Below are 123422 nucleotides of genomic sequence, written 5' to 3' on the forward strand. Positions count from 1 at the left end.
CCCCTCTCTTCCCTTGGAAAACTCCTGATCTCCAACCCTACCCCCTACAAAATCATCAGTCTTTCCCATATCACTTAATAGCAACTCCAGTTGCTCAGGCCAAGAATCTCGGAATCATCCCTGTACCTTCTCTTTCTCTCATACCTCATGCCCAGTCTGTTAGTTCCACCACCAAAATACTTGCAGAATCTTACTACATTTAACAAATAGACAATTATTGAATAGAAGAATGGATGGATGGATGGATGGATCGATGGATGGATGGATGGATGGATGGGATCTTGACTTCTCTGAATAGCTGTGGTGTTGCCAAGACCTGAAGAGTTAGGAATATCTTGCCTCTCTTTGTCACACAGAGTGTCATTTATAAAGCCTCAGTAACAACATGTCCAAGTAAGAGGCTGTACAATGTTAAAGTGTGGATTTGGGGAGTCAGACAGTCCTGGGTTTGAAGGACTGGGCTACTTATTTAACCTTTAAAAACCTCAGTCCTGATTATATAGATATAATAGCAGTCACCCCATAAAGCTCTGTGAAAATTAAATTAAAAAATTAATATGAAGTTCTTAGCACAATACTCATAGTTTACACTTTAAAAATGTGGTCAGTGCTTTCTTAAATTGCTTCCACGCCTTCCATATCTGGCCTCTGAGTATTTCTGTACTCTGGTCCGCTCCTTGCTCCTCTCTTTGCTCACTCTCCCTTGCAGCTCTTTTTGATTTCATGAGTTCTCATCCTCCCACCTTTATGTTGTTGCCACTCTCCTATATTGTGCTTTCTAGAACCTCATACATTCATCTATTCATCGAGCTAGTCAGAGCTGCTATGCAGTCGCTATACACTGATACAACCTTAATACTATTAAAATGTTGTGAAATAGCCAGTGTCCTATACCCCAGAGTAGTCTCTTCTGCCCCAGCCCCTTCCCTGACATCCCCTGGATCTCAGCCTGAGACAGCAATTAAAGGGTTCATGTCTGGCATCATGGGGGCCTCCAGGAGACTACTCAAGTGCTAGGCTGCTAGGTGCTCATGCCACATTCCCCAACATCCAGTAACCTCAGATTAGGTGCCTACGATGTGTCTCTCTCCCCTTTTGGCAGGCTCAGGTCTTCTCCCACTACAGAGCTCAGCAGCAGCCTATGGAGCCAGATGCCTGGGGGAACAGGACAACTGTCACTGAGTTCCTCCTTCCTGGCCTGGCAGAAAACATAAGACTGCAACCTATCCTTTCGATTGTCTTCCTCTTTGCCTACCTGGTCACCGTTGGAGGCAACTTCAGCATCCTGGCTGCCATCTTGGTGGAGCCTAAACTCCACATGCCCATGTACTTCTTCCTGGGGAACCTGTCTCTGCTGGACGTCGGATGCATCACTGTCACTGTCCCTCCGATGCTAACATGTCTCCTGGCCCACCAGTGCAGAGTCCCCTTTGCTGCCTGCATTTCACAGCTCTTCTTTTTCCATCTCCTGGCTGGTGTGGACTGTCACCTCCTGACAGCCAGGGCCTATAACCACTAACTGGCCATCTGCCAGCCCTTCACCTACAGCACCCGCATGAGCCGGGAAGCCCAGGGAGCCCTGGTGGGCATTTGCTGCACCATCTCCTTGATCAGTGCTCTGACTCACGTGGTGGCTACACCTGTGCTTGACTTCTGTGGCCCTCATGTGGTCAACCACTTCTACTGTGACATCCCACCCCTTTTCCAGCTCTCCTGCTCCAGCATCCACCTCAATGGGCAGGTGCTTTTTGTGGGGGCCACTTTCGTGGGGGCGTTCCCCTTGATTCTCATCTCAGTGTCCTACGCCCATGTCACAGCTGCAGTGCTACGAATCCGTTCAGCGGGAGGGAGGAAGAAGGCCTTCTCCACGTGTGGCTCCCACCCCCTGTAGTCTGCATCTTTTATGGAACTGGCTTCTTCAGTTACATGCATCTGGGCTCGGTGTCAGCCTCAGGGAAGGACGAGGGGGTTGGGATGCTCGGTGCTATCCTCAGCCCCGTGCTGAACCCGGTCATCTACAGCCTCCGGAACCCTGATGTGCAGTGGGCCCTGAAAGGTGTGCTGATGGGGAAGCGGCCACCTGAATGAGAAGGCAGGGTATCAACATGCTCCCCCTTCCCAAAGCACCCCCTGACTTTCTCATGTTGAAGGTATGGATGTGGGCAGCGGGCATCTTCAGGGGTGGGCTGAAGGATAGGGGGAAAGTAGATAGTATGGCCCAGAGTAGACCATGGTTTCCCTTGGACTGGGGAGAAAAGCTAAAGCTGGTAGAAGATGGATGAAAGAGAGGTGGGAGACAATTACAGTGTGGGTCGGGAAATGGGACACAAATTAGCTATTTTTTTAATTTAGTGAGTGTTCAATTGAAATATGTTTAAAATGCTAATAAAAGCAAAATGTTTGCACCCTCCATCTGCCTTTGAAGATAAAATATATTTGTACCAGAGTATGGGGTGTGGTTTTCAAAAGATTCTTCTTCAGGAAATAAACCCAGGACTATGAAACTAAATTGGGGTTTGACATAGCCTAGGAATAGGCTGTTAGGACCTGTCAGAACACCTGCCAGCTCTTCTTCAGAGCAACACTGTCAAATACCTGTTTCTGAAGCCAGTGTCCCCATCCTGAGTAATACCTGGGGGGACACCACATTTTCATGTCTGTGTGTGAGCTGACTCACAGCTCCTGTGCCAAAAGCATGAGGATAGATAGCACATATTTCAGGAGATGAAGCTCTCAGAATAGCAAGGTGTGTGTGTGTGTGTGTGTCTGTGTGTGTGTGTGTGTGTTTTATTATGTTATGTTAATCACCATACATTACATCATTAGTTTTTGATGTAGTGTTCCCTGATTCATTGTTTGTGCATAACACCCAGTGCTCCACGCAGAACGTGCCCTCTTCAATACCCATCACCAAGCTAACCCATCCCCCCACCCCCTTCCCCTCTAGAACCCTCAGTTGTTGTTTTTTTTTTTAATTGGCAAAATACACTGATATATATAATGGGCATTCCGTTTAATATGTATAGATACTTAGTAAAGGTGAGGAAGGAAAGGAAGAGAGAGGGAGATAGTGTTTGCAGTTTACCAGTGAAAGAGTACTGGAAACCAGGATTTTAACAAAAGGGCAAAGGTAAGGCAGTCCAGAGAAGAACAGTGAATAGAATAATAGCTCATTTCTTGTGCTGTCATGGCCGTTTCTAGAATTTTTTCTGTGAATCATTTCAGACGTTTCCTGGCCTACAAGTTGGAATTCTGAGAAGAGTGACTTTACTTGGCATGCTTTTTAATTGCTTGAGGAAGGCACCATGGAACCCTGAAGAATATTTCCCAATCAAATGGACCTACAGTCATTCTCCAAACCCAGCCACCTGCCAGGGCCCACTAAACGGTCTCTAAGACTCTCTTACACCCGCACTGTTGCCCCCCTGCAGACAGCTGCTTCCTGATTCAGGCCGGTGCCGTCCTGTCCCACTGGGGCTCCCGCAGTGGCCTCTGAGCTGTTCCCCTCCCCACCCACTGCCCCCCACACCTGCCCAGTTAACCCCCTGGAGCTATGTCTGTCCCATGTCATTCCACCCTGAAAGGCCACTGATTTCTTTCTGACCACCACGTCACATCGGGACCCCCGTGGTGTGCACGCCCCCCCCCCCATCCGTCATGTCTTCCTGCCTCTCCACTCAGGCTTGGCCTATTAGCCGCCGCCTCTCACTCAGGGAGGGCTTCTCCTTGCTCAAGTGACTCCTCTGGAACACTGTGGCCTGCACAGCAAGACACCATCAGGATCTTTTCTGGATTCCCTGCAGCTTCTTTTGCTCTCCCCAGCTACATTATAAGCTCCAGAAAGACAGGACCGATTTTTAATATTATACTGTGTCCTCCAAACACCCTGCATAGTGCTGAATACAGAAGACAATCTTGCAAACTGATTAATTGATAACAGGAAGCAGGACCTATGAAAAGAAATTGGTTTTCTACATGGGAGGTCAGTGAACTGTTAGATGATTTCAAAATGCCAAAGGAGCCTGGTAACCTGCATGGTGTCCTGGTGGTGGCAGTGCACCTCCAGGCCCAGAGCCCCTCTGTCTCCTGTGGCTGCCAGGCCAGGGCCAAAGGAGGAGGCCCAGAGGCTCCGTAGCAGCTCAGGACAAGGCAGTCCAATGCCGGCTGGGTGCATTCAGGGTCACCAGGCCTTCAGGCACAAGGTGTGTTCTCTGCATCTTCCATATCCACGAACCGAATTCATGGTGCTATTTGCAAATGAGGGTAAGATGCTTCTTCGATTTTGGATGCCAGATTAATACAAGCCATGGCAACAATCTGAAAGAACCCCTAATTCAATAAGAAGTTGTTAGATTATAGCACTATCAAATGCAGTTAGGATAAAGTGTCCCTCTGAAAGTTTAACGAACTTAATCTGATGAAGAAATTTTAGGACACACCTGGGACAACTTTTGGTGAAATGAAAGTAATATGCACATTTCTAGACCATCCTCCCCCCCGCCACAAAAATACCCCAAAGGGTCCAATATTAGAGAGATATAAAGATACAAAAGGAAAAGGAAAAAAAACCCAAAAACCTTTCTTTTGATGAAATAAAGACAATCACTGAGTTTGTTGTAAAAGACAGAAGCTTTCCTGACTGCTTGTGTACCATATCATCTCTCCTCAAAACTAAGAGAAACTGCCTGAAGCTAGAGCCAAAGAAGTGTCTCCTTCCTGCAGAGAATTAGAGAGCATTTAGTTAGCACATTGGACCATCCAGCCAGGGTGTTAAATCTGATAACACTCAGAAACCAGGATCCATTTAACATCGAGCACGTTACAGAGGAGGGTTTATTTATTTATTTATTTATTTCCCCATTTTTAATTTTATTATGTTATGTTAGTTACCATACAATACATCATTAGTTTTTGATGTGGTGATCCACGATCCGTTGTTTTCATATAACACCCAGTGCTCCATGCAGAGGACGGTTTATAATAAAGAAGTAATCATATGTTATGACAAAGTGTTTGTCTTTCTTTATGTTCTGAAATGAATAGTTTGTTTTAGGACTACCTTTAGGTATTGTGAATATTGTTATTTACCCAAAGTCGTAATCATGTTTCAGAAAGCTACTTCTCCCCCAGTGAAATCTGAAGTGAATAGCTTTTAACCCTGCTATGTATGCAAATATGAGTAATTTGTGTTTCACGTGAATAGATTTAATAGAAAGTTTATTTTTGTTTAAAAAGAAGTGTGAATGTATTGATATGAAAAGGTATATAGCATCTATTGCTAAATTTAGAAAGTGATGATGATGTGATATGTGTATGTGTATGGGGCAAAAATATCCTGGACAACAAGCCCAGGTTGTAGATGGTGATTCCCTCCGTGGTGGAGGGTAGGACTGGGGAGAGATATGGGAAGTGGAGAAGTAATTTGCTTTTATTCTATGTACTTTTATTTGAAGTTTTTCACAGGGTTCTGTAATTTAAAAAACAAACATGGGGCGCCTGGGTGGCTCAGTAGGTTAAGTGTCTACCTTCAGCTCAGGTCATGATCCCAGGGTCCTGGGATGGAGCCCCACATCGGGCCCCTGCTCAGCGGGGAGCTTCTCCCTCCGGCTTGTGCTCTCTCTTGCTATCTCTCTCTCTCTCAAATAAATAAATAAAATCTTTTTTAAAAATTTAAAACAAACAAAAAAATTTTGTTTGTTTGTTTGTTTGTTTGTTTATTTATTTATTTGAATTACCCAAGTTAAAGTACAGCATTAGTTTTTGGTATAATGTTCAATGATTCATTAGTTACATATAACACCCAGTGCGCATCACATCACATGCACTCCTTAATGCCCATCACCCGTTACTCCATCTCCCCACCCACCTCCCTTTCCTCAACACTGTTTGTTTCCCAGAGTCCAGAGTCTCTCATGGTTTGTTTACCTCTCTGATTTCTTCCCATTCAGTTTTCCCTCCCTTCCCCTGTGGTCCTCAGCACTATTCCTTATGTTCCACATGAATGAAACCATATTATAATTGTGTGTCAATCAGAGAAACACCATTATCAAAAAAAAAAAATTTTCAAAAAGTACTAATAGTGACAATGTGGAGTTGGGAGAGCAAGGTGAATAGACATGTTCCCGATGTCATCATTTACTTTGTGAACTTTTGAGGATATCCGGGATCCATCTGTCAAGCACAGCAGATGTCATTTTATACACCTTGGGCATCTACATATGAGTACTTGGAGACACTTTCATATACATCCCATGTTGCCTCCTTGCCCACATCTATCCTACCATCCAGAGCCTTAATCATTTGTCCAGCACAGAGAAAGGTACTCTCAGGACTCAAGAGAAATATAACAGTAATTTGTTTTCTCTTATTATTCTATTAGCACATAACAGTATTTACAAAGTGTTTTGAAGTCTGGTCTCATTTGAATGTTGCAACTGCATAGTTGAGTGTCACCCACTCAACCAGGATTGCAGAGTCAGAAGCCCAGTTTCTATTATCCTCACTTTGCAGATAAAAAAAAAAGCAAAGGTACAAACAGGCTGAGTGATTTTCCAGAGGCCATAGGTTTAGTAGGTAGGGCAGCCTCCAAGTGCCGACTCCTGGCCCAGTATCTTTGCCTCTCTCCCCATCCGCTTCTAGTAAATCACCAAAGAATTCAAAACTAAACAGTGATACTGACTCTAGGTGCAGTGAGTCTGAAAAATGGGAAAGGTAGCATAGTTGAGTGAAGAGAGCCTTAGACAGGACATCTGGAGACCTGGGTTCTAATCCAGTCTCTTCTATTTTAGGGTACATGAACCGTCTAAGCATCAATTCCTTTTATCTGTAAAATTAGTCCCTTCCAAATATCTTGGGCTTTTTTCACTCACACACTACATGATAAATACTCAAACCCACATAGGATGCTAAAGGCTGAAAATAAAAGACCATGGGCAATTAAATGGACAGGGGATAAGGTTGAAAACAGCTATACAAACCCAGGAACAATTGATTCATGCACAGTGGACCTGTGATGGGTAAAAGTCGGTTCTTGGTATTCAGCAACTGGAAAGATGCCCAGATTGGAGGTGTAGCAGTGGGCCAGGCAGAGACATGCAGGTCTGAGAGCTAACAATAATTGAAACAGAAAGATTGCTTGGGAAGGAGTCTTGGAACATCAGCCAGAAAATATTTAACCTCATTCTCTGAGTTTATGTTTGCGGGATCTGGGGAGATAATGATATCCAGGCCTAAAAGATTTCAGACCTTTATTTGGTACTGACAGGTAGTTGTCCAGGCCAAGATATGAGGAAAACAAATATGAAGCAAGCGTCTTCTATGTGCCAGGCAGCAAGCTGAGAAGCCCGTGCTCCTAGTTGAATTGAATCAGCTGTGGTCAAGTGGAGACAGCACTGGACTGAGGAGTTGGGAGACCCAGCTTCTGGGTTAATACTGCTACCAGCTAGCTGTGTAACACTGGGCGGGCCAGTTCCTCACTGTAGGCCCTAGTTTTCTCATCAATGAAATGGGAATCGTAACATGCACTTCAAATGATTATTCTGAAGATTAAGTGAATTGCAATACAGAATTATTGAGTTGACAAGTGCAGTGTGAAGGTGATGTTAAAATTCCCCTGGGTTTCCTGTAGAAGGCATTTGCCATATTTCTAGTTTGTGCCCTTCTTCTTCTGTAGACCAGAGCAGGGATTTCCCCCTAAAACTCCAGTTTTCCCAGCCAGTACTATGTCTTTTTACTGCACCAGCCCTCGCCTCCCTCACATTCGCTGATGAAGGACTCAGTCCTATAGAAGCTACTGCCCGGCACCACCTCCCCCCACACCATGGAGACTGGGAGGGAGCATGATTAATCTCCTGGGCCCCCAAACACCTCAGTATCTTTTGCTCTGTTCACAAGAGGCAACTAGTTGATAAACTTTGCTAACTTCCCCAGCTCTGCAGGACCTCAGGGGTCCCACCTACCCAGGAACTGCTCTAACGAAGGTTCCCATGGAGACAGCCAGGGTCAGGATTGGGGAATGCAGTCCTTCCAAGTTCCACAAACAGAATCTTCTAATTAACTCCCAAATGAGGGTTCAGGATAATACAGCTTAGGGGCTAAGGGAAAGTGGGATTTTCTTGATTGTCTTCTGCATTTCTGCTAATAAGACCAGAGGGAAGGGATGCTCAGAGAAGATTTTCTTTCTTTTTGGTCCTTAAGTCAGAAAGAAACTAGACCTTAGGGAGTATAGTGGAGGAGGCCAGTTAATGATCGGCGGTTGCAATAGCATCATTAGCAAGACTCATTTGTAAAGTTGTGAGTGGAGGGAAGATGTGTTCAAATCGAGAATGCCTGGCTATGCATCTCAGCTTCCCTGTAAACACTGGCCTACCAATTCTTCACTTTCTATCTGCTTTTCAGCATTTTGTTCTGCCACCTGCTTCACACCCAGAACTCTCCTGTTCTTCTTCTCATCCTACCACAGCCTAATCATTTTCAATCCCATATTAATAAATGCATCTGCTTCATGGTAAGGGGGCATCGTTTTATAACTGCACCAGGATTTACTTAATCAAACCCCTGCCTTGACCCTTTAGGTTGTTTCCAGTTTTTCACTCTTAAAGGCAGGGCTTTGATACGTCATTGCACAGATATTTCCTTAATGGACCATATGCATTTACATATTTTATTTATTTATTAATTTATGTATTTATTTATTTATTTAGAGAGTGAGAGAGGGAATACAAGCAGGGGGAGTGGGAGAGGGAGAAGCAGGCTTCCCGCTGAGCAGGGAGCCCGACGCAGGGCTCAATCCCACGACCCTGGGATCATGACGTGAGCCGAAGGCAGACACTTAATGACTGAGCCACCCAGGCACCCCACATGTACATATTTTCAACACTTTTATGAATATTGACAAGTTATCAGTAGACAGATTGTACCATTTGACTTTTCTACTGATTCAATGCAACCAGATTCCTTTCCTAGTCCTGACCAACCCTAGGTATTACCATTCTTTTTTAAAATAATTTTTTATTGTTATGTTAATCACCATATATTACATCATTAGTTTTTCATGTAGTGTTCCATGATTCATTGTTTGTGCATAACACCCAGTGCTCCACGCAGAATGTGCCCTCTTTAATACCCATCACCAGGCTAACCTATCCCCCCACCCCCCTACCCTCTAGAACCCTCAGTTTGTTTTTCAGAGTCCATCGTCTCTAATGGTTCGTCTCTCCCTCTGACTTACTCCCCTTCATTCTTCCCCTCCTGCTATCTTCTTCTTCTTCTTGTTTTTCTTAACATATATTGCATTATTTGTTTCAGAAGTACAGATCGGTGATTCATCAGTCTTGTACAATTCACAGTGCTCAACATAGCACATACCCTCCCCAATGTCTATCACCCAGCCACCCAATCCCTCCCACCCCCCACCACTCCAGCAACCCTCAGTTTGTTTCCTGAGATTAAGAATTCCGCATATCAGTGAGGTCATATGATACATGTCTTTCTCTGATTGACTTATTTCACTCGGCATAACACCCTCCAGTTCTATCCACGTCGTTGCAAATGGCAAGATCTCATTCCTTTTGATGGCGGCATAATATTCCTTTGTATATATATACCACTCCTCTTTATCCATTCATCTGTCGATGGACATCTTGGCTCTTTCCACAGTTTGGCTATTGTGCACATTGCTGCTATAAACATTAGGGTGCACATACCCCTTTGGGTCCCTACATTTGTATCTTTGGGATAAATACCCAGTGGTGCAATTGCTGGATCGTATGGTAGATCTATTTTCAACTGTTTGAGGAACCTCCATACTGTTTTCCAGAGTGGTTGCACCAGCTTGCATTCCCACCAACAGTGTAGGAGGGGTCCCCTTTCCCACATCCCCGCCAAAAGCTGTCATTTCCTGACTTGTTAATTTTAGCCATTCTGACGGGTGTGAGGTGGTATCTCATGGAGGTTTTGATTTGGATTTCCCTGATGCCGAGCGATGTTGAGCACTTTTTCATGTGCCTGTTGGCCATTTGGATGTCTTCTTTGGAAAAATGTCTGTTCATGGCTTCTGTCCATTTCTTGATTGGATTATTTGTTCTTTGGGTGTTGAGTTTGATAAGTTCTTTATACATTTTGGATACTAGCCCTTTATCGGATATGTCATTTGCAAATATTTTATCCCATTCTGTCAGTTGTCTTTTGGTTTTGTGGACTGTTTCTTTTGCTGTGCAAAACCTTTTTATCTTGATGAAATCCCAAGAGTTCATTTTTGCCCCGGCTTTCCTTGCCTTTGGCGAGGTATCTAGGAAGAAGTTGCTGCGGCTGAGATCGAAGAGGTTGCTGCCACTGTTCTCCTTTAGGATTTTGATGGACTCCTGTCTCACGTTTAGGTCTTTCAACCATTTGGAGTCTATTTTTGTGTGTGTTGTAAGGAAGTGGTCCAGTTTCATTCTTTTGCATGTGGCTGTCCAATTTTCCCAACACCATTTCTTGAAGAGACTGTCTTTTTGCCAATGGACATTCTTTCCGGCTTTGTCAAAGATGAGTTGACCATAGATTTGAGGGTCCATTTCTGGGCTCTCGATTCTGTTCCATTGATCTATGTGTCTGTTTTTGTGCCAGTACCATACTGTCTTGATGATGACAGCTTTGTAATAGAGCTGGAAGTTCGGAATTGTGATGCCGCCAGCTTTGCTTTTCTTTTTCAATATTCTTCTGGCTATTCGGGGTCTCTTCTGGTTCCATACAAATTTTAGGATGATTTGCTCCATTTCTTTGAAAAAGGTGGATGGTATTTTGATGGGGATTACATTGAATGTGTAGATTGCTCTAGGTAGCACTGACATCTTCACAATGTTCGTTCTCCCAATCCATGAGCATGGAACGTTTTTCCATTTCTTTGTGTCTTCCTCAATTTCTTTCATGAGTATTTTATAGTTTTCTGAGTACAGATCCTTTGCCTCTTTGGTTAAATTTATTCCTAGGTATCTTACGGTTTTCGGCGCAATTGTAAATGGGATCGACTCCTTGATTTGTCTCTATTCTGTCTTGTTGTTGGTGTAGAGGAATGCCACTGATTCCTGTGCATTGATTTTATATCCTGCCACTTTACTGAATTCCTGGATGAGTTCTAGCAGTTTGGGGTGGAGTCTTTTGGGTTTTCCACATACAGTATCATATCATCTGCAAAGAGTGAGAGTTTGACTTCCTCTTTGCCGATTTGGATGCCTTTGATTTCTTTTTGTTGTCTGATTGCTGTGGCTAGGACTTCTAATATTATGTTGAATAGCAGTGGTGAGAGTGGACATCCCTGCCGCGTTCCTGACCTTAGGGGAAAGGCTCTCAGCTTTTCCCCATTGATAATGATATTCACTGTAGGTTTTTCATAGATGGCTTTTATGATATTGAGGTATGTACCCTCTATCCCTATACTCTGAAGAGTTTTGATCAAGGAAGGATGCTGTACTTTGTCCAATGCTTTTTCTGCATCTATTGAGAGGATCCTATGATTCTTGTTCTTTCTTTTGTTAATGTATTGTATCACGTTGATTGATTTGCGGATGTTGAACCAGCCTTGCAGCCCAGGGATAAATCCCACTTTGTCATGGTGGATAATCCTTTTAATGTACTGTTGGATCCTATTGGCTAGTATTTTGGTGAGAATTTTTACATCCATGTTCATGAAGGATATTGGTCTGTAATTCTCCTTTTTGATGGGGTCTTTGTCTGGTTTTGGGATCTAGGTAATGCTGGCCTCATAAAATGAGTTTGGAAGTTTCCCTTCCATTTCTATTTCTTGGAGCAGTTTCAGGAGAATAGGTATTCTTCTTTAAATGTCTGATAGAATTCCCCTGGGAAGCCATCTGGCCCTGGGCTTTTGTTTGTTGGGAGATTTTTGATGACTGCTTCAATTTCCTTAGTGGTTATAGGTCTGTTCAGGTTTTCTATTTCTTCCTGGTTCAATTTTGGTAGTTGATACATTTCTAGGAATGCCCCCATTTCTTCCAGGTTCTCTAATTTGCTGGCATAGAGTTGCTCATAATATGTTCTTAGAATTGTTTGTATGTCTTTGGTGTTGGTTGTGATCTCTCCTCTTTCATTCACGATTTTGTTGATTTGGGTCATTTCTCTTTTCTTTTTGATCAGCCTGGCCGGGGTTTATCAATCTTGTTAATTCTTTCAAAGAACCAGCTCCTAGTTTCGTGGATTTTTTCTACTGTTCTTTTGATTTCTAGTTCATTGATTTCTGCTCTGATCTTTATGATTTCTCTTCTCCTGCTGGGTTTAGGCTTTCTTTGCTGTTCTTTCCCCAGCTCCTTTAGGTGTAGGGTTAGGTTGTGTATTTGAGACCTTTCTTGTTTCTTGAGAAAGCCTTGTATTGCTATATACTTTCCTCTCAGGACTGCCTTTGCTGTATCCCAAAGATTTTGAACAGTTGTGTTTTCATTTTCATTGGTTTCCATGAATTTTTTTAATTCTTCTTTAATTTCCTGGTTGACCCATTCATTCTTTAGTAGGATGCTCTTTAGCCTCCATGTATTTGAGTTCTTTCCGAGTTTCCTCTTGTGATTGAGTTCTAGTTTCAAAGCATTGTGGTCTGAAAATATGCAGGGAATCATCCCAATCCTTTGGTACCAGTTGAGACCTGATTTGTGACCTAGGATGTGATCTATTCTGGAGAATGTTCCATGGGCACTAGAGAAGAATGTGTATTCCGTTGCTTTGGGAAGGAATGTTCTGAATATGTCTGTAAAGTCCATTTGGTCCAGTGTTTCATTTAAAGTCTTTATTTCCTTGTTGATCTTTTGCTTATATGATCTGTCCATTTCTGTTAGAGGGTGTTAAAGTCCCCCACTATTATTGTATTGTTGTCAATGTGTTTCTTTGCTTTTGATATTAATTGCCTTATATAATTGGCTGCTCCCACGTTAGGGGCATAGATATTTACAATTGTTAGATCTTCTTGTTGGATAGACCCTTTAAGTAGGATATAGTGTCCTTCTTCATCTCTTATTACAGTCTTTGTTTTAAAATCTAATTTGTCTGATATAAGGATTGCCACCCCAGCTTTCTTTTAGTGTCCATTAGCATGATAAATGGTTTTCCACCTCCTCACTTTCAATCTGGGGGTTTCTTTGGGTCTAAAACGAGTCTCTTGCAGACAGCATATTGATGGGTCTTGTTTTTGAATCCAATCTGAACATCTGTGTCTTTTGATTGGGGCATTTAGCCCATTTACATTCAGGGTAAATATTGAAAGATTTGAATTTAGTGCCATTGTATTGCCTGTAAGGTGACTGTGACTGTATATTGTCTGTATTCCTTTATGGTCTATGCTGCTTTTAGGCTCTCTCTTTGCTTATGGGACCCCTTTCAATATTTCTTGGAGGGGTGGTTTCGTGTTTGCAAATTCCTTTAGTATTTGTTTGTCCTGGAAGCTTTTTATCTCTCCTTCTATTTTCAATGATAGCCTAGCTGGATATAGTATTCTTGGCTGCATATTTTTCTCGTTTAGAGCTCTGAAAATATCATGCCAGGCTTTTCTGGCCTGCCAGGTCTCTGTGGATAGGTCTGTTGCCAATCTAATGTTTCTACCATTATAAGTTACATATCTCTTCTCCAGAGCTGTTCTCAAGATTTTCTCTTTGTCTCTGAGACTCGTACATTTTACTATTAGATGTCGGGGTGTTGACCTATTTCTATTGATTTTGAGAGGGTTTCTCTGTGCCTCCTGGATTTTGATGCCTGTGTCCTTCCCCCACATTAGGGAAGTTCTCTGCTATAATTTGCTGCAATAAACCTTCTGCCCCTCTCTCTCTTTCTTCTTCTTCTGGGATCCCAATAATTCTAATGTTGTTTCATCTTTCCTATCGCTTACCTCTCGAATTCTGCCCTTGTGATCCAGTAGTTGTTTATCTCTCTTTTTCTCCGCTTCTTTATTTTCCATCATTTGGTCTTCTATATTGCTGATTCTCTCTTCTGCCTCATTTATCCTAGCAGCTAGTGCCCCTATTTTTGATTGCACTTCATTAATAGCCTTTTTGATTTCGATTTGGTTAGATTTTAGTTCTTTTATTTCTCTAGGAAGGATGTCTCTAATAACTTCCATGCTTTTTTTCAAGCCCAGCTAGTATCTTTAAAATCATGATTCTGAACTCTAGGTCTGACATCGTACTAATGTCAGTATTGAATAGGCCCCTGGCAGACAGTACTACCTCTTGTTCTTTTCGCTGAGGTGATTTTTTTCATCTTTTCATTTTGTCCAGAGGAGAATTGATGAATGAGAGAACAAAATGCTAACAGGTTAACAATGTCCCCAGCAAATATACTCTAAACAAATCAGAAAAGACCTGAAACCAGGGGAAAAGAAAGGGAAAGAAAGAAAAAAGAAAGACAAAAAAATAGAAAAAGAAAAAGATAAAAAGAAACAAAAACAGAATAAAACAAAAAAAGAAACAGAATATGATCAAATATGATCAGGCTAGTGCATAGATCAGTGCCACACACTAGATTTTCGGTGTATTTTAGTCTGTTAGAAGAAAGTGCCTCCTAAATTTTTAAAGAAAGAAAAACATATATGTACAAAATAAGGGTTGATACAATGAAGGGATGGAAGATGACGGTAAAGGTGAAAATTATAAAAGATTTTATAAAAGGAATTGATAAGATAAAAAGCTGTTTGAAAAAAGAAAGAAGAAGGTGTTAAAAAAAAAAAGGAAAAAAAAGGGAGAGAATGTGATCAGGCAGGAGACTAGAACAAAGCCATACCCTAGTGATTTAGGGTACATTTAGATCTGTTAGAAGAAACTGTATCTCAAAATTTTAAAGAGAGAACAACTTATATATATATGCCAAAATAAGGGTATCTACTATGAAGGGATAGAATATGACTCTAAAAATGAAAAATAAAAAAAAAAGTCCAGACAAAAACATATGGACCAGGCAATAAAATTGAAGTATTGTTCAAAATAATAAAAAACAGAAAACAACACAGATAATTTAAATAAGTTATGGTAAATGCATCCATTCTACAAAACACTATACAGATTCTATGTCTTTATATGAAATGATGAATTCAAAATATATTTTATTTAAAATATATTTTACGTAACAGCATGAAAAAATGGTATGCATAATTTAGTCTTATTTATTACATGCAAAGTTAGTCTGTGCATAGAAAATATCTACACATATAGAATATTCCCCAGTTCTGGGGAGAGCAGAAATTTGAGGAACCCTCACATTCTCACTTTATTATTTGTTTCTTTATTGTTTGGATAATTTTCAATGAGAACGTATTCTTTTTTTTTTTTTTTTTGACAGAGAGAGACACAGCGAGAGAGGGAACACAAGCAGGGGGAGTGGGAGAGGAAGACCGCCAAGCAGGGAGCCCGATGCGGAGCTCAATCTCAGGAACCTGGGACCATGACCTGAGCCGAAGGCAGATGCTTAACAACTGAGCCACCCAGGCACCCCGAATGTATTCTTTTTGTAATTAATAAAAATTTTTGAAGAAGAAATGAAGTCAAAGTTGGCATTATTAGGAAGACTTTTTTTAAAAGGTGAGATTTTTTTAAAGGCACACATTAATTTCAAGAAACATATGAAAATACATTCAAATAAAATCAATTATTATTCTACATCTAGCAAGTACAAGACACTGAACTCATCATTGAAGAGATTAGAGAGCACCTGTCTTCAAGACATTTATAATATACCTCATAAGAAAAGAAGTAAACAAAGAAAACTTCATATAATTTTAGCATAATATTTCAGAGGAAAAAATCTTCCAGGGAGTCATAAATAGATTTTAATCCTTCTGTCACTATTTGTGCTACCTTAGGCTGTATATGAGCTACCGTTTTACTTCCTATAAATTAAACAATTCATAACAGAATCACATGGTTCATTCCATATCATATGATTTTAATTCAAAAGAGAAATTCTCATCCAAAATATAGATATTATCAAAAGAAGTAATCTGTCATTAACTGACAAGTGATGGATAAATCAAAGAAAAAAGAAATTTTAGAGTGTGGTCATTAAAGAGGTGAATCAATCAACACCTGAAATGAAAATAAAGAACTGAAGAGGTTAGCAAGGGAAGAAATGATGAACTTTGGAGAATAAAAAATTACAAAAGGATGTACATAATAAATTAGAAGATATTCCTCATGGAATAAACATATTTGGCAGAAGCAAAACACTGAAGTGGCTGAGAAATCTGGATTTATTTCTTAGAGAATTAGGAACTACTGTAATTTTTTGTGTGTGTGCAGTAAACACTAAAGTTAGAGTGGTATTTATTCAAATTTGAATAATAATTACAAAGTGTCCACTACATGTGAGTCTTGTGCTACATCACCCCCAGAAACTGTGGTAAACCCAAGAGGTATGATGGACCCACCACTAGTGACATATGGGAAAAACCCCAGAAGTGCTATCAGGGCTGCATTAGCTTGGGTACTACCAGACTTTACAGAATACTACTCATTGTCAATATTACATCTACTGTTTGAAAACATACTTTAATCTTTAGAGTCCCTGTCCCAAAGAAAGCTGAATTGTCCACTTTGAAAAGATTCTTCCCAAGGCTCCCTTTATGTCCTGATTCCTCAGGCTGTAACAAAAGGGATTCAGCATGGGGGTAATCACAGTGTACATCACAGCCATGACTGTCTCCTTAACAGTAGAATTATTAGTTGATGGGCACAAGTAAAGGCCAATGATTGTCCCATAGAAGAGGGACACCATAGAGAGGTGGGGTGGAGAAGGCCTTGCAGATGCCCCTGGCAGAAGGGACCTTGAGGATGGAGGACACAATTCGTGCATAGGATGAAGAGATTAACAGGAATGGAACAATAATGATGAGCCCTCCCAAAATAAAGATCACCATTTCATTTATCTGAATGTCAGAGCAGGCCAACTTTAGCAGAGCTGACATGTCACAGAAAAAGTGAGGGATCACATTATCAGCACAGAAAGACAGCCGAGCCATGAGCAGGGTGTGCAATAAAGAGATAAAAGTGGTCAGGATCCAGAACAACACCACCAGGGAGAGACAGAGCTTGGGGCTCATGATGGTGGTGTAGTGCAGAGGGAAGCAGATGGCCACATAGCGGTCATAGGCCATGGCCACCAGGAGGAAGCTCTCCAGGTCTGCAAAAAACAGGAAGAAGTACATCTGGGTCAGGCAGCCAGCATAGGGGATGGATGGGACTTGGCTCTGCATGTTCTGCAGCAATTTGGGCATTGTGACAGAGGAGAAGCACAGGTCAGAGAAGGATAAATTGCTGAGAAACAAATACATGGGCGTGTGGAGGTGGGAGTCCAGGCGAATGAGGACAATGATGAGAAGGTTCCTCAGGACAGTGGTAACATACATGGCCAGGAACAGGGCATAGAACAGGTCTCGCCGATCTGGATCAATGGGCAGGCCCAGGAGGATGAATTCTGAGATGACAGTTTGGTTTCCCATTTTCATGTTGTTTTTGTTCTACCTTTTTACAATTAAGAATAATCTGTATGAAAGTGTGAATATATATGTATGTGTATATATATATACTCCTGAGCTGCCTCTCCACCAGCTTTATCTGGAGCAAGGAGTGTGCAAAACCAAGTGGGGCTCTACCACCACATACCCATCAGCAGCTGCATCCTTCTCACTGCACTGCACCCAGCACTCCTACTCCAAAGAAAAGCCCATCTATTTGCCCAACCATCTTACACACCCCATCAACCACCCACCTCAGTGGTGCGGGGAAGGAGATGATGAGCCAAAACTGATCTGAGCCCATGTTCTGCACCTACCATACCTGGGGGCTGTTGAGAACCATGGGGGGGATCCCCAAACTGCAGAATGACACAAAGGTCTGAGTTGCTGCAGATTAGAAGGCAGTAGATGTTCTCTCATCATCGGCAGGCACTAGAACCCAGCCCCTAGAACTCCAGATCCAGTTCCTAACACTGGAACTACCAGAAAAATGGCCCTTCCACTTTAATTTCTTTGTTACCTAGATTAATACTACCCAACCCACATGAAAATCATGTCTGTTCTCCCTTTTAAGACTTAAAGAAAAAAAAAAAGATTTGATTGACCCAGGGGACATTAGTCAGAGAAGAAAGAGTTAGAAGGGAGTAGGAATGAAATGGACAGCAGGGGAAGCAGCTGAGATTGGGAGGACCCCGGTGTCCCTAGACAGCATTTAAGTTCTGGGCCCTGGAGCCAGTCAATCTGGGATCACCTTACTACACCCATACCTGTACCATGACCTGGCCAAGAAACTTAACCTCCCTTAGTCAGAGTTCCCTAATCAGCTCAATAGGAACACAACAGTACCTAATTTATTCTGCCAAAGGAAGTCAAGACAAAGTGTGACATTGGTAAGACTTAGTATGTGATGAGGATGCAGTATTTTCCCAAGTACCCCTACCCTCATCTCTATCCACCCCACCACCACCCATGAGCACAGCGCTTTGGTGCAAGTAGAGTAAGTGGAAAGGAGTATTGTGGGGTGGAAGAAGCTACTGGCCCAGAAGGGACAAACATTTGGAACCCAAATAGTGAGGATTTCCTCTCAAGTTATGAGTTGAATCTATCCCTAGCTAAAGATACTAATATAAGGATAACTCGATGGAGGGTAAGGAAAACTGGCTTCATGGGAAGGGGCTCCCAAAATGGTCTCTTACACTCTGTTTACCTCATTCCCAAGCAAAATATTTAGGAGCCCACAGGAATCAGACTCCATCATTTACTGGCCTGTGACCTTAGCAAATTGCCGAACTCCACCATTAGTGAATCTTACCTACCTTGCAGAATTGCAGGTTTGGAATGATTGACACTTGCAAAGTATAAAGTACTCCACAAACATACAATTTATTTGTTCCCACTAATAGCCCTGGTGATTCCCAGTTACACTCAGAGATAAGAATCACTGTTGAGAGAGGAAAACAATGAGGCTGATGACTTCTAAATCATCCTGCAAGAGTTGTATTATATAACTATGGAATCTTAATTTAATCTGCTAAAGGGGATTTTGGAGTAACTACCTCTTCAGAACCCCCTTCCAGCTTACCCAGCTTGTCTTAGTGTGGCTCCAGAGCCTGCTTCCTGTTTGTTACTTCCCCATCATGCATGTTCAGCTGGTCCCTGCCATTGTCTTCTGACTCCTCTCTTCTACAATGCTTTGACCCATGGGATCCCTGGGTCCCAAAGAAACTCGTTAGTAACAAACTCAGTACTTGCCTCCACCCTCACTCCTGCGCATTTCTGAGTAAGTCATGTCCTGAGACAGAATTCTGGGTTTACTCTAAGTCTGAGCTCAAGAAAGCTTTCCCCAGACATTACAGCCCACACTAATATCTCCCTTCTCTACCTTCTGCAATATCTGGCCTCTACAAGAGTTATCAGAGTCAAATACTGTAGCACTTGGTCACCATTGTTATATGTTGTCCAATGATTGCTTCCATATATACCAACCTTCTCTTCTCAGGTGTGCTTTAAGCTCTATGATAGCAAGCATTGATTTACCCAGGAAATCCTTAATCTATTAGTTCATTAATGCATTCCTTCTAGAAATATTTACTGAGTACCTAACATGTGCAAGGCACTGAGCCCATGACTGTGGGAAAAAAATCTGTGGCCAAGGTAGACATGATAACTGCCCTCAAAGACATGGTTCCTATCCTCAAAGACCTTATGCCTAGCTGGCAGACATGGCAACTAAACAAGCTACTATGAAGTATTACAAATGTTATCATAGGGGAAATACAAGTTGTGGTAAGAGTGCTTAATAAGGAGATCTAACCTTATCCATTAGGTCAGAGAAGATATTTTTTTAAATGAAGTTTAAGCAGAATCTGAGGAGTTTTCCAAAAAAAGAAAATAAAAGTATCTAGAGAGGAAATAGTATGTGGAAAAATTCAGAGGTGAAAGAGCCTGGAGCTTTTTAAAAGCAAAGGAAGTTCAGTGCGGCTGTGGTATAGTGCAGGTGCTAGGAAGCAGGCAGAAGATGGGGGTCATTGAGAAGGAGGGAAGGTGAGTGATTCAGTTTGGTGATTCCTCAAAAAGTTAGAATTGCCATATGATCCAGCAATTCCACTTCTAGGTATATACCTAATAAATTGAAGTACTAACAAATACTTGTACATGAATGTTCATAGCAGCACTAATCACAAGAGTCCCAATGTGGAAACCACCATCAAATGATGACTGGATTAAAAAAAATGTGATGTATCCATACAATGGAATATTTTTCAGCAATGAAATAAGCAAAGTACTGATACATACCATAATATGGGTAAACCTTGAAAACATTATGCCAATTAAAAGAAGGCAATCACAAAAGTAACATATTATATGATGCTATTTATATGAAATATCAAGAACAGGCAAATCCATAGGGACATAAAGTAAGTTGGTGATTGCTAGGGAAAAATGGGTAGTGATTGTTAATGAGATTTATTTGGGGTAATGAAAATGTTCTAAAATTGATTATGGTGATGGCTGCAGAATTCTGAGTATACAAAAAATTAATTTTATACTTTAAATGGGTAAATGTTCTGGTATATGAATTATGTGTTTACAAATATCTAATAAAAACCAAGTCTTTATCATTGGAGAAATTTGTATAGATTGTATTAAATGTATGTATATTAATGTTAAATTTCTCAGGTGTGATAATGGTATTGTAATTATATATGAAAATGTTCTTATTTCTAGGAGATCCTAAATGCTGAATTTAGTGACTGTTTTTTTTTATTTTTTTATTGTTATGTTAATCGCCATATATTACATCATTAGTTTTTGATGCAGTGTTCCATGATTCTAGTGACTGTTTTGATAGCTGAAAATTATCTCAAATAGATCAACCATTTTATTTATTTTTTTTAAGTTTTATTTTAAGTCCTGTTAACATACAGTGTTATATTAGTTTCAGGTGTACAACATAGTGATTCAACATGGCTCAGCCATTTTTTAAAATTTTTAATTGTTATGTTAATCACCATACATTGCATCATTAGGTTTTTTCTTTAAATTTTTTATTGTTATGTTAATCACCATACATTACATCATTAGTTTTTGATGTAGTGTTCCATGATTCATTGTTTGTGCATAATACCCAGTGCTCCATGCAGAACGTGCCCTCTTTAATACCCATCACCAGGCTAACCCATCCCCCCACCCCCCTCCCCTCTAGAACCCTCAGTTTGTTTTTCAGAGTCCATCGTCTCTCATGGTTCGTCTCCCCCTCCGATTTACCCCCTTCATTCTTCCCCTCCTGCTATCTTCTTCTTTTTTTTTTCCTTAACATATATTGAATTATTTGTTTCAGAGGTACAGATCTGTGATTCAACAGTCTTGCACAATTCACAGTGCTCACCATAGCACATACCCTCCCCAATGTCTATCACCCAGCCACCCCATCCCTCCTACCCACCCCCCACTCAAGCAACCCTCAGTTTGTTTCCTGAGATTAAGAATTCCTCCTATCAGTGAGGTCATATGATACATGTCTTTCTCTGCTTGTGGATCAGCCATTTTAAAAAGAAGAAAGGGAAGGAAAGGAGAGAAAGAAAGAGAGGGAGAGAGAGGGGGGATGGAGGTAATGAGGAAGCAAGAGAGAGAGTTTGATATGTGCTATAAATATGAATGGATGAAATATGAACAAATTTGAACAACAGATGGAGTATAAGCAAAACAAACTAATTTGAAATTAAGCTTGTAGCTTTTGTTTTGAATGTCGCAGGTGTAATGACACAGGATTTCATCTTTTAAAATATTCTCACATTTTGCTATTAAATTGAAATTCAATCATTTATAAATTTGTCAATTATGTGGTCATTCAATTATCAAATCTTATTTTTTCAATTTTATTTTTCCTGGTTATCATTGAAGTCAAACATCTTTTCATACTGTTTATTCTTCATGAATTTTCTGTTAATATTTTTTATGTATTAAGTTTTTATTTCAATTTCAGTACCGTTAACATAGACTGTTATATTGGTTTCAGGTATACAATATAATGATTCAACAATTCCATACATCACCCAGTGCTCATTGCAACAAGTGCACTCCTTAATCTCCATTGCCTATTTCATCCATCCTCCAGCTCATTTCCCCTCTGGTAACCATCAGTTTGTTCTCTGTAATTAAGAGGTTGAAAAATATTCCATTGTGTGTACATATTTACCACATCTTCTTTATCTGTTTGTCTACTGATTGACAATTGGGCTGCTTCCATCATTTGGTTATTGTAAATATGCTGCTATAAACATAGGGGTGTGTGTATCCCTTTGAATTAGTTTCCAGCTTTGTTTTCCTTTTTCTAGATTGCTTTGACTATTCAAGGTATTCAGTTTGTTTTATTTTTATATCACTTGTAGGTGTTCTTTGTATATTCTGAATTTTAATCTTGTGTGTTAGGCATATATACTGCCTGTCAATTTTCTTTCAAGTTTTTTTATGTTATCTTTTGTTCTAGATAAGTTTCCTCTTTTTATGTGGTCAAATATGTCAAACATCAATATAAGCTCATCAGTTTCCACAAAAATAATTCCTTTGAGAATTTGACTTGGATTTTACTGAATGTATTAGGGGAACTAATGTTAAAATATTGAGGTTTCAAAACTCATCAAAACGCATAATTTTAAGTGGATTGATTTTAGTGTATACAAATTACTCTTTGAAAACTGTTTAAAAGGAGGCATCCAGGGTCATTGTATATGTCCGCTTATTTTGGTATTCTTTTATATCTTTCAGTAAAGTTTTAAAATTTTCTTCTTATATTCTTACACCTAAATCCCATTGTTATTGAGAATAGGGTCTATTTTTTCATTCTCTTCTTAATGGCATTTTTCTGTTATGGAGGAAAGTGGATTAATTTAAATATTAATCTTTTTTCTTGTCACTATATATCTGTGGTATGATGGCAACGAGATTTCAGAATTTATCTATTATAGGAATTAGTGTTACCTTAGCTGCCTCATGGTTATAATAAACTATTTCAAGAGATACAATATTAAATGAAAATGTGTCATGCAAGATTGTATGGCTCTTCAGGTAACTGGGTAGAAAGTGACATAAATGAAGGTATAGAACAAAGGACAAAGAACAGACTTGAGGGAACATAAAGAGTTCAATATTGGGAATGTTGAGCTTGAACTGTTCATAGAGCCTCAAGTGGAGACATTCAATGGGCAGATGACAGTAACAGTTTGGAACTCTGGAGAAAAGTCTTGACTTCAGATAGAGATGTGGAAGTCACCAGAATGTACTTGAGGATGAAAGTGGGGGGTTTGGATGCCAGAGCTTGGAGGAGACAACTGAGGACACAAATGGACTGAGGTTGGAAAACTAGTCCATGCCATAAATGGAGCTAAGAGGGTTTGGGGTTTTTTTTGGGGGGGGTTGTTTTGTTTTGTTTCTGTTCTGGTTTGTTTTTAATGGGTGCTCTCTTTCTTTCTAAAGTTAAAGAATATGAAAAGTAATCATAGAATCACAGTCTGGGATCTTACATAGATTCAACAATTGACACACTCTGTGACTTGACACGTAATTGAACATCATACTCTTCAGTCTATGAAATAGTAACCATATCTTCTCTATTCCTTGGAACTGTCATGAGGTTGAGGGTAGGATAAAAACATAGATACAAAGTTCTTTTACGAGGTCCAAAATACCAAACAGAAAAGAAGCATCCTTAAACTCTGAACTTGTTTACCAGCTTCCAACTTCTTTCCCCATTCCTGGGGAAATTTTTCAGTCCCTTGGGTATTAGTTATTCCCAGGTAAAGACAAAATACACTATTGTAGGCAAGGGCTAGAAAAATCCATTTCAGGTCAAGCCAGGTCAGAAAACAGAAGACATGAAAACAAATAAAGAGGAGGAAGCGTTAAGAGATAAAATGATGTGAATCCTGGCAAGATGGCGGAGGAGTAGGAGACCTGGATTTTGTCTGGTCTCAGGAATTCAGCTGAATAGGGATCAAACCATTCTGAACACCTACAAACTCAACAGGAGATCAAAGATAAGAAGAGTAACAACACTCTGAACAGAAAAGCGACCACTTTCTGGAAGGTAGGACGTGCGGAGAAGTGAATCCAAGGCGATATTTGGGAGGATAGACGGCAGGGGAGGGGGCCTCCGCCAGCCGCTTCTGGCAAGTGCTAGAGCCGCGGAGCACAAAATCGGAACTTTTAGAAGTCGGCTCCGCTGAGGGACGTCGCTCCAGTGGCTAAGCGGGGGGTGGAACCCTCACGGGACAGTGTGGTCTCAGGACCCTCGGGGCCACAGAAAGACCGGGGGTGCCTGAGTGCGGCAGAGCTCCCAGGTATCAGCGCGGGGAAGCCGGCTACAGAGACGGAGCCGAGGTGCGGGGTCTCAGCTCGGGGTGGCCATAAACTGTGATCCACGACCCAGTCGGGCTACTGCTCCTCCAGTAGGGACCCAATAAGCAGCAGAGCTGGGGAGACTCCCCTTCCTACCCTGGGAGGAGCAGCGCGGAAGCACACCGCAGGGATCTGCTGGGTTTGGAGACTCCACACGGGGTCGGGTGCCAGATGTAGAAACGCTCAGTCACAGGCCAGGTGAGCTCGGAGTGCGGCCAGAGACCAGGGAGATAGGAGTGACTGCTTTTGTCTGGGGGCTCACTGAGGAGCGGGGCCCCGAGTTCTCAGCTCCTCCGGGCAGAGATTGGGAGGCCACCATTTTCACCCTGGTCCTCCAAAGCTGTACCGGGAACTTACAGGGAACAAAAGCTCCTGAGAGCAAACCGGAGCAGCTTGCTTAGCCTGGACACACAGGGCGGGGCAATTCCGCCTCCGGCAAAGACATTTGGGAACCACGGCAAAAGGCCCCTCCCCCAGAAGATCGGCACGAACAGCCAGCCAAGACCAAGTTTACCGATCAAGGAGAACGGGAGAACTCCAGCGCTAGGGGAATACTGCACATAGAATTCATGGCTTTTTTACCATAATTCATTAGTTTTCCAAAGTTAATTTTTTAACTGTTTTTTTTTTTATTTTTCTTTTTCCCTTTTTCAAACAACATCTTATCAATCCCTCTTTTTAAAAAAAACATTTTTTATTTTTCATTTTTAGAGTCATATTTTTATCCCTTCATAGTAGTTACCCTTATTTTTGGCATATATATATATAAGTTGTTCTCTCTTTAAAATTTTGAGATACAATTTCTTCTAACAGATCAAAATATATCCGAAATCACTAGTGTATGGCTTTGTTCTATTCTTCTGCCTGATCACATTCTCTCCCTTTTCTTTTCTTTTTCCTTTTAAATCTTCTTCTTTCTTTTTAAAAACAACTTCTTATCTTATCAATTCTTTATAAAATCTTTTATACTTTACACCTTCACAGTCATCTGCCATCCCTTCATTGTATCAACCCTTATTTTGTACATATATATGTCTTTCTTCCTTTAAAATTTTAGCAGGCACTTTCTTCTAACAGACCAAAATATGCCCAAAACCTAGTGTGTGACACTGGTCTATGCACTAGCCTGATCATATTTGATCATATTGGTTTTTTTTTTTTGTTTTCTTCTGTTTTTGTTTATTTTTATCTTTTTCTTTTTCCTTTTTTTTTTTCTTCTTTCTTTCCATTTCTTGTCCCCTGGATTCAGGTCTTTTCTGATTTGTATAGAGTATATTTGCTGGAGACGTTGTTAACCTGTGAGCATTCTGTTCTCTCATTCATCTGTTCTCCTCTGGATAAAATGACAAGACGAAAAAAATCACCTCAGCAAAAAGAACAAGAGGTAGTACCGTCTGCCAGGGACCTACTCAATACGGACATTAGTACGATGTCGGACCTAGAGTTCAGAATCATGACTTTAAAATACTACCTGGGCTTGAAAAAAGCGTGGAAGTTACTAGAGAAACCCTTTCTGGAGAAATAAAAGAACTAGAATCTAACCAAGTCGAAATCAAAAAGGCTATTAATGAGGTGCAATCAAAAATGGGGGCACTACATTTGCAACGACGTGGATGGAACTGGAGGGTGTTATGCTTAGTGAAATAAGTCAAACAGAGAAAGACATGTATCATATGACCTCACTGATATGAGGAATTCTTAATCTCAGGAAACAAACTGAGTGTTACTGGAGTGGTTGGGGGTGGGAGGGATGGGGTGGCTGGGTGATAGACATTGGGGAGGGTATGTGCTACGGTGAGCACTGTGAATTGTGCAAGACTGTTGAATCACAGATCTGTATTTCTGAAACAAATAATGCAACATATTTTAAGAAAAAAAAAAAAGAAGAAGATAACAGGAGAGGAAGAATGAAGGGGAGTAAGTCAGAGGGGGAGACGAACCATGAGAGATGATGGACTCTGAAAAACAAACTGAGGGTTTTAGAGGGGAGGAGGGTAGGGGGATGGGTTAGCCTGGTGATGGGTATTAAAGAGGGCACATTCTGCATGGAGCACTGGGTGTTATGAACAAACAATGAATCATGGAACACTGCATCAAAAACGAATGATGTAATATATGGTGATTAACATAACAATTAAAAATTTTTTTAAAATGGGGACACTAACTGCTAGGATAAATGAGGCAGAAGAAAGAATCAGTGATATAGAAGACCAAATGATGGAAAATAAAGAGGCTGAGAAAAAGAGGGAGAAACAACTACAGGATCACGAGGGCAGAATTCAAGATAAGCGATATGATAAGACGAAACAATATTAGAATAATTGGGATCCCAGAAGAAGAGGAAAGAGAGAGAGGGGCAGAAGGTATATTGCAGCAAATTATAGCAGAGAACTTCCCTAATGTGAGGAAGGAAACAGGCATCAAAATCCAGGAGGCACAGAGAACCCCTCTCAAACAATAAAAATAGGTCAACACCCCGACATCTAATAGTAAAACTTACGAGGCTCAGAGACAAAGAGAAAATCCTGAAAGCAGCACGGGAGAAGAGATATTTAACCTACAATGGTAGAAACATTAGATTGGCAACAGACCTATCCACAGACACCTGGCAGGCCAGAAAGGACTGGCATGATATCTTCAGAGCACTAAACGAGAAAAATATGCAGCCAAGAATACTATATCCAGCTAGGCTGTCCTTGAAAATAGAAGGAGAGATAAAAAGCTTCCAGGACAAACAAACACTAAAGGAATTTGCAAACACAAAACCAGCCCTACAAGAAATATTGAAAGAGGTCCTCTAAGCAAAAAGAGAGCCTAAAAGCAGCATAGACCAGAAAGGAATACAGACAATATACAGTCACAGTCACCTTACAGGCAATACAATGGCACTAAATTCATACCTTTCAATAGTTACCCTGAATGTAAATGGGCTAAATGCCCCAATCAAAAGACACAGGCTATCAGATTGGATTAAAAAACAAGACCCATCCATATGCTGTCTGCAAGAGACTCATTTTAGACCCAAAGACACCCCCAGATTGAAAGTGAGGGGGTGGAAAACCATTTACCATGCTAATGGACACCAAAAGAAAGCTGGGGTGGCAATCCTTATATCAGACAAACTAGATTTTAAAACAAAGACTGTAATAAGAGAAGAAGAAGGACACTATATCCTACTGAAAGGGTCTATCCAACAAGAAGATCTAATGATTGTAAATATCTATGCCCCTAACGTGGGAGCAGCCAATTATATAAGGCAATTAATAACAAAAGCAAAGAAACACATTGACAACAATACAATAATGGGGGGGACTTTAACACCCCCCTAACTGAAAAGGACAGATCATCTAAGCAAAAGATCAACAAGGAAATAAAGACTTTAAATGACACACTGGACCAAATGGACTTTACAGACATATTCAGAACATTCCATCCCAAAGCAACGGAATACACATTCTTCTCTAGTGCCCATGGAACATTCTCCAGAATAGATCACATCCTAGGTCACAAATCAGGTCTCAACCGGTACCAAAAGATTGGGATTATTCCCTGCATATTTTCAGACCACAATGCTTTGAAACTAGAACTCAATCACAAGAGGAAAGTCAGAAAGAACTCAAATACATGGAGGCTAAAGAGCATCCTACTAAAGAATGAATGGGTCAACCAGGAAATTAAAGAAGAATTTAAAAAATTCATGGAAACCAATGAAATTTAAAAAACACCTGTTCAAAATCTTTGGGATACAGCAAAGGCAGTCCTGAGAGGAAAGTATATAGCAATACAAGGCTTTCTCAAGAAACAAGAAAGGTCTCAAATACACAACCTAGCCCTACACCTAAAGGAGCTGGGGAAAGAACAGCAAAGAAAGCCTAAACCCAGCAGGAGAAGAGAAATCATAAAGATCAGAGCAGAAATCAATGAACTAGAAACCAAAAGAACAGTAGAACAGATCCACGAAACTAGGAGCTGGTACTTTGAAAGAATTAACAAGATTGATAAACCCCTGGCCAGACTGATCAAAAAGAAAAGAGAAATGACCCAAATCAACAAAATCATGAATGAAAGAGGAGAGATCACAACCAACACCAAAGACATACAAACAATTCTAAGAACATATTATGAGCAACTCTATGCCAGCAAATTAGATAACCTGGAAGAAATGGGTGCATTCCTAGAGATGTATCAACTACCAAAATTGAACCAGGAAGAAATGGAAAACCTGAACAGACCTATAACCACTAAGGAAACTGAAGCAGTCATCAAAAATCTCCCAACAAACAAAAGCCCAGGGCCAGATGGCTTCCCAGGGGAATTCTATCAGACATTTAAAGAAGAATTAATACCTATTCTCCTGAAACTGTTCCAAAAAAGTTGGAACAGTTCCAAGGCCAGCATTACCTTGATCCCAAAACCAGACAAAGACCCCATCAAAAAGGAGAATTACAGACCATTATCCTTGATGAACATGGATGCAAAAATTCTCACCAAAATACTAGCCAATAGGATTCAACAGTACATTAAAGGAATATTCACCACGACCAAGTGGGATTTATCCCTGGGCTGCAAGACTGGTTTAACATCCGCAAATCAATCAACGTGATACAATACATTAACAAAAGAAAGAACAAGAATCATATGATCCTCTCAATAGATGCAGAAAAAGCATTTGACAAAGTACAGCATCCTTTCTTGATCAAAACTCTTCAGGGTATAGGGATAGAGGGTACATACCTCAATAGCATAAAAGCCATCTATGAAAAACCTACAGTGAATATCATTCTCAATGGGGAAAAGCTGAGAGCTTTTCCCCTAAGTCAGAAATGCGGCAGGGATGTCCACTCTCACCACTGCTATTCAACATAGTATTAGAAGTCCTAGCCACAGCAATCAGACAACAAAAAGAAATCAAAGGCATCCAAATCGGCAAAGAGGAAGTCAAACTCTCACTCTTTGCAGATGATAGGATACTGTATGTGGAAAACCCAAAAGACTCCATCCCAAAACTGCTAGAACTCATACAGGAATTCAGTCAAGTAGCAGCCTAAAAAATCAATGCACAGAAATCAGTGGCATTCCTATACACCAACAACAAGACAGAAGAGAGACAAATCAAGGAGTCGATCCCATTCACAATTGCACCCAAAACCATAGGATACCTAGAAATAAATTTAACCAAAGAGGCAAAGGATCTGTACTCAGAAATGTATAAAGTACGCATGAAAGAAATTGAAGAAGACACAAAGAAATGGAAAAACGTTCCATGCTCATGGATTGGAAGAACAAACATTGTGAAGATGTCAGTGCTACCTAGAGCAATCTACACATTCAATGCATTCCCCATCAAAATACCATCCACTTTTTTCAAAGAAATGGAACAAATCATCCTAAAATTTGTATGGAACCAGAAGAGACCCCGAATAGCCAGAGGAATATTGAAATTTCTTTTTCAAAGCAAAGCTGGCGGCATCACAATTCCGGACTTCCAGCTCTATTACAAAGCTGTCATCATCAAGACAGTATGGTACTGGCACAAAAACAGACACATAGATCAATGGAACAGAATCGAGAGCCCAGAAATGGACCCTCAACTCTATGGTCAACTTATCTTTGACAAAGCAGGAAAGAATGTCCAATGGAAAAAAGACAGTCTCTTCAACAATTGTTGTTGGGAAAATTGGACAGCCACATGCAGAAGAATGAAACTGGACCATTTCCTTACACCACACACAAAAGTAGACTCCAAATGTTTGAAAGACCTAAACGTGAGACAGGAGTCCATCCAAATCCTAAGGGAGAACACAGGTAGCAACCTCTTCGACCTCAGCCGCAGCAACTTCTTCCTAGAAACATCACCAAAGGCACAGGAAGCCAGGGCAAAAATGAACTATTGGGATTTCATCAAGATCAAAAGCTTTTGCACAGCAAAAGAAACAGTCCACAAAACCAAAAGACAACCGACAGAATGGGAGAAGATATTTGCAAATGACATATCAGATAAGGGGCTAGTATCCAAAATCTATAAAGAACTTATCAAACTCAACACCCAAAGAACAAATAATCCAATCAAGAAATGGGCAGAAAACATGAACAAACATTTTTCCAAAGAAGACATCCAAATGGCCAACAGGCCCATGAAAAAGTGCTCAACATCGCTCGGCATCAGGGAAATCCAAATCAAAACCTCCATGAGATACCACTTCACACCCGTCAGAATGGCTAAAATTAACAAGTCAGGGAACGACAGATGTTGGCGGGGATGTGGAGAAAGGGGAACCCTCCTAAACTGTTGGTGGGACTGCAAGCTGGTGCAACCCCTCTGGAAAATAGTATGGAGGTTCCTCAAACAGTTGAAATTAGAGCTACCCTACGACCCAGCAATTGCATTCCTGGGTATTTACCCCAAAGATACAAATGTAGGGTTCTGAAGGGGTACGTGCACCCCAGTGTTTATAGCAGCAATGTCCACAATAGCCAAACTGTGGAAAGAGCCAAGATGTCCATCGACGGATGAATGGATAAAGGAGGAGTGGTATATATACACAATGGAATATTATGCAGCCATCAAAAGGAATGAGATCTTGCCATTTGCAACGACGTGGATGGAACTGGAGGGTGTTATGCTGAGTGAAATAAGTCAATCAGAGAAAGACATGTATCATATGACCTCACTGATATGAGGAATTCTTAATCTCAGGAACAAACTGAGGGTTGCTGGAGTGGTCGGGGGTGGGAGGGATGGGGTGGCTGGGTTATAGACATTGGGGAGGGCATGTGCTACGGTGAGCGCTGTGAATTGTGCAAGTCTGTTGAATCACAGATCTGTATTCTGAAACAAATAACGCAACATATTTTAAGAAAAAAGAAAAAGAAGAAGATAGCAGGAGAGGAAGAATGAAGGGGAGTAAGTCAGAGGGGGAGACGAACCAGGAGAGATGATGGACTCTGAAAAACAAACTGAGGTTTCTAGAGGGGAGGAGGGTAGGGGGATGTGTTAGCCTGGTGATGGGTATTAAAGAGGGCACATTCTGCATGGACCACTGGGTGTTATGAACAAACAATGAATCATGGAACACTACACCAAAAGAAATGATGTAATATATGGTGATTAACATAACAATAAAAAATTTAAAAAAAAGACTAAATGCAACTGTTGTGAACATCAGTCAAAAATATTTCCAGAATTTGAGGAAGTCTCAGGATGCAGGGAGGTGAAGACGACGAGGGTTATCATACCTGAAGAAGTATCCTGCAGAACGTCACACAACCTGGGAAAGGAAGCTCCTTGGGTTGGAAGGACCCTAAGGGACCAGCTCATTCCCTCTCTGCCCAACTTATCCAGTGTGTCTGAGGATGACTCCAGCACACTAACCTAAGGTCCCATTTCCCTTTATTTACTAAGACATATGAAGTGACAGCCTCTGTAGTTGTCACCTGTGTCCGCAACATCCCTTCTCACATCTCCCATTCTACACATCCCTGGGCCTGATGGGTCCTGGATCCCAGAGGAGTCTAGGTTCTAAAGGAACTCATTAAAAACACAGAAGTTACCCAGGATCCTTAGGACAAATGCTCTGAGTCCTGGAGCAGTGACTATTACATCACTGATAACACCCGACTATACTTTGGGGAGAAGGTGGGAAAGGAGAGAAGTTCATATATGGATGCTTAATCACTGCCTGTTTAGGGAATGGACAGTAGTCCCATGGGGCTAGAGCCCACATTTTGGTAGGCGAAGGAGAATGGTTGGAGAAGCCATAGAAAGGAACAGGGACAAGGCCACGAATATTCTAAAATATCTTACAGTGTAAGAGGATTTATCTTGTGGGCAAGAAGTCATCAGTGGTTTTTGAACAAAGTGCCATGAAAGACACATATTTTGAAAAGATTACCAGGGTGGCATAATCTCTCACTATGATCCAGTTTCTGATAAACATACTCAAAGGGAGAGATAAACCTGCAGCTAACAAAGATCAGATCTCTATGACCCAAACACATGCAGATGTATAGAAAGTACTGGAATAAAAGAGAATTCTCCCAGATTATTTTCAATTTTTCCTCAAGCAGAGATAGAAAAGAAACCCAGATTTTCATTCCATTGAGGTATGTTTAGCTTCTTACCTCTGTAGGAAGCCTTAATAGCACCCTGCCACCACTCATCTCATGTGTCAGATTACCTTGTTTCCACCTGTTTCTTACTCTGTATTGATCATAAGGCCATAGGTAATATTTATAACTCCTTCTTCCTTATTTCCTCTATGTGTATCACTTCAGCTTTACATTCTGAAATACGTATGTTTCTTTACATTCAACTTTCATTCCTTGGGAGTCTGAATGCTCAGTATTAAGGTCTTTATTGGGTTATTATAGTTTACCATTAATTTTTACTAAGGAGTACTCCAAAGAACCTCCTGGATATCAGGCATAGTCTTTCCACATTGTGTAGAGAAATTCAATTTTCTATTGTTAATTTGGATTGAATTACCCCAGACAGTATGGTAACTCCTTTCTTTGCCTGTTGGTTCAGTAACACACACACACACACACACACAGAAAACCTAAAATGGTCAAGTGGCAGTCTCAGCTTCCCGTAGAATAGAACCATTAAAGCAATCCTGGTAGAAACATTCCTTAGGAGCTGTACCAGAAACTTCTTGTGCTCCACTTCAGAATCCCTCAGACATCTTCTTTTATTCCAGCTACAGCTGCAGTAACCAGTTCTGCAGACTTCGATCAGCTCCACAGAGATACAATCTAACTGTATTACCTCAGGCCTGCTCCACCTGCTTATTGCATCCTGTCATACGGTTTTTCTGCTTCCATGGAGTAGAATGTCACGGGTAGCCAGTTCAATACTGATACATACACACTGAAAATGGGAGTTCGGGACCCATGCTCCAACTCTTAAAAAAACAAGTGATAGGGAGCTAAGGAATATATGCTCCCCATTTTCACTAAGGTGGACGGTTCTATGATGCATTTCATCAAGCCTTATTCCCACCAGTAGTAGCCAACTTAATAAACCACCCCAGTTATTGGTACTCCTTTCTTGGCTATTTACATCCCTCTGTCTCTTCCTGTGAGGTAACAGTCCCAAATAAACTACTAGCAAATAATAAGATTTTGTCTACATTTTGGGCAACTCAGACTACAACAGAAAGTAAGATCTCTAAACAAGCAGGCTAAAATTGTCAGGGAAGCAAATATTTTATGAGTACATTATTTGGTCTAATAATGACAAGAGTCAGTCCTGCTACCACCTCTTGATTCCCAGACTCCTAAATCATGGCTATGGGAGAAACAGCACAATATATGGGTTCTTGGTTCAAAGTATATACCATATTCTATAGAAGTGTACACCAATCTTTCTGGATGTCATCTCCCAACTGCCATCACAACTGAATATTTGGTATAAGGCAGTGGATAACTGCAAAGCCAGAAAAAAACACTTGCTATCATCCTCTCCATCCTCCTCTCATGTACCTTCCAAGGGATTCTTCCATCTTGATTGATTGTTTTTGAAGCTGGAGACAATCATTCTCCTCCACTTATTTGTTTCATAGAGTGGTAAGCAATTGAGATTTTAAAATGAGGGCAGGGAGAGGATGTAGAGAGGAAAGACCAGAGTGCAGATGCATTTGAGAAGGACAGATATAAGGAAATAGAGAATTAAATGCAAATTATACATAAATATATACATATATATTACATATGCTCACTAAATATTTGAAATAATTAAATGAACTGCATAGACTAGTAGCTCCAGTATAATGCTTGATAACAGTACTGAGAGTGGGCACCCTTGTCTTATTCCTGATTTTAGTGAGAATGTCTATATTTCCCCATTAAGCTTGATGTTGGCTTTTGGGCTGACTCGAAGATATTATTACATCATGTTAAATAAGCATCTATTCCTATTATTTTGAGCATTTGTTTCTAGAAATCGTTATTTAATTTTAGTAAATGTACTATTTTCATAGAAAAAACTTTCCACATTTAAAAGAATTGAAATATTTTAATTCAACAAATGAAATACAAAAGAACAGTAGCTATAACCATGGAGATGATCATTTAAACAATAATAGGAAAATGCTTTAAATTATACTATTTAAACTTCCCTTATCACTATTTAAATTTCATTCATTGTATCAGTATAATACCTCATCTCAGCATCTACAATTTTAACAAACGCTTGGAAAGTTTTTTGTTCAGAAACAGATGCTGGTCTAACAGAAACACATTTGAAAATATTCTTTTTCTGGTCATAGTTTCCAACACACCTATGAACCCGGCCTCTTATCAGTCTCGGAAGTTCACGATCCTGTTTTTAAAAAAATAAATATCAAAGAAGTTATTTTTTTACTTCATCTGAATTTCAGTTTTTTAAAACTAATCATGACCAATTAAATATGAATCACCCCAAAAAGCTGTAATTCCCTCACCTGATTTAGGGCCCCACCACTGGTAAAACCATGATAGCTAGGCATATATGGGTGCCTATCACAGAGGAAAGACCTTCACTTGGGTAGGGCTTCTTTCAAGCTGGTGAGCTGTTGCTTCTTAAAAGACTGAATAACTCCCAGTGTAATGGCACATGAATTATTCACTTTATTAGACTGCTAGAGTTCCACTTCCAGTAGACAGCAGACAGGTAGTTCAGACCAACTCTCTAGCTAAGAACAGCTAGAATAGCTGGATGAAACATTTTTAAATCTCCTTGTAGACATTAGAGAGATACCAATGCAGTGAGGGAGTAGAGAGACTACTATCTGGGAGAGGACAGGAGTCCAAAGTGGGGCTTGACATTTAGGGATGTTTCCCCTTGAGATTATCTGTCAAGAATAGTCAAGGCAGTTGAGAGTCTAAGAAACTGAGCAGAGCTTTTGACAAGCTCCTAGGACTGGGAGATTAAAAAATGGAATCAGAGGCTCCCAAGGAAAAGAGATTCTGGTCACCATTCCCACCCTCACCCCTGGCTTAGGGTTGGGACCCAAAAGGGCTATGCTTTTCATGGGACTAGTAAAATGGAAAAAGACCAGCCAGCATCAAATCCTCTCAATCATTAATTAAAGGTACATATTCTGGGATTGCTTTCACCAAATGGTCATAAAAAGCACTAGCTACAAAAGGTAGTATTGATAATTGCTAAAAAGACTATATTAAAAAGAAGAATTTCTATTCCTCAAAAGCCATCATTAAGACTAAAAAAGCAAACTATGGAGTATGAGAAAAAATTTGTAATATAAATAATGGACAAATAACTTGTACCCAAAATACTCACATGAAAAAAATCCCTCCAATAAATCAGTAAGGATAAAACAATAATAGAAAAAAAAGAACAAGAGGCCTGAACAGACTTTAAAGAAGAAGGTATCTAAGTGGCCAGTAAACATATAAGGTGTCCAACCTCATTAGTCACCAGGGAACTGTAGAAAAGTAAGATAGCACTAAACACCCACATAACTGAAATAAGAAAGACTGACAGTACTAAGTGTTGATAAGAATGCAGAGAAACTGTAACTCATCTACACTAATTGTGAGAGGGTAAATAAGTACAAACCTTTGGAAAATTCTTTGGTAAATAGCTACTATACTGGAACATACACATGCATTATGATGCAGTGATTTTACTTCTAGGTATATGCTCAACAGAAATGTGTGCATATGACGACGTGGATGGAACTGGAGGGTGTTATGCTGAGTGAAGTAAGTCAATCAGAGAAAGATATGCATCATATGACCTCACTGATATGAGGAATTCTTAATCTCAGGAAACAAACTGAGTGTTGCTGGAGTGGGGGTGGGGTGGGAGGGATGGGGTGGCTGGGTGATAGACATTGGGGAGGGTATGTGCTATGGTGAGCGCTGTGAATTGTGCAAGACTGTGGAATCACAGATCTGTACCTCTGAAACAAATAATGCAATATATGTTAAGAAAAAAAAAAGAAGAAGATAGCAGGAGGGGAAGAATGAAGGGGGGTAAATCGGAGGGGGAGACAAACCATGAGAGACGACGGACTCTGAAAAACAAACTGAGGGTTCTAGAGGGGAGGGGGATGGGGGGATGGGTTAGCCTGGTGATGGGTATTAAAGAGGGCACGTTCTGCATGGAGCACTGGGTGCTATGCACAAACAATGAATCATGGAACACTACATCACAAACTAATAATGTAATGCATGGTGATTAACATAATAAAAAACTTAAAGATTAAAAAAATGTATGAAAGAGGAGAAAAAAAAAAAAGAGGGCACATTCTGCGTGGAGCGCTGGGTGTTATGCACAAACAATGAATCATGGAACACTACATCAAAAACTAATGATGTAATGTATGGTGATTAACATAACAATAAAAAATTAAAAAATAATGATGTAATGTATGGCGATTAACATAACACTAAAAAATTAAAAAAAAAATCTATGCTCTCAGCTTCATGTCCTTGCATATGCTGCCCTCTCACCTAAGAATGCATTCCTCCCACCTCTCCCCTCTCCCAACACACTTTGGCTTCATTTATTCCTCTTTAAATACATAAGATAAGATAGGTTACTACATTCTTCAAAAATCTTTCTCTGATCTGCCCCATCCTTCCTATCTACTTTTATAGCACACTGTACATACCTCTACTCTACCATTTATCATACCACAGTGTAACACTTATGTAACTCTTTCTGAGATTATAATAAACTCTGAGAGAAAGAGCTGTTTAGCACTTACATTCCACTTTGTATCCCTTGCATCTAGCACAGCACCTGGCACATAGTAGGTTATCTATATTAGCTGAACAAATAAACTTTTATAAGTCAGAACTAAAACCAAACAGAATTTTGAAAGTATTACCAAATGGTTAACAGAATTTCTACTACCATGGAACTGTAGCCCGCATTTGCATGTTTTGTTGGCACACGCTTTGCAAAGAATATTTAAACAAATACTCACTATTTCATAAAATACACAAGGCAGAGTATTTTTCCCATCTCTCATAAGGAAGGTCTTTGAATAATATGGACCAGGTGTAACAGCTGAATCGAGAACAGCTAAGCAACATTAAAATAGGGGAGAAAATCAGTGCTAGTAAAATGCAAATAAAATTTAACAGTGGGAAGTAATATTTATTCCTACACCAAGCTCTTCTAGTTTTATTTATACAATAATAAAGACAACATCTTAAGAGGGAATAGTATCTCTGAAGCTGTTTTATGCTAAGAAAAACAAAATCTGGCCCTATCCAACTCAGGGGTTAAGTCAGAGCCCCTGTAACAGTCTTCCACGTTTTAACATTATAAATCAGAAGAATACTACCATAAATAACCAAATATATCTTAAGTCACACAAATCAGTGACAAATCCAGGAAGTGAAGAAAATCCTCATAAACCATAATCTCCTTTTGCAAATTTTATTTTTAAGATCCCCTAGGTATTCCTATAGACATTCAAAACTATTGTCCAAATAGTATTACTGAGGTTTTCTGAAGTACTATACTTACCCAATATTTCAAAAAGAAGTACAGTTTTCTGTGCATGTTCACGCCAGTACTTCATGCTTTCAATAACTGCAGATATAATTCTTAAAGAATTATCTTTTTCCTTAAGCTTTAACTGATACAATGAGCCTTCCTTTTGAAAAATAAAAACATAGCATTAGAAAAACCTTTCATTTTTTTCATCATACGCTTTCACTTTCCATGAAAAGGTCCTTATGTATAAAATATGTAAAAAAATATGAAAATTTTAGTACAGTTATTCCCCTAAAGACATCATTAGCACTTTATAGGAGGAGAAACTAGGATGTACTTGGAGACAATAAACCAAGAAGAGAATTATTTGTATGGACATTCACTCACTCATTTGTTTATTCATTTAATATTTTTAAAGCATCATGTGCTAATCCTCTGATAAACACAGGGGAGTAAAACACAGTTCCTTTCCCTAATATGTTCACACTCTAAGAGTGGAGCCAGACACATTCACTCATTCATTCCAAAAGTACTTACCGGCATTTACTATGCGCCAAATACAGCTAATGAGAAAACAACACTGAATAAAACAGACAAGATATCTCACAGATCTTGCCCTCTAATGGAGTATTCAGAAAACAAACAAATACATAATAGAATGTCAGGAATTGATATATTCTATGAACAAAAAAAACAGGGTAAAAGGATAAAGAGAAACAGGAATTATTATTTTAAATAGGTTAAGTGAGTATTGAGGGAATAGCAAAGTATAAAGGCCCTAAGATGAGAATGTGTCTGTCATTTTTAAAGATCAACTTAGAATACAGTACGTCAAGGTACTAATTTCCCAGGGGGAAAGAGGGCACTTTCCTTTGTGAGGGTAGGAGCACATCAAAGAACACTTGATGGGACATTTTTTTTCTAACTACAATTACCTTCCCTTCTCCTCCCCCTCCTAACCAAAATATGAATGCCTCCCATTGAGAGCTACTGCCATAAAGTTACTAAGGTAACTACAGTATATCATTCTTTTGTACAAGGAAACATAGGTTAAAAGCCACTATGAGGGGCCCCTGGGTGACTCAGATGGTTAAGCATCTGCCTTCAGCTCAGGTCATGATCCCAGGGTCCTGGGATCGAGCACCACATCGGATTCCTGGCTTGGCGGGGAGCCTGCTTCTCCCTCTCCCTCTCCCTCTGCTTCTCCCCCTGCTCTTTAAAAAAATAATAATTACTGGTAAAGTGGGACATCTTTAAAAAGAAAGAAAGAAAGCTACTATGATATATGCTGCATTAGTCAGATTTTTAGCAAAAAAAAAAATTTACCCCAATGGCTTGTTGAAAAGACTTCTTACAGGTGTACGGGCAGAACAAACAGGGTACTTAAGCCCTCAAAGACTAACAACAATAAGAGATTTCTGTCATCCTAGGCTGAAAGGGCAAGGGAAAGAAATAAAATTACCAAACCTGTGAAAGCTGGACTCATGGAAGAGCTGTATCATTTAGGGACAGCTACTGCCTACAACACAACATTTAAACAGGGAGAAAATGGGAAAACCCAACCTCTCTCTCCACCATCTGATTTCCTGCCAGTGACTCCCACTGGCTGACCCCTAACAAGAGCTAGCCTAGGGACCTCAGGATGCTGCAATATGTAGGACAACTTAGCCTTCCAGAGCACAGAGAAGAGTGGAGAGTAAAGAATCTACTGGACCAGGGGACAAGGAAAGGAAGGTAGTGAACAACCAGCACACAAAATATATAAAAGATATTTACAAAGAACAATTAGAGCAAGGAGTGGTGAAAGGAGGAAGTAAGGCTGATGTACAGGTATAGGGAAAAATACAAACCAAAGCAGAGTCCTATTAGACGGCATATCATGTTCGGAGAATTGTGAAGGGTCTGAAATGGCTAGTATAGAGCCATTTTTGACTACAATTTGTAGACGGTAGAATATGAAGCTGGAAAGGTAAAATAAACTCTGGCCTGCAGTCCAAATCTAACCTGTTGTTTGTTTTTGTAAACTTTTACTGGAACACAGCCAAACCTATTCATTTATGAACTGTCTATGGCTGCTTTCAAGCTACAATAGTAGAGTTGGGTGGTATACCTAAGAGAGACAATATGACTCATAAGGTAAAAAAATATTTACTATCTGGCCCTTTACAAAAAGAGTTTGCTGACCGCTGTTATAAAAAACTTAGACTGACACATGAAAAACTGGGAGAATTTCTGTAAGTACTGGATAAACTCTCATCATCTCAATAATCAGTCAACAGTGAAATTCAGAACCCAGTAGGACACTCTAAGGCAACTATGAAAAGGAGCAGCCATTCACAATCCTTAAGAAAATATTTTGGAAACATTCATATACGCCAATGGGACTAGATATTTGTGTTAACCATGTAATGCATGCCATAAGATTGATTTTAAATGCTCTCATCTCTGTAATCTAAATATTTATCTCATTTTTAAATGTAAATGACCCATATTTAAAAGTTTACCTTGAGAGTGCTTTTTTCTGAAATATCATCCAACATTTTCTTCTTAAATTGATTTTGTTGAAAATTAGGCTTAAATGCCTGTAACTCACTGTTTTTGTCTAGACCTCTCATTGTGGAGCCAGGTATTTTTGACGAATGTGTTTGTCTGAGTACTTCAGCTTCTCTTTGGTGAGATGAGTTAGGAGGTTCTGATATTCTTAATTGTTTCCCTTGTTGAGCTCCCCAACTCCTCGGACAAGAATTTATTCCATCATTTGCCACCAGGTTTGTTCTTTTGCACTGAGGCCTAATATCATTTCTATCCCAAGTTTTCCAGCTGGTATTTTTGTTGCCCTCGTAGCTGTAATAGGTTTTTTTTTTTTTTTATTAGTATTAGTTTTTGTTTCTATATACTTTTTCTTTTAAAAAATTAATAGTGAAAAATTATGGTTTATAAAGCACTTTGTAACTACTGACTAGTTGGAAATTCCAAATACATTATCACAACAACCCTACAATACATTATACCTCTCTTTTTAGGTGATGAAATTGAGGGAGGAAGTAACTTGCCTCAAGTTATACAACATGTTACTGTCAATCTGGAACCCAGAGAATCCTAGTCTCCCAACTCAGAGTCCAGTGCTATAAAGTATATTTTTAAACTATATAAGCTTTCAAACGACAGTGGCTGTCTCTGAGTGGTAAGATTCTGAGGACATTTGCCTGCTTCTTTATACATTTATTTTTAAATTTTCTACAAAGTAAAATTTTAACAAGTTAAACTATGGCTTATAGGTGTTTTTAAATCACAAGGAGAATAAATATAGGCAGTGTAGATAACTATTTGATTAGAAATTTTGTACTTTTACTACATAACCTAAAAGCCCAATTTATGAATGTGTTGCAACACTTTAGTAGCCACATTAATCTAAGTGAACTATATTAGCTGATGAGAACATGATGTTAATGAAGCCAAAATCAAAAGTATAATTTCTAAGCAGACCAGTTAAGAGTTCACGGGGAGAAACTAGTCCAGGTCACAAATTCTTATTTCTGGATAATTTTCCTGAAAATATCACCAGTATTACAAGGGGGCAAATAATACAACTCATCCCTTGTTAGAGAAAATAATTCAAAGAAAAGTCCACGTTCCCTAGTGACCAGGCACAAGTCCAGACTGTATGGGGCCTGAAGCTTGCATAATGTGGGCAGCCTTCTTAAGTAAATCAGGTACGAAATTAGGTATGAAATTAATGAGAAAAGAAATCATGAATAACTTCGAACTTTTAAAAGTTGATAAGTATCATAAACATCACAATATACAGGAAAAAACATTACTAGTATTTTTATTAACTGCCTGATACACCTCCATAAAATTTTTCCTACATTGATCTCCTCTTCATATGACAGCAATTTTATTTTCAATAGAGAGAACAGAAACCAAATTTTGCCTTTCCTCTCTCATGGCTATAGAAATCACATTTATTATTCAGTTTAGAAAAGTTTCTTTCCACTTCACAACTCCTTATTGATAAACAACGCATTTGCAACTTCCTCCCACATTTTTGTCTAGGAGGTGCTCCTGGCCTGGGGACAAGCCCTGGAAGAACCATAGTCCTTTGACCTTCCTGGATGAGCCCACACAAAGAAGCTGCTTCAGCAGCCAATCCAGCTCAGCCAGGTCCTCAGCATCAACCATGAAACGTGCTTAAGTTGTAGTGGCTTCTGAGAAGGGAAGAGTAGTGCCTGCTTTGGATCCTTCTCCTTGGATCTAGGTGTCCAATGAGATCCCAAGAACAAGCTCTTACTGAGGCTACATGGATGTGAAGGTAAAGCAGAGATTCTAAAGCTAAGCAGAGAACCAGTTAAAAGAGCTTCAGCAGATTCAGCTGCCTACTTGGGTTTTCAAATGGTTTTTGCCCCTGGATTTTCTGTTGTTATATTCCAACTATCTGATAGATTATCTATGATTTCAAACTGGAATATCTAATACTGACTGCCTGTCCTGATTACAATGTTACCTAATTCTCTAATGCTAGTCAGAACAGATTTTCTTACAGCACCTGCAGCTGAAACTGTGCCTCTGAGGACATCTCAAACCACTGAATGGCCTAGGTAATAAGCCCTGATCCTAAAGAAAGTAACTAACTGGTTCTGAGGAAACTAGCATGATCAAAACTAATTTTAAAATACATATATTATTTTGATGTATTTATTAGCTACTTTATTAAAAGTTTCTCCCCTTTAAAAAAAAATGGTATCTCTACTAAAAGTGAAGGTAATACTCACTTTACAGGATTGTTGTAAGGATTATTAAAATAACATATCAAAGCACAAAACAAGGCTGATACATGATATGTGTTTGATGTTGTTTTTCTAATACTTTGTTCCCAAAATTGTTTCCTTCAGCAGTTACTAGTTACTCAAGAATACTAAAATCCATTCTAACAAATAATCCATGTCCTTTCCCCATTTATTTTTTCATCATATTTAGGGATTAAACTTAGATTCTTATGGCAATGATCCAGAAGCATCCTCACCATCTTCCTTGACAGTCATCTTCATTTCTTGAGCACCTATCACTGTTTATGCATATGCATTTTGGTCATCATCTTTCTTTCTTACTCTGTTCTGTTTACCATGGAGCTGACTGTCTTACTAGGGTGAGATTGACCATTCTACTTGATTGTCAATTCCTAAATATATCCAACACTAAAATAAAAGAGCCAGTTATTCCTGACTCTTCACCTACTGTCAATTAGATTATTAATGATCCATAGCATGATGATAAATATTGGCAGAAATTTCATTATAAAATGAGGAATTCTTTGGAAACATATTCACTGACAAATTTGCCTATTTTAAGGTTTTATATAGCATTTTTAAACTTCTTTTATAAAACATAGCTAATACTATGTTTTTATACTATTAAGTATAAAAATTTCCTAAATGTAATTTTGCCTGAGAAAGGAAGAAGAGATGGAGGAGGAGGGAATGGAGGAGAGAAAAAGAGGGGAAAGAGAAGGAATAGAAGAAAGAAAAATCTTAAGTAAACTCACCTCCAATGACTCTTGCTTCTTTCAGTATTTGATTGAATAGACTTAGACACAGAATCTTGACTTCTCAGAGGATGAGAAACTGAATGTGGTATTTGCCTTTCAAGGAAACATGTCTTATTAAATATTAATAGTTTGTTTCCAAAGTGAGAAATGTAAAATATACAATGAAGAATAACATCAGTCAGTAACAGACACTACAGTCACTGGTATATTTTTCCACCTACCCTGTGTTCACTGTTTTCATTAAAGGAGGCAACTCTGGATCCACAGCTTCCCAGGCCCAATCTCAAAAGATACAGATAGCATAGACAAAAAGTAAGATAGGGAGCACTTTAAAAAAAATAATTATTTCATACTTATTTAATTGGTAAAAAACTAAAAGCCTGCAGAAGAAAAGGACTTGGAAGATATGGATATGTTCTTCAACAGCACTTTGTTGTAGAATTTGTCTTATTAATTCTTATAGATGTCTTTCTTTCCCATTGTATTTTAAACAAAGGTAATAGTTAATCTGTATCTTTTCCATGATGAATTCTAGTGTGGTACCTTGTACTTTGTAGCATGAATTGAGTGTAATCAATGTTTCTTAAATATTTTGATCCCAACCCACAGCAAAAAGTACATCATAGCCCAGAACATACACACACACACACACACACAACACACACATGCGTGGTGTGCATGACAGAAAGAGAAAGACAAAGGAGAGAGAACATAACAAAACTGCAACATCAATTTGTATCCTTACCATGTGTGATGCCCCCTGACATTTTCTACTCTACTCTATTCACTTCTATTTCCTTCTTTAAAGATTGGTTCTCAACCAGACTAATGGATCAAGACCAAAATTTGAAAAACACTGATCTAGCCCTATCTGTTACCCAATGTAAGAATCTTATTATGTCTCTGACAGATAGTAATCTTGCTCAGAGCTTGGACAGTTCAGTACTTCAGGAGGATGAACATTCCCCTATGGAGTAGCTCCAACTGTTGTTATTTTTCAAAGCCAACATTCATGCTATTTATAAAAATATTTTAAATGTCAGAGAATTTTTTAAGCTGGCAGAGGATGACCAGATAAATGCCCATTTATGTACATCCATGCGAATTTTTATCTTTTATAGATAAAAATGAAAATAATATAAAATTCCTACTTTGAATTCCTCAAATGTGGAAGAAAAGAAAATAATTATAGATTTACAAGCAGACTAAGGCCTATGGTTGCATGCTGGATGAAATTAACAAACATTTATACATATAGAGAGAGAGAGAAATTTTAAAATTCTAGTTGCAAAAAATCCTATTAAAGATTTTTAAAGTAGCCTCAAAAATATATAAATGTATATAACCAGCATATACCAAGTATATTTCAGAATGCCTGGTTGTCCGTGCCATCTTTTGAAGAGAAATAAAAAGTCAGCAAATATTAAGACTGCTCAAAACCCACCACCACAGCTAATTGTTGCAGAGATGAGAGGCCTAATCATAAAGCTAAACCAGAATTTTAGTGACCTTACTTAAAAAGATGTGCTGAACCACTGGGTGTTATGCACAAACAATGAATCATGGAACACTACATCCAAAACTAATGATGTAATGTATGGTGATTAACATAACAATAAAAAATTAAAAAAAAATAAAAGATGTGCTGAACCAAAGGCTATCTTTAGAATTTAATCAACAGATACAGAGGCAGTCAACAGTGGACTCTGAGAACTAGAACTAAAAGGCTATGTTAACTTCCAGCAAGGACAATTTAGTTCATGGGCCAGTTAAAGCTATAAGGAAGCCAACTGGATGAGAGAAATAAAGCAACAAATGAAAAAAGGCAAAATGCTATCAGAAGAGAAAAAAGCCAAGCAGTAGAAATTTTAGGCTTCTACCCTTCCTAAGGTCTAAATTTTCTCCCATTTTTCCTGTGTTCATGTGTACACATATCCCAATTCCTGAGGCAACTTGAGCTTCCCATTCTTTATCACCACATGCCTAAGTCACAATATCCATATATCTTGAAAAAGAAAAAACAAATCTTTATAATGTGGGTTACAACTTCATTAGAACAAAGGCTCCAGATCTAAGATACTCCATTTAAATGCTAAGCCACCCTTGTAGACAAGGAAACTCAAACTACTGTACTGGAATGTTCAGAAAGAGCCAAGTAATCCCTATATTTGGATAGGGGAAAGAAGAAAAAAAATAAACTTTCTATTTCCATTATAATAAAATAAAAATGATAATTTTCTATAATCCTAATTCCTATTTTCTGAAAATTTTCACCTTATTTTCTTACCTGGTGGTAGAGGAGGGAAATCATAACTGTCAGAAGCAGTACTGATACTTGGATCATTTGCAAGTGGATTGGATGTTAATGGCTGTCTATTCCTCTTTTTCTGATTGAACAATGGTACAGGCAAACAGCCTAAATTGAATGTACCAATAAATTAGTACATTATAGCAAATAGATATATAACTGTATATAATAACAACTTTAATTTGTCTACTTCGATATGTTAATTTTATATTTATTACAGATATATTTCTACATCTTCGGATTGATTTTTACGTTCTTTTTAAGGTCCCAAATAACCTCATTTGTCTCTATAAAAACTCCTTTCTTGTTCTACATTAAGACTGATTTAATTCCTCTTACATGGAAGTCATTCCCATCTCCTTCCTCACCCCCCCCCCACCATTTCCAAATCCACTTTTTGTTTTCCTTATTTCCTTTCTGTGCTTGCTTATTACCATGTCAACTGGAGGGGGCCCTTCAAGTACAATAGAGGTGAGGGAGAACCAAACTCTGACCCATGCTTTCCAAAATCCTAACCACTCTTTGGATTATGACAGCACACTCTTTAGGGCCATGGTTCTCCAACTTTAGTTTGACTAAGATTTACATGGAATTGTGCTTAACATACCCCACTCTCATAAATTTTATTTCAACAGATTTAGTTTGGAATCCAAAACTCTGCAATTTTAACATGCACTCCAGGTGTCTGTAATGCATATTTTCTGTGGATCATCTTCAGAATGCTTAAAGTGATAATATTCAATCCACATGAGGGATAAAGAAATATTACCTCCAAGCCCTCCAGATGGGAGGCCTGGGATCTCAAGTCAAGACAAAAGTCAGAATTTATAAACACTAAAACTAGAAGGGATCTCAGACAAAAAAAAGGGGGGGGGGTCCAAAAACCTTGCACAGTGCCTAGATAGGACCCAAGCTTCCTAACTCTCAGTTCAGATATCCTGCCACTAGATCATACTCTAGCTGGTCCATCAACACTTGTACTATGGGAAAAACACAGACTCTGTGATAACCGTCTGATAAAAGGTTGGGAAAATTATGTGAGCTCTGAAATAAGATTGCCTGGTTTTGAATCACAACTTTGAAGTATAAATTTGGGCAATTTTCTTAACTCATTGTGCTATTATGACATACCCAGAGAAGCAGGATAATACAGGGATTAAGAGCATGGACACTAGAGCCAGATTCCTAGGTTCAAATGCTGGCTCTGCTACTTCATAAATTACTTATGTAACCTCTCTGTGCCTTAGTTTCTCATCTGGAAAACAGGAATGATAATAATAATGACTATCCCAGAAGGCTGGTGTAAGGATTAAATAAATTAATACGTATAATTAAATGGCTAGAATACAGTACAGCCACCATAAAGTTATTACTGTCTACACTGTGTATTATCACCATTCCCCTGGTTCTCTTCGTTCTTACCCTCTGTCCTTTTACTAACTAGTAAATTGGGAAAGCAGAAATGGTAGGGGAAATTGTTAGGGAGACAGAAGTGCTTCTGGAAATATTTTAAATAAGTAAGTCACAAATACAAATAGAAATAAATCAATTTTTTTGTTTTCAGCTTAAAAGTGAAAAACAAGTCAACCACATAGGGTTTGTAGAAAGAATACTAGGGTAAATCCAGGAATGTTTCATTTTACTCCCACCTCTGCCACTAAATGTTTTGACTAAGTTATTTTATTTCCTTGGACCTAAAAAGTAAAGAGGCTAGACTATATGTTCAATCTTTTTAAAAAGTTCCTTCCAAAATGTTCCATCTATAAACTACACATGGTTTACATGGTATAGAAAAATATACAAAATTTAAAATAAAAATTTAATAACTAAAATCAAACAATAAAATTCTACAATACCTGCTGTACTTCGAGTTGAATTTTCACTTAGGTTTCTCTTCATTTCCTTCAATATCAAAGTCTGTGCATTCCAAATTTACAAATGAAGTTGTTTGACTAAATCTTCAAAGAAAGAAATTTGCAACTCAAATTGTATCGACAAAAAAAAATCAAATTCTCAGCCTAGTAATTACTGAAATTATGATTTAACACTACAGTTTCAAACCTGGTAAGGGAATCACTTTACAGAATCTTTTGCTTCCTGAATAAGAGTTTATAATATAATCTATTTTTCCAACTCTGTTCGAAATTGATTAGGACTAAGGTGGCTATAACCTTGCTTCCTAAAGATACATGGACTTTCACACACTCTACACAATGTATTCCAGGACCAAGGACCCACAGTAACAACAGTTCTGAACCAGATTTATACAGAGGGAAATGGACTACAACACTGGCAAACTGGTATGCTTACAATGCCACAGAGAAAACACAAACAATTGAACTAACCACGTGAGAACATGCTCTATCTCGCTTTAAAACACTGTGCAGATCACTTGCTTTGGCCATTAATTTGAGATCCCTATATTATATAATACCACAGACTAAGGCCTCAATATCCAGAATAATTGTAATGATAAGTTTATATTTAGTGTCTATATAACTCCAACAAGTGAAACAAGTTTTTTCTTCTACAACAAAATATGTTGTAAATTTTTCCCTGTTTAGCCTCCTAATATATTTCAATCCCAATTTAATTCAACAAACACTTAATCATTACATGAAAAGGCAAAACACAAACTTAATAAGGTAATTTCTGCTCCTAAATTCACTATTCAATGAGGAAAACAGACATGAACACAACTAAGTAACAATATAAATCATACTGAGGTAAACATTAATGTCCAAATATCATTTAAAGAAATAAAACTTGGGAAAAGTAAGGGCAGGGACTATTTCTGCTTTGGTTCCACATCTTCGGCTTGAAGCCGGATGTGGCAGGTCCTTTAGAAAATATTCTTGACGTCATCCTAGGAAGCAAAACAGAGGTTACGCAACGTTTTCTCATCATAGAAATACTAAAGCAACGCACACCCTGAACCTAGAGAGGGGCTTCCAAGGGCTATTACGTTTCTGAGTACCACGCAAACAAAATCAACAAAAGTACGACATCCTCCCCCCGACCGTGGAGTCAAGGACCCTGAGCTGCCTGACCGCAGCTTCGAACTGGACCCCGAAGGCAGTAATGTGGTTGGCAGCGCGCGCGCGCACACACACACACACACACACACTCACACACGCATCCCCCACAAAGACCACTGCCTCAAATGGAGGCCAGGAGGGCCTATTATGGCTCCTCCTGGGCGGTCCAGTCAGGGATAAGTTCTCTTCCAACGACCTCTACTGATGTAGGGAGTGGGACAATTTGGTAACTTGGGACAAATACGTCTTCCCCTTCTTGGCCCTCCAGCCAACACGACACGCAACTTCAACCTTCAGGTTCCCACGCCTCCAATAACCCTCGCCGGCCGCCCAGTCACCCGTCGCCGACACACTCCAGTCTGCTACGGCCTACTTCCCGGCCTCCGAAAAAGCGCGAGAAGTCGAGCTTTACGCAGGTGCACCGCCTCCCGCGCCTCCAACTGCGCAGGCGCAGTCAGTGGCGTAATGGCGTCGTCAGGTATGTGTACGGTGAGAGAGGCACATGCCGCCTGTCTCAGGAATGTTAACGTACCTGCCCTCCCGTTCACAGCTGTGAAGTACGCGGCGCAGGAACGGCTCTAGGGACAAACCTGTTTCTGTTCCCTGCTGAGGCGTATCCAGGACTGGTCGCCCAACACTTCCCTGCCCCCCTACTCCCCTCGCACACATATTTTTTAGGTTCTAGGCATCAGTCTGTGAGACGCTGGGAGTTCACCTAGAAGAGAATAATTCAAATGCCACAGGCCTCAAAACCAGGTCATCGGGCTAGCTTCACCTTGCTTGGTCAGGGCTGGGAATTAAAGTCTCCTGGCGGGACCCTCAGTGGGAGAGCTGAGGCCGGTTCAGAAGCGGGCCTTGCAAATCTGAGAGCAGTCAGGAAGGCTGGGCCTGTGCTGTGTGAGCTCAGTGGAGAGAACAAGCACTTGAGGCCGGGAACAGGAAGCGCAATGGTTCAGTGACCACGGCTCTGGCCCTCCCGCGACAGACGGTCACTTCCTGGCCCCCTGGTCTTGGGCAGGTTATTTACCTCCTCTAAACCTACGTTTCCCTTCTCAGTAAAACAGCAATGACTATCTGATCAACTACCCTCAACGTATTAAAAAAGAAAGTGAACAGTCCTGGCACACAGTAAATGCTCAATAAATGTTAGCCTTTATTTAATAACAGTAGCTGCTATTTACTGAATATTTACTATAGGCCAGAAATAGTAATCCTAGCTCTGTCTGTGGAGTCCAAGACATGCTTTTTTGTTACTATAACTTCCGACCATTTGAAGACTGGGATAGGTGAACAGAAACGCAGAGGGTCTAGAGATGGAGGGAAGGTTATTAGTACAGGCCAAGACTATGAAACCATGAGACATATTAATACAGTTGACCCTTGAACAACACAGGTTTGAACTGTGCAGGCCCAGTGATATATGGATTTTTTAGAGTACAGTACTGGACATGTATTTTCTGTCATGATTTTCTTAATATTTTTTTTCTCAAGCTTACTTTATTGTAAGGATACAGTATATAATACATAGGCAAAATATGTGTTAATTGACTCTTGGTAAGTCTTCTAGTCGACAGTAGTCTATTAGCAATTTAAGTTATTGGGGAATCAAAAGTTATACAAGGATTTTCAACTGCTTGGAGGTCAGCACTCTTAAACCTTGTATTGTTGGAGGGTCAAATTTTATAAGATTAAGTCAAAAGAAGGAGAATGAGGGGCACCTGGGTGGTTCATTCGGTTAAGGGTTGGACTCTTGATTTTGGCTCAGGTCGTGATCTCAGGGTTGTGAGATCGAGCCCCACATCAGGTGCCCCACTAGGTGTGGAGCCTGCGTAATATTCTCTCCCTCCTTCTCCCTCTGCTCCTCCCCCCTCTTAAAAAAAAGGAGGAAAATAAGTATGAATGCCAAACTAAGGAATAAGTTTGAAGGAATTGTGTCTTCATTTAATCTGGAAAAGAGAAGATTTCACACAATAAAATGTCTGAAAAGACATGTTCGTTGTTGTGGTTCCAAAAAGGAGATTTTTAAATATGACTGAAAGCGTTGGGGAAACAGATTTTGACCTGAAAGACACACACACACACACACACACACACACACACACACACACACACACCAAAAATGGATTTCTCATTAAAAACAAATACTTTAGGGGTGCCTGGGTGGCTCAGTCGTTAAGCGTCTGCTTTTGGCTCAGGTCATGATCCCAGGGTCCTGGGATCAAGCCCTGCGTTGGGCTCTCTGCTCAGCAGGAAGCCTGCTTCTCCCTCTCCCACTCCCCCTGCTTGTGTTCCTTCTCTCACTGTCTCTCTCTGTCAAAATAAATAAAATCTTAAACAACAACAAAAACAACAAAACCCCAAATACTTTAAATCCACTATGAGCAACATGCTGTGTTACATCTGTCAGAACCGCAGACATGATCAATGTGGAATCTTTACTAGCAGTGTATAAGCTTACCTATTTTATCCCAATCTTGTTCTGGCTACATTGATTTATTTTCATCTGGAAGGTTGGTCAGGATGGGTGACAGCAAGAGGGCCACAAAGGAAGGAAAAAATTTAAATAGTGAGAGAAGTTTGATTACATGACTGCTGGAAAATCGCATTATGAATGAGATACCTTCCTTATATGTAATATTGGAAAGAAGACCCTCCTTATCTCCCAGTCATACTATTTTGTAAACAACATCTTAAATATGTCTCCCACAAAATTTTTTGCATGAATTTATTGGATGACCAAGACAATGAAAAATTTATTCTCCCTTTAGGAGAATATGTTTTATACTACATTATTTTACTAATAAATTAGGCACCACCACCCCTACAAAACATTTGTAGTGCTGGAAATTATTAGGCTTATTCTTTTAAATATTTCAGAACATTAAATATTCAACCTAATAGTGAGATGGTGATAACTAGAAAGAGTTCCACTTTGTATATCATCAGTTCTTTGAATTCTCAAGAAAGAATTAGACTAATAAAAATTTGTAGATTTTGTAGGGCTCAAAAATTTGGTGTGCTTTGGGAAACAGGGAGTTAAAAATCTTTCGGAAGTTAACTTGGTATAAGAGTATGAAAAGCCTCTGTTGCTCTAGTTCTAAGGAAATGCTCTCCTTTTTTCTAATAAAGCTTTCCGCAGAAGACAAACTCTGTACACAATAAACAAGGTAAGTATAGGACAGAATTGCTGTAATTCATTAACTCTCAAAAAAGTTATTCATTTTGACATGTAAGGGAAACTTTATTTATGAATGTTAAATGTGCTTCGAAGTGCTGATCTGTTAAAATTCCATAAAACAAGCCTCGAAATGCAAGTAATTTGTGCCAGCTACGAGTAAATAACCAAGGCAGCATTTCCAGAGAGACTAGGGCAAAGGACAGAACTAACCACAATCAGCAGAAAAGAAACAAAACATAATCAAGTGTTAATAATTCACCATAGTTACAACTCTTAAAACCAAAGTAAACAATACAACTATCATTTGTTTACCTTTAGGCTTGTTTTCAGCATCTCTATACTGAAGTGTTCTCTGTACATTGATGTGGATAGAAAATCAAAGGCTACAGAGGCTTTTTCTTAGGTTAGAATGGTAATTTTAATGTGTAAATTTGGATTTCATTATTTTGCTTTATCTCTGCATTATAATCTCTTAAAGGAAGAACATAGGGATTAATTTATGAAGTGTTATGAAACATTCACATTTTATATTCTCTAACATATGTTTTGTTTGTATGCTTGTTTGTTTCCTGAGCACACTGTAGTAACTGTTTATGTGAATTCCAAAAGAGCAAAATTAGAACTTTGGGAAAGTCCAAAAATAACAGGAAGCACCCTGTTCTGTAAAAAACACTGGGCTCAGAATCAGAAAACTTGGGTCCCAGGCCCAATTTTCTCCTGGTAGCTGAGGGATTTTTCCTTTAGCACTACAATGGGAACCCACCCTATCTTAGAAAGTGAATATATGAATAAACTGATATAACATGTGGGAAATTTAATTATAAATGAAACTACTCTGTGGTTGTAATGAATTACTCTTGTACCCCTATCAAACAATCTGACATTACTAGTACATAGTATTTCCAGTACTTGAACATACTTGACTTTCTGGTTGATTGAGCATGAAATCAAACCTGATTTTGTTCAGTCATTTTTCCAAAGGGATGTAATCATCTTTAGTATTCTGGATAGTTTCCCCTAATAAGGCCCCCTATTGAGTAATACATTCCAATGAAGAGTCTGTGCTGCCAGTAAGTCAGACTGTGTATTATAATAAATTCTTAATTTGGTTAGTGTATATAGCATGCCCCAAGACATTTTCAAGCATTACAAAGACTTGAAAATTATCCCCAGTTGCTTTTCCTTTAGTATTAAGGCAAAAAGTGAGGATGATTCCTAAAGAAATTGACAGAATTATCAAAAACTTCATCAGAAGGAAATTAAAGCATACTTGAAAGTAACATTCTAAGTACTAGGGATCATTTATTTGGCTCTCGTGTCTCTGACCATGAAAAAGCTACTGAAAGAAACAATGCTGGTTCCACAGGAGGTCTCTTAGGATCTGTCTGGCTGGCTGTTTTGGAGGTGAGATTCAAATGTCCTCCAGTGATGAAAAGGATTTGAACTCATTTCAGAGAAGAAACATAAATATCAAATAATAGCATGCATATTATGAACCACTTCCTTATTTTTATATAGTTTTTAAAATTTTTATATTTTTGAGGATTAGAAACGTATAAACTATTTTTACTATTACAAGTAGTCTTAGAAGCACCAGTAGGTGATATTCTAGCTGAAAGGAAAACAGAATTTTTGTATTAGTATGAGATGCTAATTTATTATTGCATTTAGATCTACTGACCATGTGAGGGAGTAAGAAGTTAAACAGCTGTATCTAGTTCATCTCTGCATATTTTAATCCAAATATGGTAAAGGGCAGGGCTAAAGAAGGGAGTGCCCCTATAATAAACAGGGCTCAGAACTTGTAACAGAATATTAAATTATACTCCACTCAAGAGAACTCTGCACTTTGCGCTTTGGTTAAAGTCTCATTTAAATTTAAATTTCTAAACTTTTTTAAAGAAATTTTTATTTGATCTCCTCTTTTCTGAATTGCAGAAATCAGATAAAACAACTTGATAAAAATGACTTCTTGTCATGTTACTGAAGATCCTATAAAAAAGGTTGCTATCTTTGGAGGAACTCATGGGAATGAGTTAACAGGAGTATTTCTAGTTAAGCACTGGCTGGAGAATGGCACTGAGATTCAGAGAACAGGGCTGGAAGTAAAACCATTTATTACCAACCCAAGAGCAGTGAAGAAGTGTACCAGATATATTGACTGTGACCTGAATCGAGTTTTTGACTCTGAAAATCTTGGGTAAGACTACATTTTGTGTTGTATGCATGGGTGCATGTATGGGTGTGTGTGTGTGTGTGTGTGTGTGTGTGTGTGTGTGTGAAAAGTGGTATGTGTGAGAGAACATGTATGTGTAGCACATGAGATACAAATCTGTACATATAATCGCTGTTGTGAATAAGATCACTTTCACTTTTAATCATACTCTACTATGAATTTCTCAGTTACCTAAACTGGGCATTCACATGCTCTCTTATAAACTTTTTAAAGCATCAGACTATTCTTAACTGATTTTCTTTTTAAATGCATTCTGTATAGTCTGAGACAATAAATAACAGTGGTTTTTTATTTTTAAATCCTATATTTAAAGAAACAGATTTAATGGTCTTATAATTTATTGTGTTTGGCCACTATGCTTGCATACATATTTGTTAGCTTTCTATGTGGTTCACTACTATGTGTTCATGCAACTGCATTTATGGTAGTACATAAAGTTCTAGTCAAGAAAATTGTAATGTTTCAATTAATATTTTTTAACAAAAAATGTGAATATTTTCAAAAAAATATTCATCAAAAAAATCAGGCCACCCTGTGAAAGAGGAGTAGATGTACTGGCTTCAGTGGTGGATCGCTGAGAGATTAAAGAGACTTCATCTGCATGTTCTGAATTTAACTTGCAACTGGTTTATAATCTATTGCACACAATGTATGCAATAGTAACACTCTAGGTATTAATTATACATAATACAATACAAAATATAAATAATATTAATTATTTTTCCTTTGTTTACATCTTTGTAGCTCCTAGTGTACATATATAGGCCTCTTAGTATTTGCTTCTTGCCACTTTCTTTTATCTAAAAATATTATTAAACACTCTTTACGGGGCACTGTGTCAGGTACTGTGGGAGTACAAAGCTATGTACAAAATGGTTTCTGCCTGCAACAAGTTGGAAGACTACTAAGAAAGAAGACATGCAAAGGAAAAACTAACACAGCACTGATTTATGTGCTCATTTTCTAATAAAGACTAACTTCAGTTTAGAGTTTCTTAAATTTAATCTCACAGCCGATCAAAAGATGATTACTACTTTCGGTACAAATATGCCTCACTTTATGAAATAGATGTTTTCTAGGGAAAATTATAATTAGTTATGTTTTGTGAATCAAATAATATTTTTACTAGTATACATTTTAATTTCAGGAATGCTTTATCTTCATGACTGAGCTTATGTTGATACAATTAAGGTTTATCTAGTCACCTAAAATAGCTTTTAACTAACTCTTACATTACAAGAATTTGTTGAAGAATAACTCTTTTAGTCAGCATGTTAACTTCTCAGATAACTCTGAAATGGACTGGGGTGAGTCTTCTTATTATGACCACTCAATAGTATGCATTTTCAATGAGAGCAGTCTTTTAAATTAAATTCATTTCCTAGTTCTTATACTTTGACACTCTTCAGAGGTTAGACAGTTCTCTCTCAGGGTGGTTATGAAACTCATAAGATAGATAAGTTAATTACCTTCTCTGGTCTTCCCTCTCCCAAATCTGTTCCTTTTCCTGTATTCACCCTCTCAGTGATGTCACCATTACCCACCAAATCCCCTACGGAAATCAACTTAGAACCTTTCCTGTTCCTCAAGCCCTGTGTCTAGTAAGTCACAAAATCTTCCCCTTTATTCAAGTATTGAATATTTTGCAAATCCAATCTTCCTCTGCATTTTCACTTCCTTAGTTTATTTCTTCTGTGGACAGTTAGAGTATCCTCCTAAAGAATCTCTGCATCTAGTCCTACTCCATTCCTTTCTGCCATTGACTCTCTGTAGCAGCCATAGGGATCATCCTAACAGGCAAATCTTATCATGTCTGTCCCCAGCTGAAAATTCTTCAAAAATCTCCTATCCAGCATAGATTTAAGTAACTTAGTATTGCTGCTGTATCTTTTAGGATCTTGCTCCTACCTATTGTTTCAGCTTCATCCCTTGGGACTCCTCCTGAGACCTGGACTCCAGGCATGAAAATGCAAAGTGTCCATTATCTTTTTTTTAATTTTTTATTGTTATGTTAATCACCATACATTACATCATTAGTTTTTGATGTAGTGTTCCATGATTCATTGTTTGTGCATAACACCCAGTGCTCCACACAGAACGTGCCCTCCTTAATACCCATCACCAGGCTAACCCATCCCCCACCCCCTTCCCCTCTAGAACCCTCAGTTTGTTTTTCAGAGTCCATCGTCTCTCATGGTTCGTCTCCCCCTCCGATTTACTCCCCTTCATTCTTCCCCTCCTGCTATCTTCTTCTTTTTCTTTTTTCTTAATATATCTTGCATTATTTGTTTCAGAAGTACAGATCTGTGATTCCACAGTCTTGCACAATTCACAGTGCTCACCATAGCACATACCCTCCCCAATGTCTATCACCCAGTCACCCCATCCCTCCCACCCCCAACCACTCAGCAACACTCAGTTTGTTTCCTGAGATTAAGAATTCCTCATATCAGTGAGGTCATATGATACATGTCTTTCTCTGATTGACTTATTTCACTCAGCATAACACCCTCCAGTTCCATTCACGTCGTTGCAAATGGCAAGATCTCATTCCTTTTGATGGCTGCATAATATTCCATTGTGTATATATACCACATCTTCTTTATCCATTCATCTGTCGATGGACATCTTGGCTCTTTCCACAGTTTGGCTATTGTGGACATTGCTGCTATAAACATTGGGGTGCACGTACCCCTTCAGATCCCTACATTTGTATCAAAGTGTCCATTATCTTTAAGGACTCCAATCCTAGGCTCTGAGCAATTGGGTGGCTAGTGATGCCATTTATTCACATGAGGGAAAATTAGAAGCAAATCAGTTGGGGGTAGAGGAAACTTGTAGAGCTGTTTCATGAATTAACTTTTCAAAATACATATCTGGGTGGCTCAGTTGGTTGGGCGGCTAACTCTTGATTTCGGCTTAAGTCATGATCTCAGGGTTCTGGGATCGAGCCCCACAACAGGCTCCATGCTCAGTGGGGAGTCTGCTTGAGATTCTCTCTTTCCCTCTCCCTCTGCCCCTCCCTCCCCTCTAAAATAAATAAATAAATCTTAAAAAAATAAAATGCTTATCTATCCATTAGGAATTATGTTTGGTTGCATATAATAAAAACCTGAAAACAGTGGCTTAAATAAATGTTTTCTTTTTCACAAATAAGTGCAGAGGTTGGCAGTCCAGGGCTGGTTGCAGTGGTTCAATAACATCATTAGTGTCACAGGTCTCTTCTATCTTCCCACTGCACCATCCTTAGTATGCAGCTTTTGTCCTCATAGTTTTGCTTTATGGTCAAAAATGGCCACTCCACCTTCTTGATTGCATTTCAGACAGGAATTATCCAGTTTCAAACTGTAGGACCCTTGAAGATACTAACAAAAATAGTCAGGGAACAGATATAGTTGGAATTATAGAGAAGTGATTGAATTAAACCATTGTTTAATGAGGAAAAATAAACTTAAATCATCATCATGTACAGTAAGAAAAAAAAAGTATCCTAAAGAGTAAAGGGAGATAGAGACTAATTTGAGAATTCAATTAAAAAAAAAAAAAACTTATCTGAGAAAAAAATACATATGCAAATACCTACAAAATTTTGCATTTTCTTAAGAGTTTACAGACTTTGTAAAGTTTGCCCTGGACCACTAGTTGTTCCCTGATCTCAATTAGAATCCCTAATTAGATAACATGATCACCTAAGTTTGACTTTTTGTGCACTAGAAAATTGGCTAGAGGACAAAAAAAATTTATGTGTGCGTTTGATGGTCTAGCCCCATAAAATAGCCCAGTGCACATAACTTTTAAAAAACTATTGATTAAATTAATGAATAAATTTTGCTCAACACTGAAGTCAAATGGTAAATTCTGTTTGAAATGTCCTTTCTGGGATCAGCCACATAAATGAACTATGGTTTGTGAGCATGCCCGTGTACCATTACATAAAATCAAATGGAGGGGGGAAAAAAGGAATTTTTTATTTATGAAGTTTTCAAATAAGTTTCCACTTCCCTTACAGATTTTTCATACTAAAGATTTGGCAACTCGTTCCTTATACACTGTGTTCTTATTATACATTTATGTTATCTTAGCCACAGATGTTGTTAATCTTTTTCTTCCTACTAATAACAGCAAAACAATGTCAAAGGATTTGCCATATGAAGTGAGAAGGGCTCAAGAAATAAATCATTTATTTGGCCCAAAAGACAATGAAGATTCCTATGACGTTATTTTTGACCTTCACAATACTACTTCTAACATGGGATGCACTCTTATTCTTGAAGATTCCAAGAATGACTTTTTAATTCAGATGTTTCATTATATTAAGGTAATGTCAATGTTATTAATTTATAAGTTAGCCTAGTTCCTGTACTTTTAAGTCAATTATAGGTGTAAGACAACCAGAAAAGGGTCAGGAGATGAGGGAGTATCCAAGAAAGATGAGAGAGTGGGAAGGGCACCAGAATAGAGGCAGTGTTGACAGGCAGGAAAAAAGGTGAGGAAATGAGTAAAATAATAAAGACAGTGAATAGTGAAATAAGTCAGTCAGAGAAAGACATGTATCATATGACCTCACTGATATGAGGAATTCTTAATCTCAGGAAATAAACTGAAGGTTGCTGGAGTGGTGGGGGGTGGGAGGGATTGGGTGGCTGGGTGATAGACATTGGGGAGGGTATGTGCTATGGTGAGCACTGTGAATTGTAGAAGACTGATGAATCACAGATCTGTACTTCTGAAACAAATAATGGAATATATGTTAAGAAAAAAAAAGAAGATAGCAGGAGGGGAAGAATGAAGGGGAGTAAGTCGGAGGGGGAGATGAACCATTAGACGATGGACTCTGAAAAACAAACTGAGGGTTCTAGAGGGGAGGGGGGTGGCGGGATGGGTTAGCCTGGTGATGGGTATTAAAGAGGGCACGTTCTGCGTGGAGCACTGGGTGTTATGCACAAACAATGAATCATGGAACACTACATCAAAAACTAATGATGTAATGTATGGTGATTAACATAACAATAAAAAATTATTAAAGAAAAGAGGGCACATATTGAATGGAACACTGGGTGTTATACGCAGACAATGAATCGTGGAGCACTACATCAAAAATTAATGATGTAACGTATGGTGATTAACATAACATAATAAAATAAAAAAATAAAGACAGTAAATAAAATAATGAGACAGTGGTGGATACTTGTATCTATAAAATTATAAATCTCTTATCCAGACAGCCACCAAATCATAGGCTCTTTGGTAAATTTAAAATGGTGTGGTTGAAGTAGCTCAATTCTAGTTTTAGGAAGCTCAAGAAATAGTCATTTAATGTTGACTAAAGGCCAGTGATGGAAAGAGTGGCTCTTTTTAGTTCTGCCCTTGTCTGCATTTGATTCAGATACCCCAACACACATCTGCTCTTCCAGTACTTGATAAAACTAATCATTTTAAGGCTCAGAAATTTACAGGATGAAAAATTCAGCAATCCAGTGCCTATAGCTAGAGAAACAATTGCTAGAAAGTAACAACCAAGCAAAACCACAAATAATAAACTATATGTTTATTTCTGTGTAATAGATGCTCTTCCTTCCAGAAGGCTAGTATGATCTAGTGAAAAGCGTTTGACCCATGTAGGCAGGAGAACCTAGGTTTATAATCCTTGCTTTCTCCCTCACTAACCTTGGACAAGATAGCCCACTCCCAAAACTGTGCTTTCCTTGTTGTATAAAATTGGCATAAGAGCAACACATACCCATATGGCCTTAAATGAGATAAAGTATTTAAAGCATTTAGCCTCATACCTAGCATATAGTAAAGAATAATTGTTATTTTTGTTTCCCTTGAGTTTTTGGTAATAACTAGATAGTAGTTCTGGTGGGAGGTCATAATGCAGCAATTTTTTTGTTGCTCATTGAAGGGAGAGCCAAATGCTCTGTTTGCCAGGCATAGAAGCAGCATGGCTGACATTGTCATCAAAACCTGGAGGCATATCTTGAATTATCATTCAGATAAGTGGAGGTGGGGTAAGTCACCTAACCTCTGCACAGACCTGGACTGTAGGGGTGGAAACAGAATTCTTTATGTGACCAGTCCTAAGCCAAATAGTAACTGTAACCAGTGGTGAAAACAAAAATAACCAAATCCATCCAGAAGGAAAAATTATTTCATGTTCTTTGATCATGGTCTTTCAGAATTGTTTGATGTACCTTCTACCCAGAAAGCTATGCAGAATTCAATTTTATATGTAATTCGTTGGTGTGTTTTCAAAGCTATAATAATAACACTGAATCTTGGAGCATTTCATAAAGCTGTCTTTCTAATCTTAGCTGATGTAGTAAAACATATTGAAGGCATTATTGACCCTCTAGTAACAAAGAGAAAAAAGTGTATGGTCTTTACATAATAAGAAAGATGTTTTAAATTCTTTTCAGACTTCTTTGGCTCCGTTACCCTGCTATATTTATCTTATTGAACATCCTTCCCTCAAATATGCAACCACTCGTTCTATAGCCAAGTATCCTGTTGGTAAGTCATAATTTCCATTGTCACAACTGCACAAAATATGTCCTAGGTGAAACTCTGAGAAAATTATTTTTTGAAGAATATTTATAGCTACCTTGCTTATCATTATGGCTTATAACTGTCAATTAATAAGCAAACTAACTCCAGACAGGCTCTAATTATATCAAATTTCCTCAATTTCATTGAGCAGCTTTCTGCATTCCAGGAGAGAAACAGTGAGCTGCGGGAACTTGAATCTTTTATAATGAGCAGTAAACATGCTTACCTTTTGTGCCTAGAAAGAGATCATCTCCATCTTCCAAGACTGTTGACTATACAAACATTCTTGAAAAATAATCTGGAACTAAGGCAGTCAGTGTCTTGCTGGCAAGACATGCAGAAACACAAAAGACCCATGAAAAATCTTCTCTCAACCTTCCTCTTAGCACCTGCTTTGCATTCATGTCTCCCATAAATAGTTTGCTATCTATTCACTTATTTGCCCTGAATGTTACTAGGCTGTGAATTCATCTTTACCTTCTAGCAACTTCCAACATGGAGGCTTGCACACTCAGTCTCTTTTTTCTATATTCCACTGTCTTCCTGAGTGACCTACTAACATAATTGTTTGCAGATATACTATAATCATTAAAATTGCTGTCATAACTTAAAATCCTTTTTTGTTAGATCTCAGATGGTTTTAACCAAGAGCAATTTTTTTTTTAAGATTTTATTTATTTATTTGACAGAGAGAGACACAGGGAGAGAGGGAACACAAGCAGGGGGAGTGGGAGAGGCCGAAAGCAGGCTTTCAGCCAAGCAGGGATCCTGATGCAGGGCTCAATCCCAGGACCCTGAGATCATGACCTGAACCTCCCAGGACCCTGAGTTCATGACCTGAGCTGAAGGCAGACGCTTAATGACTGAGCCACCCAGGCACCCCTATCCAAGAGCAATTTAATTTAAAAACAAGTTGCCAAACAATGTAAGCAAATTTAAAGTTATCTTGGTTTTTCAGTTGTTGATAATTTGGTGCAAAATCAGGGATCTCTTGGGGCAGGCTAAATATCCAAGTATCGGTAATTATTTGAAACAAACCAAATGCTTAACAATAAAGGATAGAGATCCCATTTCTCTGGGACACCAAATAAATAAAAAGATTTCCACACTTTGAAAAAGTAGTCTTGGTCTATGATGTTTATGGGGCAATGCTGCTCTTAGCTAGAATTAATATCTACCAGTATGTTTGGCCCTAAAAAATAGAGCCAAATCTTTCAAACATTTCAATATGAGAGAGTATTAAGATCATCATAAATAATTAGAAATATTGTATGTTCTCCTTGCAACTTTGCTCTTTGGAATATTTTTATACCATCCACTCATTGAGGGAAAAAAACACTTAAGATCAGAGAGAAACTATCTCCAACTCAACATTTTATTTTATTTTTTAAAAAGATTTTATTTATTTATTTGGGGGCAGAAAGAGAGAGCACGGGCAAGGGAAGGGGCAAAAGGAGAAGGAGAAGCAGACTCCCCGCACACGGAAGAGAAACTGGACAGAATTTTCTACTAACTGTCTCAGATCGACCATGGCCTCACTTTAGATTCAGATGATTTAATTTTATGACCATTACTTCTTCGGCTCCACTTAGGACTATGCCATGGCCATTTTCTATAAATTTAAACATTCTTCTCTGACACAGGATCTTGTGTCAAGGTTAATTTCTGGTTTAGAAAATAAGGCCACCCTATTATCTTCCACTCACAATCAGAAAGGAAAAAACCCTTCAATAACTGACTCTTCTGGGTCAAACACCCACTCCTAGCCATATAGCTGCTCTCCACATAAGATTGCTCACACCATACCTTCCATCTCCCTCCAAAACAAGAATATGTAGAATATTTTTTTCAGCTGCAAGAAGCTCAAATGGCTTAAGCAATAGGATAAATTTATTATTTTACATAACAGCTCAACAGCATCATGAGGGACCAGGTTCTTCTTATCTTTCTAGTCTACCATCTTTAGCATTTTTTTTAGCAGTCCCATGGCCGCAAAATGGCCACTGTAATTTTAAGCATCATATGCCAACAAGACAATAGTGAGTGGGTGAAAGAAAATTCTTAGGAACTCCCCCCTCAGACCTTCTGTTATAACCACTTGGTCAGAACTGGGCCACATATTCATTCTTAAATCAATCACTAGGGTAATGGGAGTACTCTGATGACTTATATTATTCCACATTTACACCTGAGCCAGAGAAAATTTCCCTTACCTGGATGATTGGATACCCAACCAAAATCAGGACTCTGTTAGCAAGGAGGACAGTGGAATGGCTTTTGGATAGGCAGCCAACAATGTCTTCCACAACACACATGTAGACATATCCTTGAACATGTTTCATACGTCTGTACAAATCATTTATATACAAGATGCTTACCTCAACCACACTTATACCACATACTTAAATATATGTCCAAACGTGTATACAAGAAAGCTAAGCAAGACAAATAAAAAATGTAGATTAAATGCAGAAAGATTTTGTGAATCAAGAAATAAGAGAAGTGGGTGAAAATAGAATGGACGAAAAAGAATGTATATGAATGCATACAAATTGGCTGGAAGAGAATGGATGGTATTATACTTGGCAAATGGTTTAAAAGTGGAGGAGGTAAGGATTGGAGGGATAACTGTATGGGATACTGGAACAGGAGGGAAGTGACTAGATATTTGGTTTAGAGAGTATTTTGTAGGTGTGAGGGTGGATTGGCACTGGTATGAAAAGAAATAAATACAAATTTATTCTAAAGAAAACGAAAACTGTTGCACTATCATGTCAGGAGGGGTTGTTATGTTAAGGGCAAGAATGTTGCTCTAGGGTCACATATATTGTCATATTGACTTAACTGCCATGGCTCTAGATTTCTGTGACTTAAATGGATGACTTTGACCTCCTGTCAAAACTAAATATTAGGTCTATGACAGTTTCTCTTTGTGGCCACCTATTATTTTGTCAATATAAATTTTTCTACTCCATTTACTATATTATGATATTTAAATATTTTGACAATATTGAAGGAAATTTAAAGAAAATGACCCCAAGATTTTACTACTTTAATATCACTCTTTGATATTTTTCCATGTTTTCTCCCAGTCTTGATTCATTATGCTTATAACATGTACATGCAAATGTTCTGCTTTTATTTTTTGCATAACATTGTCTCAAATATTTTCCATGATGCTACATGGTCTACCTTTTAAATTATTTTAATGATGGTATTATAGATCTTTATACATTAAAATGTTCAATTTTATAATATATTATAATACTTGTTTTATAAATGTGACGATTTCCCCTTTTGTACGGAGGTATAGAAGTTGGTCCCCAGCCTCAAGGGGTTCTGAGAGCTGATATTTTGGATCAAATGAGAAAAATGATTAAACACGCTCTTGATTTTATACAGAATTTCAATGAAGGTAAGTAGGAGGTAGGAATTGTTTCCTTGTTAATGTGTGTGTGTGTGTGTGTGTGTGTGTGTGTGTTTATAGATAAATCAGAAAAGGGAGCTGAAATGAGCACACATAGTGACTTAACCACTAAACACTGAAATAGCAATTGTCAAATTTGCCATGTTCATGATAGTAGATGTTTTTTAAAAATGTTATTCACTTCAGCCATTCACTCTACTATCTGCTCATTTATTTGGTAACCTAAACTGCAGCAAAAAAAGACTATTAATTATTAAAATTGCTAAAAAATAAATGTATTCTTTCTTCTAAAAGAATATTTTATTTATTTTTTAATTTAAGTTCAATTAGCCAACATATAGTACATCATTAGTTTTTTTCTATAATGTTCAGTGATTCATTAGTTGCATATAACACCCAGAGCTCATCACATCACGTGCCCTCCTTAATGCCCATCACCCAGTTACCCCATCCCCCCACCTCCCTCCCTTCTGCAACCCTAGGTTTGTTTCCTGGGGGGAGTCAGGGGTCTCCCATGGTTTGTCTCCCTCTCTGATTTCCTTTAAAATTTAAAAATAAGGTATAATTAAAATCAAAGAGACCTGAAACTAATATAATACTGTATATTAACTATCCTGGAATTAAAATTTAAAAAACTTAATAAAATTTTTAAAACCTTAAAAAATTCCTAGAAGAAAGAGAGAGAAAAAAATCCTATCTAAATAATTATTCCAGAAGGCTGAATTGAAATTGTTGTGAAGTGGGTCATTATAGTGACAAGGCTGGAGAATAATAGTTCAGTGTCATGGGGCATTTAATAATTCCTTAATGTCAGATTGTGCACCCTACTGGAATCACAGGTATTTCTTTTGTGCTTGGGAATCCTTTGACTCCGAAGTCATAAAGACTGAAAATCAGCTTTTTATCACCTTTGTCTGAGGACAGGATCTATAGCATTGAATGGACCTGGTGTTGGGAAGGTCACCACTAATTCACAAGAAACCCTTCAAATAATAAGTGTGGGACTACATACAATACGTTAAGAAATGATGTGCCCAGGGGGCGGAGCAAGATGGCGGAGGAATAGGAGACCTGGATTTCGTCTGGTCTCAGGAATTCAGCTGAACAGGGATCAGACCATTCTGAACACCTACGAACTCAACAGGAGATCGAAGAGGAGAGTAGCAACAACTCTCTGAATAGAGAAGCGACCACTTACCAGAAGGTAGGATGTGCGGAGAAGTGAATCCGAGGCGATATTCGGGAGGATAGACGGCGGGGGAGGGGGCCTCCGTCGGCCACTTCTGGCAAGTGCTAGAGCCGCAGAGCACAAAATCGGAACTTTTAGAAGTCGGCTCCGCTGAGGGACGTCGCTCCAGTGGCTAAGCGGGGGGTGGAACCCTCGGGGGACAGTGTGGTCTCAGGACCCTCGGGGTCACAGAAAGACCGGGGGTGCCTGAGTGCGGCAGAGCTCCCAGGTATCGGCGCGGGGAAGCCGGCTGCAGAGACGGAGCCGAGGCGCGGGTTGTCAGCTCGGGGTTGCCATAAACCGTGATCCGGGGCACAGTCAGGCCACTGCTCCTCCAGCAGGGACCCAACAAGCGGCAGATCCGGGGAGACTCCCCTTCCTCCCCCAGGAGGAGCGGCGCGGGAGCGCACCACAGGGATCTGCTGGGTTTGGAGACTCCACACGGGGTCGGGTGCCAGAGATAGCAACCCTCGGTCACAGGCCGGGTGAGGACGCAGTGCGGCCAGAGACCAGGGAGATGGGAGTGACTGACTGCTTTTCTCTGGGGGCGCACTGAGGAGCGGAGCCCCGAGTTCTTGCCTCCTCTGGGGCGGAGATTGGGAGGCCACCATTTTCACTGTCCTCCTCCAAAGCCTTACGGAAAGCTTGCAGGGAACAAAAGCTCCTCAGAGCAAACCCGAGCCGCTTGCTTACCCCGGACCGACAAGGGCGGGGCAATTCAGCCTCCGGCAAAGACATTTGGGAACCACGGCAACAGGCCCCTCCCCCAGAAGATCAGCACGAACAGCCAGGAAGCCAAGACCAAGTTTACCGATCAAGGAGAAGGGGAGAACTCCAGCGCTAGGGGAATACTGCACATAGAATTCATGGCTCTTTTTACCATGATTCATTAGTTTTTCAAAGTTAATTTTTTAACTGTTTTTTTTAATTTCTCTTTTTCCCTCTTTCAACCAACATCTTATCAATCCCTTTTTTTAAAAAAAACATTATTTTTCATTTTTAGAGTCATATTTTATCCCTTCATCGTAGTTACCCTTATTTTTGGCATATATATATAAGTTGTTCTCTCTTTAAAATTTTGAGATACAGTTTCTTCTAACAGATCAAAATATACCCTAAATCACTAGTGTATGGCTCTGTTCTAGTCTCCTGCCTGATCACATTCTCTCCCTTTTTTATTTTTTTTTTAAATCTTCTTTCTTTTTTCAAACAACTTCTTATCTTATCAAGTCCTTTTATAAAATCTTTTATAATTTTCATCTTTACAGTCATCTTCTATCCCTTCATTGTATCAACCCTTATTTTGTACATATATGTCTTTCTTCCTTTAAAATTTTAGGAGGCACTTTTTTCTAACAGACCAAAATACGCCCAAAATCTAGTGTGTGGCACAATACAATAAGAGTGGGGGACTTTAACACACCCCTGACTGAAATGGACAGATCATCTAAGCAAAAGATCAACAAGGAAATAAAGACTTTAAATGACACACTGGACCAAATGGACTTCACAGACATATTCAGAACATTCCATCCCAAAACAGCGGAATACACATTCTTCCCTAGTGCCCATGGAACATTCTCCAGAATTGATCACATCCTAGGTCACAAATCAGGTCTCAACCGGTACCAAAAGATTGGGATTATTCCCTGCATGTTTTCAGACCACAATGCTTTGAAACTAGAACTCAATCACAAGAGGAAACTTGGAAAGAAATCAAATGCATGGAGGCTAAAGAGCATCCTACTAAAGAATGAATGGGTCAACCAGGAAATTAAAGAAGAATTAAAAAAATTCATGGAAACCAATGAAAATGAAAACACAACTGTTCAAAATCTTTGGGATACACAGCAAAGGCAGTCCTAAGAGGAAAGTATATAGCAATACAAGCCTTTCTCAAGAAACAAGAAAGGTCTCAAATACACAACCTAACCCTACACCTAAAGGAATGGGAGAAAGAACAGCAAAGAAAGCCTAAACCCAGCAGGAGAAGAGAAATCATAAAGATCAGAGCAGAAATCAATGAACTAGAAACCAAAAGAACAGTAGAACAGATCCACGAAACTAGGAGCTGGTTCTTTGAAAGAATTAACAAGATTGATAAACCCCTGGCCAGACTGATCAAAAAGAAAAGAGAAATGACCCAAATCAACAAAATCATGAATGAAAGAGGAGAGATCACAACCAACACCAAAGACATACAAACAATTATAAGAATATATTATGAGCAACTCTATGCCAGCAAATTAGATAACCTGGAAGAAATGGGTGCATTCCTAGAGATGTATCAACTACCAAAATTGAACCAGGAAGAAATGGAAAACCTGAACAGACCTATAACCACTAAGGAAATTGAAGCAGTCATCAAAAATCTCCCAGCAAACAAAAGCCCAGGGCCAGATGGCTTCCCAGGGGAATTCTATCAGACATTTAAAGAAGAATTAATATCTATTCTCCTGAAACTGTTCCAAAAAGTAGAAATAGAAGGAAAACTTCCAAACTCATTTTATGAGGCCAGCATTACCTTGATCCCAAAACCAGACAAAGACCCCATGAAAGAGGAGAACTACAGACCAATATCCTTGATGAACATGGATGCAAAAATTCTCACCAAAATACTAGCCAATAGGATCCAACAGTACATTAAAAGGATTATTCACCACGACCAAGTGGGATTTATCCCTGGGCTGCAAGGCTGGTTCAACATCTGCAAATCATCAACGTGATACAATACATTAACAAAAGAAAGAACAAGAATCATAGGATCCTCTCAATAGATGCAGAAAAAGCATTGGACAAAGTACAGCATCCTTTCTTGATCAAAACTCTTCAGAGTATAGGGATAGAGGGTACATACCTCAATATCATAAAAGCCATCTATGAAAAACCTACAGCGAATATCATTCTCCATGGGGAAAAGCTGAGAGCTTTTCCCCCAAGGTCAGGAACGCGGCAGGGATGTCCACTCTCACCACTGCTATTCAACATAGTATTAGAAGTCCTAGCCACAGCAATCAGACAACAAAAAGAAATCAAAGGCATCCAAATCGGCAAAGAGGAAGTCAAACTCTCACTCTTTGCAGATGATAGGATACTGTATGTGGAAAACCCAAAAGACTCCACCCCAAAACTGCTAGAACTCATACAGGAATTCAGTCAAATAGCAGGGTATAAAATCAATGCACAGAAATCAGTGGCATTCCTCTACACCAACAACAAGACAGAAGAGAGACAAATCAAGGAGTCGATCCCATTTACAATTGCACCCAAAACCATAAGATACCTAGGAATAAATTTAACCAAAGAGGCAAAGGATCTGTACTCAGAAAAGTATAAAATACTCATGAAAGAAATTGAGGAAGACACAAAGAAATGGAAAAACGTTCCATGCTCATGGATTGGAAGAACCAACATTGTGAAGATGTCAATGCTACCTAGAGCAATCTACACATTCAATGCAATCCCCATCAAAATACCATCCACTTTTTTCAAAGAAATGGAACAAATAATCCTAAAATTTGTATGGAACCAGAAGAGACCCCGAATAGCCAGAGGAATATTGAAAAAGAATGGCAAAGCTGGCGGCATCACAATTCCGGACTTCCAGCTCTATTACAAAGCTGTCATCATCAAGACAGTATGGTACTGGCACAAAAACAGACACATAGATCAATGGAACAGAATCGAGAGCCCAGAAATGATCCCTGAACTCTATGGTCAACTCATCTTTGACAAAGCAGGAAATAATGTCCAATGGAAAAAAGACAGTCTCTTCAACAAATGGTGTTGGGAAAATTGGACAGCCACATGCAGAAGAATGAAACTGGACCATTTCCTTGCACCACACACAAAAATAGACTCCAAATGGTTGAAAGACCTAAACGTGAGACAGGAGTCCATCCAAATCCTAAAGGAGAACACAGGTAGCAACCTCTTCGACCTCAGCCGCAGCAACTTCTTCCTAGAAACATCGCCAAAGGCAAGGGAAGCCAGGGCAAAAATGAACTATTGGGATTTCATCAAGATCAAAAGCTTTTGCACAGCCAAAGAAACAGTCCACAAAACCAAAAGACAACCGACAGTTTGGGAGAAAATATTTGCAAATGACATATCAGTTAAAGGGCTAGTATCCAAAATCTATAAAGAACTTATCAAACTCAATACCCAAAGAACAAATAATCCAATCAAGAAATGGGCAGAAGACATGAACAGACATTTTTCCAAAGAAGACATCCAAATGGCCAACAGACACATGCAAAAGTGCTCAACATCGCTCGGCATCAGGGAAATCCAAATCAAAACCTCAATGAGATACCACCTCACACCAGGCAGAATGGCTAAAATTAACAAGTCAGGAAACGACAGCTTTTGGTGGGGATGTGGAGAAAGGGGAACCCTCCTACACTGTTGGTGGGAATGCAAGCTGGTGCAGCCACTCTGGAAAACAGTATGGAGGTTCCTGAAACAGTTGAAAATAGAGCTACCATATGATCCAGCAATTGCACTCCTGGGTATTTACCACAAAGATACAAATGTAGGGATCCGAAGGGGTACGTGCACCCCAATGCTTATAGCAGCAATGTCCACAATAGCCAAACTGTGGAAAGAGCCAAGACGTCCACCGACAGATGAATGGGTAAAGAAGGTGTGGTATATATACACAATGGAATATTATGCAGCCATCAAAAGGAAGGAGATCTTGCCATTTGCAACAACGTGGATGGAACTGGAGGGTGTTATGCTGAGTGAAATAAGTCAATCAGAGAAAGACATGTATCATAAGACCTCACTGATATGAGGAATTCTTAATCTCAGGAAACAAACTGAGTGTTGCTGAGTGGTGGGGGGTGGGAGGGATGGGGTGGCTGGGTGATAGACATTGGGGAGGGTATATGCTATGGTGAGCGCTGTGAATTGTAGAAGACTGATGAATCACAGATCTGTACTTCTGAAACAAATAGTGCAAGATATGTTAGGAAAAAAGAAAAAGAAGAAGATAGCAGGAGGGGAAGAATGAAGGGGAGTAAGTCAGAGAGGGAGACGAACCATGAGAGACGATGGACTCTGAAAAACAAACTGAGGGTTCTAGAGGGGAGGGGGGTGGGGGGATGGGTTAGCCTGGTGATGGGTATTAAGGAGGGCACGTTCTGCGTGGAGCACTGGGTGTCATGCAAAAACAATGAATCATGGAACTCTACATCAAGAACTAATGATGTAATGTATGGTGATTAACATAATAAAAAAAATTTTTAAAAAAATGATGTGCCCAGGTAGAAGGCCGCAAACCCGATTGGAGAAACATGGTTTCCAAATCAGAGTCCATAGAATCCTACCCCAGGGGTATGGATCTCCTAGCTGCCCAGTAGCTCCAGGATAGTTCCAGGACAGTAGCTCCAGAGCAGTTCTGCTTTATTGCTCTTCCATGTAAGATTTCACTTAAGCAAAGGATTCTGCAATTCAAAAATGTTAAACTGTTATTAATTTTGACTTTCTAGTTTGGTGCATTTCTAACTAACATGGAAAGAGCACCATTATCCAAAGAATGCTGACAAAGAGATAACTACCTAGAGAAAAATCTCTAGAAATGTGCAGAAGAGCTGGTGGATTTCTAACTATCATGGAAAGAGCACCATTATCCAAAGAATGCTGACAAAGAGATAACCACCTAGAGAAAAATCTCTAGAAATGTGCAGAAGAGCTCTATCCTTGACTCTGTGTTACTCAAAATTATTAGTAATTTGGATAAAGATATATGTGACATGCTTATATATAAATGAAAGGTGGCAGGAAGCTTGCAGGAAAATATTCGGGGTCAGAGGGTGGATCCAAAAAGTCCTGACTATCTTTTAACAACTGTCTGAAGCAAATGTTTTTTTTTTTAAGTATTTTTTTAAAGATTTTATTTATTTATTCATGAGAGACTGAGAGATAGAGGCAGAGGGAGAAGCAGGCTCCCAAGGAGCAGGGAGCCCGATGCGGGACTCGATCCCAGGACTCTGGGATCATGACCTGAGCCGAAGGCAGATGCTTAACTATCTGAGCCACCCAGGCGCCCCTGAAGCAAATGTTTTAAGTTAAATACATTTCAGGTACGAAGTTTGCTTTTATGTTTAAAAAAAAAAAAACAACCCAGGATAAGGGAGGTGATTGTCTCTCTTCGTTATTAAATAAACACCACTTGGGGAATTGTGAATAAATGCTGAGTCCATATTTCAGGAGGAGCATCTATGAGGTAGAGATTAGCCAAGGAGAAAATTGAGAATGCTAAAATGTTTGAAAACCAAATAAGAATAATCCCCAAGACACACAAAGAACTTCAGTTTACAAAGTACCTTCACATATAACCTCATGAATGTGACCACGTATGAGTAGTGAATAAGAATATTTAGACTGGCAAAAGAAGACTTTACATTAGAGTTTTAGAAGTGTTATATTGGAAAGCAATTAGACATGTTTTCTGTGACTCTGAGGGCAGAATAGAATCAGTTACCTACAGACATAAATTTCTAATTCGCAACGCTGACCACCGATGGAATGGACCACTCTTTGTGAGGCTGTCTGAGCCAGAGTAAGATGACCACTTGGCTGGAAAGAGAATACTCAAGCACTGAGGAAGTTGGGTGCTTGAGGCTCCTTCAAACTCTGAGATTCGAAGTAGCAAAACATGCTCCTTTATATTCTACCACTTTTTCCTTTCCTCTCACTGGACCTTCTGCTTTAAAGAGATGACACCTGATGTTTCCGTCTTCACCTGGAAGATGGGGTACGTTTGTAAAAATGTAAAATGTCCACAAATTCTTCCCTTCCCTTCCCTGCGTCCATGTTTTTACAATGTGATGTTTGAGATCCTTCTATCAAGAAATGGTTTATTTCCCTACCTCCTGAATCTGGCTTGGCCACGTTATGTGTTTTGTGCCACAGAAGAAATTTGAAAAGGACTTGCAGTCTGGGGCTTGCTCTCTTGCTCCCCTTAGGAACCCTGTACTGCCAATACGTGGATCAGCCTAGCCTAGCTTGCTGAATAATGGGAGGTTATGAGGCAGAGAACTCAGACACCCTAGCTCCAGCCGACCGCCTGTCAAATGCTGGACATGAGAGTAAGACCATCTTAGATCACCCAGCCCCCAGCTGACCTGCCATCTCACCACAAATGCATGAGCAAGTCAGTCAGAAATCAGCAAGCCAGCCTAAACCAGATGAACTGCCCAAACATCCACAGAATCATGAGCTAAATTGAAGGTCCTTGTATGACATCACTGGGTTCTGGGGTAGTGTCTTCAGCAGCAAAAGCTAACTGATACAGAAGTGATCACAGGATATCCACGTTCCAACCCTAGCCGCACTTTCTGCTCTAAAGACGAAAGAAGATTTTCCCTTGAGTCGCACCCATAGCACACCGTGGGCCCTATGTTGGATGAAAGTTCATTCTGTTTACTCAGAGCTGCCTGGTGTACATGTAAACTACTCCTTTTCCAAGTTTCTGGGCATTGGGCTGTCTAATGATGCCGCATCTTTGGAAGTAGGACCCCACTGTTGGCAGGCTGCCTGCATCCCTAGGTCTCACAGTACTTCGTTAAGAGAAGGGGCACAATGCTGAAGTCACCTAACCTGCCGGAAGTCCCCTTGAGGTTGCACAATCATAGAATGTCAGAGCTGGAAGGGCCCTCCCAGGTAAGGTAATTCAAAATCTTCATTTGACAGGTGAAGAAATTGAGCCTCAAGAAGTTGAGCATCTTGCTCAAGATTGCACGGCTAGCTGAGAGCTGGGTATCCTGGGTATTCTGTGCTAGCCTCTGTGTCTCCTACACTGGCTTCTCAAGTTCTGTTTTCTGCTTCTATTCATCGGTGCATTTGTGGACAATGTACCAATAGGAATAGTTTGAGAACTCCTTTTGGTCAAATGTTGTTTATGAATATCCTTAACTAAGATGGTATGTTCTTGTAACTGTCTTCATTTTTTGGTTGTTGTTCTTCCCTTAAAGTGTCAACTTCCTTTTTTTCAAGAGTTATTTATAGTCACTAAATATGCATATTGTTTTCACCATAGGAAAAGAATTTCCTCCCTGTGCTATTGAAGTCTATAAAATAATGGAGAAAGTTGATTATCCCAGGAATGAAAATGGAGATATTGCTGCTATTATCCACCCTAATCTGCAGGTAACATTTGCTGTTTCTTTAAAATATTCAAAAAAAATGTGGAACATAAGCAATAGCACGGAGGACCACAGGGGAAGGGAGGGAAACCTGAAGGGGGAGAAATCAGAGAGGGAGATGAACCATGAGAGACTATGGACCCTGGGAAATGAACTGAGGGTCTCAGAGGAGAGGAGTAACTGGATGATGGATACTGAGGAGGGTATGTGTTGTGATGAGCACTGGGTGTTATACGTAACTAATGAATCATTGAACACTACATCATCAAAAACTAATGACGTACTATACAATGGCTAACTGAACATAATAAAAAAATATTCAAAATGATGATGCCCAACCTTCAAATAGAACTTTACATTTTATAAACCATTTTACATACATTAGCTCTTTGTGTTCCCCAAAACCCTTCAGTGTAGGTAGGGTATTCAAACCTTCATTCAATAGGTATTTATTGAGTAGATCCCCTGCTGGCTTTGGGGATACAGTGAACATTGTCTATACTTCTGTGGTATTTACAGGGCAGCTATACTAAACTCTAACCTGTGGTTTAGAAATCAAGATAGCCAGGTGCGCCTGGGTGGCTCAGTTGTTAAGCGTCTGCCTTCAGCTCGGGTTATGGTCCCAGGGTCCTGGGATCGAGCCCCGCATCGGGCTCCCTCCTCCGCAGGAAGCCTGCTTCTTCCTCTCTCACTCCCCCTGCTTGTGTTCCCTCTCTCACTGTGTCTCTCTCTGTCAAATAAATAAATAAAATCTTTAAAAAAAAAAAAAGAAATCAAGATAGCCAGATGCTATAACAGAATAATGAAGTAAGGAGGAAGGGGTCAGGCAAGGCCTCTCAGGGAAGGTGAAATTCCTGCCCAAGTGCAATGGGGCAGGAATTATTGTATCTATTTTTACATAAGGAAACTAGGTTCACACAGGCTTGTGTGTCAGTGATACTGTAATAGCGTTGTACTGTGACAGATGGTAGCTACATTGGGGTGAGCACAGTATAAGGTATAAACTATGTTGTACACCTGAAACTAGTGTAACATTGTGTGTCAACTACATTCAAAAAATTTCTTAAAAAAAAAAAAAGAAAACAGAGGCTCAGAAGTTCGATCTTTCCCATAGTCCTATAGCTATCAGTGGCAGATCCAGAACTAATGTTCTTTGCCGCTGACCACATTGCTGCCACCTCCCTGTGATCAGCACTGAATAAGTTAAAAGCAAAACTCCCAGAACCTCTTTGCAATGTCTCCTGCCACCATTCCTCACTTTCCTCAGAACGCTGGTATCTGTTCCTTGTCTGGTTTGATCAATTACGGCATAGTTAAAAAAGGCTCTTGGGAGAGTTTAAATCTGGGAAAAGCAACGGTAGAAAAAAGGAGGAGCAAAGATTCCAAAAAGCTAAAACATCCATTGCCACTGTGAGTACCCTACTCACCCTCAGACATCAGAGATGGAAGAGACCTGGTGGATTATCTAATCGTGGGCTTTCAGCTCCTGCTACATATTGCCTAGAGAGCCTTTGAAGATTGAGATTCCAGGATCCCACTCAGATAATCTGATCTTACCCGCCTGGGTAATCAAGGTGGAGGGCCACTGATCCAGTTCAGACTCCTATTTAATGACCCTAATAATAGTCATCCAGACTTACAACTTTAAAAAGTAGCCTGCCCAAAAATACAGACAAGCAGGACATATGGTGCTTGGTGCCTTCCTGGGATCCAGAAGGTGGACACCAGAAGAAGGAGCCTTAGGCAGTGATTTATTTATTTTATTTTTTATTTTTTAAAAAGATAAGACTTTATTTTTTTGTAATCTTTTTTGAGATACAATTGACATATAACATTGGTTTCAGGTGTGCAATGTAATAATTTGATATTTGTGTATGTCATGAAATGATCACCACAATAAATTTAGTTAACATCCATCACCATACATAGTTACAATTTTTTCTTCTGATAGAAACCTTTAAGATCTACTCTCTCAGCAACTTTCCAAATATATTATAGAGTATTATTAACCGCAATCATCATGCTGTACAATACATTCCCATAACTTATTTATTTTATTTTATTATGTTATGTTAGTCCCCATACAGTACATCATTAGTTTTTGATGTAGTGTTCCATGATTCATTGTTTGTGCATAACACCCAGTGCTCCACGCAGAACGTGCCCTCCTTAATACCCATCACCAGGCTAACCCATCCCCCCACCCTCCTCCCCTCTACAACCCTCAGTCTGTTTCTCGGAGTCCATCGTCTCTCATGGTCCGTCTCCCCCTCCGGTTCCCCCATCCTTCATTTTTCCCTTCTTAGGCAGTGATTTAAAGGAAAGAAAGATAAAGATAAAGATCTTAAAAAACAAAAAAGCTCCTCAGGTGATTCTCCTCTGGCCTAAGTTGTGTTGTTTTTTTTTTTTAAGATTTTATTTATTTATTTGACAGAGAGACACAGTGAGAGAGGGAACACAAGCAGGGGCAGTGGGAGAGGGAGAAGCAGGCTTCCCGCAGAGCAGGGAGCCCGATGCGGGGCTCGATTGCAGGACCCTGGGATCATGACCTGAGCCGAAGGCAGATGCTTAACGACTGAGCCGCCCAGGCGCCCCCACCTGAGGAGCTTTTAAAAGATCTTGATTCCCAGGTCCCTTACCCAGAGATTTAATTCATCGAGGTGGACACAGGAAATCAGTTAGGTCTCCAGGTGATGTCCATGTGGCTCAGGTTTGGGTAGCCCTGCTCGACCCTGGCATCTCTGCAGGCGTGGCAAAGAAGCTGCGTCCCTTGTTCCAGAGGCACATCTCAGGCTGAAAATCTCTGCTCCAGAGGAGTAGCTATCAACAAGCCGTCCTACAGAATCGCCTGGGGCTTTGAAAAACAGAGCCAACAGTGAGCTGTAAACAGGGAAGTGAGGGAAGTGTATGATGGAATCATGCACCTTCGTTCCATAGTCTGTGCTTACCTGACTCTATACTATGCATATCCGAACTCATAGAACTATGCCTAAAAATGAAAAATTTTTACTGTATGTAAATTTTGAAACAAATGTTTTAAAATTAATAGTGCCTGAGCCCACCCTTGAGGTTCTGATTTCATGTATCTGTGGTGGTACAGCCAGCCCCTCTACTCCTCTATACTTTTTAAACATCCCAGGTGATTATAATGTGTAGTCATGGTTGAGCAAATTGGCACAATGCAGTGCTTCCCAAACTTTAATGTTGTGCATGTGAATCTCTGGGGATTTGTTAACGTGAAGATTTCGATTTAGCAAGTTTGCAGTGGGTAATGAAATTGTGCTTTTCTAATAAACTCCCGGGTGCTGCTGGGAAATGTTAGAAATGCAGAATTGTGGGCCCTGCTCCAGACTCATAGAATCCAAATCTGCATTTTAACAAAATCCATACACTTATCTGCAAACATGTCAAAGTTTGGGAAGAACTGGTTTAGGGTTCCTGTGGTGTGACAGCATTGGGGTTTGAGGGCTCAGAGGTCCAGATCCCTGATGTGGGACATTTCAGATAACTCACTTGTTACTAGGGAGTACACTCACCTTATCTTAGACTTGCCCCAGCCCACCCCCTCCTTCTCTGCCGGAGTCCCATCCAAATAGAATCCCTCTGCAGGCAGGTACAGTGGTACTCATTTTCACATCCCCAGCAGTATAACATACTTGAACATACACTTAGGGAGATACGCATTTAGTTTTGCCCTTTCATACTCTAAATCTCCTTGTCAACATTCAAGACAAACTTGGTATTGAGGCAAACTCTAATTACATGTATCAGTTATAAAAATTAAATGGGGAACTCTTAAAACTGCTGCCCAAAGTAATGGCTCGGCCTCGGTTTAGTGAGATCACTCCTGTGCCTCCCAACACATCTCTCAGGTATCTCCTTTTTTATACAATGCTATAATTTATTAGTCATCTAGAGCCTGGCTTAAAACTTTAAAAGCAGGGAAAAAAAACCCAAATGTAACTTACATATTTTAATTGTTTCCTGAGAGGATCAAGACTGGAAACCGCTGCACCCTGGGGATCCTGTGTTTTTAACTCTTGATGGACAGATTATTCCACTGGGCGGAGACGGTACTGTGTACCCAGTGTTTGTAAATGAGGCTGCATATTATGAAAAGAGAGAAGCTTTCGCAAAGACAACCAAACGAACACTCAATGCAAAAAGTATTCGCTCCTCTTTACATTAGGAATCACTTCTAGCTCACCGGTTGTACAGTATGTCTACTAGTTTGTAAGCTCTTGAAGGGCAGGGTCGTGCCTTATTCAACCTCACACCCATAGCCCCTGGTCCAGTGCCTTGCACACAACGGACATTGAGGCAAATTTTCTGAATGAATGAATGAATGAATAAGTGAATGAGTATCTCTAAAGTATCATATTGGGTAGGTAGCTTATTCAAAGAGGTGCATTTCTTATTTCTGTATAGCTCCTTATATATTCTACTTCGATAGTTTAAGATTCTGAATAAAACAGCTTTTAAATTCAAATTTCAAAATTGAACTGGATACTATCTACAAAAGTTATTAACTTGAGTATAGAATTAAATGTGTTTTCAAGTAATGTATAAATGCTACTAGGAACTAATGATGCAGACATGCTATTTTTAAATTTTTCGCATTTGAATTAATGATAATATATTAAGTATCCCATCTGTAAACTTTGCCAATAGTTGTGATATCCATAGGAGATTTTTAATTGCTCTTTTGAAGATGAAATGTGAACAAGAAATGAGGGCTGATTAGAAAGGTAACATTAAGAGTAAATCAAGAAACTGAATGGACCTTTGTCCGCAGACAGACAGTAAGCCCCACACGGCACCGGTGCTCTGACATGGTCGCTTGTTCTGCGCTGACCTCCGGGAGCAGGGAGCCTCCCCCAGACATCTCACATGCCCCTTGGGAAGCTAGCGTTCCTTCCCAACTTGGGAAAATCCGGAAGAGACATATTCCTTCCAGCTGTCACTTCCCATTTTGAAGGAATGCACTTGCCCTTGTCCCCAGCCAACATGTGAGAAAGTCTTTGGGCTCCTGCAGCATAGGTGGTAAAGACAGAAATAGCAGAGGGCAGTGGACACTAGCGGAAATGTGACCCAAACTCACATCTCTGGTTCACAAATGCATTCGTTCAAGAAAGTGCCCATGACCAAAAGCCCAAATCTCTCCCCTCTCATGATTCTTTTCCTCAAAAGTCTCCCTCTCCCTCCAGTCCCTACAGGAACCTCCCCTGGCTCCTCTCTTAGGCCCCAGCGGCCAAGCAAAGAGAGTTTTTATCCTATGATTTGGACCCCAAGGAACCCATGTTTATGGTTTCAAATGTATGTACCAAAATCATACTAACATTATCTGAAACAAAGATATGCATAAGTATTCTTCCAGAGCAAACCCCATTAAGCCAATTTCATTTTCATACTCAGTGTTTTATAAAGCACAAGTAAACTGTTTCTAAAATTTTCAGCACCAATATTTTTGTACTTTGCCAAAATGATTTTTATTGGAATAAACTCTCTTCCTTCTGAATTCTGAAGTAAAAGTGCAATTTATCAATGAGCTTTCATACATAACAAGTTATACCAATCTTCCTTCTCCCACTGTGAAAGTTCCTTCATGTTTTGTGCCTGAGTCCAGTTTTTCTGGGTCAGTTTTTTCCAGATGTAAATGTTGGCAAGAATACTTTTACTCTTCCATCAAATTTTTGTTTACCTATAAAATTTACAATGTAAAGTTTTATTTCTTCTGACTCAGTATTTACAGAATTCAGAGTTTCTAATTAAATATGATTTTTTAAAAAATCGAGAGCAGGGGCACCCGGGTGGCTCAGACGGTTAAGCGTCTGCCTTCGGCTCGGGTCATGATCCCAGCGTCCTGGGATCGAGCCCCACATCGGGCTCCCAGCTGGGCAGGGAGCCTCCTTCCCCCTCTCCCTCTGCCTGCTTCTTCCCCTGCTTGTACACTCTCTCTGTCAAAAATCAATAAAATCTTAAAAAAAAAATCTACAGCATATTGCTGTTTGGCTTTAGCCACTTTCAGTTTTACTCTCTTTTGATTATTTCTAACAGTCTACACTACAGCCTCGGTCTTTGCATTTGTAAAATGGGGCTGATCATAATAGTGTCCCTCTCTTGGGATTATTGTGGAGAATAAGTGGTCTGATGCAGCCGAGCACTTAGCACAGTGCCCAGCACAGAATAAGTTATTCAAGTTCAAATTCCTAATACAAGAGGCCTTTTGTGATTTGCTCCTCCCTCCCCCACAACCTTCTAGATGCTTTGCCTTCAGGTCCTCCTGTCCTAGCCCATCTCACGTTGTTTAATGCCTCTGTGCCATCACACAGACTGGTCCTCCCACCACAGTCCTCTCCCTCCTTCCTCCAGCCCTCGCCCCCACTCAGCCCTCACTCTAACTAATTCCTCCTCTTCCTTCAAAATGCTCAACTCTCGTTTCATCTCAAAGCCTTCTGGGCCTGCCCCTTTGCCCCCCTCTGCTTTCATCCCATCTTCAGGACATTACTGGTATCTTTTTCAGTGTCTGCAACCTAATGAGCGCCCAATAAAGTGTATTCTACTAAATGAGTGTACTTAAACATCCCTTCTCTACCTGAAGTGTCTTCATATTCCACCAATGTCTTTGCCTTCTTTTCTTCTTTCCCAGCCACTGCCTGAGTACACCCATCACTCTCAATTGAAATTCACTTGATTCTACACTCCTCAGATGTTACTGTGTCCCAAAGGATGGCAGGGGGAAAATACACCCTTTTAAGCCTGCAATCCCGTTGCAAAAACAGGGAAATGTTCACATTTAATAATTCCTCTGTGTAAAACCTTTTAGTAGCTTCCTCTAACCTTGATATGAAATCTCAAAACCTCACCACAGCTGAACAAGTCCTATGTGCTCTGGCCTCTGCCTACCTCTCCAGCCTTATTTCATGTCCTCCATCCTCAACTGCATTAAGCTCCCTAGTACCTTGAGGTCTTTGCCCACATTGTTCCCTCTTCTTGAAGGCCTATCCCACCCCTACACTCCCTTTACCTGGATGAGACGTATTCTTAAATGTGACTCAGGCTAGGCTAGACCACTCTGTTATACAAGGTCATGGACGCTACTGACTAGCACTAACTAGTAAACCTCAGAGAACCTGGATCCTTGGCCCAGGAAAAAACATTGTGACCTTTATGTGTCATTCCATGTCTCTCCAAGTCTCAATTTCTCCACTTATTAAATGGGGATGTAATACTCATCAAACCTATAAAACTGTTATTAAGATAACCAATGTGATTGGAAAAGCTTTACAAATAGGAAACATACTATCTTAAAGGCTTAAGTTGCAAAATACCTTTTGGAAGGTAACTTTCCACAATATTGAGAGCCATGAAACTGTTCATATCTATTGACCTAGGCATCCCACTCCCAGAATATATCCTATGACAGGTTTTTCTATCCGTCCACCCAGAATGTTCCCGTGGAAAGCACATTCCTAGATTATAGGCTGAAGCTTACCTGAGCTCGGATGTACATTATGTACAATTCCCATTTCTTTGCCACCCAAGAAGACACATCCTAGTGAAGGATGTTACTCTAGGGGTTGTTTGGATTAAGTAAATAATCCACCAAATTCAGCAGATCACTTATTAATAAACTGTTTGCAAGTTTTGCAGCCCATCAAGACACAGCAGTGTCTTGACATTCAAGTTAGAAACTGCCATCCTTATGAAATAACGCAAGAGAATTTTACAAATGAATATACAGAAGTTGGCCAATAATGATAGTAGTATCATTGCCTCCTCACAAAGGTCCTGTGAACAGAAGGCATTTATACTTTCTGGTCTCTATGTGGAGCCATGGTTTTATAGCCACACAAAATAAGTCGATAGCCAGCAGAACATGTTCGATAGAGCACTGCTTGGGGGTCAAGTGGCCTGAGCCACTAACCGTTTCTGGCTGTGATTCCTTGGGCATGTCATTTCAGCTCCCTTAGTTCCCCTTTACTCAAACTGGTTCCAGAGTTGTTGAGTGGCTCAAAGAGGATACTGGACATCAATGTTTTGTGAGACGTAAACACCATACAAAAGTGACCTGTCTCGGCGTGCTGACTCTGTCCCTGAGCTAGGACCAATAATAATGTTTCAGGTCCAAAAAGTGGGCTTTCCTTTAGCCTTAGAGTAAGCAACACTCTAGGATTCCTAGTGGGTCTTCATAGTGTCTTACCTAAGACAAGGATAAACCACGATCTTAACAAGGCAAAATAAATATTTATTAGAAATCATAAAAGCATTTCTTCAATGGCACTAAAATGTTCTTACTCTGTGACTTCTTAATTAAACCCAGAGTTTCACACACACATAACACTAAGAACAAGTATGTGAATTAAAATTGACAAGGATCAGGCACATTCCATGAGAACAAGGTGACAATTCTGTGTTTGGAACCAAGATCACAGAATAAACATGTAAATCAACGCAAAACTCAAGTATGGCTTACAGGCCTTATCCCGGCCTATCGACCTGGGCCCCACCCAGAGCAAAAGGACACAGTTCAACCAGGCCTTGAGGAAGGAGAGGAACTTCAATAATACTGGGCTCTCTCAGGCAGGAGCCTTCTAAGAGCTTAATTACTTCACAGTACAATCTCGTACACCTTCTGCTACATCCCAGAGAGGAAGGTAAGCACTATTTTTATCCCAGATATATACATCACATAACGTCTAGAATAATAGATTCCTCCTGAGGCAGTTTAGCCAAAGGAAAATTCCCAGCCAAAACCATTATCTGAGCACGGGAGATTCCATCCCTGGAAAATGCCTACCCCTTACATTACTGAAATGCAAATCATGAAGTTTTAAGATGTCCTGATATGCCCCTGGATTCAGTGTGGCGTGGTGTGTGTGTGTGTGCATGTGTGTGTGCCTGTCATAGGGATCACTGGGGCAATGCAGACTGCCAACATGGGTCATCGGAGCAAAGAGCCTTAGCCCCCTGACATAACATATGTGGCAACCACAAAGGTGGGCTCAAATTCACTGAATAACTGTGCTAAAAAAACAGATGGTGCTGGGAGAAACCTGTGGCCCAGAGGTCAGAACACTCCAACTTCAGCAGTTCTGATGTGACTTTCTGCGTGGCTGCATGGTGTTAAGCAAATCCACTTTCCTTTCCGGGCTTTAGTTTCCAGGTATAAGATAAGGGAACTGATCCTTTCAAACCAATGATCTTTGACTCACTGCTTTCTTTCGCCTTGGTAAACCTACCCAGGCTCAGACGATCTAGGCTGAAAGCCTTTCAGGGATGAATACGGGTACAGAAAATGCCCCTGCCCACAAATTCCATCCAGATCCACAGAGAACAGCTCTCCAGTTGTGTGAGAAGACCAAGATCCCATTATTGATTTCCATTCACCTCACCCCCAGCTTCTGTTTAAATGGGAAATGGCGAGCTATCCGACTTTATCCATTCGTATATGAATCAGAACAATTCTGGAATTCCTAGATCAGGGCACCATGGATCCAAATGGTTGCCCTTCAGACCAGGACATCTGCTCTGGATGTATACAAGTAGGGAACTCCAGATACAGGATGCTGAGCTCCAGGCTAAAAGGACCTCAAAGTCCATCTCTGATCATGATTCCTTAACAACATCCCTAAATAAGTTCTGCTTAAACATCCTCAATATCTGGAGCAGTTGCTAGATGGAACAGAACCAAAATCTTTGTCCTTGAAATTTCCTTTGGCACTGTTTCTGCTCCTCTGGAACACAGGTGCTCCTCCTGCCTCCATGACAACCCTCCTCCACCAATCTTCCCTTTCCAGAGAACATGCCTAGGCCCTGCTACCCCTGCTCACACCAGAGCTTGATCTGACCACCACAGCTTAGAGCCCTGGTCGGCTTCAGCTGGGAGTACAGGGGCTGAAGCAAACTGTGCAGGTCTCAGGCTCGTCCCTGACCCACCCCACCCTCTCCCAAGCCCTGACCCATCAAGGGCACAAAGGCCAAGTGTCCACTCACCCAGGGAAGTTGGCACACAGAGCAGCCCAGAGTGGAGAAACGGGCCCAGAGTGGACTCCTTGGCCCGCACTCCTCAGTTTGCCTCAGGTCACATTCACTAGCCAATTGCCAAGTTGTCTAAAGGCCAAATTTATTGTTATGCCCTTTAAAATTAAAACTCACGGTTAATATCTTTGCAATTCCACCTCCAAAAATTCCCACATGAATCCTTTTACCAGATACCTAAGGCAGAGTGGCTTTTATGGTTGTTTAGGTTCCAGTGATCCAGAAGAAGTCTCCCATCCCCACTTCACCTCTGCCCCAGCCTGACTCTGCGTAATTTTAGGGGGAGAAAAGTCAGAGGATGAGGCTCTAAAAAGAAGCCCTATGTCTTGGCAAACACTCCTTTTTCACACTCCTTCTCAGCCTCAAAATTCACAGTTAACAAAAATATTTAATACCAGAGCATTCCGGGTATTTCGTTAAATTCCTCCAATGAGAAGTACTGATGTATAATAGTAACCTCTGAGATTTAAGACCGTGGAAACAGAGCAGCTGCTATTTCCGTGCCAGATGAAGCCCCGCTCCCAGCTGGGAGGCACGCATGATGACAGGGCCAGGACAAACACAAGAGCCAAGCTCCTCCACCCACGTCACGGCAGCCCACGCAGGCCCTGCCTGGCACGTCTCATGTGCACTTCTGTGTGTGTAAAGAAAAGCTTCTTGTCCCTGCTCTGGCCACCCTGAGGCCAAGTATATAATACTTATATCCAGCCCCAAATCCCCAAATCTGCTTCTCAGCTTTTAAAATCACATACTTCATCTGAAGTAACTTTCATTCAAAACTGAAATGTCTTTTCTCTATTGAAAATAAAAACCCTGTGTTAATTACTCTACGGAAAACGTCTCTCAGTCTGAGACAGCTGGAACCTTGGCGTACCAAGGCACTCGCTCCGAGGGGAGTTTCCTGTTCCCTGAAGGGTCCGGACGGGCATTTCCACAGCTCAGTCCCCTCTGCCCCCAGGATGTCCGACTTAGTTCAGTCCCCTGTTTGTTCTGGGATGGGATCAAGAATCCCTTAAATTCAGGAGACCCAGTCACGGTAAGGGAGATGGTGGAACGTGTGGGCTAGGGCTGGGGACTGTGGAGGAGATGTTGGCTGGAAGGAAGTTCTGCTCCTCAGGCCTCTGCCCCTTCCCTGCCCCCCACCTCCAGCCAAGCTGCCCTGCAGTTGGTGAGCCCAGGGGCTTCACCCTGGACTTCAGGGACTTCCAGGCTCAGGACTGCCGGCCATGGGTTTACACCAACCCTTTGCTGAGTAAAAAAATATTCAGGGTGTTTCCCACTCAAGCAGATCGACAACTGCCTCTCAGTACAGCCCCCGACTCAGCACAAGGGTGCTTTCCGCCTCTGGGCACGAAGTGCGAGGCCGCATCGCGTCACAAGCCCTCAGCAGGGAGTCCGGGACCCAGCCTGCAGCATCAGGTGGCCCATGCTCACACCAGCTCTGGATTCTGCTTCTACACCGAAGTTTCTGGAAACTCATCTATTTCATCAAATGCATTGAGGGTGGTTTTGCTGTTGCTCCTGGAAGAATCTTGGATTTTGTTGAAATCTGCTTTAAAAAACAAAACAAAACAAAACAAAAAAAACAGACACCAAAACCACGATTTTAGAAAGGCGGTGCTCCCTAATGGGGGGTTCCATGTCTAGCGCACCACCTAATTCTTTTCCCCGCACCTGATTTTTAAAAGTTATTCCAACTAGGGTTATAAAATGTCACAGCTGAAAGGGACCTGAGAACCCATTTAATTCAACCTCCCATTTTGCAGATGGGGAAAATCAGGGCCCCAAAACGCAGTTTGCCTACGGTCATGTGGTCAGACAGGCATGGTCATCACACTTCCTGATGGCAACACAGTACCTGTCCGTCTCACGGGCCCCGGGTCTTCGTTGAGGAAGGAGACATGCGTTTTCCACTCAGTCCACTTCACCTCATTGATCCTGCGAGTGTGATAATCATTCTCACCACTTCTCAACTGCACCTCATTAAATGCAAACACCTAGCCTGGCATTTGGGGTGTTCTAGACAGCTCCCCTTCTGTCCATGCCAGGGATCTGGGACTCCTGCCTTACATGGTCATGTCTGCAGTGTTGGGGTTTAAACCCTGCACTAGTCCCCATCTTCCCAGACCTCAAAGGATCAGTCCCTTCCCAGTGTGTGGGGCCCAGAAACTCAGAGAGGTGTCAAGGGACATCTTCAGACAGCAACGGCTGGGGCCTTTCTGGTGAGAGGCAGCCCAGGCTGAGGAGATGTGACAGTGTGAGGATGAAACTTGTAGAAGTTTAGAAGCTTGGGGTTAAACTAGGGTTAAGGTTGCACTAGGAGAAAACAGTTAGGGTTCAGACCCCAATAAGAGTGGGCAGAGTCTAAGCTGCTAGTTTGCAACTTGAGGCAATGGTTTGGCTGAAGTTCATGTTCAGGGAACATCTCTAGAATGAGGGTGTGAACGTTAGAAATATTTGTTAGGATAAGGGTTATAGAGCCAGAAATGGTTGTTTCCATGGTGCGGGAGTCTCAGTCAGAGAAGGTGGGCACGGTAAGGTTATATAGAGGGCAGTCTGTAAGGTCAGGCAGTCAGACGGGGAGAGGATGAAGTAGACTCGTCATCAGAAAAGTTGGTCATGGCATGTGCAAATACTTTTTAAAAACCAAAAAGCTTGGTATCTGTCCAAAGTAGCTGTCTCCCTCTCCATTCGCCCGTGACAGGCATGCCTCAGGCCCCCTGGTGTCCCATGAACCCACGCAGGCCAGACAGAAGGGCAAGGACTGCCCGGTCGGCAAATCTTTCCTGAACCAGACAGTGGACAGGGAGAGGTCACGGAGGCCACTGCACGGGGCAGGTTGTGGGGGGGGACTGTCCCCAGCGGCCTCCTTCCCTCTCCCTTCGGAAGCTGGTGAAAGCCTCGTCCCAGGGCTGGTGACCCCGGAGGAGGAAATTCCATGCACTGAGGAGGCCAGAACCGACTGTGGCTGTGGTTTGGGAAGCAAGCGGCAGCACCGTTTCTCTGACAGTCCCTGACTCATCTCTCTTTCGCCCCCCAGAGACCACCGTCAAGGGGCCCCTCTCCCTTCGTTACCGCAAACACAGCCGGAAGTCTTCCTCTGCTACTTTACACAGCTCTCCCATCCGGAATCTGCTCCTCAGCCATTCTGGTAACATCTTCTCAAACTCCAAAATCGTCCTGGCTCTCTGGGGACATAAATGAGCCTAAGCATATCAATGAGGAGCCGGCCCAGGAACACAGCTCTGCATGAGTGTGCAGGCACCACCCCCAACACACACACGCACATAAGTACATGCACACACCCCCAAACAGCCAGCTCCACTGCACCGGATGCTTCATGCACAGAGCCGAGGGTTCAGCTGATCTACAGAATTCAAAAATGAAAACCACCAAGTTCAGGAAAGGTGTTCAAATTGCTTGAAACACAACATAAACACTGTTTCTGGAAGTGCAGGAGCTTCCTAACTGAAAATGTTAGGATCCTGGGATCCCACACATCATGTAATCCCACCCGCATGCCAGGCTTGGAAACCCCTCAGCAGTTTAACTGTCAATAATTTGTCAAATCTCTCCTGAATGTAATCAACAATCCAATTAAGAAGACTCTAATATAATTAGAAACTTCCTTGTGTCAAATCAAAGCTTTCCTCCCTGTCATTGCCCACGTACCTCAGTTCTGCTTTCTGGGGTCACAGAAGGAAGCTGTCCCTTCACAAGTAGCTCCGCAGATATCTGAAGAAACTCTCACCTTCTTCAACCCTCGTCCCAGTACCATTTCTTGTGAGGCACAGTTTCCAGTCCTCTCCCAAGCCTGGTAACCCACTCTGGACCACTCTGTGGGTTAGTGTCCTTGTGCGTAAGGCCCCCCACGGGTAAGGAATGTTGCAGCCAGGATTGAGGCATGCAGAATTGTCGCCTCCATTATCCTATGCCCTATACACCTCTTAATGCAATTGAAGGTCATGGTTCAACATCCACACATCACACCAGAGTCTGAGCAGATCATGCCCATAGCCTGAGTTCGTCTCAACTGTGCAGCTGTCCAGTCACACTGCCTAGACCCTATACTCAAGGAACCTAGACTAAGACGTCCCCAAACCTGGCCAACCACAGGGAGCTGATGCAGATTCCCAGGCCCCACCCAGGTCCGCTGGGACAGACGGTTGTCGGTACAACGTGCTGAACTGAGTCCCCGTGAAGACCCCCATACCACGGTCCCTGCCAGGCTCACCTGTAGACGCCAGATGCGCTCACTCTCCTTGGAGACATTCTCCACGGTTTCTCCCATCAGGGCGATGAGCATGTTGAGCAGGAGGACGAAGGTGAGGATGACGTAGGTGATGAGCAGGAACAGAAAGAGGATGGGGTACTTGGAGTTCTGCTGTATGTTCAGGTCGCCCAGGCCAATGGTGAGCTTAAAGAGTTCCAGCACCGCCTCACTGAAGCTGCCATAGGAGCTGCAGTCCTTGTTGTCGCTGGGACACTTCTCGATCAATGAGGCCAGGGCTGGGAGGACAGAGTAGGGTGTTCTCCTCTGGCGCTCTGCCTGGTTAATTGCCCAACAAGCTCATGCATACTTGCACGTACACACATCCCCCCCGCCCCCCAGCCACACACACACACTGCAGGCCTACTGCCTCATCCCCTCTGGTCATTTAGATTTCACCTCCAGCCTCAGCTCCTGGAAGCCTCATCAGGCTGGTTCTCTGCCTTGACCTCCTGCAAAAAGCGCTTCCTGCCTAACAAAGCCCACACTCTTTTCTCCCTCCCCTACCCTGCCATTCAGCCCTTGATCACTCACAGCCTTGCAGAGTTGCTAACTATAATCTATGTGCGTCCCCTGGCTCCCCAACCAGGCTTTGGGCTCCCAAATTCCTGTAGCCTGGGCCATCTCCTCCAAGACCGTAAGGTCCTGAGTTTCTTCCTCATGCTCTGTGGGGAGAACCCCTGGCCTAGACCTGGGCCTCTTTCTTCTCTCCCTTCCAACACACCACAGCAGTGGCTCATTGCTAAATGTATAGACAGGCGAATGGATGAATGTTCAAATTAATGAATGAGTAAATGGAAGGATGAATAAACAGGCAAGTGAAGGAGCAAATAAATAAGCACATTGTGGCCCAGCAAAGACACCAGAAGATGGGAATGCCTGCCTAATTTCAAATGCCAATGATCACGGGGGGGGCGGGGCATAGGGGGGATGGAGAGCTGCCATGGGAAAATACAATGATACCTCTCTATGCAGAAGCTAGAAATAAAATCAGGTTGTACAAAGGAAGAGACTTTAGGAGGGGCCTCCCCATCCTCAGTCCCCAGGAGAGCAGAGGCCCTCACAGATATATCTGAAGCAAACTGCAAGTAACATGATGTGGGGGGTCAAAGGAGCTTACCTTGATGCATTAATTTACTCTTATTTTTTAAAGACCATCAGTCATATGTCTGCAAACTTTAGTTTCCCTATCTGTAAAATGGGGCCCAAACCACCTGCCAAGCCTCTCTCAGGTTGTGAGGGCCACGTAGGATGCTGGGTGTGAATGTGGGAGGCATACCCCACAGGACCAGAGTAGACGGACAAGAGTGACAGGTCTGGTTCTAAGCCTCAGTTACCTTATGATCAGGGATGATGACTTCCCCTTGGTCGAGATATTGAGAGAAATAAAAAGACAATGCTTGGAAAATGCTAAGCATGGCAAGTGCTCCACCAGCAGGTGACATAAGTTGCTGAGGCTGCTGCGTGCTCTGTCATTTTGACATCTGTATTAGGTGCTTTACAAATGTGGGAGTCCCTATTATTTATAAATCAATTACCTACTCCAAATCCAAGTAGGAACACGATATATACAAACAAGAACTTCAGAACATCATGCAAAATGACCTATAAAGGGAGAAACATGATTCAAGGGTAAGATTTGAGCACATATTCACTAGACCCTGATCTCCTTACTGCTTCCCACCCTCACCCAGCCCCAGCCCTAACCGTGCCTTCCCTCAGACCATTCTCCCTTCCCCTAGCAAATCCTTCTGATGCTCCAACGCTCAGCTCTGGGCCCCATCTCCTCCAAGAAGCCTTCGCTTCCGTTCCTGCTCTCCTCCCTCCTGGCACACAGTCTGTCTCTGTCCCTGATGATCCACCCTGTACGTGAGCACCTTCCTTCGTAGTGTCTCACGTCTGAAATCCTCACACTCCCTGGGGGCAGTGGTGTGCTAGAGCCTGCTGACGCCAGCTCCTAAGAGCTGACGGTTACATTTTCATGAATTTTGTAAGCCGGCTGTTAAACAGAACCATTATTAAAAATTAAATCACATAAACTTATAATTAAGTAAATTATATTAAAAGCAAAGATAATAAATATTCAAAACTCACAGCTCATTTTACAATTACGTATGCTATTAAGGTTATTTAATCTCTGGCAGCCATGTGGTACACATACTGTATCGTGTGTTACTATGCATCTCTTCCTGCCTCTGTGTTCAACTCTGTCATACCAGTAGCTGGAAATCAGCCGTGGTAGGATTTACACCATGGAAATTAGTAAATGGGACAAATCATAGACTCATTATTTTGCTGATTGTCTAGATCTAGATTTAAGACAGCGATGGAGACAATGTTAAGGCAGATGAAACTTTAATATGTGTCCTATCTGTAGCTGAGATGTCGTGAATAACATGGTAACATTAATGAAAGAGTCTTCCAAAATCTGTAAAACTATGATCCAAGTCAGCAAATAAGTGGCTCACATCGCTGACAAACAAGGGAAGTTCTCACAGAAGGCTGCACTGTTTCACTTTCATCTAACTCCTTAAGGAAAACATCAACCGGTATCGATGTTTCAACAACACTCTCTGTCACTTGCACCCATAGACTGGCAACAGATATAGGAATTCAAGAAAAATCAACAAATCATTCTGCCAGATTCAACTAGCTACGTGGGATTTACAATAAAGAGCATTATATAGTTCATTATTTGTAAATCATGCACTACTCATCCTTTCCGTGGTAAAAATGTATCATGAACATAGTAGCTGGGGTCTGTGCTTGTGTATGTGCATTTTCCCCAGAGAGCTGGTTGTTAAATATTTACCAGCACACCACTGCCTGGGGGGAGACCATTCCTTCCCAGTGCCCAACAGGCCCAGGTGTTTTAAGGTCTGGACACTGAAAGCCTGGCCAAAAGCAAAGGGAGATGGTGGTGTTTGGTAGAAAGAGCAGAGGCTTGCCCAAGGGACAAGCCCCTTTTGCTGTGTCCAGACCCGTTTCTCCATCTGAAAGATGGACCTTCCCTGAGGCTCCCCCAATGCTGAGCCCGCACATCTGTGATGCTCACGAGCCTCCAACGCACCTTCTGGATCATGACGCTGTACATGCCCATGGACTGGAACCCCCGCGTGTAGTAGAGCATGTTTGCCCAGCCCAGGGCCATGGCCAGCACAAGGCAGGCGAGGTACTCCTTGTAGGTGGACAAGTACAAGAAGACGGACAGCACCACAAGCACGGCTTGGACAAAGCTGTTCAGGAGACGCAGGGACAAGGGCCTTACTCACCTCTGCTCGGCAGCGGGGCGAGCCCTCCACCCCTGCCTCCCTCAAGCCCTGGACTTCGGGGCAGGCCCTCGCGCCCCTGCCTCCCTCAAGCCCCGGAGCGGCACCCCGATGGGTCGTGCTGAACAGGCTGGGGAGGCCGCCAGTGTCTGACACCCAGCCTTGCAGACGGCAGCCCCAGCTGCGAGTCAGAGCCGGCAGTGGGCTGGCAACAGCTGGTGGGGACGTTTAAAAAGCACAATCCCCAGGACTCGAGGAGACTCCAGCTCAGGAGCCCATCCCCCACAGGTCAGGGAACCACTGGTGTAGACTAAGGCAGATCCCCAGGACTCGAGGAGACTCCAGCTCAGGAGCCCATCCCCCACAGGTCAGGGAACCACTGGTGTAGACTAAGGCAGATAAGCAAATGATTGCATTTTCAACAAAAATGACAAAAGCTAACAACGTCTGTACTTAAAAGCCAGTCATAACAAAAGTCCCCCACAACCAGCTTTTTAAAATCTTTTTAAAAACTACAGTATATGCTAAATGATAGAGAGCCTAAACAGATTGGTGCCATAACAGTATGAATGTACTTAGCACTATTGAACTGTACACTTAAAGTGGTTAAGACGGCAACTTTTATGTTATGTAGATTCTACCACCATTAACATTTTTAAGTACCATGTATAACAAACACACAGGCTCAAAATCTACTCCTAAACAGGGCTACTACACCATCAGTTATGCAGACCTCTAGATAAAAAGCTCTATTGCTTGTAACATCACACAGTCTCCATGATTATAAAATAACTCGTTAAAGTTAGGACACAGGCAAACTTGCTTTTCTTGTGCAGTGAAAAGCAAATGTTTGGGTGATCGATGCATTTTTTTGGACTGAAGTGAGGAAGCAGGTGTTCACCTTCCTCACCACTAACAAAACACTTAAGAAGCAGAAAAGCAGGACAATGCGCTGGTGCCTTTTGTCTGCACGAAAGCCAGCGGCCGGATAAATGAATTCTTCTCTGGAATTATCATATTTTCTCAAAGGCGGAGACTCCCATGTGGCTGACATCATGGGGTTCATCTACTCACTGCAGTATCTGGGCACCCCACTTGCCCACAGGGATGAAGAATTCCGTTCACGCCTCTAGAAGGCAGGTACATACTTAATAAAACACCGAGGTATTTGGAAACATTGGGCCAAGATTTCAGGTCCTATAGACCCAGCTTCCCAAATGCTCCGAAGACGGACTTTGGTGGGATCGATAGAGCTCTGGAGCCCAACCTCCTTCATTCCACATAGCAAGTCCTGTTCCATTCACGTGGCAGCAATGCTGAATCAGCCTCTGTTCATTTAGGGACAGGCATCACGCAAGCCTCTGATGTTAGCTGCCCATGACCTCATTCCGCGAGGCTGCTGAGCCGGGCTTTCTGGCCAGGGCTCCAGGGTAGGCAACCGTGCCCTAACATAGGGTGAAGATGACTGGGAGGCTGGGGCTGGCTTTGACGCCACTGAGGCTCTGCCAGACTGTGAGTAACTCATTTCCCCGCTCTGGGCTTCGGGTTTCATGCCTGCGGATGAGACTTGATGATTTCTCTAGGGCTCTCCGGCCCTGCTCCACCAGAGTCCAAGATGGCAACCTCTAGACCCCACACAACTAGGAGGAACGGGCCCGGACTACCCCGTCATAGAGAAGTAGACAGCACTACTAAGCCTTGTCCTGCCTTCTCGGCCACACCCACCACGCAGGGCTCTATGACAGGGTGGAGACAGTCATCACTGCAACCTGACGGTGGGCACTCTGCTGGGGTCTTCTGGTCCTCTCCATGGGCATCCATGGGCTTCTCTTACTAGAAGGGACAGAGTAGGTCCCTGGCCATGAGACTATGGCAGAACAGCTGGGACATGGTGACATGGGAGGATGCTTGTTCCAGAGGACACAGCAGCCGCCATACAGGACTTCGGCCCTGCCTGTGCAGTGGGGACCAAATGGGACAGACCTACTTACAAGACAAAGTGAAACCAGGCATCAGAGAGAATGGACTGCAGATCCGAGGGTCTCAGCAGGAAGATCGCGATGCCCTGAGGCCAAAAAGGAAAGAAAACCTGCACCCTCTTCATGCCTCTCACTGGAAGATCTGAGGAAGGTGGTGTTTCCTCAGGCCTGAGACCCAGTGGGGGGGAGGGTGGGAAGGCCAAGCCAGAGCCCAGGTGAGGGATATGGAAGGGGACCTGAGCCTGGGAGTAGAGGCAATCCAGGGTAGAAGTGGCTGCACCCCCAAATCATCTCACCTCGTTCACTCTCCCCCTCGTCCTTACCCGGACCCTGCAAAACAGCCCAGTCACACCATCCCCTGCCATTCCCCAAATACAGCCTCACTTCTAAAGCCAAAAACAAGAAACGACAGGTGTTGGTGAGGATGTGGCGGAAAAGGAATCCTCCTGCACTGTTGGTGGGAATGCAAACTGGTGCAGCCACTCTGGAAAACAGTATGGAGCTTCCTCAGAAAGTGAAAAACAGAACTACCCTACGATCCAGTAACTGCACTACTGGGTATTTACCCAAACAACAAAAACACTAAATCAAAGAGATACATGCACCCCTATGTTTACTGCGGCATTATCTACAACAGCCAAGCTAGGGAAGCAGCCCCAATGTCCCTTGATAGATGAATGGATAAGGAAGATGTGATATATATACAATGGAATACTACTCCCCAGCCATGAAAAAGAATAAAATCTTGCCATTTTCAATGACATGGGTTAAGTTGGAGAGTATTATGCTAAGGGAAATAAGTCAGCCAGAGAGAGACAAATACCATATGATTTCACTTACATGTGGAATTTAAGAAACAAAACAAAGGAGCAAAGAGAAAAAATAGAGACAAAGCAAGAAACAGGCACTTAACTATGGAGAACAACTGATGGTGTTACAAAGGGGAGGCGGGTGGGGGGTCGGGGAAACAGGTGAAGGGGATTCAGGAGGGCACTTGCGGTGGTGAGCACTGAGTCCTGTACAGAACTGCTGAATCACTATATTGTACACCTGAAACGAATATAACGCTGTATGTTAACTATATTGGAATTAAAATTAAAATTTTAACTAAAAAAAAAAGACAAAAAATGATATGGCTTAGCTCTCCTGCCTCTGAGCCTTTTTTAAAGCTGTTCCCCATGCCCACCCTGTCATGACCTCCTTTCAAATGTCCTTGTGCCAAAGCCCACCCTCACAGACTAAATGTCATTTCTGCTTCCAAGCCTTCCCCCGCTGCTGTCCCCATATAGGAGTCATCTCTCTTCCTCTGGGCACTGGTCTGAACCCTACACAGGGCCCTTTCCATAGTCTCTTTTAGAGTCCAGGCATTTGTGCCTGTCTGAAACCCCCCGCAAGGCTGCGAGTTTAAAGAGGACAAACTCCCTCCCTCCCTCTCACCTCTCCCAGGGCTCCACATATAGAAGGTGTTCAGAATATACCTATTGATTCATTGGTTGATGGATGGGTCGATAAGGGATTGATTGATAAACCCAGATGAATGGCTGGGTCAATGAGAGAAGTGACTGAATGTGTGGATGGAGGGACAGGAAGATGTGTCACTGAGTGGCTGGGAGGGTATATAAATGGCTGATAGATGGACAGAGGGATGGAGGGGCAGATAGATTAAGTAGGCGGGACAGGCCTAGTGATTTACTTATTCTCCTTTTGTAACTAAGAAATGGAAAGCTTAGAAAGGAAGTGCTCCCTGTGGTAAGGCAGAGCAGGGCCGATCAAAGCCAGGCCTGCTGCCCCCCTGCCTGCCCCCCGCAGGCAAGTCCAGAGGGCCTAGTGGCCCACTCACCTCCTTCACAGAGATGCACAGGGCCCAGATGAGCACGAACATCCTTCCTAACAGTTGCAGCCACCCCATCTTGTGCGTCAAGGCCAACGGGTGTGGGAGGGCCTGGGAAGAAGGGAAGGAATGGACGGGTGCAAGATGGGGAGTGAGGAAGGCAGGGGTAATGGCAGCTCCGGGTGTAGGATGCACAGACACATGCCAAACCCTCTGGTTGAGCCAGAGGCCAGCACGAAGCCCAGGCTCTGTACAATGTGAGAGAAAGAACGGCAGCTTCCTGCCCCTGTCCCCATCCACAGTGGGACCCAGAACTCTATGGTGAGGGAAACAATCCAATCCATGCTAACAACCCCTCACACCTCGTGGCATTTTTTCATTCCAGAACCCATTCATATCCAGACACTTAAAGGACACTCAAAGCTGAAGCTCTGTGCCCTGTGTAATGAATGGGAAACTGAGGCCCAGAGTGGGGGGACCCCCCATTTCCTGTGGCCCTCACAGCAGACACACCCAATTAGCTCTTTAGACTTAGGTGGAGCCTGGGCAGGGCCTGCGTCTCCCAACCTTCCGGATCTCCCCACAATAGCTAAGCACTAGAGACATATTCAATTCCCTAGAAGCTGTGAAGGATGACTGCCGGGGAACACCATGCGAATGTCTTGGTCATTCTGGGCCTCAGTTTCCTCACCTGCACATGGGACTGCTCCAAGCTCCTGGAGCTCTGACCACCCCACCCGCCTCCCTCCAGGGGACCACGTACCTCCTCTTCCCGGGGGCGGTAGTAGGAGACCAGAGTCAGGGTGATGTTGTAGAAGAAATAAAAGCAGAAGGACAAGAAGAACATGTACTTGGCAAACTTCTTCCATTTCATATGCAGCAGTGTGTGCAGGGGCTCCAGGGTCAGCATCTCATGCCGGTTCTGGGGGGCAGAACACCACCACCATTTTTAAAGGGCCCTCATTCCAAAGGGAACTCTGAGTCCGCCCCACCCATGGCAGAAGGGGCCATTCTGTCCCATGGACTGGTGTGGCTGGAAATGCTGGGAAGGTAATTTCTAGCTCCTGAGGCTCCTTCCCAGTGCCCCCAGGCAGCAGCCAAACCCCACAGGAGCTAGGTTTCCAGTGGGAGTACCTGCTGCTCAGTGGGGAGCAAGGGCTGCAAGGGGGAAGGGCCGTGACTGCCCCAACTTGGCCCCTTTACTGTGTAACCTTAGGGAAACCCCTGACACTCCCAGGGCCTCAGTTTCCTCATCCATAAAACTGATATCAACCAAACTACCCTATCAACCAGGCTGCCGTGAGCCTTCAGGGAGACCCCAGACAAGGCAGGCTCTGGTAAACATGACTCTTGGTAACATGTGGAGGATTAAGTTCCAGTCTGCTGCCTCACTTCCCCCCAAAAGCTGAAAACCTCTCCCTGCTGATGCTCTCTCTTCCCCTCCAGCTTCACTGATGTTCCCCCCCCTCTTGCCTCCTCCAGGAAGGCCTCCCGGATTGCTCCAGCTGTGCCTTCTCTGGGAGGAAGGGTAGATTACAGAACCATTAGGGAAGAGAGGGAGAAACAAGATGGAGAAGATCAACAGCAATCATCCCATCCCCACTCTCACACTGCCCAGGATTCTGGGGCCAGGAGACACCCACCACAGAGGTTTATAGTGCAAGGTCAGCTGGGAACAGGTAAACACAGCACCTGCCCTAGCCCTGCCCTTTCTGTGTTGACTCTGCCCACTGAGGCAAAGGAATGGGGGACTATAGACACGTCCAGCTAGTGGCATGGGTCTTCCAAGGGCAGCCTGAGGCCCCGCCCCTCATCCCCTGCCCTTCTCCAGCCCTCCTGAGAGACCCACATCAATGTTGGTGTTGTAGACAATGATTTCCAGCACCGAGTTGTCTGTCGTAGTGTCCACATTGGTGAGGTCATAGAGTGATGACGACACAGGCCCGTATGCCCAGTCAGTGAACTTCCGGGACAGGCTCCGGAGGGGCTTCTCCTTGATCTCACGACTGAGTATATACTTCAAGATCTGGGGACAGAAAGAGGAACAGCCGTAGAACTGGGCTGGGAAGATGCTTCCACCTGGACGGATTGAGTCCCACCTCTGGCCCTGACACCATGACGCCCGGGCTGGGCTTCATCTGCGGAATGGGTGTGAACCTCGGGGCTCTGCCCAATTCACCAGAGACTGAGAATACAAGGGACAAAGGGTGTGGGGGCCCTTGGCGGGACGCAGAAAGCTAATCAGCTCATAAAACCTCGTACCAGTTGGGGACCCCATTCAGTGAAGCATCCGGGAACTGCCAATTTTGAGAAATAATTTGTTTGACCTGGATGGAGAAGAAACTAGAAGTTTTCCCAGCTTCCCTGTCCCACCCTCAGTCAAGACCATTCCAGTTGAGGCTCACTGTGGGCCAGACGGGGTGATACAAGATGCCAGCCTAGCAGAGAGGCCTGAGAAACCCACTCTCCAGGTGATCCTCAAACTCTGACGCACAGTAGAGTCACTGAGGAACATTCGACAATCCCACACCACCGACGAATTCTGTCCAGACCTCTGCAGGTGGGACCCAGACAACTGTATTTTGTAAAGCTCCGTGGGTGGTTCCAAAGTGCAGGCAAGGTGGAGAGCAACTGCTCTCCAGCTCATCGCTTTCCAAAACTGGGGCCAGGGCTTCCTGGGGCACCAACCCAAGGCCCAGGAAGAGGGTCCCGTTGGGGAGAACAATGTCAGAGCCCTGATCTCACACAACCCAGTGGGGTTCCCATCTCATCTCATATGGGAGCCTTGTCCTCACAGTCCAGGCAGAGAAACTCCAGACACAGGACCAGTCTCCCCATCCTGAGCCCCAGCCTCAAAGAGCCCCAAGGAACAGGCTCTGTGTTGTAAGCATCTCTGCACCCTCCACTCCCAGCACAGTGGTCAACCTGGGCAGCATCTAGAAAGGTTTTCCAAAGAACACTGAATGAAGAAGAGAAAGGGCCAGGAATGGGGGAGTCCCCTCCCCAGGACTGGCCATGGGGGAGCATATCATCCTCTAGAAAATCAAAGGGTCATGGGGCCATGGTCCACGCAGGCAGAACACATGCCCCAGCGGCTTACAGGAAGCTCCACTTGCAACCCTCCTAATCTGACTCTCCTCAAAGCCCCCCACAAACTGTTCCCGGGGGTGGGCAGGAGACGGTGGGGACGGTGGGGAGGCACACAATTCCTCCTCTGTCAAAGCCAATCTCCAACCCTTCCTTCCCCCACAAGAGAATGAAAAGGTCCTTTGTGGGCCCCAGCCCTGACCCTGGGACTGGACCCAAGGCCCTTGAGGCACCCGCCTCCCCCGTCAGCTGTCCTGAGGCTGGCACAGCTGTGACTGCACCCAGCCAGTCCTCCACAGCCTCCCAGGAGCCTCAGTCCCCTCCCAGGGCTTGGACACATGGAGGCTGAGGAGCAAGCTTCTCTGAGCCTTGCCCTCGGGCCCACCTGAGTCCTGACCTTGATCTTAGACCAAGCTGTGACTTCAGGCACCAAGAGAGATGGGAGCCCACCCCAGCCCGAGTCTTCACCAAGGTTAAGCCCTGAGTTCCTCAGCCACTCCACACAGCGTGCAAAGGGCCACAAGTAGCCATACTCTCTGCTGAGGACTTGGCTCAGAGTTTCAACACGACAGACAGTGGTCTCTCCAGATTCAGGCAGCCCATTGGCTCTGGATCCAGAGCAGCCATTCTGGGACTCCTGTCTTCATGAGAGGGTCAGACACAGCCTCCGCCTGGGTGCCTCACCACACGGGAACCCTCAGCCACAAAGCCTGTGAGGTACTGTGTCACCATGGCCTTCAAGGTCCCCCACTCCGACCCCAGATGGGAGCTCCAGAGCAGGGCATAGACACATGGAGTGTTAGGGACTGAAGTCCAGAGGGCGTTCCCACGTGCCGCATCTCTGCGCGGTCACTCAGAAAAAACCCACCCCAGGCCACAAATGTACTTCCAGACGGAAGGCTGACCTTCCCCTGACCAAGGTGTAATCTGTGGGGTCCCCAGAAAGGCCCAAGAGCTGGCAGAGAGCCCCCTTGCCCTCCTTCCCACCCCTGAGGCCCCACCTCGGCCTTGCCCATCTTGGCGGCCAGCTGCAGCGGTGTGAGACCGTCGTTATTGTGCATGGTCTCCAGCTCCCAGGTTCCGCTCCTCAGCAGGATCATGTCGTACATGCGCTTCACAAAGTCATTCTGCGTCTTGAAGTCCTCAGCCACCGTCACCAGTGCGTGTAGGATGTTGTTTCCCCGTGAGTCCTGAGAGGTGATATCTGTCTGCTCATTCTCCATCAGCAGCTGCACAATCTCGGGCTGGTTGGTACATGCCGCCAGGGCCAGTGGGGTCTCGCCTAGGGCAGGGGGGAGCACTGGAGCTCAGTTCTCTCATAGACCTGCCCAGTGTTCCCCAAGCCCTAGGACTGAAGCCCATGTCCCCAGCACGACTGACCCCCAAGCTTCCCTGTACTTCTCCCCATCTTCCCCCTTGGATGGGGAGAGCAGGGAGACTAAAGCTGGATCACTGCCATAACCTCCTAACTGGTCTCCCTACTACCACCCTGGCCCTCCATCACTATCCTCAGCACAGCAGTCAGACTGGTCCTAGTAACACATAAGCTTCACCTCCCCCAGAATAAAAGCTTGGGTTCCAACAACAGCCCACAAGGCCCTGCATGTTCGGATGCCATCTCCTCTCTTACCCCACTCGCTCCTCTCTGGCCATAATGGTCTTCTTCCTTTTCCTAGAACATACCAGGCATTTTTCCTACCTCAGGGCCTTTGCACAGGCTGTTCCCTCTGCTTGTAGTGCTATTTCTCAGTATCTGCATTGTGCATCCCTGCACCTCCTCCAAGTCTTTGCTCAAACATCACCTTTTCAATGAGTCACCCTAACCACACTAGTTAAAATTGAAATCCACCTCCTTCCTGACCTGGAACTCCCGACCCCCTTTCCCTGTCTTATTTTTTATTTTTTCCATGGCACTTCCATTTTCTAACATATTACATAGTGTTCTTATTTATTATGTTTATTATTGATGGTTTTCCTCCAGTCTAGAATGTAAGTTCCATGAGGTAGAGATCTTTGTTTTGTTGACTAATATATTTCAAACACCTAGAACAGTGCCTGGTGTATATAGTAAGTGATCAATAAATGTTTGTTAAGAAAAGAGAAGGCAGGTGACTCATACGTGGTCACACAACAAGCCTGGGATGGAACCAGGACTGGACAGCAGGTCTCCTACTCTTTCCCTTCCAGTCTCCCTCTTGTTCCCTCTCTTCATCCCACCAGACAGACATTTTCCAACACTGGCTCCAACAGGGTCTGACGTTGGACAGTGGACTGGACAAGACCCTGTCCTCATGGCTGCTCAGACCCATCTAGTCCTACTGATAAAAAACAAACAAACAAACAAAAACCACCCAGAAGAGAAAACAGGTCAGTCGTTGTCAGCCAAGAGCCGGGATGGGAAAGGGGTTGACAAAGTTGTGTGGGGAAAGTTTCTGGTGTGAAGGAACTATTTACACCCTGTCCTCATGGTGGTGGTCACATAACTGGATGCATTTGTGGGGCTGAACAGAACTGTCCGTGAACACGGGTGAATTTCACCGTATCTAAAATAGGCATTACAATCTTTTTTCCACCCAGAGCATCCTAACCCCGATTGCTTTGGAACTCCCTAACTCGTCAGTGAAGGAATTTGCCTCTCTTACTTCTGACTCCGAGTTTGCAGTCCTGGAAAGCACTGGGCACAGGGGCAGAGGCGGAGTTGGGCGCTCCTTACTACACCGGACAAATCATTTCCCCTCCCAGAACCTGTCTCCTGGCCTCTAAGATTGGACTTTTTCCCTGCTCCCTCTCCCAGGTCTCTGTTCCCTATCCAGGGCTGCTCCAGTGGACGCCTGCTTGCACCCGTTCCGAAGGCTCTGCCCCGTGGCCTCCCGGGTCCCGGTTCTGTCCCGCTGGGCCCCAGACGGGTCCACGGGTCCGCGCGCCGGGCGGGCAGGAACCCGCAGTGGGGGCTCCAGGCCGGCCCACCAGGGCCGACTGGGGTGGGGGTGTTCGGGGAGCCCGTGCCGGGCGTGCGCAGCACCCACCGAAGTAGAAGCCTTCGTGCAGGTACTTGGGGTTGAAGAAGAAACCCCTGGCGTGGGCGTTGACGTCGGCGCCCGCAGCGATGAGCAGGGCGGTGACGTCTCCCTGCCGCCGCTCGATGGCGATGTTCAGTGCCGTCTGCCCTGCGGACCGAGTGGGGACGGGAGGGGGGGCGCTCAGCTGCCGGGCCCTAGGAGCGGGGACGGGAGGGGGTCGCCCGGCGGCCGGGCCCTGGGGTGGGGGGGGAGGACAGGAGGGGGCCGCCCGGGCCCTGGGGGAGGACGGGAGCGGGGAGCTCGGCGGCCGAGCCCTGGGGGGGGGGAGGGCGACGGGAGGGGGGCGCTCAGCGGCCGGGCCCTGGGGTGGGGGGGGGCGGGAGCTGCGCGCTCGGCGGCCGGGCCCTGGAGGGGGGACGGGAGGGGGCCGACCGGCGGCCGGACCCTGGGGGAGGACGGGAGCGGAGCGCTTGGCGGCCGCTGGCGAGGGCGGGGGTCGGGGGGGGGACGGTCTGGGCCCGCTCGGCGCCCGGGCCCTGGGGTGGGGGGGGGAGGACAGGAGGGGTCCGCCTGGGCCCTGGGGGAGGACGGGAGCGGGGCGCTTGGCAGCCGAGCCCTGGGGCGGGGGGACGGGAGGGGGGCGCTCGGCGGCCGGGCCCTGGGGGACATCCCCTCTCTGGCCTCCGTACTCCCCACCGAGCCACAGCGGAATACTAGCTGCCGGCCGGCTCCGCTCTCCGGTGCCAGGCGCTGGAGACACGGCGGTGCACAGGATGTAGTTCTGATCCTTCTCCTGGAGAAGCTCTGAGTCTCGCTGGGATTTAAGTGCTGTGATACTGTGAGGTCAAGGGCTGTGGTACCTAGAGCAGGGGCCCTTAACACAGCCGGAGGGGGACAGGTGAGGGTTCCCAGAGTGGCCCCTAAGCTGAGACCCCTTAAGTTAATCAAGGCTGGGTGGGCTGGCTCAAGACTTCATAAACCAGGTTAAGAGGTTAGAACTTTATCCTAAGTGCTATGGGAAGTCACGAGGCATTGAAGCAGGCAAGTGACAGGACCAGCGTTTTGGGTTTTGTCCATGTGTATTTTCTGATCCCTCTGGATGCAAAATTGGAGGACGCATTAGAACGAGCCCAGACTTGGGAGGAACTGCCGCTCCACTGGAGAAAGAGATGATAAGGGCCAAAGACCCTTGGGAGAAGAGTCCTCAGAACAGCCTGTGGGGGTTGGGAGAGAATGGATGACTGGCCTAGGAGCTGGGAGAATGGTGCCACCATGAGTGAGGAACAGAACAGGGGAGAAGCATCAGGAAGGGGCTGGAGGGACATTAACCCAGTGGATGGAGCCTGTGGACTCTCCAGATGGAAGGGACTGGAAGGCTGGGGGTCTCAGAATGTCCCACCAGAAACAGCATTTTCCGAAGAGCTGCCACCATGCCATACACAAAAATAAAGTCCTGGTGGATTAAAGAAGTAGGCATTTAAAAAAAAAAAAAAAACCTAAAAATTCATTTATAACTAAACTTTTGGTAGGGAAGAACTTCTTAAGCAAAATTCAAAAACACAGAAAGAACCACAAAGAAAAAAATCAATATGTTGGCTTACAAAAAAATAAATAAATAAAGCTTTCTGTATTTCAAAAGACATCGTAAAGAAAGTTAAAAGGCAAGTGATAGGCTGGGGGAAATATTTGAGACATAAATAAAGAGACAGTAGGTTTTCTAAGGTTCCTAGTATTTTAAGACCCCTTACAAATCAATAGACAAACAACTTAAAAGAAAACTAAAAAAATATTAACAAGCACCTCACAGAGAAGAAAATACACATGGCCAATAAAGAAAGTGAAACAGGTTTGGAATCACTGATAATCGAGAAAATGGAAGTTAGAATCTAACAAATTAACACTTTTCTACTTTTCACTGACTAGACTGTCAAAAACCAAAAACCAAAAAAAAAAAAACAAAGCAAAAAACAACAGCAACAACAAAAAAGGATAATTTCCAGTATTAGCGAAGGGTGAGGGAATGAGTACTTTGTATTTTGGGGAGAATAAATTAGTACCTTTTGGAGGCAAATCTGACAATCATCATTATAAATTTTAATGTGCAAGCCCTTGAACCCAGAAAATCCAACTCAAAGTATTTTCCTGAAACATGTGTGCACTGAGCACAGGCTCATAGGCAAGAATGTGTACTGTGAAATTGTCATAGTGAAAAACTGGAAAACATCCAGATATAAATTAGCCACAGGATAGCCATACTCAGACTAAGCAGGTAAAAAGGAGGCAGACTTGCATATTCTAAGATAAGAAGGTGTCTAAGGCATATAGTTTAAAAAAAAAAAAAGTAAGTTGTAGAACAATGCAAATAGTATAATACTATTCAATGCTAAATAGACATGTGAATAAATAAACCTATGTCTATGTGCACATTACATATCTGTAAAAAGCCTAGGAAAGTCCTCAAGGTCTACACAACATAATCATTTCTAGAGAGGAGAGTGGAAAACAGGCAAAGGGTTTTCTTTAAAACTTAATTAAAATCTTTGAATTTTTTTAAGTTCTAAAGGTATTTATTTTTAAATTTTTAAAAAAGATTTTATTTACTTATTTAGAGTGTGTGCAGCGGGAGGGGCAGAGTCCGAGAATCTCCAGCAGACTCCCTGCTGAGCTCAGAGCCCAGCGTGGGACTTGATCTCATGACCCTGAAGTCAAGACCCGAGGAGGAGTCAGTTGCTTAACCGACTGAGCCACCTAGGAGCTCCTCAGTAGGTTTTTTAAAATCTGGAAATGTAGGTCCTTCAGGTCTGGAAAATATTTTTGTAATTACTCCTTTGACCATGGACTCCCTTCCATTTTCTCTATCCTGTATTTCTTCTGTTGGGCCTCCTAGGTGGATCTTTTACTTTCCCTATTTTTTCTCTCTCCTCTTTTCCATACCTTTATTTTTTTTTCTACTTTCTCAAAGATTTCCTTGACCCTACCTTTCAAACCCTGCTATTGGCTACTTTATTTCTGCTACCATATTTTCTTTCTTTTTATTTAAATGTTTTACAATGAAACTCTATTCATGTTATTTATGCAATTAAAAATAGTTATGTTGAATCTCAATGATGGGTATAAAATCATTTGTTATATTAATCTCAAATGTATGTTTAAAATTTTTAATAATAAATTTTTAACTGAACAAATTGCTTTAAAAAAGGCGAATTTCTAAAGGTCTTTAATAAAATGCTAAAAATGATAATATTTTAAAAGTTGTTTTTGGATCCTCTTAGCAGCATAGGAAGGAAATACTAATTAGCTTCTGCCAGATGGAGGAACTGAGACTCAGAAAGGCAAAGTAACATGCCCAAAGTGAGGAAAAATGCTCGCCTGGTGGTGCTGTAGTCCCTTAACCCCCCAGCGGCAGGGAGCACCCATCCAGGACACTGAAGGGAAGGTACCAGCAGATACCATCAGAGGGAAGAATGGGAGGTTGGTTTCTGGGAAGACAGAAATAAATGGCTTCTCCCACAATGCAGAGAGAGAGTGAGTGCTCACAGCCCCCAACGAGCCCACCAGCAAAAGACAAAGTCATGAAAAAAGGAAGTGATAAGGGGAGGCTAAGAAAGAAGAAAAGTAAGGAGTTGCAGTCGGGACAGCAAAGCCTTAATAGTAACCTTCATTTATTCACTCATTCAAAAAACATTTATTAAAGACCTCTTATGTGAGACCCCAAGGGTCCCAGGGAATTCACTATGGGCAAGACAGACTCTATCCCTGGCCTCAAGGGGAACATGCTGCTAGAAAGGGGTGTAAGTCCCTGTATACTGACAAGAAGAAAGGAGGGGACAGAAGGGGACTGAAAAGGGAGAAGAATCAAGACAGGCGAGCCTGAGGCACTGGCCTAAACCTCCCTGGCTAAGGACTAGTATCAACTCCCTAGTGACAGGTTGAGAATATTATATATAGCTCATCTGGTTTCTCTCTTTGCTTTGGCTACCAGGGAGCTCAGTGTGCAGTTCAGCACTCAGTTGTAGCCATCATCCCTGGATTCCCTCTCTTCCTGTCAACAGTGTTGAGTTTTCACAATCCTTTACTTTTTCTTGTATATAATAAAAACCCTAGTGAAAGTCTGCAGTTTAAATAAATAAAAATAAAAAGGACTTTGCCCCATGAGAAAAGTTGAGGGCCCAAGCTAGACTACTCCCTGCAAAGAGCAATGTTTAGTGCCCCCTCACATATCAGTGAGATAGCATCCAGTCATTCCTGAGCCCATCATTTTTGCACCTCGTTAGAGCCCAAGAGGATGTTTACTGAGTCCAAAAACTCAGTGGGGACACATTTTACTGATTATTCACAACAGATTTGCCGGGCGGGGAAACACTATCCCAAATGTGGTCTCCCTGCCCCTCTCCAATCCACTTGAGAAGCCACGAAATTGAGACCCAAATGGGGCAGTAAGTAATAACAATGATGGTGACACTAAGACTGCCATGTGTTGGCCTCGCCCAGCTATCTGACAGCATCTCTGGCCAGCTTCCCACTGCCCTGATAGGCCAAACTCATTCCCATCTCAGGCTCTGGCCCTTGCCCTGCTCCCAGTCTTTCTCATCATGCAGGCCTCAGTTCAAAGGTTACCTCCCTGCTGATACACTCTAAAGCTGCCTATCCCCAGTCACTTTGGATCACATTACCTTCTCCTATTTTCTTTTCCTAGCATTTTCCATCTAAAATTACTTTATTTAAAGCAGTGGCCTATATCTGTCTTGTTCACCACTACACCCCAGTGCCGAAAACAATGCCTGGCATGTGGCAGTTAGCTCAAAACTCTCTGCAGAACATGGTGAAACCCCTCTGGAAAACAGTATGGAGGTTCCTCAAAAAGTTGAAAATAGAGCTACCATACAATCCAGCAATTGCAGTACTGGGTATTTACCCCAAAGATATAAACGTAGGGATCCGAAGGGGTACGTGCACCCTGATGTTTATAGCAGCAATGTCCACAATAGCCAAACTGTGGAAAGAGCCAAGATGTCCATCGACAGATGAATAAAGAAGATGTGGTATATATACACAATGGAATATTATGCAGCCATCTAAAGGAAGGAGATCTTGCCATTTGCAATGACGTGAACTGGAGGGTGTTATGCTGAGTGACGTAAGTCAATCAGAGAAAGACACGTATCATATGACCTCACTGATATGAGGAATTCTTAATCTCAGGAAACAAACTGAGGGTTGCGGGAGTGAGGGTGGGGTGGGAGGGATGGGGTGGCTGGGTGATGGACATTGGGGAGGGTATGTGCTATGGTGAGTGCTGTGAATTGTGCAAGACTGTGGAATCACAGATCTGTACCTCTGAAACAAATAATGCAATATATGTTAAGAAGAAAAAAAGAAGAAGAAGACAGCAGGAGGGGAAGAATGAAGGGGAGCAAATCGGAGGGGGAGACAAACCATGAGAGACAATGGACTCTGAAAAACACACTGAGGGTTCTAGAGGGGAGGGGGGTGGGGGAATGGGTTAGCCTGGTGATGGGTATTAAAGAGGGCACGTTCTGCATGGAGCACTGGGTGTTATACGCAAACAATGAATCATGGAACACTACATCAAAAACCAATGATGTAATGTATGGTGATTAACATAAGAATACAAAAAATTTAAAGGGAAAAAAAATAACTCTCTGCAAAACAAAGGACAGAAGTGAGGAGTGCCTGCTATGTGGTATGAAAGCAGGCTCAGTGCTTCGGGCCCAAGGTGACAGCAGGGGCCCTGTGTGGCCTGGCCCCCAGCCCACCCTCAGAAATCCCTGTCTGCACAGCACCTTCCACAGGCAGCATACCTTTGTAGGCCTCCTCTGTGTACGCAGCATTGATGAACCTGTCCAGGATGTCATTGTCCTCAGCAAAAGCCAGCAGGATCCGCACAATCTCCTTGGTGTTGGGGTTGATGTTTAACAAGGCCTTCATCAGACAGGTCTTCCCCGTGTCAGAGGCCGTCAGCTTGTGCATGAGGAAGTCTGCGGGCAGGGTCACACAGGATGAGCCGCAGGAGGGCCCCCGGCTGCCCCTGGCCCTTCCAGCCCTGAGGAGGGGAGGCCAGGGTGAGGGGGCGGCAGCCTCAGACCTCCAGACCCTGCTCCGGCCTCCCCCACTGGCCTCCTGGAGCCTCTGCTACCTACTCTCCTCCTCCCTCTCCAACTGCTCTTCCCCTGAGGCCCCTGAGAGCCTCATCTGAGGCCTTTTGCTCTTTGCCCTCTGCACCTGCTACCTTGGAGGGGGCAGTCTCACCCACTGCATGCCTTCCTGCTGTCCACCTCAGTGCTGATGCCCTGAAGCCTTCAGCCTGCCTCCTCCTAGTAGCGTACATCCCCCCCCTCTAACAAGCTACTCCCCAGGCCCCGAGACAGCGTGGGCCCCACCATCCAGCTGGTGGCCAATGGCGCTACCCTGGACTCCTCTCTTTCTCTCACTTCCCTTGTCCTCGATTCCAGCCAGTTCCACTGTCGAGGTCACCTTCCCGCAGCTCTTCTGCTGTGCTCCCAACGCTGCCTGAATAGCGCCCTTCTCCAGTTTTACACCTGCCCTCCATGCAGTGGTCAGACCTGACCTTCACCTGCCTAAGCCCTTGCATGGCTCCCCGTTGCCCTCGGAGTCAGCTTCAAAGTCCCCAGCCCAGCATTCTGGGCTCCTCACACGCCCCCCCCCCAGGGGTGGTTGTGGGGAAAGGTTGACAGCAGGAGCCACATGGGGCCCCCACCCCTGCGCTCTCTCTGCCGAAGCAGGCCACTGACCAGCCACGTCCAGGCCGCGTCGCCGCCTGCAAAGCTCCTGCAGCTCCCGCAGCAGCTCCAGCAGCTCCTCCACGCAGCCCTCCGACACGGCTGCAAAGATGCGCTTCTTCAGCCGCTTCTTTTTCCGCCTCTGCTCTTCCTTGGCCAGGTTTGCACTGAGGCCGCAAAGTATTGCCAGTTCACCGGGCGGGTACCACCAACCTGCTCTCCCCTCCCCAGCCAGAGCCGCTGCGCCTGCGCAGAGCCGCTCCAGCCTAGCCCCCCCCCCCGCCCCCCCGCGCCGTCCGGACGCCCCAGGCGCTGTCCATCAGCGCTCCAGGCCCCTGGCACCCCGCACTCCTGTCGCCGCGTGCAGGCTTCCCTCCCAATCCAAATGCAATCACATTTTTTCAAAATACGTACTTGGATACACAGAGTAAAGATGACTAGGAAGGACAATTAATAGCGATTGCCTTAAAATGTATGAGATTAGGGGAAGGAAAATCCCACTTTAATCTTTTGGGATGTTTGAATTTTTAAACTCTATCTCTTCCTGCCCCCACACTCCAAAGAGACAAGCATGGTAATACGAAATTTTTTGTTTGTATGTGTTCTTGCAAAATGCACATGATGTTTCATGGTTTATAAGCATGTATTTTTAATTTACTTACATGGGATTGTGTTACAGTTCTCCTTCTCCTGCATACTGTTCCTTGAAAGATTTATAATGAGTGGCTAATACTTATAGTTTATAAAATGTAATACTCCCCTCCCCAAAGAAGAAATTCCTACATGCCACAGCCAGGGGTCCAGACGTTTGTCCCAACCCCCAAGGAACGGAGGCTTCTTTCTCTTTCCTGGGGAGTAATGCCCGTGCCTGTCGCCCACCTGGTGGACGCAGTGAGGGGAAGGGAAGGGCCAGGCTGACCTGGGACTGTTCGGATTGGAGGGGGTCTCCGTCACATCGTCCTGAGGAGACTGTGGTGAGTCCATATCATCACAGTTGCCAGAGAGGCTGGAAAGGAAGAGAGAGAAAAACAAGTTTAAAAGAGAGAGACAACCACGCCTGGCCATTTGGCCCCGGGTGAGTCGCCACCCGCCCTGGAGCGGAGGCCTGGGCTGGCGCGGGGGCTGGTCAGGGGAGCCAGTACTCACCACTGCCGGATGTTGGAGTCCATAGGCTTGGAGAAGACAGGGGGAGAGGTCTTGGAGACAGTGGGGTTGGGATCGAACCCTTCTATCTCCAGGAAGAAGTGTGCACTGTGGGGACACCCAAGCAAGGCCATTAGAGCTGGGGCGGGGACCGTCCACCCACGTGCCCTGCACCCTGCTGCTGAGGGTGCCCAGCCACACAGCACACTCGCTCTCGGCCAGCTCCATGCTGGGCTCTGTCCCTCATGGCCTCGCTCAGCTCCCACAGCAGCCCTCTGGGATGGGTACTGCCCCATCGCTGCGTGCAGGTGGGCATGTGGAGGCTCTGAGGTCAAGCTACTCACCCGAGCTCACATGGCAAGTAGGTGGCAGAGCCTGGACTCAAAGCTGGGTTTGGGTGACTCTTGTCATTAAAAATACTGAGAGATGAACCCAGGGGTCTCTGCTGGGGTGGCCTAGCATCTGAGGGGGACTTTCCTGTCTGCAGCTGCCTCCAGGTGTGGAGGACTCACCAGAGATGGGGGACATGGCAACAACGAGAGCTACAATTCCCCATCATGCCCTGCAACTGTCCCTCTGGCCTCGGGTCTGAAGAAGAGCCCTTCCAGGAGGAAGTCCCTACATGCTGACATCTACAAGGGCCTTTACTGGCTGCCAGGACACATTCAACCCCCTCTGATCATCTCTTGTACTGTTGTGTCAGCACAGAAAATAGTCAGACCTAGAGCCGGGAGGAGATGTAAAAGTTCAGGAGACAGGGCTAAGAGTCCTCATCAAGAAGGAAAACTCAGGAAACCACTTTGGACAGTGGGTGTGAGGAGCAGTAGAGGGGCACGTGAAGGGCACACTTTCTCCCAGGGCTGGAAGAGAGACATGGGCCCAGGGCCTGTGACCTGACTAAGCCCCAGGGGAGGGGACAGACCCACTGCCTGATCAGAGATGAGACACACACCCAAGATACGACTCCCCAGCCAGACACAGCCCTGGCCTCACCGTCAGAAACACCCACACACACAGACATGCATGCTCTCAGAACCCACGGTCACACACTCAGGGACAAGCCCTCCCATGACGGCCTGGATGATGAGCAGCAGGAGGAGGCTCTGTTGCAGCGATACCCCCACCCCGTGCTGCTGCAGCATACCTTCTCGCTCTGTGACCTGGCCGGGGATAGTGGTCTCCTGACCAGCTGGTCTCTCTTGTAAGTGCCTTTGCTGTCTGTCTCCTTCCCACGCCCAGAAGGATCGACACACCCCCTCCCTTTCTCACAAGACCACAGAAGAGCTCCCAAAGCACAGTCCCAGCCACATCAAGTTCAGAAGCCTAGCAGGGACTACTGGGTATTTACCACAAAGATACAAATGTAGGAACCCGAAGGGGTACGTGTACCCCAATGTTTATAGCAGCAATGTCCACCATAGCCAAACTGTGGAAAGAACCAAGATGCCCATCGACAGATGAATGGATAAAGAAGATGTGGTATATATACACAATGGAATATTATGCAGCCATCAAAAGGAATGAGATCTTGCCATTTGCAATAACGTGGATGGAACTGGAGGGTGTTATGCTGAGTGAAATAAGTCAATCAGAGAAAGACATGTATCACATGACCTCACTGATATGAGGAATTCTTAATCTCAGGAAAGAAACTGAGTGTTACTGGAGTGGTTGGGGGTGGGAGGGATGGGGTGGCTGGGTGATGGACATTGGGGAGGGTATGTGCTACGGTGAGCGCTGTGAATTGTGCAAGACTGTTGAATCACAGTTCTGTACTTCTGAAACAAATAACGCAACATATTTTAAGAAAAAAGAAAAAGAAGAAGATAACAGGAGAGGAAGAAAAGGGGAGTATGTCAGAGGGGGAGACGAACCATGAGAGACGATGGACTCTGAAAAACAAACTGAGGGTTCTAGAGGGGAGGGGGGTAGGGGGATGGGTTAGCCTGGTGATGGGTATTGAGGAGGGCACGTTCTGCATGGAGCACTGGGTGTTATGAACAAACAATGAATCATGGAACACTGCACCAAAAACTAATGATGTAATATATGGTGATTAACATAACAATAAAAAAGAAAAAAAAAAAAAAGAAGCCTAGCAGGGGAGGGATTGTGGCCCCATTCCATAATGAGGGAACCAAGGCCAAGATGGAGCAACACTCATCCATGGTCACCCCCCAAGGATAGAAGCCAAGTTGGCCAGAGAACTTGACTCTTGATTCCAGGCGCCCAGTTTACACCACTACCCACGCTGCTCTCCCCTCAACCCCCTAGGTCTTCTTCCAGCCAAACCAGCTCTGGGGATTAGCTGCAGGTGCAGACTGCCCAACATAGCCACTTCCCGGGATGGGCAGGCATGAGGGAATCCTGGGTCTTGCCTGTCCTCTCCCTCTCCTCTCCTCTAGGCACAGACAAGCCTGGAAGGCTCAGAACAAATCCAGAACTGGGGCATAAGTGGGGTGGGTGACAGGACATTGGCCCTCACCCTCCTATCTTCTGCCCATCAAGAGGAACCTTCTGACCTGACCTAAAATCAAATCCTTCTTCCAAAACAGAAGTACACCCCTGAGTGGGAGCCTAAAACCTGGGTTCTAGTCTGGCTCTGCCTCTGCCTCCTGGGTGACCTGAGGATGGAGAGTGCTTGAGCCAGATGATCCTGGACTCTGGAGCCAGGACAGCTCTAAAATCATCCCCAAATGGACTGTGCAGCTGAAGTGGGCATCAGAGGTCATCCAGTCTGATCACCACTCCCAGCATTCTTGGAGTGCCCCAGAAATGCCACCCTAAAGTGTCCCTACTTGTCTAGGCTCCTTGGTAGTGTGCATCTACTCAACAAATACTTATTGAGCACCTACCATATGCCAGGCACTGTTCTAGGAGATGAGGATTAAATGGTGCACAAATGGTAAAAAATCCATTTGAAGAGCTATTGTCCCAGTGAATTGGTCAGAATTGGCCCCAAGGATTGGACCAGGTCATAGCACAATGAGGCCATTGCTTTCCCTGCTCCAGACAACACACTGACCTTCAACTGTAAGATCCTCAATGGGAGGAACTACACCTGAATTGTCCTTAATTCTCCAGAACCTAGTGCTTCTTCTGACACTCAGAAGACTTAACAGAGGAGCAGAACATAGATAGGTAATGTGTGAAAGGAAGGAAAAACGGCTGGTCAGATAGATGGACAGATGAGTTGGATGGATGAATAAGATGGATAGATGGATGCATGGATACATGGAAGGATGGATGCATGGATGCATGGAAGGATGGATGCATGGATGCATGGATGGCTGAGCAATGAGTAGTTGGATGGGCAGATTGGTGGACAGATGTAGAGGCTGGTGGAATGAGCCAATAAGCAGACAGACCAACACAAACCTCAGGTGACTCCCATTGGGCTCTCTGTTGCCCAAAGCTCTCATCTTTTTCTCAGTCTTGCCCAAGAAGTTGAGGAAGGGTCCTTTGCCTCTCCTCTAACTCCTCTCCTTCTCAGGGTTTCCTCCCAGAGGCCAAAGGAGCCTCAAGAATGGACTAGGAAACCAGATCATGACAGCATCTATCTATTCCAGGCCTGGAAGCCAAAGGACCCGAGGGAGTGGAGGAAATATATCCTCATCTCACCATGAAGTGTCCTTCTTTGTGTGGAGGGACTGTGCTGAGCCACCAGGACACTTACTCATCAACTCGCCGACTCTGTCTCTCATTGTCTCACCTGCTCCTGCACTGACCCACCTACTTACTCAACAACCACAAATGTGCTCTGTGTAGGAAATGTCAGAAGCAGGGAAGGAAGAGATGACCCTTCCAGGGACCCTATTCTCAGAGATCTGTGGCTTAAGAAAATCCCCAGAAGCAGAGAGGGCAGCATGAGAAAAGCTTCTATGGCAGAAGGCAAGGACTATGTCAGAGGAAGAAAGTCTTCAGTGGCTGGGAAGGAGAGTGGTGAAAGCCAGACTGGAAAGATCCCGGACTGTGAGCAAGGATTCCTGGGACAGGGAGCTGCAGACCATGACAGCCCATCCCACACATGCCTTATTTACCACTGCACATGCCACATCTTCCCTGCCACCATGACAGATAGTGATGTCTTGGCCATGTGACATCCTGGCTTCTAACCTACAGCATATGCTGTTTGTTTATTCCTACCTTTGATCCAGACCAAAGGGCACCTCACGGGTGTCGTTAACTCAGGGGAGCACGTAGCTCTGCACCATCTCTCCTTCATTTCTGTCCCTTTGAAGACGATGAACTATCCCTGAGCAACCCCAGGGCTGGGAAGGAGGCTGTGTGACCAACTACTTTGTCCCAAGAAATGCCCAAGTGCTCTGATCTCCAAAAGGCCAGCCCCTCCACAGGTTTCATCAGCCCATGTCTCCACCCCAGGGCATCGCCTTGCCCAGGGTCCAGTAAAGAGGCCACAGTGGTAGCTGCTCATGAGAAATAGCATGATGGGGGCGCCTGGGTGGCTCAGCCGTTAAGTGCCTGCCTTTGGCTCAGGTCATGATCCCAGGGTCCTGCGATCGAGCCCCGCATCAGGCTCCCGGCTCCGCGGGAAGCCTGCTTCTCCCTCCCCCACTCCCCTTGCTTGTGTTCCCTCTCTCGCTGTGTCTCTGTCTGTCAAATAAATAAAACATCTTTAAAAAGAAAAAAAGAAGAAAGAAATAGCATGATGGTTCAGGAAAAGCTACAGGTCCAAAAATCTCTCCTCACCTAGACTTCTTGGTAGCTTCAATCCCACCATTAGTACAGATTTTCTTACTGGTCAGATTGGCTTTCTTTATTTACATTGAATTTTTTCTTTTCTTTTCTTTTTCTATCTAGGCTGAGTCCTATACTCCGTTTTGAGGGAGATGCCCAAATCTTCAGGGAGAAGTAGGCACTTGAGGGCCCTCAAAGAGCCGTTGGGAAGAAGGTGCTACTGCTTCATGAAACAAAGGTCACACCTCACACCCAGGGTGTTGGCTGTGTGAGGCCATAGGTAGAGCTGAGTCTAAGGCTAAGTTCATGAAAGGGATAGGCTCAGAAAAGGCAGCTTGACTGTGGGAAGATCCTGGGATTTTCCTGAAGCCATGTCCACAATCCTTCCCTGAGGTCCAAACCTCCCCTAGGACTGTGAGAGGGCAGAGGAAGAGAAAGAGGCAAGAGTGTGGTGTTTGATGGCTTAGCTCAGGAATATCTGCCCTTACTTAGATAATTAAGCCCCGCCCCCAAGGCCCAGGCTGCCCCCATGGCCCCACTGATACCTGTCTGAACTCCATGTCCGCCCAGTTTTCTCTCCTGCACTCCAGGATGGAGCCTCCATCGGGCACTTCTCAGACAACATCACACCTGAACTTGGCTTGTCTCTCCTCATCTTGCTCCTTCTCCTCTGATGTGCTCACGTCAGAGATGGCCCTATCATCCATTCAGGTCCTCCCACCAAACGAAGGGGATGTCTCTCGGTTCTCCTTCTCCCTGCCTTCTCATAGTTGACCCTACAGACCCCATCATCCTGATAAATTTCTGACCTGATCCCTTCTTCTCCATTCCTGATCACCCAGGTTCAGAACTCACCACCTGTCACTCAAGCTTCCCAAGAGCCTCCTGTCATCTCCCTGCTCCCAGCCTCCCCTCCAATCCATCGTCCACATAGATCACCCAGAGTATGCTTTCCAAAATGCAAATCTCACCATGCCCTCCTTGTCACACAAAATCCCTCTGTGGCTCCCCACTGCCCTCAGGTTTGTCCCAACTCCTTAACCAACCCCCAAGATCCAGCCCCAATGGGACTCATATTCTCCAAGATTCCTCCCCCCACCCAGCCCTTCAGTTACACAGATCCTCCCTGGTCCCTGCCCCAAGCCTCTGTCTGGGGATGCCCTTTCCCTGCCTCCCCACCTGCCATCACCCATTCGAAACCACCTCATCCAGGAAGTGCCCTGAGACAGCCCGCAGAGCCTGCAGGGTCAGAATGACCCACCCCTTCTCAGACCCCTTCCCACCTTGTTGTTGGGACACTTCTCACATTCTTCTTGGTACCCTTCTTACCAGACTATGAGCAGGGATGGGCATTCTTTCTCTCTGTGTCTCCATCTCCCCGGCCTGGGCCCCGGTACACAGAAAACCTCAGCAATTATTACTCACAACAACAGACAGAAGGGAAAACACGGATCTCACCTCTGGCCCAAGCCAGGGACTGGGATGGGGCCAGAGGAGGCGGGGCAAATGAGCTGAACTACACCCAGGGCCCACCTGGGTCCAGTGAAGACACAACCTGTGGTGAAGAGGGGCATTTGGGCTTAAGGGCACCAAATCTGCTGGGGGGCTGGGGGACTGCCATGGAAGCAGCTCAGGGACCAGGGATGACCCTAGAGAAATACTCTCCCTGCTTTGTTTCCTCCACACCCCCAGCTGGGAAGTAGTCATAACCATCCCAGCCCTGCTCAGTTCCCAGGGGCCCTTTGGAGTGACAGTAACAATGACAATGATGAAGATGAAGCTCCAAGTAGCAAAACCACTATCCACACTAGCATGTACAGGACGGCGGCAGCGTGCCGCACAGTGCATTGTGCCGACGATCCCAACAAACTATCACCCTGTGAGCCGGTGCCTTTGCCGGTGTCCCCATTACACAGGTGGTGTTAAAGGTGTAAAGAGTCCCCATTACACAGGTGGTGTTAAAGAATAGCCTGGCTGGGCGCACAGTGAACAGGAAAGCCATTGGTGTACGTGAAAAAAGTATTCACTTGGAGATTCAGGCTACCTGAAATTTCCACGCACCTTTTGGCTCCTGTCTAAAGGATGGCTCCGGCAATCCCTTGCCTCAGCCAGAAGCCTTCCTGAATATCACTGCCTCTCTGCCTCCGACCCCTCCAAGGAGGCCTCCCTGATTATTACCATTATACTGACTTTCCCAGCTCAGCCCCCTGAGTATGTAGTCCTATTTCCCCCCTCCCCTCACTTATACCTAGTTGGGCACCAGGTCACCCCAGATGAGACTGAGAGTCTCGTATCCACCTGGGCAAGGGTTCCCTGAGGATGGGCACCAAAATCCCTGCTGTGCCCTCACAACACAGTGCCCAAGCCTGCCCGTCCTACCTCTTCTTGGTGGGGGTGATTTCTGCTGACCTCTTCTCTTGCGGGACAGCCGGGTTCCCACTGGGGATGGCAGCTCTTCTGCCCATGAGGGGCACCATCTCCTTGGGGTGGGCGTTCATGGCTGGAGCACAATCATAGCACAGATGCTTAGGTTGAGTGGGCATGGAGGAGCTTCGGGGGTTTCAGACGTCCATGTGGCACCAGGTGGTCCCTGCTCATACCCCCGGGGTGAGGAGCTCACTCTCTACCTTCCCTGGCTGCCAACTCTTCCCAGGAAGAGAGAAACTGTCCCCGCAATTTCTCCTGCTCCAGCACCTCTGTCTCTGTGCATCTTAGGAGAGCCCAACAGAGCTTCCAGGCAGAGACCACCATGCCCTTAGCTTCTCTCAAGACATCATCTCAACCCACCAATCTTCAGGTGGACTCCCAAGAATTAGTTCTGCTTTTTCCATGTCCCTGTCAGATTTTGTGTTCAGTGATATCCTCAACAGAACAGGACTATCACCTCCTTTGTTCTAGACACTATGCTCCTAATAATACAGACTCTGGCCTCTTTGGTGCTTTGGATTTCTTACCACCCTGGTGGTCTCGGAAGCTTACACACTGATTATCTTTGTCTCATCCACCCAGAACTGAGTGCAACCAGCCTTGTGGCCATCTGTCCATTAGACTCCCTCCTCACCTGAGAAGAAGCAGCTGAGACCCCTGCCCAGGGGCAGAGGAGGCAGCCCCTTAATCCTGACCTGGTTTACTGATGTTCAGTACAGGCTGGATCCCTCTAAGGGGACCTTAGAGGTTTCTATGTAGAGGAAGGACAATCCAGGCAGAGGGGGCAGCCTGAGCAAAGACCAGGGGTCAAGAAAGTTAGCAAGTGGCAAGGAGCTGGTGTGGCTGCAGAGTCTGGGAGTTCATGGGGACCAATGGCACTGAGAGGCTCCAAAAGCAGGTGGGGCCCTGTTGTGAGGGCCTGGAATACCAGTGAGGAGTTGTAGCTGGTCCCAAGGGCAGTGGGGCCTGGGAGGGCCCTGGGTTACACAGGAGACGGCCATGTTAGAGATAGCAGACTGTATGGGGAATGAAGGAGACTAGACCATGGAGCTAGGAGAAGGGTGCTGTAGGGGCATTGGCATGGGGAAGGGTGGGCTGGCCATATAGGATGAGATGGACAAGGCAAAAGGCTGCATGGACAGGAGGTGACTCTGCAATCAACAGGGAGCCATTCTCAGCTTGAGCAGCCCTCAGAGAACTCCCTCAGGGTCATGGAGGTAGGGCAGGGGACAGATTTCTGTACGAAGAGCCCAGCTAGGCGGGGTGGAGCTGGGGCCGCTGGGAATCCTGGCCCAAATAGGAAAGCTGCCTGGAAAAAGTATCGGGAGAAGTTTGTCATCAGACTACAGTGAGGTCTGGAAATGGGATGGCTGCCCTCCCCAAAAGTAAGCAGCCCTGGGAGAGGAGGAGTTATCCAGGGGAGGGCTCTGGCCTTGGAGTCCAGGGACCTTGAGGCAGGGACCTTTGAGGAGGGGCCTTGAGGCCAGACAGATGGAGAGAGAATCATGAGCATGGAGGTCCCTGACCATATCCACAGTCACAGGAGGAGGATGCGTGGCCTTTACCACCTTCCTCAGCCCACAGTAGTCTGTGGACAGATAGGGCTGAAAGGCTGAGCTAAACCAAGAGTGAAGGAGAGGGATGGAGGGCATGTCTCTTACCCCTCCCTGGGTCTCTGTTTTCCCTTCTGATAAATGAGCTGAAAGGACCCAAGGACCTTCGAGCTTTCACCCATGACAGCCGGCTGCTCCATCCTCCCTGCCCTGGGCCCATGAGTTGGGGCAGTCCTGGGAAGCTGGGGCAGGAGAGGGTCAAGAAAACTCTGGGCTGGAGCTATAATTAGCAGTGATAATTAGCTCCCTGAGTCACCCCATAAACGCTGAATTCTCACCTGCGGGACTCTCCCGCTGCCTTGCCCTCCCTCTCTGGGTCTGGGCTTCTCCGCCTGGGAAGTGCCTCCCAAGCCCTGACACTGACTGGGAGACAGGCCAGGCCTGGGGGCCCGCAGGGAGCCCCTGCTGCCGCTGTCTCAGCCCCTGTGAGGGGCCTGCGCCTTGTTGCTCTCAAGCTCTGGGCTACATCATCTCATCCGGATGCCTCACATGCCTGCCCTGTAGAACCACAGCTGGGGGCCTGCTGGTGGAGACAAGAGCCTCCCCTTTGCCCCTGGGTGGTTTTGAGCCTTCCCCCTCCCCAAGATCTCCAAACCTCAGAGAAGTTTCCTGGGTCCATCAGGACCTGTGCTCTGACACACTCCCTGGGCCAAGAGCTCACGCCTCACTTTGCTTCTCCTGCTAGAGACCCGAGCTTCTTCCCAACCCCTCCCCCAAGGCCTATCAGCAAAGGGCAGTGTGGCCTAAAGGACGCCTTAGGTCCTCGCTCTGGCGTCCCCTCGGACCTTGGGCAGCACTGGCCGCCATGTGTGGTGAGGACTCACCTGGTGAGCTCTGGGTGGTGGTGGCTGCCCGTGCTCGGAGATCACCGCATGTCCTGGGCCCAAGGACCCCCGGAGGGACTGTGGCTGAGGCGGCGGGAAGCTCCCATCATAGGCAGAGAGAAGGCTGAAATGTGTCAGAGGCAGAACTGGCTGGGCCACCTGCCCTGGGCGTCAGGCAGGCCACACCCACCAGCCATAGCTGCAGCGCCTGCCCACCCACATGCCCTGCTTGAGTCACCCCCACACCCACACGGCAGCGCAGCCTGGGACAGGGCAGGGGAGGCAGCAGGTGCCAAGGCCAGAGTTCTGGTCCCAACTCTTCTCTCTCTTGTATTTGATGCTTCTCATCACGGGCCCCCGTTTCCCCAACTGGGAAATGGGAATTACAATAGCTACTTCGCAAGCATGCTGTGAAGAGTCAAAGAGGTCATGCTTGTGGGAGAGCCTAATGAATGGTCAGGTGCTCTGCCCTGAGCCCCGGGAGGAAAGGCCACAGCTGGACACTGGCCTGGTTGATCCCAGGGTGGCCAGCCCCAAGACTTGGTATCTGTCCTTCAAAGTCTGTGATCAGATTCTGTTAGAGACAAAAGAAGTTCCCATTCAAAGCTTACCACCAGAAATTATGCACTTCAGACCTTGGTGTCAGACAGCCTCACCCCTTTCTGGCTATATGACCTTGAGCAAGTCATTTCTCCCATTTCCTGTCTGTGAAATGTGCATAGTAAATCCATCTTGCAGGGACGCCTGGGTGGCTCAGTCAGTCGAACATCTGCCTTCGGCTCAGGTCATGATCCCAGGGTCCTGGGATCGAGCCTCACATCGGGCTCCCTGCTCCGCGGGGCACCTGCTTCTCCCTCTGCCTGCCGCTTCCCCTGCTTGTGTTCTCTCTCTCTCTGACAATAAATAAAAATCTTAAAAAAAAAAAAACCCTTAAAAAAAATAAATAAATCCACCCTGCAGAATCACTTAAGAAAACACATAGAAAGGACTTGAACAAAGCCCAGAGTACAGAACGAACGCAATAAACAGTGACAGCTATTAATTCTCACTGGTTTTGTCATCCCAATCCATACCCTAGCAACCACCTGGGCCACCTGCCTCCAGGCCCACGTTGGGGAAGCCTCTGTGCCCTCCCGCCTCACGCGGACCGCAGCGTGGAGGGGGCGGAGCAAGGCTGCCACTCAGGAATCGCACCGCCTTTCCGGCTGGCAGCCGGGCCTGGGGGGGGCGGGGGGAGGGAGCCGGAAGTCTTGCTGACGCTGACGGGCAGGGCTTTCCCCAGCTGCCCTCTGGGGCAAGTCCCTCCGTCCCGCATCACCACAACCTGCCAGGCCTGGGCAGAGGCAGGCGGCAGGCTCGGGCTTTTAATCATAGAGCAGAGGGACCTATGGCCAGTAAGGGACAGGAAACCTGGCTTCGGGACCAACAGGCTTTAATGTGGGTAAAGTGGGGGCCGCTTTTGCAGTTTTACATCAGGGGGCCCTGAAGTTCCCACAAACATTGCCTGAAACTCCTTCACGAAAGCCTGACCTTGGATCGATCATAGTCGTCCCTCTAATAATTAATTTCTCCTTCTGACTCAGCCCCTTGTCCCTCTTAGCTTGCTTCTCACTGCCTCGGAGCCCTAGGGATGAGGCTGTTGTCCAATTTTAGTGTTTACATTTTGCCTGGTGTTGGCACTTTTTCTCAAAGGCCAGGCTGGAACTGCTCTACAAGGCCCTTGTCCCCACCCGAAGACACGCACTGCGCCCAGCCAGGAGTAAGGGGAGGCTTCTCTGCTGTGTGTGGGAGCAGGGACCAGGTCGATGACAGAGTCAGAGCCACTGCCGCCCGCCGCCGCGCTCCCACCCCAAATACAAGGAAACAGAAGCTCCTGCCCCTTGAGCTGGTCTACCTTCAATCCCATTTAGTCCAACTCATTGTGAGAGCTCGCAGTAGGAGACAAGGCAGGGAGGCAAGAGCCAGCTTAGGGTTCAGAACTGGAGAAGGTGGTCTCCACCCTCGAGACACTGTGGGTCACACAGGAGACAGGCTCAGGCAGGAACCATAACCCCACCAAGCAGGTTGTAAAGACAAAAAGGGCTCAGATCACTGAGGAGGAAGGAGATCCCGCCCATGGGGAAGTGGGGGATGGGCTCAGGGAAGGGAGAGCATTGGGTTGGACTCTGGGAATGAGGGAGGACAGTGCACACCGGGACTGGGAGGCAAGAGATCCAGGCACGTTCGAGGAGTGATGACGAGCTTGGCTGAGTGACGTACAACCGTGGTGGGGGGATCAGACAGGAGCCGCACGTCGGACCACAAGCCGGGGAGTCAACACTGACTCTTTAATCGCAGGAGGCCGCACTGGTCCAGCCTTCTGGGGTACGGAGCCCTGTTGAAGACGCTCTTGCCAATGCGGTCAGGCAGGGAACCGGCCCGGCTCAACTGAGTCAGCTCCTCAAACCAAAGGCAACACTTCCCCAGCAGAAACCCTGGCTGCGCTCGCCTGGGGTTGCCCGTGAGCTTGATTCCCACCCTGTGTTTGGGATCCACACGGCACGGTGGCAGGAGTGTGGAGCCAGGAGTCTGGCCTTCTGCCCAGCCCGGAGCCCTGTAGAAGCCAGCATTTTCCACTCAGCCTTGGCCGCCACATGGGCAACTCTCAGTGCTCAGTCCAGTTGCACCAGTGCCTGGGCACCCAGGAGCACTGACAAGCCGCCCTCCACAGTCCAGCCCCTCATTCCTTGGAGCAGCTGTGAGCCATGCTGGGCCCCCCTTGCTCAGTGACTTCCGCTCCTTCTGTGACAGTGCACGGAACAAATAGAGCCTAAATAAAGACAAAAGTGACAGAAGGAACCTTCCAAATGGGCTGTGTGTGTGAAGCAAAACACCAAGGGCAGATGCAGCCTGGCGCCCGGGAGGGATGTGGCAGTGAGAGGGAAAGGGCGGCTTCTGGACGTTCCTGCCCCAACCCTGCCTCCCAGAGGCCCTAATTTTAGGCAGGCCCTAGCCATCTGCCAACATACCCTACATGGGCCCCCATCTCACCAGACTGGGGTCAGTGTCTGTCCGCCCTGGACTGTAAAACGCCCCCCAACGGACATACCAGGCAGGAGTCAAGCACACTCTTACCTCCTCCCCACACTTCCCAAGCCCTGCAGACATCAGACCCTGGTGGCAGGTGCACAAGCCCTCCCCTCAAGAAGGAGGAAGGCAAGTGGTCTCTGTAGGGTGAGTGCACCCTAGGAAATGCCCCACTTAGTGCAGTGAACAAGGAGGGAGGACTGGGAGCCAGGTAGAGCTCCACCAACACCCTCAGGCCTGAGCAGACCCCTGCCCCCCGACAGTGGTGAGGAGAGGCTTTGTCTGCATCCTGGCAGGCCACAGTTCTCCTTGGGCTAGGAGAGCTGAGCAGCCTCCCCATTGGGGATTCTGGCTTGTGGCCCATCCTGCCTCCAGGTGTTGGGAGGGAGGGACATGGGGACAGAGAGAGATAAAGAGACAGTGACAGATACAAAAGGGCAAAGAACAGGCTAATTGCATGTGTGTCCTTTAAACAACACAGGTTTACAGAAAAGGTTACAATCATTCATTTTAGAAAAGAATGCCCACAAGATTCCTTCCAGCTCTGAGTAAGGTTTTGTTTTGTTTTGTTTTGTTTTTTAGAGCCACCATTTTTTTTTATTTTATAAGTATTACAAAAGAAGCACACATGTCATCACATTGCCTATTTTTAGGGTTTTAAAAAATACTTTGATAATTATATTTCAATATAATTGTGATCCTACGTATTCTGGTTTAGGCATTTAAAAACAGTAGTTTAGGAAGGGATTCACAGGCCTCACCAAACTGCCAGAAGGCTGATGGCACTAGAAGGGTAAAAAGCCCAAGTCTATGAGAATCCATTTGCCAAGGTCCTGATTCCTCAATCAGGTCTGGTCAGTTCTCTCTCTTTTTTTTTTTTTCATTTTTTTTATTATGTTATGTTAATCACCATACAGTACATCATTAGTTTTTGATGTAGTGTTCCATGATTCATTGTTTGTGCATAACACCCAGTGCTCCATGCAGAACGTGCCCTCTTTAATACCCATCACCAGGCCAACCCATCCCCCCACCCCCTCCCCTCTAGAACCCTCAGTTTGTTTTTCAGAGTCCATCGTCTCTCATGGTTCATCTCCCCCTCTGATTCCCCCCCTTCATTCTTCCCCTCCTGCTATCTTCTTCTTCTTTTTTTTTAAACAGATAATGTATTACTTGTTTCAGAGGTACAGATCTGTGATTCCACAGTCTTGCACAATTCACAGCACTCACCATAGCACATACCCTCCCCACTGTCTATCACCCAGCCACCCCATCCCTCCCACCCCCACCACTCCAGCAACCCTCAGTTTGTTTCCTGAGATTAAGAATTCCTCATATCAGTGAGATCATATTATTTCTCTGATTGACTTATTTCACTCAGCATAACACCCTCCAGTTCCATCCACGTCGTTGCAAAGGCAAGATCTCATTCCTTTTGATGGCTGCATAATATTCCATTGTATATATACACCACTTCTTCTTTATCCATTCATCTGTCGATGGACATCTTGGCTCTTTCCATGGTTTGGCTATTGTGGACATTGCTGCTATAAACATCGGGGTGCATGTACCCCTTTGGATCCCTACATTTGTATCTTTGTGGTAAATACCCCATAGTGCAATTGCTGGATCGTATGGTAGCTCTATTTTCAACTTTTTGAGGAATCTCCATACTGTTTTCCAGAGTGGCTGCACCAGCTTGCATTCCCACCAACAGCGTAGGAGGGTTCCCCTTTCTCCGCATCCCCACCAGCATCTGTCGTTTCCTGACTTGTTCATTTTAGCCATTCTGACTGGTGTGAGGTGGTATCTCATTGAGGTTTTGATTTGGATTTCCCTGATGCAGCTCTGAGTAAGTTTGAAAGTTGATCTAATTTGCAGAAACTTGCAAATATCTGA

General features: G+C 43.6%; 5 protein-coding genes across 6 annotated transcripts; 2 read left to right on the top strand and 3 right to left on the bottom strand.

Annotated features, from left to right (window-relative positions):
• The first annotated feature begins 1141 nt into the window (after nucleotides 1-1141).
• On the top strand, nucleotides 1142-2088 carry LOC114202308 (olfactory receptor 3A10-like). The gene is given in 2 exon segments (XM_028095464.2): nucleotides 1142-1880; nucleotides 1883-2088. Coding segments are annotated over 2 exon segments (945 nt in total).
• Nucleotides 2089-16521: 14433 nt separating this feature from the next.
• On the bottom strand, nucleotides 16522-17470 carry OR1E2 (olfactory receptor family 1 subfamily E member 2). Its single transcript, XM_028095463.1, is given in 2 exon segments — nucleotides 16522-16750; nucleotides 16752-17470. Coding segments are annotated over 2 exon segments (948 nt in total).
• A 17035-nt stretch (nucleotides 17471-34505) lies between these two features.
• SPATA22 (spermatogenesis associated 22) lies at nucleotides 34506-47584 on the bottom strand. The gene is made up of 8 exons (XM_028095456.2): nucleotides 47542-47584; nucleotides 45665-45793; nucleotides 43599-43659; nucleotides 43375-43470; nucleotides 40337-40676; nucleotides 37863-37992; nucleotides 37315-37412; nucleotides 34506-34697 (listed from the first exon to the last, which is right to left on the bottom strand). The coding sequence occupies exons 1-8, from the start codon at nucleotides 47582-47584 to the stop codon at nucleotides 34506-34508; spliced, it is 1089 nt and encodes a 362-aa protein (XP_027951257.2).
• A 6281-nt stretch (nucleotides 47585-53865) lies between these two features.
• Nucleotides 53866-77939, top strand: ASPA (aspartoacylase). The gene is made up of 6 exons (XM_028095454.2): nucleotides 53866-54101; nucleotides 58260-58455; nucleotides 60557-60650; nucleotides 63994-64101; nucleotides 73389-73498; nucleotides 77486-77939. The coding sequence occupies exons 1-6, from the start codon at nucleotides 53866-53868 to the stop codon at nucleotides 77681-77683; spliced, it is 942 nt and encodes a 313-aa protein (XP_027951255.1). The 3' UTR covers nucleotides 77684-77939.
• A 7050-nt stretch (nucleotides 77940-84989) lies between these two features.
• TRPV3 (transient receptor potential cation channel subfamily V member 3) lies at nucleotides 84990-116091 on the bottom strand. Of its 2 annotated transcripts, none has more exons than XM_088027346.1 (17): nucleotides 115973-116091; nucleotides 108899-109003; nucleotides 108672-108758; nucleotides 107765-107919; nucleotides 106814-106990; nucleotides 100998-101138; nucleotides 98973-99253; nucleotides 96734-96910; nucleotides 95648-95806; nucleotides 94894-94995; nucleotides 93066-93139; nucleotides 90876-91041; nucleotides 89344-89410; nucleotides 87770-88044; nucleotides 86611-86723; nucleotides 85394-85473; nucleotides 84990-85084 (listed from the first exon to the last, which is right to left on the bottom strand). In XM_088027346.1, the coding sequence occupies exons 1-17, from the start codon at nucleotides 116089-116091 to the stop codon at nucleotides 84990-84992; spliced, it is 2373 nt and encodes a 790-aa protein (XP_087883472.1). The 2 variants fall into 2 exon arrangements, with proteins under 2 accessions (XP_087883472.1, XP_027951254.1); XM_028095453.2 differs by having other exon boundaries at nucleotides 84990-85087.
• Between the last annotated feature and the right edge of the window lie 7331 nt (nucleotides 116092-123422).

The sequence above is a fragment of the Eumetopias jubatus genome, unplaced genomic scaffold, assembly GCF_037043125.1.
Source record: "Eumetopias jubatus isolate StellerSeaLion01/CBP00866 unplaced genomic scaffold, mEumJub1_p1.0 scaffold_10, whole genome shotgun sequence".
NCBI lineage: Eukaryota > Metazoa > Chordata > Mammalia > Carnivora > Otariidae > Eumetopias > Eumetopias jubatus.

Bases quoted from the DNA above. Each gene is read 5' to 3' on its own strand.
- ASPA (XM_028095454.2), top strand. From the start codon at position 53,866: ATGACTTCTTGTCATGTTACTGAAGATCCTATAAAAAAGGTTGCTATC. The intron at 58,456-60,556 runs GTAATGTCAATG...AATTCTTTTCAG, and splicing joins AGATGTTTCATTATATTAAG to ACTTCTTTGGCTCCGTTACC. The intron at 73,499-77,485 runs GTAACATTTGCT...GTTTCCTGAGAG, and splicing joins TTATCCACCCTAATCTGCAG to GATCAAGACTGGAAACCGCT.
- SPATA22 (XM_028095456.2), bottom strand. From the start codon at position 47,584: ATGAAGAGAAACCTAAGTGAAAATTCAACTCGAAGTACAGCAG. The intron at 43,471-43,598 runs GTAGGTGGAAAA...TTTCCTTGAAAG, and splicing joins ATGAAAACAGTGAACACAGG to GCAAATACCACATTCAGTTT. The intron at 37,993-40,336 runs GTAAACTTTTAA...ATTTTTCAAAAG, and splicing joins CAGAAAAAAGCACTCTCAAG to GAAGGCTCATTGTATCAGTT.
- TRPV3 (XM_028095453.2), bottom strand. From the start codon at position 116,091: ATGAACGCCCACCCCAAGGAGATGGTGCCCCTCATGGGCAGAAGAGCT. The intron at 107,920-108,671 runs GTCAGCCTGGCC...TTGCGGCCTCAG, and splicing joins TCCAATCCGAACAGTCCCAG to TGCAAACCTGGCCAAGGAAG. The intron at 93,140-94,893 runs GTGAGTGGGCCA...TTTTGGCCTCAG, and splicing joins TGTGCATCTCTGTGAAGGAG to GGCATCGCGATCTTCCTGCT.